Below are 144,179 nucleotides of genomic sequence, written 5' to 3'. Positions count from 1 at the left end.
AGAAAGAAAAGTTTTTAACTTTCCTCTACCACCCATGATGCTGCAGAATGCTGCCATTGCCCGCTTGTCAATTGCAGATCATTTGATCTAGTCTGATCTGTGTTGTTCTACTTTCCTAGTAACATCAAAAATGAGAAAAATGAAAATAAAACTGTTTTTCATAATTTCCTCATGCTGCTCTTTGCATTGACAAGAAAGAAAGATTGTAACCCCTGTGTCTGGGACAAAAGCAACAAATATAAAACACTGGCAGCCTACCTACATCCCATTCTTCCCTTCCCCTGCCCCCACACCAATATCATTTAGGCCCCTTCCTAGTGGCTTCTGACTAGTTTAATGCTTTTCTGGAAGGGGTAACAGGATATAGTAGCAGTTGACTACATAACTCCCCATCTTGGACCCTCAGGGAAGTTATGTGGGATGTCATCAGCTCCATGTAGTACTGACCTGTAGTAGAATTCTCACCTCCTGGAAGCTCTGCTCAGTGACCTGGAATCCTGAGAACATTGCCCAGATGGGAGCTGGCTTCAGGGCTCCTTAAGCTATATGTCCATTCTAAAACTTCAGGACATTTGGAGAATTGAATTTCCCTGAAAAACTTCTCATCAAGCCTGAGGAAGCCAAGGAAAAAAAGCCTATAACCTCTTGTCAGGGTTTCCTTCAGAAGACCAAAATCTATGTATCCAAAGGGCCTTACAAAAAAAAAAGAAAGAAAACATTGGCCTTTAAGTTAAGGTAACGTATCTTATCACATGCTAAGAAACTAAGTTTTATAGAAAAAAAATACTAACGTTTATAAAAGAAAGTTCCATAAAAGTCCCTTTTGCTGTCTCTTGTTGGAAGTTAAATCTTTGGCACAATGAACCTGATGCAACCAAGGAGTAGGGAGCTCATTATTTACTCCTTGAAGACATGGTTAGACCATTAACTATTTCCAGCCTCAATTCATAAGTACACTTTTTTTAAAGAATACTTTCATTTTCTCAATTACATGTAAAAACAATTTTAAATGTTCATTTTTCATCATTTTTGAGTTTCAAGCTATCTCCTTCCCTCCCTGACTTCTCCCTCCTTGAAAAGTCTGGCAATTTAATACAGATTATACCTGTGTAGACATGTAAAACAGTTCCATATTAGCCATGTTGCAAGAGAGAAAAGAAAAAGAAATAGAAATAAAGTTTTAAAAGTATGCATCAATCTGCATTCAGACTCCATCAGTTCTTTTACTGGAGGTAGATAGTATTTTTTATCATAAATTCTCTGGAATTGTCTTAGATCAACAATATTGCTGACTTACATACAATGTTCTCCTGTATCTCCTCACTTCACTTTTCTTTTGTCATATAAGTTCATATATCTCCTTAGTATGTAAATATATATATATTTATTTTGATATCAATATTGATAGAGATAGACAGAGATATAGATGATAGAGAGAGAGATGATAGAGATAAAGATAGAGAGAGATAAAGATAGAGATAGAGATTAGAGATAGATTAGATATAAATATAGATATGGATATATCATTCCTTCCTGTCAAGTTCCCTAAGAAATCTGTTGGACAAAACAAATGTTTTCAAAGGATTAAAATAACATAATAGGAGGGGGTGGCTAGGTGGTGCAGTGGATAGAGCACCAGCCCTGGAGTCAGGAGGACCTGGGTTCAAATCCGGTCTCAGACACTTAATTACCTAGCTGTGTGGCCTTGGGCAAGCCACTTAACCCTATTTGCCTTGCAAAAACCTAAAAAAAATGACATAATAGGAGCCAGAAGATCTGATGTCTATATCCTTACCATATCCTTAAATTCATGCCTATCTATGCCTTATAGTCTAAGAAATAGATTCCTAAATCTCAAAAAGTTAACTGATTTTGCATTGTGTTATACAGTTAGTATTAGAGATGGGATATGAATGTATAACTTCCCACAAACAGTCCAGTTTAGGCTTAATATCAGCAAATAATAATTAAAGTAATAATTAAAGTAAACCAGAAGTGTTACAGGTCGCCTGAAAAAATCATGAGATCCTTCTCCTTGAATGTCTTCAGGAGTTTCTATAATGAACACTTGTCAGATATCTTATAAAAGATATAAAAGACTTCTTTCATATGTGAGTTGAATTGACTGGCTACTAAATTCCCTTCCATATCTCAAATTCTATAATTCTATGGTACTCAGTTTTCTCATCTGTAAAATTAAAGGGCCGAAATAGATAATGAACTAACTCTAAATCTGTGATATTATGATTCCAAATGAAGCATTCTATCTATTATGTCATGCTGCACATACACTTTTTTGAACTTGGAAAAAAATCAATAAAATGATTATTCACCACAGCATCAGGGTCTATGACATTCTTCAATTATTTTTTGAACTTCCTTTTCAAGGTGGTTAATTTTAGTTCTAAATAAATTGCATTCCTTTTCCAGGGTGTTCATTTTACTTTTTGATGAGTGAATTTGTTTTCCAGTAGATCGTTTTTACTTTTAAAGGAGTTTATTTCTTCAGTTAATTTTTCATAATTCTCCTGCATAGCTCTCATTTCTTTTTTCTACTTCTTTGGTTCATAAAATTCTTTTTGAGTTCCAAAACCAAAAGGTTTTTGGATTTGAGGCCAATACATATACTCCATTGAAGTTTCACACTTGGTAATTTGTCATTGCTTTCTTCTGAGATGGCATTTTTATCATCCCTATCTGAATAGAAGCTTTCTATGGGTTAGTGCTCTTTTTGAGGCTTTTTGTTCATTGAGAATATAATTCCAAGTTTTTGGTTCTGGAGTCAAGATCTGGTCCCTGGTTGATTGCCTGCCAAGATCTTGCCTATGAAGTACAGGCTTTGCCTATGCAGAGATGTGTTCCCTCCTTTGTGCCCAGGCTTTGCCTATGCAATGGTTTGTTCCTAACCCATTCCTGTTTGCTGAAGCAGCATTCCCAGAGCTCAGACTTTGTCTGGGATTGGGACCCATACTGTTGGCTTGGGGCAACTCTGACTAGCTGAGCCTGGTCTTGGGCTGAGCTATAACTAAAGAGCCTCCCACTGGCTTTCCACCTCTTCCACCAAAGCTGAACTCTATTTCCCCTTTACCCCAAAGAGACAGACATTAACTGAAGATCTTTCATGAGATCTTGATTTGAGAACTTGCTTTACTCTTTTCTTGGTGGGGTCTGTAGCTTTAAGATCTATGTAGAGAGCTTCATTTAAAGTTGGTTCAGTAGCAAGCTAGCTTCACACCACCATCCTGGTTCTGCCCCAGAAGTCTCAGAGCCTATGACTTTCTATTAGCATAGTTGGTGATCCCTAAGTTTCTTTATTCTTTACTATCTCTACCCATTAAAATCTACCCAATCATTTACAACTCAATTCAAATACCAACACCATGTTACTAATCTATGAATCTTTCAATGATCCTCCCAGGAAGAAATTATCTTAATTTATCTTATTTGTCTTAATCTATCTTAATTAGAAATGACCTACACAATGTATTCAATAAGGATGCTTTTTCATTCTGTCTCTTTATCTCAAGCACATAGCTTAGCACTTTGTACAAAGTAGAACCTTAAATTCTGGTTATATGGGTTCAGATTGACTTTTTTCTTCCTTTGGAATTCCCAGGGTTTTATACCTACCCACTGTATTTACCACATTACTCATAATATATGTAATGTGTAACATAATATGCATAATATGGATGTTATGTTATATATGAGTTTTCAAAATATGGTTTATTTACATTATACACATGAGTGTTTATGTATATATATGTATACTTGTATTATGTATGTGTAGTTCCTTCATCCTGAAAGAATCCAGGCCTTCTCACATTAGAAATATCCTCCAATTCAGCAATCTCTCCCTCTATTTGACTGGTTCCTACCAGAACCTCCCTTTTAAGGAGGAATGCCAAGTCAAGTCAGTCATGTCTTCATTCCTCACCAGGCTGGACTCCAGTACCTCTAGACTTTTCTCTGCAACATTCCTACTTTTCTCTTTTCCCATTCCCTCTAACTGCCAAATTCACTGTTCCACTTCTTTCTATTTGTTATCTTCCCTAGTTAAAATGCCCTCCTGAAGAGCAAGAACTGTATTTCTTTCTGCTTCTCTTCAGATTCTCAATACTTACCCCAGTGTCTGGAACATAATAGGACTTAATAAATTCTTGTTGACTTGGCTTTAGCTCCTTGAAGTTAGGGACCAAGTTTTATTCATTCATATCTTATTTCATTTCCCAGGTCTAAGTATTTAAAATATTGTAAAGCACTTATTAAATGTTTGGTAGGGAAATTTAATCAAAATTCAGAATAATATACAAATAGGTTTTACTATGTCTGATTAAAAAAAATTTAAAGTGCTCTACTGAGTCACTGGGCATATCTAAAAGGTCCCCTCTAGATGGGTTATGATGCAGTTCCAGAAAGATGTCCTCCCCTAATCATAATCCTTACTAAAGTAATCATTTTTAGTGATTTTAGTCTTTAATGGCCCATAACCCTTGAATGAAAATTAAATAATGATATGATATTCTTCATATTGGAATTTTCTTTCCATATATTATGTCCTATCATTTATTTTAGAGTTGGGGAAATAAAAAGATTTTCTTAGTATACTGTAGCATCATTGTCCATGAATAATATGATGAAATTTTACTTTAAGGTTATAGCTTTAATGTTATAATATGATGGAATTTTACTTTAATGTTATAGTTCTTTAGATCTATATCAATAGTTTGGGACTAGTTAACAAACTGTAGGGGAAAATGTTCATTTTGTTTGCATCTAGTAAAGACTGAAAATCCACTATTTTAAGAGTCATAATCTTAATATAAGAGACATAGATCATGTCTAACCTCCATAATATGTGCTGTGGAACAAGACAGTATTACCCATATGTACCTTTTGAAAAAAGTCAGACTTATTAAAATGAAATGTGAAGTTTTGAAATAGTCTCTCTTTACTTATATAGTATCTCACTATTCATTTCAGGCATGCAGAAAGTTCCTCCCAAAGAATTGCAAAATAATTACAACAAGCCACTTGAAAACATATGAGTGGTTCTAACCAAAGGATGTCAAACCATCTTCCCACAATTCCTCAAGGCAACCTCATCCTAAAATTTCCCTGTAGCATGTCATTGTTTATTTGCATCACTGACAATATTTCTGGACAGATGCTAGATTTGATTGGGTTTATACCCAGGCCAATATTGGGGGAGGAGTAAAAAAACACAAATCCCATATTTAACTTAGGAGTTTTGAGGATTCAAAATTATATGATTCTAACCAGAATTGAATTCCCCATAAATTCAGTCAGTCAGATTCAAATCAAACCAAGGATAGTGTTTGTTTGCATTTTAAGCTTATTTTGTCCAAAATAGGAGTCATTTATCTTTACCTTCAAACCCTTCCTCTTCTGAATTTCCCTATACAATTAAGAGCACCACCATCCTCCCACAAACCAGGTTCACCATCTATATTTCATCCTCAGTCCCTCATTCTTACTTAACCCCAAATATCCAAATCTTGTCATTTGCATCAGGTTACCATAGATCCCTTTCTGATCTTTTACAGGGTCACTCACCTAGTTCAAACCCCAATCACCTCTCACCTAGACTCTAAAAATATGCTAAAGGGTAAAACTGCTTCAAGTTTCTGCCTACTTCAATCCATCCCCAACATAGCTACTAAAATGATTTTTTTTAATTGCAGATGATCAGGCACTTCCCTATTCAATAAACACGAGTTATTCCTCATTATCTCAGAAAACAAATATAAAATCCATTGTTTGGCATTTTAAATTATTCACAACCTAACCCATTCCTACCTTTCCAATCTTCTTTACTTCCCTCTACTTACTCTGTGATCTAATCAAACTACTAACTTGTTGCTCACATGCAACACACCATCTCCCCTCTATTTATAATCCCTTATTCCCCCATACCTAGAATGTTCTGCTCCCTCACTTCAGCCTCTTATAATTCCTAATTCTTTCAAGGCATAGGTCAAAAGTCATTGTCTGCAGGAGGGTTTTCCCAAACTAACCCAAACATAAGAGACTTCCTTTCTAAAGTCATCTTTCACCATATACCAAGAGAAAGTCAAAAGGGTATATGATTTAGACATAAGGGGTGATACCATAAGCAAATTAGGAGAGCAAGGAAGTTTAATTGTCAGTTCTATAGTAAAGGGGAGAATTTATGACCAAATAGGAGAGAGAATTATGAAATCCAAAATGGATCATTTTGATTACATTAAATTAAAAAGATTTTACATAAACCAAATTAATGTAACCAAGATGAGAAGAAATCTGGGAAACAATTCTGATAGCAAGTGTTTCTTCTAAAGGTCTCATTTTTCAATTATAGAAAACAGAATCAAATTTGTAAGAATACAAGTCTTCAGGGAAGCTAGGTGTCACCATGGGTAGAGCACAGATCTTGGAGTCAGAAGGACCTGAATTCAAATTTGACCTCAGGCACTTAATAATTACCTAGCTGTGTGACCTTAGGCAAGTCACTTAACCTCATTGCCTTGTCAAAAAAAATACAAGTCTTGGAGTGGCTTGGTGGCACAGTGGATAAAGCACCAGCCCTGGAGTCAGGAATACCTGGGTTCAAATCCGGTCTCAGACACCTAATAATTACCTAGCTGTGTGGCCTTGGGCAAGCCACTTAAGCTCATTTGCCTTGCAAAGAAACCTAAAAAAAATACAAGTCTTCAAGAATGTAAACAGGGAGTTTTCAGATAAAGAAACTAAAACTATAGTTAAATGGAAAAAAATGTTCTAAATTATCACTGCTTAGAGAAATAAAAATTTAAACAACTGATGTATCCCTTCACACCTAATTGGCTAATATTACAGAAAAAATGAAGATTGTTGGAGATGGGGGAAAATTGTGACATTAATATATTGTTGATGGAGCTGTGAATTGATCCAATCATTCTGGAGAAAGATCTGGAGCTATGCACAAAGGGCTATAAAACTGTGCATTAAGGTTTGATCCAGCAATACTGCTACCAGGTCTGTAACGCAAAGAGATTATTTTTAAAAAGGGAAAAGAACCTATGTGTTCAAAAATATTTATAGCAGCTCCATTTGTAGTGGCAAAGAAATGGAAATTGAGAGAATGCCTAACTATGTAGGAATGACTGAACAAGCTATATGAATGTACATATGAATTATCAGAATACTATTGTTCTATATGAAATGATGAGCAGGTAGATTTCAGAAAAAAACAGGAAAGATTTATATGAACTGAGGTTGAGGAAATGAGCAGAACCATAATATTTTACATAGTAACAACAATGTTATTTGATGATCAAATATGATAGGCTTAGCTCTTCGCAGGAATACAGTGATCTAAGATGATTCTAAAAGACACATGATGGAAAATGCTATCCACATCCAGAGAAAGAGCTATAGAGTTTGAATGAAGATCAGAGTATACAATTTTCATTTCTTTTTTTTTGTGTCTTTTCCCTTTTGTTCCCTTTCTTCTTTCACAACATGATTAATGTGGAAATACTTTTAACATGACTGCACATATATAACCTATATCAGATTGTATGTTGTGTTTGGGAAGACAGAGGGAAGGAGGGAGAAAAATTGGAACTGAAAATCTTATAAAAATGAATGTTGAAAATTATGTTTAGGGCAGAGCCAAGATGGCAGCAAGAGAGGATGTCTCTTAGGTGCTCTCTCTTAAAAATTATAAACTAAGGACTCTAACTAAATTTTCAAGAGACAGAACCGACAGAGGGACCCAGGGAAGCAGTTCTCCAATGCAAGGTAACCTGGAAAAGAGCAGAAAAGCTCTGCTCCCCAGGGTTGGAGGAGCAGCCCGCCAGAGGGGTGGCCCGCCAGAGGGGTGACACGCCAGAGAGGTGGCCCACCAGAACAAAGGAATTCAGTCATCCGCAGGCAGCCCCGGGGTGCTGGGAGCCACTGCTCACAGCAGTGGGGGAGTTTCCTGACCTACATCCCAGGGAGCACCGAGCACAACATTGGGGATCAGCGGAGGGACCTCTGCCAGAGCCAGCACTTGAAGCCCAGCCCTCAGGGAACACAGCAAGAAGTGTGGCTGCAGCAGCCCACATCCAGGAATAGGTAAGCAGGAGCCCCCAGGGCATGAGTGCAGAGCCTAGGGAGGGAGCAGAGAGAGACTGCCAAGCACTGTCCTCTGTCCCTGGAACAGGTCTCTGAGGTTCTGACCACATTCAGATCCTGATCACAGTCTAGGCCCCCCCATAGAACAGCAGGGTCCCCCCCACCCCAGCCCCATGGCAGAGGGGGGGGTGCTTATAGTCCTTCACAGACCAGGAGGGAGGACAGAGCCTCACACACTGAGATCCATGTGGAGGTGTCCCAAAAACTCAGGAAGCACTCCAAAACGAGGCTCAGGCTGGGAAAACGAGTAAACAGAGAAAAAAGAGGAACATCATTGAGAAATACTTTGCCTATGATCCCAAAAAGGATCAAAACACTCAATCTGAAGATGAGGAAGTCCAAGCCCCTGCATCTAAAGGCTCCAAGAAAAATAGAAATTGGGCTCAGGCTATGACAGAGCTCAAAAAAGACTTTGAAAATCAAGTGAGGAAGATAGAAGAAAAATTGGGAAAAGAAATCAGAGAGATGCAGGGAAAACATGAAAATGAAGTCATCAGCTTAGTCAAGGAGATCCAAAAAAATTGCTGAAAAAAATAGCATGCTAAAAACCAGCTTAGGTCAAATGGATAAAACAGTTCAAAAAGTTATTGAAAAGAAGAATGCTTTTAAACACAGAATTGGCCAGATGGAAAAAGAGATAAGAAAGCTCTCTGAGGAAAACAAATCCTTCAGACAAAGAATAGAACTCAGGCAGATTGCTGATTTTACAAGAAATCAGGACTCAACACTTCAAAACCAAAAGAATGAAAAATTAGAAGAAAATGTGAAACATCTCACTGAAAAAAAAACTGATATGGAAAACAGATTTAGGAAAGATAATTTAAAAATTATTGGAATACATGAAAATCATGATCAGGAAAAGAGCCTTGACATCATTTTCAAAGAATTACTACAGGAAAATTTCCCTGACATCCTAGAAGCAGAGGTCAAAATAGAAATGGAGAGAATCCACCAATCTCCCAGAGAAAGAGACCCAAAAACACCAACCCCCAGGAATATTATAGCCAAGTTCCAGAACTCCCAGGTCAAAGAAAAAATATTATATGCAGCCAGAAGGATACAATTCAAATATCATGGAGCTGCAGTCAGGATCACACAGGACTTAGCAGCAACTACATTAAAAGTTTGTAGGGCTTGGAATATAATATACCAAAAGGCAAAAAGAGGTTAGAATGGAACCAAGAATGAACTACCCAGCAAGGCTGAACGTCCTCTTCCAGCGAAAAAGATGGATTTTCAATGAACCAGGGGAATTTCAAATGTTCCTATTGGAATAGCCAGAGCTGAACAGAAGGTTTGATCTTCAGATACAGGACTCAGGTGAAGCATAGAGATTGGAGGAGAAGGGGAAAATATGAGGGACTTAATGATGATGAACTTCATGTATTCCTGTATAGAAAAATGACACTGATAATACTTATGAACCTTCTCAGTTAACAGAGCAGGTAGAAGGAGGTTTTATAGATGAAGCACAGGAGAAAGCTGAATTTGAAGATAAAATGTGGTGTAAAAATGGAGTCAATAGAAAAAAGAGAAATGTAATGGGAGAAAGAAAAAGGAGAGGGGGGAATGGGCCAAGATATTTCATATAATAAGATTTTTCTTTATTACAATGAGCTATTGCAATGATATGGAAGGGGGAAGGCAAGGGGGAATGAGGGAATCTTCATCAGAGGTGGTTAGGAGAGGAAACAGCATATATACTCAATGGGGTATAGGCATGTGGAGTAAGAAAGAGAGAGGGGGGACGGGGGAAGGGGGAAATGTGAGTGATGGAGGAGAGGATGGACCAATGGAGGAGAATGGTCAGATATCACACATTTTCTTTTTTACTTCTTGCAAGGGGCTGGGATTGGATGGCCTGTCCAGGACCATAGGGCCAGGTGGATGCTGGACCTAAGGGGTGGTATGGGGGTCTCGAGGACTCTTAGCCCGAGGGTCAGGGATCTGTCTGTTGCACCACTCAGCTACCCTACAGCAGAGTCAGAGTGAAAGGAGAGAGAAAATATAGTACATGGTAGTGGAGAACTATGAAAGGAGGGAGTTGCGATCAGCAATGGCAACAGTGGAAAAATATGGAAGTAACTTTTGTGATGAACTTATCATAAAGAATGTGATCCACCTGCAATAGAGCTGGTGGTGTTGGAACACAGACTGAAGCACTTTTTTTATTATTATTACTTTGGGGGGAGGTACAGGACAAATGGGAGTGGGTGGCCTGCCTGGGGCTGCATAGGTAGGTGATGTTGGGCGTCTGAGGCCAGATTCGGAACCAGGTGCTCCTGGCTCAAGGACTGGTGCTCTGTCCACCACCCCTACTATTATTACTATTTTATTTTATTTTATTTTGGGTCTTTTTTTTGTTTTTGCAGGGCAATGGGGTTGGGGTGACTTGCCTGGGGTCACACAGCTGGGTGATTGTTGGGTGTATGGGGCTGGATTTGGGCACGGGTGCTCCTGGCTCCAGGGTTGGTGCTCCATCCACTGCACCACCTGGCCATACCTACAATTATTACTATTTTTTTTTATTTTAATTTTTATTTTTTCTCTCCCCTTTATTGCTCAAGCAAGTCTATATTCTTTTGGGGAAGGAGGTATTTTGTTACTCTTAAACAATATTTTATTAATGTATAAAAACATTATTTATACAAAATGAGAATAAATAAATAAATTTTAAAAAGAAAATTATGTTTACATTTAATTTAAAAAATATTAAAAGAAAAAAATAAAGTTATCTTTCATCTACCATATATGCATCTTATATGTACCTAATTATTTACTTGTTGATTCCCCCACTAGTATGTAAGCTCTGGAAGGTCAGGGACTGCTTTCTCTTTCTTTGTATCTCTGATATTTATCACAGTTCCTGCTAAATAGAAAATACTTAGTAAATTCTTGTTGATTGATTGATCGATTTATTAATTGATCATAGGGACCACTGCTACAAAACAATACTTTGTGGAAAACAAAGCAGGTTGAACCTCCAGTTCTAAGTAGAATTCTGTGGTAGTGGGAGAAATACCAACATGGAGAAAATGGTTTGTCCTTTTAAGTAGTCCAAGAACAGCTTGGTGTGCATCCAACAAAAATCTAAGCATATTAGAATACAATGATATATTCTATTATACTGGTTATTATATATGACTTGGAGGACAGAAACAGTCCTATAGTAATGAAGACCTAAGTTCATACTACATTTCTAACACAAACTGTGACCTTATGAATTGAAACTTAATCATCTCAGAACACTAGACAGCACACACACACACACACACACACACACACACACACACACACACTTTTCAGCTTCAGCATATGTATTGTCTTCTCTTGAGGGCAGGAACTATCTTTCTGCTTGTATTTGTATTCCTAGTTCAACACACTGTCTTTTTGCAAATGAGGAAGCTGAACCTCAGAGTAGTGACAGGACTACACTATATCATACATGTTACAGTCCAGTCTTTGAACCCAAATCATCTAACTCAACCCTTTCCACCTTAGCACACCACATGTCATGAATAATGTGAGTGGTGATTCCTTCTGTAAAATTGTATGGCTGGCTTTTTTCTCAGATAAAAATTAAAATGGTAAACATTAATGTCTTTAAGACTAAGCTGAATGGTTCAATTACCAAACAAACAAAAATAATGGAGAAATAGAAGATCATAATTCCTACATCCAAGCTACTTTGAAACAAATTAGTAAATAATTCTTTAGCTATTATCTGGAAAATTCCATCCAACCCTCACATAAACACAGGGGAAAAAAGAAAATCAAGACAAGGATCAAAACAACATGATACAAATTAATTTATTAGAAATTATACTTTACATTTTCACTCCCCAGCAAAGGATAGCACAGGTCAACCTCCAAAAGGAATGTGACATTAATAGGCTAAAAGGAAAAGATCAGGAACTGAGAACAGCTGAAACTTAACAGAACACAAAGTATCCCCTAGACATAGAACTATCTAAAAATGCACCACAATTGTCTATTTTGATTACCTTCCAGTTAATCTTTTCTGCCGATCATAAAACAAGAGCCATAAAACATAATGAAAAGGCAACCTGGAGGATGATAGAGATCAAAATCTAATTAAGATTCTGAACTTGGTCTCTTCTGAAAAGACAGAGAATTAATAAAAAAAAAAAAAACAAGTAAATTTTGGTTGGTAGAAAAGATTTGATGGAGTTGGGAGTAGCATTATTAAAAAAAAGAAAGATTTTTTTAATGCAAAGTCCTGAGATTTTTGAACAGGAAAGTGATGCAGTGCCTAAAAGCCAGACATGAAGTCAGAAACACTCATCTTCCTGAATTCAAATCCAGCCTTAGATATTTACTACCTATGTGACCCTGGGGAAGTCACTTCCCCCCTTTTTGTGCCTCAGTTTCCTTCATCTGTAAAATAAGTGGAGAAAGAAACGACAAATCATTCCAGTATCCCTACCAAGAAAATCCAAAACTGAATCATGAAAACAACTGAACAATAAGCCAGAGTTTTAGAGGGGTTCCCCGACCAGCTGCCTTTATTGCCACTCCCCCATAATTTTCATGATTACTAGAGACCCATTGGCAGGGCTCATAGGTTCATAGATTCAGAGCTGGAAACAACCTTAGTGATAGAACATCTATCTGATGATTCTACTCCAACCCCCTCAATTTATTTATATGGAGACTCAAGTCCAAAGCTGAACCAGGATTTGGATCTAAGTCCTCTGACTCAAAACCCAATGTTCTTTCTACTATACCACATTGCTTTTTAAAATTTAAATCATATTCCTTCTTCACATCTACATGGAAGGCAATTCGCATATGGAGGTTTTTTAGGTTTTTGCAAGGCAAATGGGGTTAAGTGGCTTACCCAAGGCCACATAGCTAGGTAATTATTAAGTGTCTGAGATCAGATTTGAACCCAGGTACTCCTGACTCCAGGGCCAGTGTTTTATCCACTGCACCACCTAAGCTGCCCCTATTTGGAGTTTCTTGATTCTTTTTCAACTGATGCCTTGATAACTACACTGAGAACTAAAGAGGCTAAAGGGATGGGAAAAGGAAGAAGATGACTTTCTCCAGAATATAGACTACATAAGGTCATCACACAGACTGAAAATAGTGTCTAGCTTTCAGAAGTTAAACTTCCGCCTGGGATATTTAGAGAATTAATGAGATATTTTTTGTTTACATCAAGCTCTTAGGAAAAATAGATCTTATTAAAAGAAAAAATGTTTTCAGTGGAAAAGACTTCCAAGTTTCTAAAGTCAACTTTAATTTTATCTCATACTGCTGTGGCCTGATCACTTCTTTCAAATGCATTTTAAGCACATGCAAAATAGCTAAGGAAATAGGTCTCCCTCTACCAGATCTCAAACTCTACTACAAATCCATAATCAAAAACAATTTGATACTATGAAATAGAGATCACAGATTAAGGATACAGTATACAGAAGTAAATGAGAATGGTAGTCTCATGTTTGATAAACTCAAAGACTCTGAGAAACAAAAACTGCTGGGGAAACTAGAAAGCAGGGTGACAGAAACTAGGTCTAAACCAATATCTAACACCACATTCCAAAACAAGTTCCAAATGGGTATATAATTTAGACAAAAAGGGTGACATCATAAACTAAAGGTGCTTGGAAGAAAACAAAAAGACTCATAGAAGACAAAATGAACAGTTCTGATTATGTAAATTATAAACTTTTTTTTCCAGAAAAACTAAAGCACCCTAAATTAAAAGAGAAGCAAGAAATTGATAAAAAAAAATTGCAGTAACTTTTTCCAAAAGAAAATGTGGAAGAGAAGAGGTATTACACTGACTAACAAACTGAAGCTTATATACCTGTGAATTGTAATGCCTATAGACTGTAAAATCATCTACCAGTGCCACATCAGGAAACTAAATCGCTTCCATTTAAATTGTCTTAAGAAAATTATGAAAATGACTTAGCAGGATAAGATACCAGACACTGAAGTCCTTTCTCAACTACATTGCCAAGAATTCAAACATTACTAAGAGAATGCAACTCTGATGGACTGACCACATTGTTTGAATGCTAAATATAAGCTTGCCAAAAAAGAATTTTATGGAGAATTCACACAGGGTGTGTGATCACAGGGAGTCAGAAGAAGTGATACAAGGACATTATCAAGGTTTCTCTGAAGAACTCTGGAATTGCTTGTGCAGCATGGGAGACACTGGCACAGGAAATGCCCAGTATGACTTGCCCTCAGGCAATGATGTTGTGCTTTATGAGAAAGGTAGAATGGAAGAAGTTCAAAGGACTCATAAGATGAACAGATTTAGAGAACTCACCCCATTTGTTCACAGGAACAATTTTTGCTCAACCTATGGTGGAGCATTCCTAGCTGATATTGGACTGATCAGTCACAGTCTGACACACCGTAACTTGTCTCTAAGTAGTGATGTCTTTTTGGTTTTCTTTGAAAGGAACGGACAAGAACCAACCAAATTGATCCAGCAATTGGCCAAAAAAAATAGAACTGTGCCCAAAATTATATTAAATTGCATATCCTTTGCCCCAGCTATATACTACTAGATCTATATCCCCACCAAAGAAATCAATGAAAGAGGTAAAGAAGCTATATGTACAAAAGTATTTATAGTCCCTTTCCTGGTGGCAAGTAATTAGAAACTAAGGAGGTGCCCATTGATGGGAAATGACTGAAGAAATTATGGTATATATAATAGAATACTATGTGCTATGAGGAATGATGAAGGAGAACATTACAAAGAAACTTGAGAAGGCTTGTAGGAACTGATGGCAAGTTAAATGAGCAGAACCAGAAGAGCAATTCAAACAATAAGAATTATATTATAAAGTCAAACAACTTTGAAAGAGCCAGAAATTCTGATTAACACAATGACCATCCAGAATTCCAGCAAATTCATGATGAAACATGTTATTCATTTCCATATAGAAAATATATCACCATATATAAATGAGCTATAATTTGCTACTATTATTGGTGAGGGGGGGAATTTGCAAATAAGATGAATTGAAGAATATATTTAAAAGATATTTCAGAAATATAAATGTAATTAAGGAGAACATTGCTTTGGTTGTTAGAGGAAAGTAGAGCAAAAGTCACCAAACAAAACTTTCTTCATTCTCCTCCTAACCGCCATGATTTTCAAGACCAATAACTTGTATCTTAAAAGTTAAATGAAAGATTTTCTCTCTGTGTACTTTAAATAAGAGTTTAGACTAAAAGATTTCCATTGGCAACAGGGAAAGAGTTCAAAGCTCAAAATTAAAATGCCTAAGGGTTTCATTGATTGATGATAATTATGATATTTTTCCTTTCTCAAAGAAGGGCAAGATTATCAGGCATGTGATGCCATGAGAAGTAATTGAATTGGATTTGAGTGAGAGAGTGATGAGCTAAGTCATCAGCCTCACTTTCTCTTACTGAGTCATCTGGGTTCAGTAGTCAGTCATAGATCAAGATGCTGGAGATGGCCCTGGATGTAAGATAATCAGGATTAAGTGACTAGCCCAAAGTCACACAGCTAATAAGTGTTACAGGTCAAATTTGGACTCAGATACTCAACTCCTGCGTCAGTGTCCTCTCCACTGTTCCAACAATGAAGTTAGGGCTTCAATTTAATAGGGTTTAGTGAAGCTGCTTTTTGCTTGCCATATTTCCTGAGCTACTGCTACTCTCTGCTGACATCACCAGTCTTCATTTGACATCTGCTATCTGTTATAATCTGTTGTCTATGTCTGTAATGTGTTTTCATTCCCATGGCAGAAAACATGTTTCAATTGTTTAGCTTCAGAGTCTATCTTAGCTCTTTTTGTGATACAGTCTCCAGTCAGTCTTTTGATTTAGACTATTACTTCATTTAAAGTGAGAAAAGTTCTTTCAACTTCTTTCCATTCTCAGTATGTCAATTATTATCCATTCTATCACTAAGAAAAAAGAAAAAGACTGAAAAGGGCTGCTTACCTTTGTCCTATTTCCTTGTATCATATTTCCTACTATAACACCTTCATAATTGCCATCTTCATAATGCAGCCTGGAAAATCATGGACAGGTTGTGTTATATACCATTAAAGAAATTATATGAACATATCAAAGAGATACAATACTTTTATTCTCAGACAAACTATAAAGCTTTGTAGTAAAATATATATTAAGTGTAAATAACATCTATGAAAATTTACCTTATCTATTTCTCACTTGGAGTAATTTCTACTTATAACTATTTTCAGTTGGGCTTTCCCTATTGAGTAGTCTGCAATAATGTTATCTAAAGCAAGAGACAAAACTTAGTTACATATTCAAATAGAAATCCTCTCAGCAACATATTGAATATTCATCATTTATGAGATGTTAGACAAGGAATTTTACCTCTCAAGCTTTCAATTTCCATATCTATAAAATGGGAAAAAGGAGTATTGGACTAGAAGTTTTCTAACCTCCCTTCTAAAAGGATGATCTAAAAATTTTCAAATAGTAGCTTTAATTACAAAGGTCCAGAAGTGACTATTAATTATCCCAAAAAGTTTCAGATAACAACTATAAACATCTAATATGGTATATCTGTATCTTCATGCCTTTGTCTTGGCCTAAACTGATGACATCATTTGATCCCAAAAATGGAGTCACAAATTGTGTCCTTTATTATAAAAGAAGTCACATATTCTGCGTGTGTTCCTTCCACAGACCTATTGAATCTCTTCAATGAGACACCACCAAACCATATATTTTTCACTTACTTCCAGCTCCTCACAGAGAGGAGATATAATTAGATGTAATTGTTTTAAGAAGTAAAATAGGGAGCAGCTAGGTGGCACAGTGGATAGAGAACTGGCCCTGGAGTCAGGAGTACCTCAAATCTGGCCTCATATACTTAATAATTACCTAGCTGTGTGTGGCCTTGGGGAAAAGCCACTTAACCCTGGCACCTTGCAAAAACTGAAAAAAAACTGACTTTGACTTTAGAGGAATTAAGTCTTTGAAAGGCTCTCTAGACTCAATCCACTTTGTAATTAGATTTTAAGTTACATAAGAGTAAATATACAGTTAAAATGTCCAGATTTCAGATAGTTAAGAGGGTGAGCCTAGTAAATCTTAAAGTCAAAGGGAATAAGGAAGAGAAGACTGAAAGGATAGAAGTTAGGGCTGGAGTTGAGGTGCACTGTAGTTTGGCTGCTTCCTCTGCTTCTGTGATGATTAACTCATCTCCCTATAATGAGGCATCCTATGCTAAACACAGAAGACCTCAGAGTCAGGAGAAGGAAGAAGAAAAGGTTGATAATCAAGAGAATTAGGAAAAGAAATAAAGAAGGAAAAATTAAGAAAATTAGACTCAGGGAATGCAGAGAAAAAAAGAGGAATAAGACATATGGGGAGATGCATTTGCAAAGCAGGACAGGAAGACCAAACCCGTGCTCAAGAATTGGTCATGTTCTATATAGAAATGAGGTAGAACTACTACATGTAATTTTGCACATAAAGTATTTGAGCAGTTATAACAACAAAAAATAAAAAAAAATCTACTGTTAAGGGCAATGCTCCTTTCATTACTTTAAATACCACCTCTAAACACTATTTGTCATGTCTAGATCATTCTCCCTCCTCACTTCTACCTCTTAAAAATTCCTACTTTGGGACATGTGCCACCTCCCAGAGGAACCCAGTCCTGATGCTCTTGGTAATTAGTGCTCTCTTTCTCCTTAAATAAGCTTACATTCATTTTAGGGGCAGCTAGTCAGCACAGCAGATAGAGCATTGGCCTTGGAGTCAGTATGACAGGAATTTGAATCCTACCTCAAACACTTGACACTTACTAGCAAGTCATTTATCCATGATAGCTTCACATCCAGGGTCATCTCCATTTGTACTTATTCATATCTGGCCATTGAAGCCAGAGGCTCTGGAGGAGAAAATGAGGTGGGTAATTTAGCCCAACTCCCCCCTCACTCGAATCCAATTCATGTGCTTATCATGGCATCACTTATCTGAGGTCATGGTCTTCTTCAAGAATGAAGGACAAACATCATGGTATATTCATTTACCTGTTTAGATTTAGTGTCCCTCTAGGTCAGAAATTCTTAATCTTATTTGTGCCATAAATCTCTTTGGTAATCTAAAGAAGCCTATGGACTCTTTCTCTGAATAAGATTTATAAAGAATAAAACAAAATACATAGGACTAAAAAGGAAAATAATCATATTGAAATAGAGTGAACAAAAAAATTTGAATTCACTGCCTCTCCCCCCAACATTAAGAAGATTCTACTAATAAAATATAATCCACCTGAGGTCAGAGACCAAATTTCATTTTTAACATTGTAGTCTGATTATCTAGAATATATAGCGGGCACTCAATAAATCCTTGTTGGATTGAATTGGAGCTTAATATTACTTGATCTCTTCAAAAAATTGTTAAAGAGAAAAATTCCACATGTACAAAAATATTTATAGCAGCTCTATTCATAGGGTGGAAATTGGAATTTGAGAGGATGCCCATCAATTGGGGAATGGCTGAACAAATTATGATATATGAATATGATGGAGCACTATTGTTCTATAAGAAATCATGAGGGATGGGACTTCAGAATAGTCTGGAAAGACTTGCATGAAATGATGCTGAGAGAAGAAAGCAGAACCAGAAGAATACTTTATAAACTCATAGCAACATTGTGTGATCATCAGTGATTATGGACTTGCTCATTTCAACAGTTATCAAAGACAATTCTAAAAGACTTGATGGAAAATACCATCTATATCCAGAGAAGAAACTATTGAGTTAAATGCATACCAAAGCTTACTGTCTTCAATCTTTAAAAGTTGTCACTTATTTTTTCCTAATGTTTTTCCCTTTTCCATTTTAATCTTCTTTCACAGCATCATAAATATGGATATATATATTTAACAAGTTATACATGTATAACCTTATAACCTCTATTAGATTGTCAGGGGGATGGGGAGGGAAGGGAGATAGGAAGAAAAATATGAAACTCAAAATCTTATTCCAAAATGAGTGTTGAAAACTATCTTTGCATGGAGCTGGAAAAGGAAATAAAATATTTTTAATATCAAAAATTTTCTTTTTTAGCAAATTTTGAATACAATTATTAACTGAGATACTAGAGTTAGAAGAAATAAAAGCCATAAGGGAAAAGTTAATCTTTTAGTTTAAAACATTTTTCAATAAGTCTTGTTACATGTTCATGAAAACGAAAAGTTTTTTATGGATGTCTCATGTCTATTTTATTTCTGAAATATTTTATTTCTTTTTCCAACTCCATGCAAAGATGTCTCCCCACCCAGTTTTTCTGCCTGTGAGACATCTTACTACCTCTGCTCTGGCAGTTGCTTCACTAGTGTGGGTGGAGTCAAAACCCCAGTCAAATATTTACACATATTATTAAATGACTTTAGATAATCTTGAATGTTCCCTATGACTCTACCTTTCTTATAGTTCCAGTACCATTCTTATAGTTGATGATGTTGTTTTTAATCATAATTCTACAAATTTAACTTATCTCTTGTTGCTATTTGATGAGACTGTGTGAAACTTCTTAACTTATCTGGGTTCCAATTTCCTCATCTGTAAAAGGGGGGAGGTTTGATAAAATTATCTCTTAAGTTCTCTTCTGGCATGAGCCTTCTATGTTACATGTTGTTCTCATAATATCATTAAGTGATAATAAGGAAGAGGAGGAAGAAGAGGATGATAAACAACCATTAATAAAAACATTGTGAACTCAATAGACTGTTAGATCCAGAAGGGATCTTTGACATCTAATTTAACTTCCCCAGTTTATAAAAGTTGAAACTGAAATCCAGAAAAACTAAGTAGTTTTCCATACTATACCACAATAGCAACAAAAAAGTCAAATTAAGCCAACAAGCAATTATTAAGGACTGACTACACAGGCACTGTGATAAGCATTGTACATACAAAAAAAAGACAAAAAAAAATGATCCTTTCCTCAAGGAGGTCACAGTCTAATAGGGGGTACAATACACAAACAAGAGTCATCATGATCATGATGATGTTTGTCCTTCATTCTCAAAGACCAGAACAAGCACATGAATTGAATTTGAGTGAGGAGGTACTGTGCTAAGTCTTCAGCCTCACTTTCTCCTGTAGAGCCATAGAAATCAGTACAACTGAAGATCATCCTGGACTCAGAGGACTCAGGGTTAAGTGACTTTCTCAAGGTCACATAGCTAGTAAGTGTCAAGAGTCTGAAGTAGGATTCAAACTCCAGTCATCCTGACTCCAAGGCCAGTGCTCTACTCATAGCACTACCTAGCTACCCTGATATGCAAACAAGAATCATACAAGATGATCAAAAAAAGGGGAACATTAAGAAGAATCAGGATGTTGAGCGAAGGGAGCAGAACCAAGAGAACATTGTACACATTAACAACAACATTGTGAGTTGATCAACCTTGATGGATGCAGCTTCTCTCAGCAGTTCAGAGAATTCAGACAACCCTAGGAGACTTAGCTATGGACAATGCTATCCATATCCACTGGAAGAAAAACAAAACAAAAAAAACCCTACAGAATCAGAATAAACACTACACTCATTCTTAAAATTTTCTCTAATGTATTTCTTTCCTGTCTAATGAATTCCTTTCTTTTCCCTTAATCCTAAATTCTCATGCCAAAAATTACTAATCTGTAAACATGTTAAATATAAATATGTACATACAATATTCCCAAGACTGTTCACCACTGAGGGGAGGAGGGTGGGAAGGGAGGGTGGAAGGAAATCATGTAACTTAAAAATACGCATATGCATATGGATGCATGTTGGAAAAACTTTCATAACATGTAATTGGAAAATAAAATATAAATCAATTTAAAAAAGAAGAAGAATCAGGAAAGGCTTCCTGTAGAAGGAAGGATTTTAGCTGAGACTAAAAGGAAGACAAGGAATTCAGGAAATGGAGATGAGAAGGAATAAGGACAAGCCACATTGTTTTTCTAAAACTTAGAAGCTCCTCATCTATAAAATAAGTTGAACTAGATCTTGAAATTTTTAACCTTTTTTGCATCATGTACCCCTCTGGCTGTTTGGTGAAACATATGAAACTTTTCTCAGATTAAAAAAGTCTTTAAATGCATAAAATATACTTTATTTTCTATATCTAAAAGTCTCTCCCAAAAGCTCAATGACTCCTCCATAAATCTTCCTGTTTGACACACAAACCACACTCTTCATGAAAATTAATTCAAGTATATTCAGGTGGAAACAGAGAATTGGTACACACACACACACACACACACACACACACACACTCACTCGTGTGTGTATGTTTATATACACAAATATATATATGTATATATATACTATATATATATATATATATATATATATATATATATATATAAAACTTGTGGAAAATATTTTTTCTCTCTGGTGCCTAAAGCATAGACATAAGAGACATCCACAAAAAAAAAACTATTCATTTTCATTAATATGTAACAAGACTTATTGAAAAATGTTTTAAGCTAAGATTGTGATAATGATGTTTTATCCTTCCTTCTATAAGAAGACCATGACATCAGGGAGGTGATGACATGAGAAGCAATGAATTGGATTTGAATGAGGAGGTGCTGTGCTAAATCACCAGTCTCACTTTTTCCTCCAGAGCCATCTGGTTTCAGTGGCCAGATATGGATCAGGACAACTGGAGATGACCCTGGATGTGAGGCAATCAGGGTTAAATGACTTGCACAAGGTCACATTTTCATTAATATGTAACAAGACTTATTGAAAAATGTTTTAAGCTAAGATTGTGATAATGATGTTTTATCCTTCCTTCTATAAGAAGACCATGACATCAGGGAGGTGATGACATGAGAAGCAATGAATTGGATTTGAATGAGGAGGTGCTGTGCTAAATCACCAGTCTCACTTTTTCCTCCAGAGCCATCTGGTTTCAGTGGCCAGATATGGATCAGGACAACTGGAGATGACCCTGGATGTGAGGCAATCAGGGTTAAATGACTTGCACAAGGTCACACAGCTAGTAAGTGTCAAGTAAGAAGTCACATTTGAACTCAGGTCCTCCTGACTCTAGACTGGTGCTCTGTCCACTGCACCATCTAACAACTAGGTGACACAATGGGGAGAACTTGGGGTCAGGAGTTAGAAAGACTCATCTTCCTGAATTTGAAACTGGTCTCAGACATTTATTAGTTGTGTGACTGTTGGTCAAGTTAGGTAACCCTGTTTGCCTCAGCTAAGATAAGATTTATACAAAAGTTGCCTATCTGGAAAATGAAAGAGAAATGGAAACAAAGCTATAAAACCTTTAAAAATATGTCCTGAAAATTGCTTTTGAATGAATGTATGATAGATACATAGACACAGAGATAGTTAGATTCTATATTGTACTAAGTGCTGGGGCTACACCTACAATCATGTAAGAGAGTCTCTGTCCCCAAAGAGTTTGCACCTGGGTGACTGGGAAGACTATGGTGCCCTCTACAGAACTAGAAAATTTTGAAGAGTGTTTGAAAGGAAAGATAATGAGTCCTGTTTTAACAGGTTAAAATTGAGATGCCTGTAGGACATCCAGTCATAAATATCCATGAAGCAATTGGAGATGCATGACTACAATTTGGCTGGTTGTTTATGTCTAGGAATCATCTGCACAGGTGGTGATAACTGAACCCATGTGAGCTGATAAGATCAAGTGAAATTTGATAAGTCAAAAAAAGAAAGGGAACCAGATCAGAGCTTTGAGAAACATCCACTTTTAATGGGCATAACCCAGATGAAAACCCAGGAAAGAAGACTGAAAAGGAACAATAAAGTGGCTGGACCGGAATCTCATAGCCAATTTATGTCATAGAAAGTAGTTGAACCCAAGTCTTCCTGGCTTCAAGACTCTTTTTCTATGAGACCACACTAAATCTGTTCTAAATTAATTGGTCTAATAATTCACCTAGAAATACTAAATGAAAAATGTCTATTGCCCTTATGATTACATATAATTGAATGGGAAGTGCAAATGGGGCAAAATACTAAAAATTAAAGAGATGGGAAAGTTGAATTATATCTGAGATTTGTGCAACACTGCCAGTGATCTTAGTATGAATCTATACATATATACACAGACATGTGCATATGAATTCATGTATTCATACAAGAACATACGTGTCATCCTTTTAACAGAAATATTTTCCCAGGGATACTACATGACTCAATCAAACAACATCCTAATCCCCAAAGAATAAAAGTTATAGGTAATTCAACTGGAGAGTTATATGGAGGGAGTGAGTATGGTTGCCAAGTATGACTTTCTTACAAGAATTAGAGGTGAGATAATATCCAGGAAATCAATGATTAGAAGAGAATGTGAGACAGTCATGTAGCAAGAGAAAGGAACAACAGATAAAGAACATGAGTGATTCCCTAATACCCACAAATTTTTAATCATCTACAGGAAAGCCAACCTGCCTCAAGAAACACTAAGTAAATCTTAGGAGATTTTATGTCTGGCATCAAAAATAGAAACTGTGAGAATAATGGCCAAGAACACATAATGAGTCTCTTTATAGTTGTCCTACAGTAACAAAATTTTTACATGACAGTAACTATCACAAAATAGTTTTTTTCCCTTTCTGAATATATGCATATAATTCAAATAATACTTCCAGGATTCATAGTTTTCATCAGAAAACTTCAGAACTTTTACTCATTTCTTCTTTCATTCTTCCAATAGCTCCTTTCTGTCCCTAATACCTAGTAGGGCCAGAACAAATATGAAATTTGCATCTGATTTTTTTAAATGTAGGACAATTATAACCAGAAAAGCTTTAAATAAGACAATTCAATTCAATGAAAATTTATTAAATACTTATTATATACAAATTATTGGGCTAAGTGCTTAGGATATGAAGTCTTAAACCTGCCTTAAGAGGAATTTGGATGGAAAGGGGGTAAAATTAAAAAAATTAAAAAGAAAGAAAGAAAAAAGATTTTTCTGAGAGAGTAGGGAAAGAGATGTCCACAGAAACAAAAGAGGAACAACAGGATGATAGATTCAAAATTATTCTGTTATGTCAAACAAAAATCATAGAATTTTATGGTTGGAAGGAACAGTTGAAATTGCTATAGTCTGGGGCAGCTAGGTGGTGTAGTGGATAAAGCACCAGGAGTACCTGGGTTCAAATCTGGTCTCAGACACTTAATAATTACCTAGCTGTATGGCCTTGGGCAAGCTACTTAATCCCATTTGCCTTGCAAAAACCTAAAAAAAAAAAAAAAAGAAAGAAATTGCTATAATCTACTAAGGAGTAAATTGGAGACCAAAGAAATTAAATTCCCTACCCTAGGTTATATAACTACCTAATGGTAGAACTGAGAAATAACTTCCTAGGACTTATGTCTCCTGATTCCTAGTCTAGTTATATATCCACTTTAACAACAGCCCTAGGTACAAGGATCATCAACAATCCATAACATCTGCCAGTTGTTTCCACTGAAAGCCATCATGCAGAGGAATAACCTCAGGACAGAAAGTTTGTACCATTCAAGTTTACACCAGAATTCACCATTTACCATCTAAACCAGAGGAAGCAGGCAAGCCAGCCTAAAGAAAACAATCAGGAACTCTAAGGGTGAGTCATTAAGCAACAGGGTCAAACTAAAGCCACAACTTCTCCTTAAACCTCTTGACATAGTCCAGATCACTATATCTAAGATTCCTACCCCTACCTCCTCAATCACAGCCCCTCCTTCCAGGTTAACCATATAGATCCATACTCCATAGCCATCATTCTTGGGAGCAAGCCTTGTAGAGAAGGGTTTATTCCCCAGAAGCACCACCAGCACTGACTGTTGATCAGCTATTGATCAAATATCCTGAAAACCAGGAAAAGAAATTGTTTACCACAAAAGGTCTTGGCACAATCAAGTGATTCAATGGATGTGGTTTATTGATGGAAGTAACAGTAAAGAAGATATAGTATCTACTATCTTCCTAGTGACCTCTCCCTAAAACCTTGAGGCCTTTCCTTCAGACTTGTAGCAGAAATCTCCAATATAAATTATCTCTCCTTATTAATCTGTAAACTCTTGGAGGACAAGAATTGACTTACTTTTTTTCTTTGTATCTCTGGTACTTAAGATAGTACTTGGCACTTTAGTACTAATAAATAATTTTTCATTCATTCATCCAAAATATATTCCCTTCCTAATGTGAAAGTTGATATATTGAAAGAGGGAAGGGAGAGAACAAAATAGAATGAAGAGCATGATAAATTGTGTTCAAAATGAGACTAATATTACAGGAAAATAATGAAATTTGTATATATTTTAAGTGCTTAAAAGAAAAATTCTAAGAGAATGACTTGTGATTTGAGAAGTATAAGAATACCTTCTATGGAAGAATACACATCTTAGAAAGCTGACTGATATGCAAAGACTACATTATTTGAACAGGTTCACACTACTAGCAAGAGAGATCAAAGCTAAGGAAAGTAGGGTTACTGGAATTGAGATTGGAACCAGTCTTCCTAATATGAAACAAGATCTACCCTCTAAGTCATGCTATGTCTACTTTGGGGAAGAGGGGCTCATGACGGGTGGATGGGGGGAGGAACTGGGGATCTAACCTAAAGAAGAATAGGGACAAGAACTTTTGTTATAAGGAAGTCCCATACCAATTCAGGCATTCCTCTTCAAGCTCTAACTTGCCTAGAGAACTGAGAAGGTATAACAGGTTGAGGGTTACGCAGCCAATGCGTGTCAGAGGGAGAAATGTAAAGCCAAAGAGGCCAGGGAGTTAAATTAATAAATATGTAAGAAAATAAATAAAAATTGCCTGAGTTCTTTGAGAAAATGGATTCAGTCAATCAAAAAAGTATTTTTTAAAAGCTTATAAAAGGGGCGGCTAGGTGGCGTAGTGGATTAAAGCACCAGCCCTGGAGTCAGGAGTACCTGGGTTCAAATTCAGTCTCAGACACTTAATAATTACCTAGCTGTGTGGCCTTGGGCAAGCCACTTAATCCCGTTTGCCTTACAAAAAAAAAAAACCTAAAAAAAAAAAAAGCTTATAAAATGCCACTCACTGACAGTCCTGAAAATGAGGCAAAATTATAGTTCATGCCCTTAAGGAACTCATATTCTAATAAGGGAGATAATATGCAAAAATCTTTATATATTACTACTCACCTCTGTCAGAGAGCAAAGGAACTTAAGATACAAAAAATGTTTATTTTCAGGCAGAGTCAATGTAGGATTTCATTTTGCTGGTTTATGCTCATTTATGATGATTTTCATTTTTCAAAATGTTTGCTATTGATCAAAGGAAAGTTCTGTGGGAGGGACAGGTTACAAAATGTATGTAAAATAAATATTTTTTAAAATAATTATGTGAGTTAATTTCAGAAAGGAGGCACCAACAGAGGGAAGAAGAAATAAAGTAGTGGTTCTGCAAACTACTGCTTAGAAGATAGTATTTGACCTGAGACTTGAAAGAAGGGAAAGAATTCAGCAGAGAATGTGAAATGTAAGAGCCTTTTAGGTATGAGACAGGGTCACAGTGAACATTTTGTCCATTTTCACACCAAAGATTCATGACTTTACTAATGTTGAATACAAAGATCTTGTTTTCTACTTAACTTCCTCCAAATTATCTTCACCCATCAGCACCAGCTCAGCTTGTAATTTGTAATCAGAGAGTTTGACTGTGGCTAACATGGAGAAAGTGATTTGTCCAAGCTAGGTTGAATCCAAGTCAAACACTTTATCCTCTCTCTCTCTCTCTCCCCTCTCCTCACCCCCCAATTTCTCTCACAATATAATAGTATTACTTCTACTTTGAAATAGCAAAAATAATGGGGCGGCTAGGTGGCGTAGTGGATAAAGCACCGGCCCTGGAGTCAGGAGTACCTGGGTTCAAATCCGGTCTCAGACACTTAATAATTACCTAGCTGTGTGGCCTTGGGCAAGCCACTTAACCCTGTTTGCCTTACAAAAAAAAGCAACAAAAAAAAAGAAATAGTAGAAATAAGTAGTATTATTTCTACTTTGAATGCAAAGAAATAAATGTGAGGAGAAGCTGAGCAACTTGCACCAATCACATAGAGAATGAAATTAAGTATTTAAAGTATGTGTATCATCATTGTCTCTTCAAAGGAACACCTTAAATTCTGATGTACTTTTAATATCATGTCTAGGTCTAGATAATTCCCATACTAAATCAGTGACATGATAATTATTTTTCATTTAAATTATCATTTTTCCCAAAGTATCAAGCATTTTCTTTATTATTAGACTTCCAAGATGAGGCATGCAGACTCTTTGGAAGGTAAATAATTATTAAATAATTGTTCCCTTAAACACTATTCCAGAAGATTCAGCCCAGGTATGTCAATTACTACCAGAATCATTAGAATTTGACAGCCTGTAGCTGTTTTATGCCATTCTCTTTACTCTAGTCAAATCTTCAAAGCAATTATAATCCCAGAGTTTCTTTTCAATGATCTATAATTATTTTTTTTAATAATAGGCAGTCAAAGGAATTTCTTTGAGGATGTTTTGCCAAAAAAAAAAGTCTTTCAGTCTCCTCATATTCATTTTATAATGTGATGATTAGAAGGAACTCTGGGACTATGTTTTGGTCTACTTTTTCATTGTTTCCAAAACCCTTAAATATCTTGAAATAAAGTGTGTGTGTGTGTGTGTGTGTGTGTGTGTGTGTGTGTGTGCTTGTGTGTATATGTGTATATGCATACCCATGTATATATGCATATATATGTATATATACATATATATATATATATATATATATATATATATATATATATCAGACTATCCATTATGGAGTTCTTATAATCAGTATATCATAGTCAATACATTTCTGGATTTGGAGACAGGAATGCCTGGGTCTGAAATCAATCTCATATACTCCCTAGCTGTGTGATCTTAGGCAAGTCATTGTACATGTTTTAAATAACCCTCTTGAGGCATTCAAAAAAAAAGAAATGTAGGCTTTCCTTTTTTATTTTATTTTATTTTACTTTTTCAGTTAAAAGACATGAGATATGACTTCCAAAGCTATTTGTTATGCTATTGGGACTTGCCCATCTCAGAGTTCAAGTGGAAGAGTCATTTTCTTTAGAAGGTAAAGTCCTCTAAATGTTCCTATTTTGGGATGTCTTTTCCACTAAGGTTTTGCAGTACAGAACCTTATGAATGAAATCCATCAATCCTCAAGAGATTATATCCAAACTAAAAAGAAGGAAAAGCCAAGTGAATGAAGAATGTCTATTATTTAGATTTATAACATGAATTTGTATAAAGCTGGTCTATTTTTATATGTATTTTATATGGACATTAAAGTTGAACTATTGGACAAAGAATTTGCACCAGAAGAGAAAATGAGCTCCAAATCCCCATTGTACAAATGAAGAAATAAATTTGGGTTCAGAGAAGGAAGGCTACTCGTATAAAATCATAGGAGTAATAAATGGTGGAATCAGAACTAGAACTGAGGTTTCCTGAATCTCAGGGCTCTTTGAAGTACTTGGGCCCTTTGAAACAATTTAGTTACCTCTCTTGGTTAAAAAAGTTTACTAATGTGGAGGTTTTAGAAGATAGCATTCACTTTACGATAACTTCATTTTGTAAATGGGTTTTCTGAACAAATGAACTGTAATAGAAGAATAGACCATGTCATCAGGTCCTAGAGTCCAAATCAAAAAGTTCTTGTATATATTCTACTGCAGTGGTCAAGTGGGATGGCTACAATTAGTCTAAGGAGAAATTCATATGTGAATACATGATAGATTGCACTTTTCTCCAGGAAACTCCTGGTATAGGTATTTCTTCCATCAGTGCAAGAAGCTATGAATATGTCAATCCACTAAAAAGTAGTTAGTATAATTTGCTAAGCACTGAAGATAAAAATGAAAATGAAAGTCCCTACTCTCAAGGACTTCTAATTCTATTGGGATAAGGAAACAAAGTACATACATAGGTAAATAAAATTATGTACAAGGCAGTTTAGGAAGTTTCCTAAGGCATATGGATGTTAAGTTAACTAGATTCATAAAAGAGGTAAATTTCAGAGGTGGGATTTAAACCCAAGTCCCTCTTAATTCTAAACCATTTTGCCAAACTTCTTTTACCCAGCTAATAGAATTCTCATCTCATAAATGTGGGTGTTCATTGTTTCCAACAATACCATTCCTATCTATCTATTCCTGCATGCCTGTATTCGATGTTGCTCTTTTATGTACCTCCATGGAAAATTTCCTCAATATACTGCGAACTTTCTTTTGAAATCAGAAGGATAGCATTAAAGCATATGAACCATCCATTACTTATTATCTTCAAAGAAAAAAGGAGTTATTCTAGTCAATTCAATAGATTTAGATGACAAAAATGGGACTAAATTTTTCCACAAGCAGTTTGAGGAAATAAAAACATTATGGAAGTCAATGCCAACAAAATTCATCTTCAGTTCTCATCATTTAATTCAATGTGTAAATATCTGTTCATTAAGAATCGGCAATACAAGGGACTGTCATCATAATCTTCCTTGGGTGGTATTTATTAAGATTCATGTAAATAAGGTGCAGCCCAAGTCACTAACCAGATCCTTTTAAAGAGTTATGGTTGCTGTCTTCATGATATTTAGTATCTGGAAGAAAAAACCCCAACTAACTAACCTAGACATAACAATGATTATCTGACACCTCATGATCTACACTGAGAAGTCATTCTCGGGCAAGAGTACAAGCTTCAAATAGAAATGAGTATAAACATTTTATCCAAGTTTTAATAAGCATGGTTTGTATGGTGAATGTTGCTTCAGAATACTAACAATTGTGATGGGTGTATCTTTCTGAGAGAGAAGACATCACAGATATTTTTTGCATACAATTCAGATCATTTAAAAGTACCAAGAAAGGGGCAGCTACATGGTACAGTGGATAGAGCACCAGCCCTGGAGCCAGGAGGACCTAAGTTCAAATCCATCCTGGGATACTTAATAATTGCTCAGCTGTATGACCTTGGGCAAGTCATTTAACCCCATTGGCTTAAATGAAAAGTTTTTTTTAAAAAATGAAAGCACCAAGATAAAAACCTAGAATGTGTGAAATCCAATCTCCCCAAAAGGAATGGAATTGTTATTTTGGTTTTGGTTTTGTTTTTTGAAGATGAATAACCTCTCATTGTTTCGAGTCTATGTGGTTAAATGTCTATTCATTATCCCATGGAAGAGAAAATACATTTTTAGATCAACCAGTGATTCTAAGATTTTACCTGCTGTAAAATAATACAGTTTACAGAATATTTCCATTCTCCCATTTTATAAAACATCACCCCCCAATATCTACCACAAACCTTCAACTATGTTTTTATTGAGGGTGAGAGGGAAAGATTGTTTCCATGACTTCAGGTTAAAAAAAATAGATTGATAGGAGGGATTTTATACTGAGGAACCCCCTCTCCTCCCTGAAAGCTTAATCCTGGCCCAGTCTAATGTTTAATTCTTTTCCGCCATATATCCTAGGGTTATTTTCCCTGGCAAATTAGCTGACCATAAAAGGAGACTGAGTTTTCATGGCCTGACTTTAAAAAAAAATTCTCTTACTGGCAGAATTTTCAGATTGAAGATTTGTACTTCTGGAGGCTGCCAGACTGACATTCTTCTCTAACTTATGAATTTCCCCAACTGGAAAACCTACCCATGGAAGAAGGCAGCTAGTAGGAAAAGGTGACTCTTTATTTCAATACAAAAGTTTCTTGCTTGAACATTCCCCCCCCCAGATGTTCCTGTGGATATTCCTATGGAAATATTACAAATCAGTTCTCCTTACATAAGATCTATGTTATGCAGGTTCTTAAAGTTGATTGACTATAATGCATTAGTGGGAGTGGGAAGATATTTATATCTTTTACACTCCTGATTCTGTTCCATATCACTTATAGATAATGTAATAGAAAAACAATTTCCTGGATTCATCACCCAAAAACTCAAACTTTGGTTTGAGGATGCCAAAACACAACATAGGGAACCAAGCCTTAGGTTAAGACTAAGCCTATTCTTTTGATCTGTTTTCTCCCTAAGACTTATTGAAGAGTCAGACAAAAATCAGTCATGTAACCTGGGGCTAGAATAATGCATCCTACTAAATCTATGATTGACAGTGTACTTCCCCAATGCCATTATATATATATATATATATATATATATATATATATATATATATATATATATATATTTCAATTACCTGAATGGTATGCAAATAACACTAGAAGCAATAGCCAAAAAGTTATGGGAAGTCAGCAGGGTCATCAACCTCTACTCATGTTCAAATTTCTTCCCTTTATTATTCATATCTGCCAACATCAAACTCACTGCCTCTAATGGTGATTCAACACACAGTTCACCAGATTCCCTAAAAAGGGATCACCATGGTGAAAGCTGTCACTTTCCAGTGGTGTTGTTATTGAAATTTATTGAAAGCAGATCCCCTGCCAAAGTTCCAGGTGGCCTCCTGAGAAATTTTCATAAAATAAACTCTTAAGACAAGTCTTTTCTATTATTCAAATATGTTCTTGGCTAGGTCAAAATGAGGAGCAAAGTATTAATTTAGATTAAAGCTGTGAGGTAAGGCAGGGAGCTGTGGTGAAAGTCTCAAAGTTCAGGCAAAAGCAGTACTAGTTTAAACCTCATCTGGAAAACATCTAAGTGTCTCTGAAGTATTCTGAGAACATAAGAAAAGGAAAAATAATAATTTCTGTGACTGAATAAAACTACTGAATTTACAGTAGCTTTCTAAGTATTCTAAGAATACAAAAGTTATTTGTTCTGAAACAACAAAAAAAGAAAAGAAAAAGAAACCTATCTTGGGTTCATTGCTTGATTAAAATCAATGATCCAGAACTGAAAGGAATCTCAGAGTCAATCCCTCATTTTACTATTGAGAAAGCTAAACCTCAAAAAAGTTAATTCTATTACCATCAGCTCTGACAAAGCTGCCAACTTAAGGAAGCCACTAGGCCTTTCTGGGTCTGTTTCCTCCCCTGTGAATGGAAGGGGTTCAACAAATGATCTCTGAAGTTCCTTTCACCTTAGACCTATGAACTTATAACTTAATGGCCCTTTATGACCCCCTTCCAGAGTTAAAAATGACCCTATGGTGGACCGACATGGTAAGAATGGAAGAGGGAAGACTCTGCATTGAAAATTTTGCTGATGCCTAGAATAGCAAAGGAAAAATGTCTGGTAGTGATCAGAGAAGGTAGTGATTCTTCTTTGAAGTAGTTGAGGTTATTACATAATGTTGAAGAAAACCAGATATGCATTCATTTTGCAGGGGTTTTTGTCATTTCTATTTTTTTAGTATGTGTATATTATAACAAAGAAAAAGAAAGGAAACATACTGTAGGACAACTCAGGCATAACAGTAGCATGAATAAGCTGATGAAAACCTTCATGATTAACATCAGGATATCACTCATGTAATAGTGATATACAATAATCACATCCTTGAAATTCACTGACATTCCCTAAATAAATATAAGCTCATTTCTACAATATTCTGTAGGTAGAGTAGGAATATTCCACTTTTTTCATAGAGGAAGATGACTCTATTGATTACTATCAATAGGACAAAATAGAGTTCTTTCTCACCTACTCACACACACACACCTTCCCACCACCACCATCTTCCTCCTCCAAGGATAGATTTAGACTGATTCATCCATTCTTGCTTAGAGTCAACAGTACAAGGCTCATAAGACATATCAAGGCAATGCATAAGAAAGTGAAGAGTTCTAGACATCAGGACAGCCAACTCCAGGGCTCAAATCCTGGCTCTGAATGCTTACTGGGCATATGACAAGGCACAAGTCTCTTTAATATCCTGAGTTTCAAATTTCTTCACTTTCAAAGTGAGGATTATTGTGAGAAATGTGCTTAAGGCATTCTATATTGAAATATTATTATTAATATCATTATTATTATTATTATTAGAAAATAATATTTTGGAGGGTTGTGTGTGTGTGTGTGTGCACAAATTTTTTTCCTATCTCAGGTCCAAAGCTGAAGTTATCTGATTATCTTTCCACATAACAGAATCCAGGGCACTGTTTACATATCCAAAAAACGGAAAGGTGTCTTGAAAAGTCACCTTCTCAATCCTTTTTCCTTTAGGGAAGACCATAACTAGTCACTCACAGATACAATCCCAGTGCTGATGAGTAAGAAGTTTGAACATGCTCTGTTTTTCCAACTTAAACTTTCTTAGACAAAGACTGATGGTCCTCCTTTCCGGGGGCTACTTGCAGAGTAGTTTCAAACAACACAAATACATAATTGACTTTATTCCAACTTCAACTCAGAACTCCAGACTCAAGCAATCCACCAACTTCAGCTTCTTCCAGTACCAGATTTCCAAAGGCCTAACACCAAGCCCAGTTTTTGCTTTTTACTCCCAAATGAGAGATTTAAAGTTTTTGCTTGTTAACAACAAAACAAATATCCTGATAATGTGTACACTAAATACTGCTACAATTTAATCCATGTACTTCCAAGTTTTGGTCTTTCTGATGAATTTCAAATGAATGGATTGTCCTCAAAATTGAAAAATTACCTTAGAAGTTATCTAGTCCAACCTCTCTTCGGTGTAGAATTTTCACAAGTTTCATGAATTGATTCTTTGTGAGGGAGAAAAAAGATGCCACCCTGAAGAAAATTGGAACGTTTTAAAAAGTAAACAATTCAATTTGTCAGTTTTTGAGCATTTGTTGTTCAAGTCAAATTTAAGTTTTAAATTAAGGAAGTCTCACTTTCTTATTTCAAACCTGCTTTCAGTTAATCCCAACTTATGAATTATTTCTTCATGGATATGATAAAGGGTCTTAAAGTTAGGTTCTTCACATTTAGGAAGAGCAAAGATACACTTGATAAGTGAAAAGATCTTTATATATGTAGCTCCTTTATAAAGCACCTAATGGGTGCCAGGCACAGTGGGGAGTGGAATGGGGGACAAAAATAACAGTCCTTGTCCTCAAGGAATTTACACTTGATTGAAGGGTGATGATACATAGGCAGACAATGAAATACAAAATATTTGCAGGATAAAGATATGCAAGCAACTCAATGGATAAGGAAAGGTTTTTGCTTAGAGTACAGGATTTGAAATGTCTTGAAAGAAACTAAGGATTCTAAGAGATGTGTGTGCAAAGAAAGCACACATTCTGCTTTTGGGCCATGCTTGCACAAAAGCACAGAGATTTAATATACTTCATCACTTTGGAAAACAGATGCTAGATCAGTTATATTGGAGCATACAAACAAATCTTGAAAGGTCATTGGGAATCAGATTGGAAAGTTGAGTATTCTGTGTTTTATACTAGAGACAATCCAGGGAGTCGCTAATTATTTTTGAACTGGAGAATGACAGAGCCATATCCATTCTTAAAGAATAGCATTTTGTCAACTACATAGAGAATGGACTGGAAAAGACAAAAACTGATACAAGGAGCACTATGAGGAAATTATTGCAATAATCTAGGTGAAAGCTGATGAAGATTTGAAGACGGTAAGGGCTACATGAAAAAAAATGAAATGGAAAGAAGCAAGAGAAACTATGGAAAGAGAAATAGCATCCAATATATTTCAAATCCAAAGAATAATGTAGGACAGGGCTATCCAAAAGTTTTTATTGAAACAGTTGACAATATATTTTTATTTGCCATTTTACTTAGAGCTCCATGGTAGCTTAGTTTTGTTTACTAAAATCACCCTGGGGGCTGCATATGACACAGACCCACATTTTGGACAGCCCTGAAGTAAGATATAAATTCCTTTCTTTGAACTTATATTTTAGGCCTTTTAAAGTAGTTAAATAATCTGCATCATAACTTAATTATTGAAATTATCAAGGGGGCGGCTAGGTGGCGCAGTGGCTAAAGCACCAGCCCTGGAGTCAGGAGTACCTGGGTTCAAATCCAGTCTCAGACACTTAATAATTACCTAGCTGTGTGGCCTTGGACAAGCCACTTAACCCCATTGCCTAGCAAAAAAAAAAAAAAAAAAAAAAAACCTAAAAAACAAAAAGAAATTATCAGCTTATATTTGGAATCTCAAAATCCCAGAATCTCAAATGCCTAGAATTTCCTTCCTCCTCTTTGTCTCCTGGCTTCCCTGGCTTCTTTCAAGTCCCAGGTAAAATGCCTTCTCTAAGAAGAGTTTCTCATTCTTTGAATATTAGTACCTTCTCTTTGAGTCTCCCTTAACTTTATCTTTCATATACCTTGTTTATCTTGTTTGCATGTTGTCTCTCTTGTTAGATTCTGATATCCTTAATAGTAGGGATGTGGAGTTTGGGGACTTGAGACACAGTGAGGGGGGAGGGAGGGGGAATGCATTACTTTATATCACCAGGCTTAAGACAGCGCCTGTACATAATAGTTGTTTAATAAATACTTGTTGATTTTAAATGCTCATTGTTGACTCAAAAGTGTTTATTTTAGAAGAATCAAATCACAAGGAAAAGACACATCACAACAATACAAGGAAAAATAATTCCTTCTGCATGAAAGAATCATATATAAATATAAATAGAATTATTTTCAAATCAAACACTTATTCCATGAGTGGCTAAAAAGCATTTTAAAATAGATATTATAATATATGTTAAGAGATACTTTACAGGGCCAATTTCCCTTCCATACATTAAAAAAAAATTGTTTAACAAAATGTTTTACACTCACTATTACACATTGTTTCTGTATCTCCTTTCCCATCCGTTGCTAATTACCAAGTCATTTTGAACACATGTAAAACTAGTAAACTTGGCCCTAGAGGCCAATCTTGACATATTTTAAACAATGACCTCCTTCTTGCCAATTGAAAAGTCTCTTCTCAGTCTTCATCCCTTTCAATCCTTCTACAGCATTTGAGGCTATTGACCACCCACTCATTCTTGAAACTTTCCTTCTATTCAGCAGCATAGAGCTTTGCCAATTCTTTTTTTCTGAACATTCTCTCTTAATCTTTTCAAGTCCCCCCCTTCCTACCCAACCCTACTCAGCCTCCTAATTATGGTACCCCTACAAGGTTCTGTTCCACACTCTCTTCTATTCATTCACTCTCTATATTCACTTTCTTGTGAATGCATTCATGCTCATGATTTTTATTACTAAGTATACAAAGAAATGAGGGAATTTTAATCTTAATTTTAAAAAATAATTCAATTCCACAAAGGAAACTGGGCTCAATCGGTCAATCAGTAAACATTTATTAAGAACTAACTATATTACAAACACTATGCTAAGTGCTGGGGGTACAAAGAAGGCAAAAAAGTCACTACCCTCAAGGAATTAAAATTTACTGAGGGAAAAGGGATGAGATCTAGCAGGGGAGAGGCTGATGTGCTAGGGGAAAAAAGTATGATAGTATCCTCTATTTTGATTCATTATTCTTACTTTCTAGGTATTAAATTCAATTGCTTCTGCCAGCTGAAGGTGCTACTAGAGCCTTTTAAATTTTGACACCCTAGGACATGGTCTCATCTTCATTCCTGCTTTTTCTAAAACTTTTTTTTTCCCAACGCTATTCCCATCCCCACAAAAAAAATTCATATATCTCTTTATACATCATCCTTTTTGAATAAGAAGTAGTCACCAGCTGACAAATTTTATAAAGATTATGTATGACACTAACCTTCCCCAAGTAAAGGACACATGATATTAAATTATTTTTTCTCATTAGTGGTGATGGAATTGAACTGACCCTCTGACGCAATTTTATTCAGCTTTCTTATAAACAAAAGCATACTAACTGATACTAAAATCTAACTGGGATTAAAATTGGGGGTTGGGTGGAGTGCTAACCTTTTAAGGTCCTTTTAAGGACCATGGAACAATGAAAAAGAAGTTGATTGATCTTCTAAGGCCATGAGGACCCTTATGAAAATGTAGAAGATTTTCCAAGGTCATGCCTTATAGTAAATATCCAAGGCAAAATTTGAAATCAAGTTGTCCTGACTCCAAATCTAATACATTATCTACTACCACCTAATTGCCTCTATCCTTTTGCCTACTGAATGAAATACAAATGCTTCAACCTGATATTTAAAACCTTTCTCTAATCTGACTCCAGTCTTTCTTTCCAGTCTTATTTTCCATTGATCTCCTTCACATATTTTCTAGACTATGTGCTATTACCAAACTTAGTATTCTACTTTAGTGGCAGGTCTTTGCCCTGCCATGGTACTTTCCCCTTGCCTAGGATGCACTCTCCATCCCTAATCAAACTCTTTCAATACTCAGTTCAAGTACCTTCTGCCATGGAAAGGAAGCCTTTTCTGATCCTCACATTGCAATTTTTTCTCCTTGTATTTATTTGTTTCTAAGATATATATCATCTCCCTTTATATAAACCCCTTTAACATTTTTCCATGGTCCTTTTGTCTTTGAACCTTTATGCCTTGCACATCGTAAGCCTTGTTGAATTGCATTAAAGATTTTTTTCTGCATAATTCAAGCAAAAAGTTTTGATCATCCTCTACAAATCTTTTCCCTCACATTAAGGAAACTTTGGTCTTTGTTTTTTTTTTGTTGTCGATTTTTTCTTCATAAAAATCAGTAGGTAGGACATTGCTAAAGACCTTGCCTAGGAGATGGTACTTGTATTGGGCATTACAAGAGTATGGGGAATCTATGAGACAAAAATGAGGAAAGAATATATTTCAGATGAGAAACATTTAAATGATTGATTTTTGGTTTAAGGTCCATAATTATTGTTTTAAAATAAATAAGTAAATAAAAAATAATAAAAATATTGAAAATGTTCCCTTTTTAGGAGATACAGAATATATTAGCAGTGATCTTGTCATCTCTGGGTTCAGTCAAAATTTCTCATCTTCTTTACTAATTGACTTGAAAGAATTAATTCCCTAATAAAGTCTTTCTGGTTACATCAGATAGTTCATTATTATGATTTACTGGGGATAAGAATGCAAACTGTCTGCATGGATTTTAGGGATGAGCATAGCTTGAAAATTTATTGTTATCACAACTATTGAATTTTCAACATTCAAAAGAACTTTGAACTACTGTATTTTAATTCCTGCAGAATTAAAGAAAATAAGATTTCCTCCCTTCAAGTTAACTTCAAATCATAAACTAGAGGCATTAAAGAACTAAGCTTCCTGGGAGCATGATGAAAGAAGGGAAAAGATGCAATATTTGGCCCAGGAAGAGAGAGTTTGTTTCCAGGGCATGCTCTGTAGGTGGAGTCAAAGTCATAAATATGTCAGTAAAAGAAATTTATTGCAAATAGAGACCCCAGGAAACAATAACTTTCCATATTGTTTTGCTAATAGGGTATTTATGGAAAATCCTTTTTTTTTTTGTACACTGGCCAGGAGGCTTTCATCAATGGGATCACTTTTTTCTGAATCCAAAACATATCATCTAAGATTCTTCTCACTCCAATTCATCCTACACCCTGCTGCCAGACTAATCTTTCTAAATCAACACTCTTTTCAAGATGGCACCCAGTGTCTAGTAGATGAAGTCCAAATGCCAAAGCACTCAAATAGTTTCCTAACTGACCAGACCCTAACTTAATCAACTCAGGACTACAAAACATTAACTCTGTAATAGACAAACTCATTTTTCTTTTGTTTCCTGAATACGACCATGATCCCTCCCAGCTGCAAACTTTTGTTTCTACTGGTCTCCACCTGGAATAACTCTATCCTTCCTTCCTTATGCCTATCCAGAGATCACAAGAAGGCTTCTTATTCTTTTATAACATGGCCCCCTTTGTATGTCTAAATGAAATCAAAGGATGCCTTCTCAGAATACTGCTATTAAATGTGTTTTTAAAAATTCATATGATTACAAGGAAATTATATATATTAAAACATAGCTATCATTTTTTTAAAGTTCATCAACCCTACATTAAGAAACTCTGCTCATTGTGAATGACTTAGTTTTTCTCAGCAATACTTTGCTCCAAGAGAACTCCAAGGACCTATGATAAGGAATATTTACCATCCCCAGAGAAAGAACTGATGGTGTCTAAATTCACCTTAAATTATACTTTTTAACTTTATATTTCTTGAGATTTCTTTTTGGGGGGTGGGGAGGGATCTATGTTTTCTTTCATAATATGACTATCATGGAAATGTTTTGCATGACTACACATTGATAACTTATATCAAATAGTTTGCTTTCTTAATGGAGGGGGAGAAGGGGGAGAATTTGGAACTCAGTTTTAAAAATGAATGTTAAAAATTGTTTTTACCTGTAACAAAGGGAAAATTAAGTACTAAATAAAAATAAATTTTTGCAAAAAAAGCCCTCCTGTAGGAATATATACCCAAATCCTCTCCCATCCATACGAGCCCATATAGACCTTCTCTGAACATCTAAAACATCAATAATTTCCATCATCTACTGAGGGCATTTCATTATATGTTGCCTTATATTTATGATATAATTCATTTATACACATATCTTCTCTCCTCAACTAAATTAAAAGCTCCTGGAGGTTTGTTTGATTTTTCTTTCAAGTCCTAGCATAATGAAAGGACCTAGGTTCTCAATAAACATTTGTCAAATGTCACTCCTCTCCTTTAGAAGAGTCAGAAACTCTCTAGTGCCTCTAGGATACAAGACAGATTCATCCAATTCTTTTTTAATAAAGCCTTTTACAATCTGTCCCCAGATTACCTTTCTAGGTTTAATTAAACATGATGTCCCTCAAGCCAAATTAGCTTATTTGCTGTTTCATTTTCCAAGTCTGTTGTTTTGCATAGACTGTCTGCCCATGCCTGAAGTGTTCTCCATCTTTGCTTCTACCTTTTAAAATTCACAGCAAATTTCATCTACTTCCTTCAAGATATCTTGCCTGGTTCTAATTTACATATATATATATATATATATATATATATGTATATATATGTATATATGTATATATGTGTATGTATATATATGTATATATATGTATGTATATATGTATATATGTAGACCAATATTAAATGGCTTGTCCAAGATCACATAGCTAGTAAGAGGCAAAGCCAGGACTCAAAGCCAAGCCTCCTGACTCCAAGAGGGAGTTTTTTTCCATAGCATCATTATCTGATTAATAAAATTAATGGTCATTATTCCTCATCCCCCTACACTGTCATCAAATTGAAAACTTGTTAATTATTAAATGACTCTATGATGTTCTAGAATGACTAGAGTTCTGAGTTTTCCCCTCATCACTGTGACATAATGAGGCAAGTGACATTTAATCTTTAAGCCTCATTTTCTTCATTTGTAAAACTAAAGGATTGAACTAGAAAAATATAATCCCTTCTAGTTTATCTAAGCTTTAATTTAAAATTCAATTAGAATGCTCTTTAATAAAATATTTCAAGCATCTGTGTTTTGAAAGGGATAGATCTTTCCCCACCAAGATAAATCAAAGTTTTTGGTGTTCTACCCTGAAGTCTCTGAAAGCATTTCTTCTATTGCATATATCACAACCAAATCATATCACCTCATCATGAGCCATTTTTGTTCATGACCTCCCATAAATACTCTTTAAAATATTGATTTCATATTCTGATGCCTTCTCTAGCCAGTTGTCCTTAATATGGGATTCTTGAACTTGTGCTAATATTTTGATCACTGTCTTTCAATATAAATGACTTTCTTTATTATACTGTGAATTATACTTCATACATTTGAAAATATTAATCTGAGGAGTCGCTAGGTTTCGCTATACTATTAAAAGGGGTCTATGCCACAAAAGCAGCCAAGAACCCTTGTCACAGGATGTTGGATGGGCAGAAGGAAAGAGGAACAGAGACATCCTAGGTATGGAGACCAGCACAGAAACAAAAGTTTGGGGCCAGCACAAAATATGATGGCATTCAGAAGACAAGGAAAAAATGAATTTGATTAAGTCAAAGAGTTAATATTTGGTAATACTGACAGATGATGCTTTAAAAATGGTTAAAAGTTCCTAATCTAAACCAATATTGAAGTCTTCTATATCTTCCACTAGTATGCTAGCTCACTTATTAGTCAAGGACTAATTAAGCAACAATTAAATAAACAATTTAAAAATTGAATAGCTCTTAGCACCCTCTGCCCCCTTCTCTGCTTCTCTCACATAATCACTGACAAAGCAAGAAGGGATCAAAGGTCTTTTTTTAATTTTCCTGATTTTGTACATGGTCAAAGACATTTAATTCATGACCAAGTCATTAGTCTCCTATGATATGCCTTTCTGTACTTTTGCAGGTTTGTCCTCAAAAAACAGTTTGTTGTCAATCTTTTCAGACTGATGGAATAACAATAACAGCAACAAAAGAAAGTTATAGAACTTTAAGTTTTTATTCATTACATTTATTGTTTCATTTGGTTCTCACAAGAGCCCCACGATATAGGTGCCTGTTTCATAGATGAGAAAACTGAGGTTGAGGAAAATTAAATGATATGCCCAGAGTCACAAAACTAGTATATGCCACAGGCAGAATTTGAACTCTTCCTGGCTCTCAGTCCAACACTCTATTTTTAGAGCCCATGGGACCTTATAATCCATTGGCATTGCATTCAAGATCCAGAGTCACTTCCATGCCACGATGGGGCATCAGAATAAGGTTTTCATTATCAGTACTTGGATGAATCTAAGATCTCATCAATATGAATACACTTTTTATTGGTTCATATCACATTTCACTCATACCTTCTTATCCTTTGTAACACCTATTCATGTCATCTTATAAATATTCTTTATCTAGTTCACTGAACATGTTAGGGGCTCTTCTCTAGTCCCTGGCATCTTGTGAATGCCAATGGAGCACATGAGGCTGTCCATCAAGATCATCTCATTATTGATACATGACTGGCTCATATTTTTGTCCAATCATAGTAACCTTCATACTGCTTCTCCATGGCAATTCAATGTATGTAATTTGTAGTAGCTCATTCATGTCAACCATGAACCTTTCTATTGCCCTTTAAGCAAAGTTTAATTTAAATTCTTTAGAAGCATTATATTCTAAGATTCACATAATACAATATCACCATAACACTGAGTTTTTATTTCAGAGAGGGGGAACTGTTTGTCATTTTTATTTTTCCCAATATAATTTTATATTTTTCCAATAGATATTTCTCAATTATATGAAAGAAATTTAACATTTTAAGAAAAAATTTGAGTTCCAAATTCTCTCCCTTCTTTCTTTTCTCCCTACCCCCTTGAGAATACAGGCAATATGATACAGGTTGTACATATGAAGTCATGCTAAATGTATTTCCATATTATCCATGTTGCAAAAGAAAAACAAAGAAAGTAAAAATGTATGCTTCAATCTGCATTCAAATTCTTTCAATTCTTTCTGTGGAGGTGTGGAGGATATTTTTTAACATATAGTATTTCCCCATGAACAAGACATACCCTTTTTTGAAAAATTTGGGGTCTAAAAACTGGGAGCATCTTATACAGTGGTTGCATATTTTTTACTTGCATTTCCCACTTCTTAGAACTTGTTTTTGTCCTCATTATTTCAGATTTTTTTTTAGATCTTTGCAAGGCAATGGGGTTAAGTGGCTTGCCCAAGGCCACACAGCTAGGTAATAATTAAGTGTCTGAGATCGGATTTGAACTCAGGTACTCCTGACTCCAGGACTGGTGCTCTATCCACTGTGCCGCCTAGCCGCCCCCCCGTTTAGATTTTTTTACTTGCATTTCTTACTTTTTTCGTGCTCATTGTCTGCACTTATTGTTTCGCATTTGTTACTGGTACATTAGGTTACATTTTGCCATGGTCTCCCCAGAAATAGTTCAGAAAAAAATTTTCATATAGTGTTGAATACAAGTTAAAAGTGATCCAGATTGCAAAAGAGAATGGAAATCGTGTTGTTGAACATTAGTTTGGTCCTCCTCCAACTGAGAAAACAATTCAAGGCTGGCTTCAGGAAGAAAAAATCCTACTGAAAATTCCCCAGCAGAAGAAGGTCTTGAGATGCAAGGCAGCCAAATGTCCTGAGTTAGAGTGAATTGAGCCAAGAACAATTGTTGATGAAAAAGAAGTGATTGATTTCAAAGGAGGATATAATTGATGCTTCAGGCTCATGAATTAGAATGGACTAATCATGCATCCATGCACCAAACTTGCCCAAAAGATGCCTGAAAGCTATGAGCAGAAGGTCCTTGAATTTCATGTTGAATAAAACTTGAGTTCAATCATTTTATTTAATACTTTTTTTTTCAAATTTGAGACTTCAAAATTAAGGTGTGGAGATATGGTAAGCCTTTCAGAATTGTCTTAGATCATTGTATGCTAAAAATAACCAGGTCATTCATAGATGATCATTGTTACAATATTGATTTTACTGTGTATAATGTTCTCCTGATGGTCAATTTAATTTGTATCATTTCATATATATCTTCCATGTTTTTCTGAAATCATTCTGCTCATCATTTCATATAGCAAAATAGTATTCCATCACAACTGTATACTACATGTTATCCAGTCATTTCTCAATTGATGATCATCTCCTCAATTTCCAATTCTTTAACACCACAAAATGAACATTTCTGAATATATAAGTCTTCTTTTCTCTCTTTGGGAAACATCACTAGTTGTGTCACTCTGGGGTCAAATTTTATAACCTTTTGGGCATAATTCCAAATTGCTCTCCAGATGGTTGGATTAGTTCACAGCTCCACCAACAATTCATCAGTATCCTAATTTTTTTTTACATCCCCTTCAATATTTGTCATTTTTCCTTTTCTTTCATCTTAATCAATCTGACAGGTGGTATCTTAGAGTAGTTTCAATTTGCAATTCTCTAATAAAAAGTAATTTGAAGCATTTATATATGACTATAGTTTTGATTTCTTTAACTGAAAACTTTATATTCATATTATTTGATGATTTTTAAGTTGGAGAATGATTTGTAGTCTTATCAATTTTTCAATTTGAGAAATGGTAACTTAATAATTAGAGAAACTGGGGTGGCTAGGTGGTGCAGTGTGGGGCGGCTAGGTGGCGCAGTGGATAAAGCAACAGCCCTGGAGTCAGGAGTACCTGGGTTCAAATCCAACCTCAGACACTGAATAATTACCTAGCTGTGTGGCCTTGGGCAAGCCACTTAACCCCATTTGCCTTGCAAAACCCCAAATAAATGAATGAATGAATGAATACATAAATAAATGAATGAATAAATAAATAGATGAGCAAGCAGATAAATAAATAGAGGAACTTTCTGTAAAATCCTTTTTACTAGTTTTCTATTTTGCCTCTAATTTTGGCTTTGTGCAAAAATTTAATTTAATGGATTGAAAATTATCTTTTATATCCTGTAATGCTATATCTCTTATTTGATGCTAAATTCTTCCCTTATTCGTGGTTCTGGTCAAATTTTCCATATTCCCTTGATTTGTTTATGATGAACCCTTTATGTCTAAACATGTACGCATTTTGGCCTTAACATAATATATAGTATAAAATGTTGGTTTATTTATCATTTTGCCAAATCAGTTACTAATTTCTAGCAATTTTTGTCAAATGGTGTGTTCTTGTCTCAGAATTGGGTTTATCAATCACTAGATTAGTATGACCATTTTCTACTATGAATTATGTACTTAATCTATTCCAGTGGTTCATTATTGTATTTCTTAGTCAGTACCATATAATTTTGAAGTATACTACTTTATAATATAGTTGGACATCTGATAATACTAAACTTCCTTTGCATTTTTCATCTATTTCCTTTATATTCTTTAATTTTTGTTCTTCTAGATGAACTTTATTATAATTTTCTATAGCACTATAAAATAATTTTTTGGGAAATTTGATTGGTAGAATTGTCATTTGTGTTATATTATCGCAATCTATCCATAAGCAACAATTATTTCTCCAGTTGCTTAATTCTAATTTTATTTTTATGAAAAGCATTTTGTAATTGTGTTCACATAGTTCCTGTGTATATCTTGGCAAGAAGACTCTCAAGTATTTTATATTGTCTACAGTTATCTTAAATGGAATTTCTCTTTCTGTCTCTTTCTGCTGGACCTTTTTTGGAATTTATTGGTCATTTCTTTTTTAAAAAAAATAATTTTACAAGGATACTCCAATTCTAGGCCCAATTCATTTTTCATCTACTATTTCAAATAATCATACTCATACTTATTAAATTACATATTACATTCCCCCCCAAAAAATGAAAGCTGCTTGTTTTTGTTTCTTTTTTGTATATACAATGCCTATCATAGTGCTTTGCATATAATAGGTGCTCAATAAGTGCTTGTGATTGTTTGCCAAGATATAGATAGATAGATAGATAGATAGATAGATAGATAGATAGATAAATAGAGATAGACAGACAGATAGAGATGGACTGCTTCTATGATTCTTCCATATATATAGTGACTGCTCTATCTATCCACCTATATGTCTAAAAATAGATATACTTCATCCACTTGGTTTTCCCAAATGGATAGTTAGAAAGAACTCTTCTGAGTAATTATGGTTACCGTTTAGAAGGTTTTTCAATCAGGGCTTGTTGCCATCAGCCTAGTATCATCTCAAATAAGAATACAAGACCTTACTATTTGCATCTACTTTAGAATAATAAAAACAGGCAAATTCCCTGAAGACCAGTGTTTCATGCATATTTTAGCAGGGTTCAAAACTAATTAGATCATCGGAATTTACTGCTACCAGACAATATAAGTCAAATATTATAAGTATCAGGAGAGTAAATAATGCAGTTTGTATCTTTGGAAATCATTTCTTATAAATGTGCCTTCAATTCATTTTTTAAATCTTTAGTTTAGATGATCATTATGGTTTTCTGATTCTTCTCTAAGTGCTCCATTTAAATCATAGTATTCCTAGTAAGCATTGTGATACTTGAATACTTGAGTTCAGAGTTCAGGGACTTATCCTGTGGGAGTTAGCAGTTATAAGAGGCATCTGTCATTTATTTTTTAAAGAAACTTGGACTCGATTCCACTTTAACCCAGGGAAGCTAAGGTTTCACCATAGCCTTGAAAGGACCATAGAGGTCATCTAGGCTAACCCCCTCACATTCCTCATATGCAGTAACTGAGGCCTGGAAAAGGAAAAAAAAATTTCAAAGTCACACATCTGCTTAAGTGGGAGAGCTTAGCTAGACTCAAAAGGACATTTTCTGAACCTGTCTACTGCTCTATTGTTCCAAAACCAAAAGGCTAAGTCTTAAGTGCCTCACAGTCTTTACCACTTATTCTTTCAGTGTAAGTCTATAAAAATAATGCTATGTTTGTCAAAATAAATACAGTTTTTAATATAGTGGCACTACAATTAACTGGCAGCTCACCAACTAGAACCTTCAAGTGATCAAATGGAACCCAGGTCAACTCAAGCTTGTAAATTTTGTATTTTTATGTACTTTATATTTGTTCATCTACATATACCCAGTACCCCCTCTACTTCCTGGGAGAATGTAAGTTATTTGAGATCTGGTACCCTTCAGTGTTTGTCTCTGTATAGTATCTTCATTGCATATAGAGGGCATTGGAATTGAATTGAATTCAAAAAATTTATATTCAAAGGTCTGATTTCCAGAAAGAAAAAAAAAACAAGCTTCAGAAGTTCATAAAAAACAGACATAAATCTGAGTGAGAAAGGATAAGCTAAGTATAGAAAAATGCTTACTATCTTGGAGGAAGGACAGGTGTTGATTTAATGAAACTTTATGTTGAACCTATCTACCTGTCATTTTAACTTCTAAAGGAGGAGGGAGAAGCTGGCCCTGATGGGATTCCCCCAACTCCAAGTATAATAACCTTGGCATTTGAGATGAAGCAACCCTATTCTCTGAAGAAAAAAGACAATCCCAGTTTTGCTGGGATTCAAGTATGCCTTAGTAGAGGTAATGATAATAAAAATAATAATAATAATAATAATAATAATAATAATAATAATAAAACAATAATAATAATAATAATGACTCAAGTCTATATCATACTTTTATAGCACATTTATAAAATCTTTCCCTATGACAACTCTAACATATTATCAAATATTTTCAAATCATTTTGGAATGAGAAAATTAAAGGATTAAATGATTTACCTATGATCAAAAATGGATAAATGACAGAATGTGGGTTTGAATATGGGTTCTCCACCTTCCCATTCATTATTCAGTCCACTATATAGTTGCTACCTCCAGATCTCTAACCCCCAAGGGATACTTTTCCATCCTAGGATCCTAAAATTGGCCTCTTCCAACTTTCCTAGCTACTAATTTCTATTCTTCCACCCAAGAAGGTTCTCTCCCCCTCAGGGAGCCCCATTCTGGCATCTTTTTTCTTTTAAAGCTGCTCTTGATTTAATTTCATCCTGAATCACCACCATAAAAATGTCCCAGAGGTTCCAGACAATGTGATTAAATTAAAGTTTGAAAAGTCCATAAATTTTGCTTTGGCAACTACCCTTCCTTCCTTACCAAATGCCTCCTTTACCCACTGCTGCTTCTCTTTCCTTCAACTGCATTTAAATTCATTTATCTGGGACTACTTAGTTCTCATAAAATTTAAGTTTTCTGAAGGCTCTTACTGTTCAGTCACTGTACCCTGATATTTTATCTTCATTGTACAGAGTGGGTACTCAAATTGAATCAAAAAAACTCATATTCAAAGGCCTTGTTTAATAAGGCTTTTTTTTTTCATTTTCTACAATGTTCTCTCCAAAATTGTACATTTTGACATTCCAACCAGACCTAGTCCACAATAAAGTTCCTGTTTTCTTAAAAAAGACTCCTATCAGGGTGGCTAAGTGGCACAGTGGATAGAGCACCGGCCCTGGAGTCAGGAGTACCTGAGTTCAAATCCAACCTCAGACACTTAATAATTACCTAGCTGTGTGGCCTTGGGCAAGTCACTTAACCCCATTTGCCTTGCAAAAATCTAAAATAAAAAAAAAGACTCCTATCTCCATTTCTAAGCTTTTCTCCCACTCCTAGGGCTACTTTTTTAATTTCATATGTTTTAATAAATATAGTGTTTTAACATATTAGTAGTTAACTATTCCTTAATTAACAAATTGATCAATTAATTGATTGATGGATTAAACAAGTTGGGCCAATGGAAAGGGTGCTGGGTTTGGAGTCTAATAACTGCCACTGTTATCTGAGTGACCTTGAACAAGGCTTAACAATTAGGGATGCCTAAATGTGAAATGTCTTGCCTTGACAAGGGTAGATTCCCCATCTTTGGAGGTCTTCAAGTCAAGGTTTGATAACCACTTGTCAGAATGTTATAGGTGGGAAATCATTTTGTTTATGGGTTGGACTAGAAGTTCACCGAGGTCCCCTCCAATGCTTAAAATCCGTGAAGCTACTTCATAGCTATAAACTCTCAGTTTCCTCATCTGCAAAAAATGAATGGATTACACTAGAAGATTATTAAATTCTCTTCATTTATCACTTCCTTTTCTTCTTCTTATTTCTCCCCTCTTTCCTCCTCTTTATTTTCCAGTTTCCCTTCACCTATTTTTCTGCATCATTCTATCTCTTCCCTGGCTCTTTATCCCCTTGTAACTTCCTTTATCCCTTTCTCTTCCTTTTTCTATCCTTTCCCTCCCTCCATCTCTTTCTCTTTGTCTTTTTTTTTTAATTCTCTTCTAATTCTTCTCTTCCTCTCCTAATTCCCTTCTCTTTTGAGTTTGGTACACCATTCAATAGAGCTTAGGTAACTGTTCTTATTTAAAGCAGATGGCATTGTTGTGATGAAATATTGTGTTTTACTTTAATGTGATCCTCATTTGCCTTTTTTCCTTTCCTTGGGTACATGGTCATTAATCAAAAGAAGTTACACTAGGCCTGCTCTAAAGCTTTGTACCTTCTCCTTCTGGATTTCTACCATAATACAAGATATCAGAGTATAGTAGAGACAGAACTATATTTGGAACCAAAAGTAAAACTATCACCAGCCTAAACTACTCTTGACAAATTTAGTTGAAGTAAATGGAAGGGCACTCAGGGAACTCAGAGGATATTATGGATAAGGGAAAAGGAATGTAGAGATTCAGAGATCAGTCCCATCTTGAATAGAGTTGAGCCAGGCAGACAGCAACCTGTACCCTAGAGGGTCCCTTGGGGAAGTTACCTCCCAGGCCCCCACAGAGAATGATCAGTCATGGTGCAGGCACAGCAGTTAAGAGAATAGGAAGTAGAGAATCACCCTCCTCTAAGTTGGGACCTTAAAGGAAGGTTCTGTTTACTCAAACAGGTGACAGCTCTAGTCAAAAGAACTGAATTCAAATCTTGGCTCTACCATACAGGATGACATTCTCTGTGCAACTTAGAAAATTACCTAGCACACTGAGAGATCCAAGGATTAGTTGTCAGATGTATGATTTGACCTCAGGTCTTCTATTCTTTCAGGCCACTCTTTCCAGTATACCATTCTCTTACCCATCTCTTACCCTGCAGTATATTTGTTATTATTTATATTTGTACATGTTGTTTCTTTCCAAAAAAAGCTTCCTTAGGACAGGGATTATTTGGGTTTTATCTCTGTATACTGATCACCTCATATAGTGTCTCAAATAAACACTTAATAAATGCTTGGTGACTGATAGACCAAGTAAAAGAATATTTTTATTATTAATGAAGAAGTACTTCAGAATTGTCCCCATTGTATTTGAGTCTACTCAAATTTCTTTAATAATTGGATTTCATTTTTTAAATAACTGTCATTTTTTAGAATTAAAGTTTTCTGCTTGCTTTCCCACTTTGAATTTTTTTTTGAGGGTAAGAAAATGTTATTTTTTTCTCTAAGTTAAGTATAAACAATAAAAAAATATCAATGACAAATTTAACATTGGCATGTTGGTTTGATTTACACCACCAGGTCCCCAGAGAAACCCTCACTCCACCAGCTGACTGATACATAAAATTATCCAATTCCTCTTCCTGGCATTCAAGGCCTTTCTATTCCAATTTTTTCTTTCCATTATTCCCCTTATAGGTTTTATATCCACAAGGACCTGGGCTAGTCCCTCTGCCACTGACAATCAATGTGCTCTCATGTCTTGGTGCCTTTGTTCACACTATTCTTTCTCACAATTCAAATACCAGCTCCTCCTGGAAGCCTTCCCTCATCCATCTTTCCCCTGAGACTTCATAGAAAGTCAGACAAAAACTGAAAACAAATGAACAACAGCAATGAGAGAGTTGACCTCATACAGTGGATAGCTGGCCTGGAATCCAGGAAGTATGGATTCAAATCCTATCTCTGACACATACTGGTTGTGAGCCCAGACCAAGTCACTTAATCTCTCAGTGCTCTCTGTACAACCTCCAGAGAAGATGCCCATTTGCCTTTTATATCAATGATATTTTACCTCCTGGTTCACTGCCTTGTCCTGCTAGAGGGGCTTGAGTAGCTCTATGAAATTATGAGCTATTCTGTGCAAGGTTACACAAGATGTCATAGTGAATGCTTCTGACAAAAGGTGATCCACTGGAAAAGGAAATCGCAAACCACTACAATATTTTTGCCAAGAAAACCCCATGGAAAGTATTAAATGGTTCTTGGAAACATGATAGTAAGATGGGGAGGAAACAAAAGAGGGGAAAAGGAAAGGAAAGAGTTCATATTGATCACTCTGCCATTAATATAAAAGTAGTAGGCAGCAAAGGAACCTGGAACATAGGAGCACCATTCTGGATTACAGCATCATAGCAAAAATTGAATGACTTATCTACCAATGACGTTAAAAGATCCAGTCCCTATCTCATTTCCCCTCTTCTGAATCAATATTATCTATTATCCTGAATTTAAATTTTGATTGGGACTGAGTGTTAAATCAAGTCAATAATCATTTCTTAAGCAAGTGCTACACTAAAGAGCTGTGCTAAACATTGGGGACACAAAAAATACAAAATAAGTACCTGCTCTGAAGAAGCTCACAATCTAATGGTGGATGGAGATATATACAAATAAAACTATATACAACAAAATACAGACAAAGGAGAGATTATCATAGAGGGGAAAGACTTCATTATTTAAAGAGATTAGGAAAGATTCTTGTAGAGGCCAGTTAGGCGGCACAGTGGATAAAGCACCAGCCCTGGAGTCAGGAATACCTGAGTTCAAATCCAGCCTCAGACACTTAATAATTACCTAGCTGTGTGGCCTTGGGCAAGCCACATAACTCCATTTGCCTTGCAAAAACTAAAGGAAAAAAAGATTCTTGTAGAGAGTGAAATTTTGTTTGTTTGGGACCTGAAGATTTGAGAAAAAAGGATGAAGTGTATGTGGAAGGGAGGGAGAGAATCTCTTGGGCAAGAACCCTAGTTCCTAAGCTCTGGTGGTTGGTGGATACAGAGAACTTCTAAAATAAGATTAATGGGAGGAGACTGAGACCATTGAAGAAAAATCTCACCTCCTTAAAATTTGGCCTAGAGTTAAGTAGATTTTTATGAAATCTCTTTTGCTGAGACTAAAACTCTGGTTACTAAAGCAGATTTGTGGTTGGGTAAGTGCAGCATTTCTAAAAATAAATGACTGAGAGATTAACTGATACAATTGTGCAATTGTGAAAGTGAGATCCTAAGATTCAGATCCCTGCTTATTCTACTTAAAGGAATCTTCTTGCCTTTACAATGCTGCTATATAAATCAGCTGGCTAAACTCTTAGTAACAAAAAAAATTCTTTCTCCTTCATTGTTCTATCTCCAACTACAATGGTTAATTGAAGTGCTTGTATTAACCACATTCTACATATCATGCATGCCTTTTCTCAATACTTTTTAATGACTCCCTATGGTCTAACAAATCAATCCCATACTCCTTACCCTGACTTTAGAGGCCCTCATAATCCAGCACCAACTCAACCTTCTGGTCTCATTTCACTCAACAACCCACACTTACCAAGCTCTGGGCTGCAATCAAACTGGACTATTCACCAACCCACAAACATCTCACATTGTTTTTGTTCTTGTAAATGCTGACAACTGAATAAAACAAACACAAAATGTTACCTAAGGTCTGAGAAAGAAGAAAGATAATAACCATGGATGGGGTGATTAGAGAAGACTTCAGTTAATCATACAAGCATTTATTAATCTCAACTATATTCTGGACACTTCACTGGGTGTTCAGCTTGCAAGTACAAAGAATGAAATGATTCCTAATTGGAAGGAGCTAACCTTCTAACAACAGAGACAAGAAGTGCATATAGAAATATATTTAGAATAATATAAATTAATACAAGGTAGTTTCAGAGAGAGGACATAAGAATTTGGGGAAATCAGGAAAGGTTTCTTTTAGAAGGTAAGGTTTGAGTTGTACCTTAAAGGAAGAAAAGTATTCTTACAGGTAGATGTGAAGAGAGAGAGCTTGTTTTAGGCAAAGGAAATTGAGGTTGTCCTTGCCAAGATTTGGGATGGGAAATGCACTGTGATAAAGAAGGAACAGAGAGAAGATCAGTTGGTCTGAGTGGCAGTGTAATAAAGTTCAATGAGACTGGAAAGATAGATTGGAGCCAGGATTCTAAAAGTTAAACAAGAATTTCTATTTTATCCAAGAGGCAATTGGAAGGAGGTGGCATTTGAACTGAATCTTGAAGAGGGTTTGGATTCCTAGCAGGAATGAAATGTGTTTTGGGTTCCAAAATTATGATTCCCAGGATAAGGTCAGGAGGACTAAACCTTTCTAGTAGCAGTAACAAAATAGTAACTAGCATTTCAACAGCAACATTTAAGGTTTACAAAGCACTTTACACATTTTAACTTATTTGATCCTTATAACAACCCCTGTATGATAGTTGCTAGTATTATGAGGAAATGCTAAGAATCTTACCAGGGGTCACATAAACAGTAAGCATATGAGATAAGATTATATGGAGGTCTTCCTATCTCCAAGTGGCCCCAGAACTCTATACGCTTTGCCAACCAGACAACTATCAAAAATCCTAAGGCTGCTAGGCTAGGTCTTTCTCAAGCACACAAGTAAATCCAGAAGTCATAAAAGATGAACCTAACCTTTCTCTTTCCTTAACTGGGAAGGGAGACAAAAGAGGGAAAAAGGAAAGGGTTCATTAATATGAAAGGAGTAGGAAGCAAAGAAACCTGGAACATAAGAGCACTATATTGGATCATAGAATCATAGCAAAAAACTTTAGATATTCTTTTGTCTAACCTCCTTGATTTGCAAATGAGAAAAGGAAGCCTAGATCAGGTCTAGTCATCTACCCAAGGTGGAGCAGTTGGTACAAAAACAAAAACGGTACAAAAAGCCTAAGTGATGGAAATGCTTTGTAGAGACTCCATTTGCAGTGCTTCAACAAATGGGATCATCAGTAGAAACAATTTATCTTGGCATCTTATGCTACAATCAAAAGTAATTGCTGATTTTGTAGACTGGTAGCTAGGTAGCACAGTAGCTAGAGTGCTGGGTCTGGAATCAGGAAGACTCTTCTTCCTGAGGTCAAATCTGGTCCCTAATACTGACTGTGTAACATTGGTTAAGTCACTTAAGTTTGACTCAGTTCCACATCTATAAAATGAGCTAGGGTAAGAAATGGCAAATCACTCCATTATCTCTGCTAAGGAAATCTCAAATAAGGTCACAAAAAATAGGACACAACTGAACAATAACAATTTTATAGATAGCAACCATCTCCACTTTCAATCTGTCTTTATTAGCAGATTTTCCCAATCCCTAAACTCTTCTCTGCTCTTCAACCCCCTTCCATCCTTCTGACCAAGCTGCCTAAAGGGCAGATGATTGCAGCTTAGCTACTGACTACAAAATATCCCTAGGAATAATTCTATGATGAGATTAAGGGGAGCATGTAGTCACAAAATGAGTAACAATGCTAACCAAACCCTTTGGATTTGTTGGCAACCTTGACTTTTTTATAGTATCTTTTTTCAAATTACTTGTAAAGAAAGTTTTCACTTTTTTCACTTTTATAAGATTTTGAATTCCAAATTTTTCTCTCTCCCTTTATTTCCTCCCCCCTCCCCAAGATGGTAAACAGTTTAAGATAGGCCAAATATGTCCAGTCACAGCAATCATATTTCCACATCGATCAAGTTGTGAGAGAATCAAAAACAAAAGAAAAAACTTCAAGAAAGAAAAAAACAAAAAGAAAAGAAAATATCTGCATTTCAGACTCCAAAGTTCTTTCTCTAGATAAGGATAGTATTTTCCATTATGAATTTTTTTGGAACTGTCTTGGATCATTGTATGATGTAGAAGAGCAAACTGTCATAGTTGATCACCACCCAATTTTCCTGTTACTGTGTACAATGTTACCCTGGTTCTGCTCTTTCACTCAGCATCTGTTCATGTAAGTCTTTCCACAACCTTGACTTTATTCTAATGAGCTAACTGGTTCATGGTTAAAAGGTTGTGTTGAGTAAGGAACGCCAAATGCAATTCTCTTTCAGGTTTGGCACTGAAGTTCCAACCCTATCTGGTTTATGATTAAAAGGGATTGGGTGCCTTTGAAGGACGTGGTTGAGCAATAAGACCCACCTCACAGAATGCTGAAACTAGAAGAAACTTAAGAGATCAATTAGTCCAGGCGTATCCATTTGAAACTGAGGAAAACCGACTGCGAAGCGGTTGTGTGATTTGCTGGAGGTCACTCAGGTAGTTAAGTGGCAGAACAGGGACTAGAAACCAGCTCTCCTGATTCCTAATCCAGTGATCTCTCCATTGTTTAACTGCTGCCTCCTGTTAATAATCTCCTCCCATTCAAGGGCTCATGGGATCATACGACTGAGATTTGGAAGAAATCTTAGAGGCCAACTAATGCAATCCCATCACTTTACAGATGAGGAAACTGAGACTCAGAGGGAGAAAGGAGCTTAATCCAAGACCACACAGGAAGACAGTATCAGAGCTGAAAATCAGACCCCGGTCCTCTGACTCCTTTCAGTGTTCCTTCCAACTGAAGGAACCTCGGGGAGGAAATGGTTAAAAGAAGTCTGAGCTCTCCAGTGCCTGGGAGGCACATGCTAGGCAGCCTCCTTGGGGCTGGAGGTTTGGGGTTGGTCTGGTTTTTATGGAGTGGAGGTGGAGGAGGGAAGTCTTTGGGGGCAGTAGGGGGAGGGAGGAGTGTGTTGCTTGGGAGTTTTCCCTTTCTCCCCTGATTTCGCCCCTGTCTCCTCATCCCTTTACTCTCGGTGACCAGCAGAGGTGGAGATTCTTATTCCCACTCAGCCAGACCGAGACGGGCGAATTTGGAAGACCTCCCCCCAAAAGCCACAGTGAGGAAGTTGGCGGCGGCGGCGGCGGCAGCTGGAAGGCTTAGAGCCTCGCAGCCACCTCTGGAGCCCGCGCCTGGAAGGACAGTCCTGCTCGCCTTGACTTTGTGGGGCTTCGGGAAGCTCATGCCTGAGACGGGGGCTCGGGCAGCTGCTAGTGCCCGGAAAACCTGCCCGGCGCGGACCTCCAGGGTATTTGAAACTTAAGCTTTTCGGGGACTCCAACCTGGAAGGGGAGAGGAGGGAGGGGGGGGTCGCTTGGAAAGCCGGGGTGAGGGGAGAGATAAGGGGTGGAGGTCGGAGTAGGGGTCTATGCAGCCCTTACTTTCAGAGCCACTGAGTCTGATAGAAACCTCCAGTTGGAGGCTGTCACAAATACCTGCAGAGTGGGCCCAGCCCTGGGGGAGCGGAGGGATGAACTCTGCAAATTTAGCCCTGCTGCTATTGATTCAGAGGGAGACTGCTGTCAGTGGAAGGCTATAGGGATCAAAAGCTTCTGAAGACTGGGGGGGGGGGGGGTTCAACTTTTAATCTTCGTTTGGAAAGTCGGGGCTCACTCTCTTTGTCTTTTCACTAGAACTTTTTTCTCCATCGTCTTTACTTAAGGGTTCCCCTACAGCCCTTTTATGCCCTCTCGTGCTTGAACACACTGATCCGAACAGATTTGCTTCTATCTTCTCCCCCCAGTCCCCCATTCTCTCCAGTGGAGAAGGTTTGGTGGAACAGGGGGAGGCGCCTGGTCTAAAGAGAGTTACAAACTCCAGGGCTGGGCATTTGGGAATCGAGTCTTGCCTGCGAACGCGTCTGGCTCCGAACAGGCGTGTCTCTTACTGAAGTCTCAAACATTTGGTTCTCGTGTCCACTGAGGAGTTGAAGGGGTCTGTGCACTTTCCCCAGAGATGCAGCCTTTCCCCAAGAGACCTAGCTTCTCTGGGGCTCCCATTGCTTTCACTCAGTCTAACTGAAGAAGTAAGGACGTGCTCTGATCATCCCTTGGGATTGCCCAGAAATTCACACATGGCAGTAACCCATTCACTCTTCTTCCTAATCGCCTTCCTTCCAACCAGTTGGTGTTTTCAAGTTGTCTAGAAGTTTGTTCTTTTTTCCCATGGAGTTGGGTTAATAATAATAATAAAAATCCCCTTCCACTTGGGGTTAATAATAATAATAAAAAAAAATCCCCTTCCACTTTAGGGTGTCAATCAAACAATACTAATTACCTTCACTGTAATTTCTCACAAGAAACCTTTTTCTGAGTTGTTGCTACTTTTATAAGGGGGGATTTCCAAATTGCTGATTAGAGGGGATCTTGTTGCTGAGAAAGATGTTGCTTTGATAGTTGAAGTCTCAGAACATGGAAGTTTCTAACTGGCCCAGTGGAAAGAGTTCTGTTCAATCACCTATCTGGAACTTACTGGAATCTTGGATTTTTTTCATCTACAAAATAAGGGAGTTGAATTAGATGATTTCTTAGATGATGATGAATTAGATGATTCCTTCTACCTCTAAATCTGTGGTCCTATAGTTCAGCACAATTATAATCTTGATGTCTGCAATATGGAAGAGGAGTTAACCCAGTTCTGTTTCACCCGCGAGGGTAAGACTTCAGCCTAGAAGTTGTATAAGAGTAAATTTAGGCTTGGTTGTAAAATGGAATTGCCCTCATTCTCCTCAAGAACCTCTTCAGAGGTTGGATGACCATTTGGTTCAGGACATTCATGGTCAGATTAAATAGCCTCTGAGTCCCCTTCCAACTCTGAGATCCCCTGATTCCATGTGGGAAAAGAGCTGCAGATGTTTTTAACATTTCTGTCCCAGAGTGCCAGTGGAAACCTAGGGTGGTCCTAACAGAGGCAAGAATTTTGCATTCCCAAAGGCCATCTCATGAACATTTAATAAATGCTGATTGAACTGATTTAAAAATCATATACCATCTTGCGTGTTCAAAATAAGACACGGACCCATCCTCAATTCATCACTCGTTATTAAGCACTTACTATATACCAGACACTATGCAAAAAACTCAACAACTTACACTAGAATGGGAAAGACAAACACACACACACACACAGTGAAAAGTACAAATATGTGCTTAGAGTTAAAATTCAAAATAGTTGGGGACAGAAGGAGTTGAGGAGATCAAGAAAGATTGTATGAATAAGATGACGTTTGAAGGGTTCTATGAGGAGAGGGCAAGGAGAGAGTGTATACATATATATATATATATATATATATATATATATATATATATATATATATGGATATGGATAAGGCGTGGAGACGAGAGATGAGAGTATCATATGAGAATGCCAGGTTGATTAGTTCAATGAGTCCAGGTTTTGAAAGACTTTAAAAAACTAAACAGAAGAGCTTATATTTTATCCTAGAGGCAATAGAAAACCACTTGAATTGATTTAATAGAGGATTTTCTGGAGCATGCTTAAATTAGTCTCATGGAACCCACCCCAGTATACTGCCTTGATCTAGCCACATATGTTTCTGAGTGGGCCGATAGAGAAATGATGATTAGTAAGAGTAGAGTATATGTGTGTGTATGTGTATATATGTATATATGTGTATATACATACATATATATATATATATATAGTAAATTTGAGGGGGGAGGTGAAATGTGAAGTTGGACTGATCCCAGGATAAGAACCCACAAACCTTGGCCTCATTAGCACCCTGCTGTAATCAGCCAAAGCTAATCAGTGCAAACTGGTGATGTTCAAAGCCTCTGGAGCAATTCTGATGAAAGATGTGATAGTGTCAGGCAATGTTAACTGTGATCCTATTAGAAGGCGGTCATGGGCAAGCAGCCCATTCCACTTCTGGGAAACTACATCTCTTTTTAGAAAGTTCAAACGCATGGTTCACCTGCAGTGGTCAAACTGAGAAGCTTTAGTATGGCACAGTCAGTCTTCCCTGCCCCTTCTCTTTGAGCAAAGAACTATGTTGCTTTGTCCATGGGACTTATAGCTGCTCAGCACCTCAGATTTGTTTGCTTCTCATAGACTCCATTGGGAATAAACCTCCTACATTTTGTGTTATAAAGTACAGAAGCTATGATGGGCATTCACCTTTCACCAAACTCTTGGGGCTAAGCATTTATCAGGATATATGAATCAGGACTCATAAACATAGGGGTTCCTTCAGATTAAATTCAATTAAACTCAAATAACTATGTTAGGTGAATATGAAAAAAAATCACCATCCCTTATCCATACTTTATTGGGGGGGGGGGATAACATAGACATAATAAACATAGATAGGCAATATGGTATAGAGGAAAGAGCATTTAGTTCAGAGTCAAAGGAAGTGGATTCAAATACAATTATGATGTGTGTGACCTTGAGCAAATTATTTAACTTCTCTGGGTTTCCTCTATGTTTCTGAACCTCTGTAGTCTATTTCAGACTTTAAAACTCTCCCAAGGACAAACCACAATTCCGAAGGACCAAAAATGAATCACATTACCTATCCACCTTTTGCCAGTCAAGTAATTGTCTTAAATAAAAGATACCTTTTTGGGAAACAATGGGAAAATTAGTTCTGCTTCACTATGAAAATTTGTTGGAGGGGTTTTCAGTTTCCTTTTTTTCTTTTTTTTAATTGAGAAATGAGGTGGTAGGTAGGAAGGAAAGAATAAATGCTTGTTAAATGAAAATATGATAAAAATTAAAATTTTAAAGTTCCTTTATCTCTAAATTTATAATCCTACAAATAAAATAGAAGACTTTTTTTTAAGGAGAGAGGACTAATAACTGGAAAGATCAAGAAAAATCTCTTGTAGGTAAGACATTTGAGCTGAACTCAATCAAAATTTTAAAATTCTTGTATTAGGGTAGAAATGTGCTACTACAGAGATTTAAAAAGACATTTTTATAAAATTGAGCTTACTTTTAAGGCATCTGACTATTTTATTATAACATCCATATTTAATAAAGTTCAATTCTGATGAAATTTTTAGAAGTTTTCTGATTGCATCATCCTTTAAAATTCATTTTCTTACCTTCTCTATCTTAGCAACCAGTGCTTTCTCCTCTCTGTGAAAAAATGAGTGCTGACAAAAACCAGTCCATATAACTGATGATCATAACATCAAGATAGATTGAGGGTTGGAAGGGTACTTGGAGTGAATGAAGAAACCCAGGCCCTGAAAAGTCACTACTCAGGGTCACATACACAATATAGTTTCCACAGCACCATGTTATTGTATAATAATAATTATGATAACAACTTTTACCTAATACTTTAAGATTTTATTTTATTTGACTCTTGCAACAACTATGTGAAGTAGGTTTTGATATTATCCTCATTTTATGGATGAGAAAACTGAGGCTGAGAAAGAGTAAATGACTTGAAAGAGGTCATGTAGCTAGTTTAGTGACTGGATTTGTACTCGTGTCTTCTTGACTCCAGAAGGTTGGCATTCTATCCACTCTGCTATTTGACAGTTGAAAGCAGGGGTCTTTTCTAAAGAATGTTTCTTTTGGTATTTTGTTAAATGTTCAGGCCAGCTTCATATTGAAATGCCTTACCAAGTTACAAAAGGTTCTCTCAGACCTTTGGTAATGGCAGTTTGATTTTATAGTCAAATGTCTTTTCCTTTCTCCTTACAGGTGAAAAAAGTGACTACACAAGACTAGTATTGTGAGACAGACTACTTTTGTTTCATTTCAAGATGAAAACACTTTATCTCAAGGCCTCTTTTTGGCTCCTGTTGGCTGGCTGTGTGGTTAGTGACAATCCTGAAAGTTATCAAACAAATCTGAGTGACCCTATGGATGATTTGACCACATTTCGTGGGACAGAGCCCAGTCTCCCCTTCACTACCCAGCGCCCCACTTCCTTGGTCCTGCCAAGTAATGGCTCAATGCGCAACTATTGCCCTCAGAAGACTAAAATCACTACAGCTTTCAAGTACATCAACACAGTGATATCGTGTGCTATTTTCATCGTTGGAATGGTGGGGAATGCGACTCTGCTCAGGATCATTTACCAGAATAAATGCATGAGGAATGGCCCTAATGCACTGATAGCCAGCTTAGCCTTGGGAGACCTAATCTATATTGTCATTGATATCCCTATCAATGTATTCAAGGTAAGTAGCAATGTAGATTGAACTGCAATTTATTTATATGTGATTACAAAGTCATGATCTTCTCGGGCCTCCATTATCTCTTGGCCATTCCTTCTGTTTACATTTAGAGCTATCCTCTGGTGCCTTATGGTGGAAAAGTTTTATTTTGAAAAGGAAAAAAAACATACTGCTTCTCTCCTAGTTAGTTGTTTTTGGAAAGTATCTTTGAAAGCATAGTCTTTGATAAAATAAATATTTTAAACTTCCCAATATTAATTGCAATCTTAATTTGATTGCTGGGTATATGTTGTACAAAAAGGAATACCAGAGACCTAATGAATTTTCAAGAAAGAAATGGACTTTTTTTTCTCCTCAGTTGTCTGAATAATTCAGGGAATCAGATTTTTCACAATTATTGTAATGTTATAGCTGTGTTGACCTGATTGCCCCATATTAGTAGACTTGGCAGAGCAGATTCCCAAAATATGGATTAATTTAGTGCCTTTAAAGAAACAATTTTTTGAGAAAGGAAGAAGTTTTTACATTTAAACTTAGTAAACTTCATAGAGCAAGCTTGGAACATGAAGAGAATGCTTGAAGCCAGAAAGATCTGGGTTCAGATTTTGCCTCCATCACATTGGCTACTTAACCCTAGAAAAGTCACTTAATCTGCATGATTCAAACAAACTCAGTAGGAGAGACAAGCCATGTACAATTCGCTTTCTGCTTTGGGATAGTGAATTCCCACACTGAAAAAAATCACAGATCCTTCTGTGTTAACTGTTTAAAGGATTAGAAATAGCTTATCTTTTTACCAACATAGACACTATTAGTACAGACACAAGCCAGAAAAGATTTGATTCTCTGTTTTTTCACCCTAAACATGCTAGGAGAAAAGGAAGACTGTAATTTTAATTTGTTTCAACTGCAGATTTAAAACCTAAGACAATTCTTCTCCCAATGATTAGATGAAATTCAAATTAATTTTTTAATGTAATACTCTACTTTGTAGAGTAATTATGGTCATACATGTAAGGCTTGACTTATGTGAGTGTTTTATATCTTTTTTCTGTTTTGAAAATATTATCACTCCCTTTCACTGTCTCAACCCCACCCCCCAAAAATAGTAACAAAACCCCATATAATCCAGCAAAACAAATTCCCACATTGACCTTGCCCAAAATTGCATGTCTCATTCTGTATTTTCAGTCCATTACCTCTCTGGCTAGAGTAGGTAGAGTGATTCATTTTTCAGACCTCTGGATTTGTGGTTTATCATCACATTACACAGACGAAATATTCCACTTATTTGCCCTAAACAAAATCAAAAGCTCTACTATTAGATCACTGTCTTAGGATCATAGATATAAAGTTGGAAGGAACCTCAAGGACTGTCTAGTTCAATCCCCTCTTTAGTAGAAGAGAAAAGCCAAAAAAGTTGAGGTGTGTTTTGGGTGACAGTTAACAGGTGAATGATAGGGAGATTTGAAGCTAAGTCTTCCAAACTTGAAATCTAATACCTTGTCCTCTACAATTGCTACCCTAAGACCAAACAAGTAATAAGTGATGGAACCAGACCTTTGTCTCTCCCCTTTGTTTTTTGTATTTTTCTTCATTTTGTTGTGGTTAGAAACAATAATATGTAGGATTATATATTATAGGCCCTCCATAAAACATTATTTTAAGTTCAAACATTAATTTGTCCATTGAATATGTGGTAAATTTTATGTGATTAACAGTGAATGGACCTATCATACTGTAAAGAAATCAAACCCCTGGCATAAACATGGGAGGCAATATGAGAAGAAGAAAATAATGGAATCAGAAAGACCTGGGTTTAGATCTCACTAGGTATGTGTGTGGCCTAATCTCTTAGTATTTTGGTCCAATTCTCAAAACTATGAGATAAAATTAATTTCCAATATATGTTAGTGACAGAAATTTCCACAATGAGAATTCTTTAAACCAATGAAATCATTCATCCAGACCAAAAAACATGAATGACACAATGAAAATGATGATCAAAATCTACATTTATTTTGCAATTTACAAACATTACAAATGGGAAAGTTCCAAACAATAGAAAAACATTTCATATTAAATAAGGTAAAGTTAGACTATATCAAATACTTTACATGTTTGTTTTGTTATAGGATCTTTTCCCACCCTGGGGACAAACTCATGTGTTTCCTATTGGAACTTAAAATGGCAATTCCTTAAAGAACTTTGATAAAAAAAAAATTCTTAATGTGGAATTAATTTAAAATGCTTTGTATTCCTTAGAGAAAACTTGTCTTACTTTTCTTTTCTTAAAAATGTCTCCTGAATTTTTCACAAAATAACTTAAATTGAATTCTTTTTCAAAGCAGTTGTGAACCTATCACATAGGGCTTGAAACAAACAGTACTAGAACTAATGATGTCCATGTCCATTCTTTAATGACACCATTTTAAAAAAGTTGAAATCATGTGTAAATAAAAAGAGATTGAACTCTGTAATCTAAACCAGCCATATTAATTACTGCTATTGATGTGTGTGTTTTTTCCAACACATTTTTATTTGATCATAAATTTTACAAGGTATCAAGTAAATCATGTTAGTACTATCTGACTCTGGTGTTTGATCAGTCAAAAAATAAGTTTTTATTAATGTTCTGTGTGTGCCAGGCCCTATACTAAGTACTGGAGAGAGTCAGCGACTGAGAGTTAGGGGGAGAAGGGAACTGGGAAAAAATCTTATGATCTTCTTTCTATAAAGGAACATTTAATCCAATCTTATTTTGCATATGTAATAACTCACTTAACCATCTTTATTTTCTATAGTCCTCCTTCTTGAATAAGAAATTTCCCTATAGTAATTTCAAGTCTACCTAGAGGCACAGTGATACACCATTCATTCTAATGATGAGTAGTTATGGACCAATCAGTAAACAAAAATAAAACCTTCACTTTTAGAGTCATCTTTCCTAACTCTTACTATGACTTTTTCACTGAGTTCACAGACTGGATATGCCATCTGAATAAAATCCCTGGTTAAGAAAAGTCTTGAAATACTCGAAAATCTTTCTAGGCCATGGACTCCTGAGGTCCCTTGTCCTTGTTAAGGGGTCAGTTATAGTATATTTGATAGTACTTTCAAGACCAGAGAATCATAGAATTTGGCACTGGATGGGAACTTAGAGGCCATTGAGTCTACTTCCATCATTTTACAGATGCAGAATCTCAGGAACAAAAGGATTAAGGGACTTGCCCAGTACAATACAGTTTGTATTCCACTTTTACCTGTAAAATCATCTCTCCATTTTGGTCTGACTTCTACAGTGCAAATTCAGAGAAAAACTAATGAATTTCCCATCTCATTTATCAGTGACCCATGATAAGTGTAAAAGTATTAGGTGTTCCATGGTCTTGGTGAACCCTACTCAAAGCAAGCTTAAGCCACTGTTATCTCACATAATATTATAAATCAACTGACGGGACACAGTCAAAATGACCACAGGAAAGATCAGCTTTCAAACCCAGGCAGAAAGTCTCAAGATTTTAAATATGTATGTGATAAGTTTATGTACTCAGTCCTAATTATTTTCCCCTACAGAAGTACTTTTTCTTAAGCAAATTTCCACTGAATGAAGTTTGTCAGTGGATCAACATGAATGACCAGGCCCAGACCATTGCATTTTTCTCTTTTTGTTCAAGAACTTTCAATGGCTTTTTCCTACTGTCTCAATCTAAATGAGTGATTTGTGCTTTAGGCCCTCATGATCAAGTCCCAATGTAACCTGCCACCCAACTTCCACATGAGTTCTTAGATCCATCAAGGCTAGTCTCTTTCTCATATATTGTGATCATTTTTATCTATGTTCTTTCTTTCTGAATCATCTTTTTTATTGGCAATTCTTTTTTCAATATAGCAAAGAACTGGAAACTCAGAAAGTTCCCAGTGGGGAATGGCTGAATAAATTAAGATATATGAATGTAATGGGATACTATTATGCTTTTAGAAATGATGAAAGGGATGATTTCAGAGACACAAAGATTTGTATGAAATAATAGAGAGTGAAATAAACAGAATCAGGAAAACAATTTAGAGAATAAAAATATACTGCCTGAAGTATCTTTTTTACTCTCCCAAATTTTATTCTTTCAAGCACAGTTCAAGTACTGACACCTCTATAAATCCATTCCTGTCAATTCCACAATCAACCTTGACCTTTCCTTGTCTCTGAATTGCTGCTTAAGGTTTTATTATCTATTTTTCTGTTCTATACTCTAATATATACTTCATTATTCTCTCCCAATCTCTGTCAGTCAGTCTATTCTCCACCAAGATTAGATTATAAATTCATTAAGGTTAGGAACCACTTCTTCTATTCCTCTTGTATTTGTTTTGCTTCTAGATCAAGAAGGGGAAAGGGGGAGAAAGAGAGGGAAGATGGCAGAATGCCCAGAGTGGGGGGGGGGGACATGAAGCATCGTCTAGGACTGGCTACATAATGTTGAACTAAATAATTTTGCCCTCATTCATTAATCCAGAAAGCTCACCCTTAAGGAGGAGTCCTTATTCTTGGTAGGTTAACTGACCTATGAAACCTTGAGGCTGGACACAAACACTGGTTGGTGGGGGGGGGGGGGGGGATGGAGCCAGAGTTTAAGTGTCAAAGAGCTAAGAAGCCTCAGTTCCTTTGTGTCTCAGTCCTGTGTTCTTTACCTGATAGGAGACTGCTTTTCAATTATTTCCTATTTGTTTCTTACCAAGCAGACAAATGTAATTTTTATTCTTGGTGAAAATGTTGAATTTATACTTCTCTAAGAAATTTCTGAATTCCAAGTTCTTTTTTTATGGAGAATGAAAGGACAAAGTACTGTACAATAAGATAATCTCAGAAAGAAACAAAGGAGGGTACACATTGCCTTACGTGAAGGATTTACAGGCCATAAAGTAATAATATAGATCTAAAGCTAGAAGAGAGTTCAAAGACCATCTAGTTCAATCTCCTCATTTTATAGATGAGAAAACTGAGGCAAAGAAGGCTCAAGGAACTTAGATAAGGTCAAAGAGGTATGTAAAAGAGGCAGAATTTGAACACATGTCTTCAGATTCCAAAACTAAATTTTTTCCCACTGTCTAATAATGACTGACATTTATATAACAGCCTAACGTTTGCTAAGCACTTTTCTTCCAAAAACTCCATAGGACAAATATTACTATTATTATCCCTGTTTCATAGATGAGGAATCTGATATTCAGAGATTTGAAGTGATGTCCTCAAGGTTACACAATCAACAAGTGATAAAAGTAGGTCTCGTCTGACTGCTGATCCAGAACTCTCTCCACAATTCCACAAGTTAATGTGATAGTAAAGTAGAGGGCCAGTCTGGAAGTCAGAAAAAGCTGTCTTCAGGTCCAATATGTGACATATGGTTGTGTGACTAGGAGAATGATACTTAAACCATTGGTTACCCCAAGCAACTTTCTAAAGCTGTAAATCTCATACCAGTTGCCAGTCTGCTTTGGTTAATAGTTTCACATAGGGAGTCCCTCTCACTAATGAGCTTATAGAACCAGACCAAACACATTGTAAATCAAACAGGTAGCATTAAACAAGGAGAATAAAAATAAGTGAAAGAACATTAGTCAGTCTCCCAGTTTCTCAAGCTCCTCCTCCTGATTGTAATATCTTGGCACCTGGTGATTTTGACATCCCAAGAAAAGAGTCTGGTGATAGCACCAAGGCTTATTAAAAATAGAAGACAGGAGCGGTGGCTAGGTGGCGTAGTGGATAAAGCACCAGCCCGGTAGTCAGGAGTACCTGGGTTCAAATCCGGTCTCAGACACTTAATAATTACCTAGCTGTGTGGCCTTGGGCAAGCCACTTAACCCCGTTTGCCTTGCAAACCCCCCCCCCCCAAAAAAAGTAGAAGACAGGGCAGCTAGGTGGCTCAGTGGATAGAGCACCAGCCCTGGAGTCTGGAGGACCTGAGTTCAAAGTCAATCACTCAATCCCATTGCCTTAAATAAATAAAATTAAGGTTTGCATCAACTTTCTAAAATATCCAAATCATGCTCTTCAACTAAAATTGATTATATATTCTTTCCAACAAATAATTTGATATTTTAGAATTAGAGATATCCAGAAGTTAGAGAAAGCAATTGGTCTATTTATAAAATGTTTGTAACTATCAAATTATCAACAATGGCCAAAAGGGGGCAGCTAGGTGGGGCAGTGGATAGAACACCAGTCCTGGAGTCAGGAATACCTGAGTTCAAATCCAGTGTCAGACACTTAACTGAGGCAAAGAAGGCTCAAGGAACTTAGATAAGGTCAAAGAGGTATGTAAAATACCTAGGGGTGTGGCCTCGGGCAAGCCACTTAACCCTATTGCCTTGCAAAAACTAAAAAAAAAAAAAAAAACCAATGGCCAAAAAAATTAAAACATTTCCATGTTGCTTCCCCCATTCGATTGTGAGGTCCTTGAGAGGAGGAACTGTCTTTATTATCTTTATAGGTATGGTATAGTGCCAGTACAGTCGCTATGAATTCATAAGTACTTAACAAAGCATGTTGAGGGGCAGCTAGAGGCACAGAAGATAGAGCATTGCCCCCTGGGGTCAGGAAGGCCTGAGTTAATCTGGCCTCAGATCCTTTAAAAAAAATTTATCTATCTGTGTGACCTTGGGTAAGTCACTTAACCCCACTGCCTTGCCAAAAAAAAAAAAAGCATGTTGATCGACTTACTGGATAATACCTAGAGAACTAATAACTAAAAAGTTTCTTCATCTCTAAAATGAGGGGTAAAATTTGTGACCTTTAAGGTACCTTCTAGGTCTAGGTCAATTATCCTATGATCCTTCCTCTATGATTCCTATATGTGGAAAGAACAGATGTCTGCTCATCAAAGCAGAGAAAATAATAAACAAATTAATGAATTATCCTTTTATTCACACTTCAAACAAACTCTGTATTGTGTTTGTGCATTGGAGCTCCAATATAGGTCATTGGTGGAAATTTATTCATAAAATGTGGGTTATATTACACAAACTTCATACTCAACCAAGACTTTTATATACTAACATCTGGTATCAAGACGCAAAAGATGTTTAAACAAAGGGCTGCTTCACATTGTGAAGGTTAGTGGATATATATCTGGCTCAAACAAGAACCAGCACACCCCTTTAACATATGTTTCCCAGGATTCTGTAACTAAAGAACCTGTGGGGTTCATTTATACCCAGTTACTTTAAGCATTGATTAGATTCTTGGGTTGAAAGCTGCTAGACTACTCAATGCTGGAATTTTGAAGCTATAGACAGCTTATTCATGTTCAGCTTAAGTCATTTTGTTACAAGCAAATGGACAACCTAGAGTGGTCAGAAGAACTCAATAAACTTTCTTATGGTTTGGTATTTCCCTCCTTTTTCTCTCATCTCATACTGGTTTAGAACCAGAATGTTTTATGGAAGTAGGACACCTTTAAATGTTCTATGATCCCCATGATCCCTATGCTTTCAACTCTGTCATTATAAGATCATAGATTTAGGATTGGAAGGGATCTTAGAGGTCATTGAATCCAAGCCTGCCTTTCAGATGAGAAAAGTGAGGCTCAGAGTGCTCCAGACAGATAGTATCTAAGACAAAATTTGAAAATTTGAACTACTTTCCTGATTTCAAGGCCAACACTATTCCACTATACGAGACATCTCTTGTTCCTTTTCCCAGAGACCCCCTTTTTATTTTTTTTTTTAGGTTTTTGCAAGGCAAATGGGGTTAAGTGGCTTACCCAAGGCCACACAGCTAGGTAATTATTAAGTGTCTGAGACCGGATTTGAACTCAGGTACTCCTGACTCCAGGACTGGTGCTTTATGCACTGTGCCACCTAGCCGCCCCCAACCCCCTTTTTTTATTTCTAAACAAAGTTCAGAAGACTTTACTTTGAGACTGTGTCAGTCTTTAAATATTTCTTCAGTCTTTTGTTTCCTCAAAGATCCACCATTATTACAAGTTGCAAAAGCCATTGCCAATAGTTTTAAGTGGGGAAAAGGGGAGAAAGGAAAACTAAGCATTTTTATTTTATTATTTTACTTTTATCCTAAATACATCAAAAAACATTTGTAAGTTGGTTGCTAGAGAGGTGGTAGTCCTGTTTTATCCTACTCTGATCAGACAACGTTTGGAATATTGTGCACTGTTTAGGGAGTAATAATTTAGGAAGAATACCAATAAGCTGCCAGCTATGCCATGGCAGGTGGTAAAATGGAGAGAGCTCCAGACCCAGAATCAGGAAGACTCATCTTCATGAGTTCAAATCTGGCCTCAGACACTTCCTAGCTGGGTCTAGGCAAGTCACTTAACCCTACTTGCCTCAGTTTCCTCATCTCTCTAAAATGAAAAATAAATCCCAAGCCACTCTAGTAGCTTTGCCAAGAATACCCCAAATGGTATCATAAAAAATTGGATATAATTGAACGATAATAACTAATAAAGTAGATGGTACCAAAGAAGAACAAGCAGGATGGTGAGAGGTTTTTAAGATCATGCCAAATGATTATCAGTTAAAAGAATTAGGGATTTTTAGCTAAGAGAAGAGAAGACTAAGTGTGATATTTTCTCTATGAAACAATTCAAGGTTGTAGAATTAGAGAAATTCAGAAGTTAGAAAAAGAAATTGGGTCTATTTATGAAATGTCTGTAGCCCTATGGATCAATTAGAACATCAATGGCAAAAAAAATTTAAAATATTTCTGTGTTGTCTTTCTCATCAAATTGTAAGCAGGGACAGAGAGCCTAGAGGGGGAAAAAAAGACTGAAACGGGACACAGTAATTATTTCTAAATTTCTGAAGTTTATGTGGGAAAGGTTTAGATGCATCCAGCTTGGCCACAGAGAGCAGAGTCAACAGAAGTGGGTAGAAGCTGCAAAAAGATAAACATAGAATTGATGTCAGGAAATACTTCCTAACAATTAAAGAGACCCAAGAATAATGGACTATCTTGGGGAACTGGGTATTCTGCTGAAGAGATTCTTGCTTCTCTTCTCCCTTGTCTTCTTTTCTTTGGTTTTGGTTTTGGTTTTGTGAGGAAATGAGGTTAAGTGACTTACCCCAGGCCACACAGCTAAGTATCTAGTGTCTGAATCCAGATTTGAACTCAAGTTCTCTTGACTCCAGAGTCAGGGATTCATTCACTGAACCACCTAGCTGCCCCACAAGATTATTGATTGAGTATATGTTGAACTATGACCTCCAAGATCCCTTCCAACTCTGAGTCTCTATGATCTGTTCTCTAGGCTGAGAGACAGGGACAGAAAGGAAAACCCTGTCTAGAAGCAACAAGTGGTGACAGGGAAAAGGAAAACAGCAAAGCCTTTCCTCTAGTCCTTGGAAGAAAAGGAAAATGGTGACAAGGAGATAGCCCAGCTTGGGAAGTATCTTAAGAAGCTTACACGGGCAGAAAGTCAAACAAAATGATCCCCCAATAGCAGTCAAGAAAAATTGTTATTAATTAAATGTTTAAGTAATGTTTATTGTAGTCATAACAGTTTTGTATGGTTAAAAGCACAGACCCTAGGAGTCAGGAAACTTGAGCACTAGATTGATCCTGCCATTAACTGCCATATCATCTTAAGAGTGTTATTTTGACTTCTTGGGGATTCATTTTCCTCATTTATAAAATATGAGGATCAGAGTAGATGATCTCTAGGGAACCATCCAGCTCTCAGATTTCATGCTTTTATTTTATTCTATGATTTTATAGTAAACTTTTTGTTTTAGGTGACTTTTCTCTTGGGTAAAGTGTTTTTAAAACCTGTTGAGAAACTTTATAGATAAGTCATGTAAGAGAAGAGACCTCAGATCTCCTCTACTATGTATATGGCAAGTAGTAATCTAGACTTTGCTTGAAGACTTACTGGGAGCAGGATCCCCCTAGCACCTGAGGCAATTTATTCACCTTTTAAATAGCTGGGGTTTATCAAGAAGTATATCCGGACCTCATCTAATTTGGCTCCTGGGCAACTTCGACCCAGTGCTCCCAATTCTACTCTTTGAGACCAGGAAGAACAAACTTGAGGAGAAGAGTGGTGTTCACTCTTGTCAAAGATGACACATTGGAAGCCTATCATGGCCCCCTGCCTAAGTAACTTTGGAGAAGAAGATCCTTAACTTTTCTACATTTATAAAATGAAGTATTTGCCAAGGTGATATTTAATGCCCTTCCCAGCTCTCTAAATGTATGGTCATAAGTGTGATTTCAATGTCTATTACTATTAGATTCAGAACAAAATGTTCCTATTTCAAGTTACAATAGAATAATGGTTCATTTTTGGTTTTTGACCCATTGTTGGTGATATTCCTGTGTTGTTGTTTTTGTTTATATTAATGTTGTTGATATAGTTCTAATGCAAAAAAATTGGGCAAAAATACAATATCCAATTCAACATACTTTCCATGGGAAAAGAGGATCCATTTTTACAAAATTTTCAAGGAATTTTCCAAGTGTGAACTGCCTATGTATATCTCTGGTGGAAAAATCTAAAGCAAATGTGGAAATTGTAATGATAGATTTAGAATTAGGAGTGACTTTTATTTTACTTTTTTTAAGATTTTATTTATTTTGAGTTTTACAATTTTTCCCCTAATCTTACTTCCCTCCCCCCACCCCACACAGAAGGCAATTTGCCAGTCTTTACATTGTTTCCATGGTATATATTGATTCAAATTGAATGTGATGAGAGAGAAATCATATACTTAAGGAACAAACATAAAGTATAAGAGATAGCAAGATCAAACAATAAGATATCAGGGGGTTTTTTTTCTAAATTAAAGGTAATAGTCCTTGGTCTTTGTTCAAACTAGGAGTGACTTTTAAGATCACTTTAGCCAACCTCCTCATTTTACAGAAGAGGAAACTGAGACCTAGATTTTCTAATTCCACATCTGCCATTCTTTCTAAGGAGCTCTTCTGTCTACCTCACCAGAAAGTTAGTTATTACCTTGATTTCCATATGCTATTTGACATCATGAGAAACTACCCATCTTTCCTGTTTAAAACTGATTGTGGGGGCAGCTCCATGGTTCAGTGGATAGAGCACTGGCCCTGGAGTCAGGAGGACCTGAGTTCAAATCCAGTCTCAGACACATAATAATTACCTAGCTGTGTGACCTTGAGCAAATCACTTAGTCCCACTGCCTTGTGAAAAAAAAACTTATTGTGTCTCATCCTTCTCATATGCCTAGAAGATTATTATTTCAGTTGCTATTTAGTTGGTCATTTGGTATCTTGCACACAATTTGATCAATAAATACTTGTTGAATTGGTTTGATTAGATCCTGTACTACTCTAATTTCTTTTAAAAATTCATTTAAATTTTAAAAATAATAATTAAGTCATAGTTTACCTTAGGATCTACCAATTATTTTTCAAATTTTGTTTTATTTGGCTTTCACAGCAATCTTTTGGGGTTAGGTACTCCTATCTCCATTTTACAGATGGGGAAACAGGTTTAGAAGTTGATTTACCTGTGGTTTAGAGCTAGTAAATGACAAAGGTAGGCTTCAAACTCAGGTCTTTCCTGACTTCAAGATTAACAATTTCCACTCCAATATACTATTTCTACAAACCTCTACCTAGAGACTCACTTGATCTAAACACACTGCATAAGTGAGTTAATCAAATTGCCCAATAGATTCATATGCAATGTACATATTGGTTCTCCTGTCCTGCCTCTTCAAAAAAGAGAAAGGACTTACGTTATTAATTGCTTTAAAAGTGTAGCTGTAATCACAATCACAAGCTAAATATTGGAGCAGTATTCTATGAGATTAAAGAGATCAAATTGCTCCCATAACTGAGGCTTCTGTCCATTTAGCAGTGAGATGTATTCCAGCTGGAACTTTTCCCAGTATGTATATGATATTGTAAAACAAGCATCCTGTAAAAAAAAAATGCCTTTCCCACACACTCATAATTCTTAAATTTTGTAATTTTTGATGCCTTTTGCTTTTATTTTTGCCATTTTCCTGATTAATTCTTCCCTTTGAAATCTTTGCAATAAGGAAAACAAATTGTTACAGTGACTACATCTGACAGAATATACAGATCTCAGTCCTGTAGAATATCACCTCTCTATTCATAGGAGGAAAGTGTTTTATCTTCAGTTCTCTAGAAGCAAATCGGTCATTGGAATTGATCTGAATTCTTATTTCTCTTATTGCTTCATTGAAGTGATTGTGTATGTCACTTACATGATCAGGTTTTTTCCCATCATATTAGCAGTTCATATGCTATCAGTTCCCATGATTTCAGAATTAAATCCTGAAAGAAAATTTCATCTGGGACCCTTTTTCAGATTTCTGTGTCATCCTCCACACTAAGAATGTGTCTTCTAGTCCATAAATCTGAGAGAAGCTTCTACAAATTAAAACCCCCTTTTCTTTTGTAGTAAAATTCTGAAATGGCAACAGTTCTTTTTCTATATGGTTCGATCTGCATGGAGACCAAATTCATTTCCTGTATCTCCAGCTCAGCCCCTACAAAGCTGGCCCTTTCCATGATTTTTTCTAAACACATACATGGAAATATAGCTTAGATTCAGGCCTGAAATATAGCAATGACTCATGATCAGAACAAACTTGCATATATCAAAGATTTGCCTTGTTTCCTTCACAAAGCACAGAGGAATGCAACCTTCACTTGCTGTGCTTGTGCTAGGAAAAGCGTACATTGCAAAATAAATTTTCAAAATCCAACAACTGCAGACTCTGGGTTGATAGAGTTGCAAAATGATTACCCCACTTTTGTATATTTTTTTAAAGTTCCTGTCTGGAAGCTTTCAGAGTCCCTTCCATCCACCCATACCTCCACATCTGACTGTTCATTTCCTGTGTCTGGGAATCTTATGCTCTTTCTCATAGTTATGTTAAGTAATTAGTCTCTTGTGAGATTACTCTCCTAACCAGCAGCATGTGGCTAATGGCAGAGCTGTTCCCACTTCAACAATGGCCACAGCAAATCATCATAGCTAACAAATTGTTCCCCTGAACTAGGGAGGCCAGGAGGTCAGGAACCCAGGAGCCCAGGTTCTGTTGGGTTCCTATTAGTTAGGTGTTGAGATGAAAAATCATTTTATATTCTTCTTTACCTTGCCATACATTTGGGTATGTGAAAGAGTTTGTTTGTCCATTATTCAAAAGTAATAAACATATGTCATTGCAAAAATAGCTTGTATCACAGCTTGCATTTTTTATGTGAAAAACTCATGACATTTCTTTTTCTAATATTTTATTTATTTATTTTTCTAGTTACATACAATGGTAATTTTCAACAATCATTTCTGACTAGGTTTTGAGTTTTACGTTTTTCTCTCTCCTTCCCTCCCTTCCCTCCCCCTCCCCCTGACAGCAACTAATATGGATGATACATATATAACCATGCTGATCATAGATCCATATTAATCATGTTGTGAAAGAATCAAATTGAAATGGGGGAAAAATCAAAAGCAAGGAAAAAGCAATCTCTAAGACAACTTTTAAAAATTGAAGATAGTAAGCTTTGATTTGCATTTAAACTCCACAGTTCCTTCTCTGGATATGGATGGTATTTTCCATCACAAGTCTTTTAAAATTGTCTTTGATCATTATGCTACTGAAATGAGTAAGATCATCACATTGATCATCACCCAGTGTTGCTGTTAGTATGTATAATGTTCTTCTAATGCTGCTCACTTTGCTCTGCATCAGTTCAAAAGCCTGCAGTTTTCAACTCGCTTTTCAACCAAATAATCTTAAACTGAACAAGACTTAAACTAGGAGTAGTTTCAAGACTCATCTTATGAGCAAATAGTTAAATAGTAAAACTATGGAGGAAGGTGGGTGGAGGACTCTAAAGAATATGTTCAATTCAATTCAATGTATTTATTAAACACCAGTTGCTTTACCAGGTTTTGTGCTAAATGTTGAGGAGGTGAATACAAAAAAAAAAAAAAAAAAGACAGTCCCTGCCCTCAAGGATCTTACATTCTATTAGAGGAAAATAATATGCCCAGAGATTAAAAAATAAATAAATACAAAGTAATTTCAGCAAAGGAGAAACACGTAGGATATCAAGAGCTTCTTTTGTAGAAGCTAACATTTAACTGTGCTAGAAGAATTGAACTACATGGCCTCTGAAGTCTTCTGCCACAGGTATGCTTCTATAACCTAGTATTATCTGAAACACTTCAGTGATGTATTATCCTGATTTAATGATTAACATGGTCTGGCACCATTGGTATTCAACTTATATAATAACTTTGTAAATACATAGATTCATCAGGACAATAGAAACTAAAACTTGGGGAGAAAATTCAAGTGACCTTCCTACTAAAGTTTGTCTATGGGAACAGGGAAGATCAGTAAAGAACATTCTCAGGAATACTATCAAAAATAAATCTGACACACTGCTAGAAACTAAAATAAAACAAAATTCCTCCTTTGCATATTGTGCTAAGTCTTTTGGGTAATAGCATACTCCTGGGAGGAAGAGTTACTAATTTCTACATCACAATCTGTTGGGGGGTTTTTGCTGCTTTTTGTTTTTCTAACTAGGTCTAGATTTTTGTTGGGAAAACTGTTCCAAGTTACATGTGTATTAGTCAGAAATAATATTCAATAATAGACATGCAAGTAAATATCATTTGATGTCAGAATTTTCATAAATATCCTTAATTTTCAACATGCATATTCTAAATTGCACAAAACTGACCACTTAGTTGGTGTTCTTCAATATAAACATGAAAGATACAATGATTTGTAATGTGGGGTTTCTGACCTCCAGGTGCTGCTTATGATTTAGTAAGTGAAATGAATCATGTATGCAAATACCAAGTATATGACCAAATTAATTGCAGTTATGGTTTAGTGGAAGTTTCAATTCATCAGAAATCCTGAGTTTGATTCTACAGAATAATTTGCAATGATGCCCAAAGGGCTATAAAATGTGCATACCCTTTGACCCAGTAAACTACTCCTAAATTTGTATCCCAGATTGACAGAAAAGGAATAGGATCTATATGTTCACAAATCTTTATAGCAATTCTTTTTGTGGTGACAAAGAATTAGAAATTGAAAGGATGCCCATCCACTGAGGAATGGTTGAAAACTTGTGGCATATGATCGTGATGGGGTTCTATTGTGCTATAAAAATTGACCGGGGGGATGACTTCAAAAGAACATGGGAAGATGTAGATTAACTCATGCAAAATGATGAAGCAGAACCAGATCGTTGAACTAATAATAGTAATATTATGATGATGATCAGCTATGAATGACTTAACTACTCTGATCAATAAATTGATACAAGAAAATCCTGAAGGACAGAGAAAATGAAAAATGCCAATATGATGCCATCCATTTATTCACTTAAATGAAATTAAATTAAATTAAATCTACCTCCAGGGAAAGAATGGATGCACTCTGAGTGCAAAGTGAAATACAGTTTTCTCATTTTCTTTATGGGGAGGTATATATGGAAATATGCTTTATATTATTTCTGTGTATAATTGATATGATAACACTTCCCTTCTCTGTGGGTGGGGGAGGGGCAAGAGGGAGACAGAGAACCTGAAACTCAAAAAAAAATTTAAATGTATGAAAAAACATAAATATATTTTTTAAAATACTGATTTGAGTCCTGGGTTCAATGTTTATTAGTTCATTGCCAAGTCACTTTATGTTTCCAGCCTCAACTTCTTCTCCTGTAAAATGGGGATATGAATATTTTCAGTGTCCATCTCATTAAATTGTGAGGGAGGTGCTATGAAACCACAAAACTTTCTGTAAATATTACCTATTATTTTTCAGTAAGGTTCCCTTTATAAAGTTCAACTTTTCAAAAGTTATTAGAAAATAATTATTAGCAAACAGATCATTGAGAAATCTTGAAGGAGAGTATAAGACCTTATACTGCACCCCACCCTATTGTCTTCAGACCTAAAAGTAAAAGCTTTGTAATTAATTGATTCCCATCCAAGTTTGCTTACATACACACACACACACACACACACACACAATTTAAAATACTATCAACACCTGAAATCACAGAATGAGTTTTATAACTATATGTAAAATTGGAAGAAACCTTGGAGATCATCTAGTTCAAACCCTTTTTTTGAGACCTGAGTCCAATGCTTATTAGTTCATTGCCAATTCACTTTACCTTTCAGCCTCAGCTTCTTTTCCTGTAAAATGTGAATATGAAAATTTTCACTGTCCACCTCACTATACCACAAATTTTGAGATCCAGAGAAGGAAAATTGCTTGTCCAGATTCACATTACTAATAAATGGCAGGCCCATTGAGCCTGTGACTCCCAATTCAATATTCATCTCTCTTTGTAACACACTAATCTTCATGGAATAATGAGTGTGTTGTGTACATTGTATATTTGAAGTTTCCTTTGGTTTTGTTGTTTTCCCAAAATTACTCTGATGAAATTTTACTTTTATTTTATTTTGGTGTTCAGGGTAGTATGACAAAGTAGAAGGTGTACTAACTTAAGGGTCAAAAGGAATTAAGGTCATAGCTCAGATATGTCAACAGCAGCTAAATGATCTAGTATAAGCTTCTTCATCTTTTTGATCCTTTTTTTCCTCCATCTGTAATATAAGGAGATTAATTATGAACTCCAAGGTCCCTTCCAAAACTAAATATACAACTCTGTGACCTACAGATTTTCATAAACATAAAAAATTCTCTTAACTAGTGTAGATGGGCAAGTCATCTGTAACTTAAAGTTCTTTGGGAGATTGAAAAGTTAAATGACTTAGCCAGGGTCACTTAGCCAATATCTATGTATCAGAAGTGAGATTAAAACCTATACTTCAAGAGTAGTTTAGCTCTCTATACTCTAGGTAATACTGCCTCTAACAAATTATTTGTGGTTATGAAATAACACCTTTTTTGTCCTTCTGTTTGACTCTTCAAGTAATTTTAAATGACTGCTTTTAATTTCAAAATTGTTGACTAATTTTTATTTCAAAATGATACCAATTTTTTTTTGGTAAGGGGAGTTTTAGAGACAGTGGCAGCAACATTTAGCATAGGAATTCCTTCTTTGCATATTATGCTAACATAAATAGTTTGAAGACTGTCCTGGAACATCTGGTGAGCAGAATTTTTGTCTCCCATGTTCATTTTCACGGTGGTAAAGTCAAATGACAGAAAGATGGCTAGAAACTTGAAGAACAGCTGAAAAGAAGAGCTGGGCTCTTTGATGAATCAAATTTCTGTTCTTAGACAGCATATGTGTTCCCAAGGTGATGTCCCATCCATTTATTGACTTAACTGATGACAAGTCTATGATTACAAGGCTAAAACAAAGGTCTACAAGTATCATTCTCATATTCAATCAAGAGTAATTTTAATGATAGTTTATAATAATTAATATGTTCATTATTAATTTTATAATCCATAATATGTCTAATTTAATTTAATGTTTCATTAATGATATGTTATTACATTGAGCTTTAAGATCCTCAAAACAGTGTGTATATATATATGACTAAATTTCCAAAATATAATTTGTAGAACACCAGAGCTTTCCTTTAAATTTTCCATTTTATTATAAACTCAATAAATATAAACAATTTCATATAACATTTCAATATAAACAAAAAGCAAATTAAATTGAAACTAAAGACTTCCATTAAGTATAGTTTTTTCTATCATACATAGCTTGCTGTTTTTAAAAAAAATAATTCACCTTCTTGCCTCTGACCTCTCCTCTAATTCCTTTTGCTCTCTTCTGCATATTTTTAAATGATACATTGACATACTTTTTAAAAATCTTTTTAATTCTATTGTCCTTCCAATTCTACCCCATCCCCCCACCAAAATAAACTCTTCTTTTGACACTTCTCAATATAAATATACAAAAAAAAAATTCCTGCCTTAGTTGTGTCTGTAATGTATGTCTCATTTTGGATCTCTATTGCAACTCGCTGCTATGAAGTAGAAAGCATGATTCTGGAATAATGGTCCTCTAGAATCATTATTGGTTTTTGCCTTGACTATAGTTCTTAAATATTGAACAGTTGTTTTTCTTATGAGGTTGTACTCATTGAATAAATTATTTTCCTGGTTCTTCTACCTTTATTCTGCATAATTTCACACAAGTTCTCCAGGTTTCCATCCTTTTCCTTACTTCGGAGAGCACAATAATATTCCAACATATTCAACTATTCTCCATTTTATTCAGTCATTCCACTATTGACAGACACTCTTCTCAGTTTCCAGTTCTTTGCTTCAACAAAATTTGTTGGTATAAATAATTTGTGTCTATGAGTCATTTCTTGCTTTCTTTAATCTCTTTAGAGTACAAACTTAATATGGTATTACAGGGTCCAAGTTTTCTTTTGGGGTCTAGTTCCATATTGTATACTAAAATGGTTTGAACACTTGAAAGCTATATTAGTGTTTCTGTCCTTCCATAGCCCCTTCAACTGTTATAATTGTTCAATTTTGTCATCTATGTTAACCTGATAGGATACTATTTTTAAAGGGAGAAAAACAAAGACAGAATTAAAGACAAAGAATTAAATTCATTATCCTTCTCCAAATATCATCACATCATCATGAAGTGATTTGTAAAATGATGTAAATTAATTTAATATGAAAATTCATTCTGTGTTTTAAAGTAAAAGGTCAGATAATATAAGTATATTTATACTTCTAGCTCATGAGAAGATTTGAGAGGTAAAGGCATAATTCTTTTCTTTGCTAAAGATCTGGAAATCCAATTCCTCTCTTAGTTATATTATTTCCAACCTTGAGATTTTTAGATCCTAACCAAATTAAATTCATATCACCACAAACTTCCAGAAGAAAAGAGACATTTATGAGGTAGAATTTTAGAATAAAAATGTTTATTTTAGAATATATGTTAGGAAAAGACATGTGTTTTATCCTATAAATGCTTTCATTCACTATTGCAAACTTGTAAGTTTTCCCTTAAACGTGGGCCTCAAACTTACATTTATTTTCTAGACACTCTTTGAGTCAGCATCTCTTCAAAAACCACAAATGAGCCTGTAACTTATGCTTCTTTTTTTCCCAGATCAAACTAGGAGATGCATTATCATTAAAAATTGGGGGGGGGAATAAGCTTTTATATTGAAAGCAAAGGCAATTAGTGAATGACACAGAAAAATCCCCTTCCCTGGCCTATTTTTCCCAAGATTTTTGCAGGACTCTGGGTGGGATCTCTGCAGATTTCTGCTTTAGGTGGATGAATCTAGAAATGATATTCCCTGTGATCCAATTTTGGCAAAGGATCTAGAATCTTCCAAATTCTAGCATAAAGCCACCTTCCACAATATAATCCCCTTATACTTTGGCGGTGATTAATGTCAGAGTAGTACTCAAATCACCTTTCTTGAGTACATCTGACCATTTCCCTGACTTGTTCAAGAACCTCCCAAGACTCTCTGTTGCCTTCTCAGTAAAAGACAAAATCTTGAATTCAGCATATAAAGCTCTTCACAATCTGGCTACTATGAAAAAACACAAATGCCATGGGAATTGTACATCCCTATAAAGTTATTCATCTATTCAGCAAAACCTCCTCTAGAGTTAATGTCAAAGTATATGTGAGTCCATTCTCAGTCCTGGGTCTCCCTTGATACCTAAGTGAACCTCTATTTACAGCATCTCATTTGTAAATTAACCAAACAGTATTTGCAAATGATTTATGCAATTCAATGGGTTGGTTTTATAGTAGATTCAAAGAACCATAAGACAAGTTAAATGACCTCAAAGAGTTTACAGTCTAGTCAAGATATTTTAGGTGTGAATTTTAAGGTAACCAATGCTAAAAAGCAGTAGATAAATGCCTGATGAATTATGTGTACTTTGGGGGAGGTGGTCAGAGCTAGTTTTCTGTCTTAATATTTCTGGGTTATTAGACCTAATTGAACTAAAATGTTCAGGAAATACAAGATATTTTCATACAGATCATATTTATTGAGTGTCGAGGGAAACAGAGAATCATAAATATAGGATCGGTAAGACCCCTTAAAGATCAAGTTCAATTCGCTCCCCTCTCTCTCCATTTTGTTGCTGCCATTCAGTTTAGTTAGTGTCTCATTTTTGGTAACCTCATTTGGAGTTCTATGGGCAAAGATACTGGAGTGGTTCATCATTTCCTTCTCCAGCTCATTTTACAGATGAGAAAACCAAAGCAGAGAGTTACATTATTTTCCTAGGGTCTCAGCTATTGTTATCAGATTTGAACTCAGGTCTTCCTGCTCCAGGCTTGGCACTTTATGCACTGTGCCACATAACTTCCTCATTTTACAGATGAAGAAACAGAGTGGTGATATTTGTATTAATATCCTATAGAAAAAGAGGCAATGATGTAATAAAATGTGATATTTTGCTTTAAGGATGAAAAAAAATTAGTTACAAGAACATGGCAACCACATGAAGATCAAAGACCTCACATTTTTGAAAAGAGATCAACACATTTTGAAATGAAGTTTGTCTGAAATTTGTCATAGCCATAGCCCAAATACCAGAAGAAAAATATTACCACCATTGCACTCCCTCACTTCCCACACTAACCCCCATCCCTGTCTCTAACTTTCAAGCATTTGATTGACAATTAATTGGTTTCAAATGGCGCATACTGTCTTGTGAGCACCAATCACCACTGCTTCTTCTTAATTTGTCTGTTGTATCAAACGTTATAAACTATCAACAGGATTTAATGTCATCTTTATTACTTATTCTGTTTCATCATTGCTTATTTTTGTCATTTTCATCAACTTCACGTCTAATCCTGGTTGTGGATACATTTAAGAACTAGTTTTGGTTTGCTATATATACTTTGATACATTATAGTGGGTTCATAGCCAAAAAAGAAATGTGTCTGAGGACCACTGAGTGGAAGTCTAGGACAATAAACAGGAAACCAGGCTAGTTCTGTGATGGTTCTTGTATGGAAATAGAAAAAGATATATGGATTCAGGTGTTCTCCCACAAATCATTATGTAACTAGGAGCATGTCACTTAGTGTCAATAATAATTTTCACTCTTTTGGTGTCAAAAAAGTAGTTTTCAAGGTTTTTATATATTTTAATTTATTTTACTAATAATAGATAAAAATGACGGCCTAGACCAAGTGTTCTTAAAGATTTAAAAGACTTTTAACCACTAATGACTGATGCCTGGAATGCATTTCAAATCTAGGGATTGTGTCAATCAACACAAATCACTAGAGGCTTTTCAAATGTGAGAAAATAGGAAAAGGTAGAGTGGGTTTTAAAAATGGGTAGTCTAGTTTGATGTAGAGTAAATGAGTGGGAATAATGTGAGATAAGGCTAGAAAGGCAATCTGGAATAAAATCACCCAAGGCCTTGAATGTCAGACTAAAGAGTTTGTACTCTATTCAGTAAGCAAAAGTGAACCATTAACTTTTATTGTTTTGGTTTAGCAGTCACATGTAGGGTCAGAGAGGTATGCATTAGGAAGACTGCACAAGCAACAGTGATTATGGCAATTTGGAAATGAGAGATACTACAGTCAAGAAGGTCAGTTTAAAAGCCAACATAAAAGTCCAGTTTCTTCTTTCCCTTCCCAGTCCTTCCAGCCCAAAAGAAAAAAATCAATTTGCAGATTCCTCTGATAAAAGAATTCATATATGACATTCTTGAGTTAAAGTCAGTTTGGCATAATGGATAAAAAACTAGCTTTGGAGTCAGGAATCCCTGAATGCAAAGTCTCTTCTTTGACACTTAAAAATTGCTTGACCCTGAGCAAGTTTCAATTCTAGAAAAGTAGGTACTAAGAATTGTTCTAAAAGTTGAGAATTCACATTAAAAAAGCAAGGTATTTCTTATCTTCAAGGATTTACATTTCAAATCTGAGAGGCAACACATGTAAGTAGAAGGAAGCTATATTTTGGTTTGGAATATTCTAGGGATAGCAAGAGAAGCAGATTGATACACCTTCTCTAGGAGAGAGAGAGAAAGAGAAAGGAGGAGTTAAGGAGAGGGGAAGAATGCGGGAGGGAGAGAAAAGAGAAAGATGGAATGAAAGAGTAACAGAGGGAAAACAATCTTCTTGGATTATTTACTTTGTCATATTAAAACCACTAATAGTCCTCCTCAATCTGAGAACCATTTGCAGAATGACTTGGTCTCTAAGAACAGTCATTTTGCACATTAGTTTTCAAGTAGAAAATGAATTTGCATTTTATAGTAGCCCTGACTAAGTACACATTTATTGCCATTTCTTGACAGACATCAGGATCAGACATTGTGCTGGGCCCATGAAAGGTGAGAATTCGGCTTTAAAGGATGCTGTCTATTCCTCTGAGTCAGAGAGCATTGAGGACTGGAAATAGAATCCAGATCTGTTTCTTTTCAAAAACCATCTTTAGGTAGGTGACAACTAAGTTCTCCTGTCACCTGATAGTAGCTCAGAAACTGCTAGCTTCTCAGTGACCTCTCCAGAGTCACCTAGGGGATTGCCAGTGGCATTTTTTTCAAGTGTCAGAAGAGAAGTTTTTGACTTACAAATTGATACTTCTCTTCTCCAAGAAAAACAGAATCCCTTTGAGCTAAACATCAGTGATCCTAGGATATTTCGACTTAAGATTTCTGGGCCACATTATCACTTAGAGTCATGGCAAAGGAAATTGACCTGCATTAGCTGTTTTTATTCATCCAGTACAATATCACAAATGTTTATGTGAGTTTCTCCTTATTTTTTTTAATATTTTAAGGTTTTTTTAATTTTTAACTTATTTATGGAATATTAGGATGGATTTTGAATATTGGCTTCATTCCTCCTCCCACTTGTTACCTGGTTTGTTTTGATGTTGTGTGGACATGTTCTGAGGTTGACTATAGAAAACACATTTTTATCTTTTTCCTTAGATAAGATCTGTGATTTTACTGGCATAGGGAATTCCCAGTTAGTAAACTCTTTCTACAAATGAACTGTTTGTAACTTGGAGGGAGTGATGTGAGTCAATAAGAGTTTAAGTGACTTGCAAAGGTCACACTATTACTATGTGTCTAAAATGGGATTTGAACTCAGGTTTTCCTTCTATTTAGGCCAGCCCTCTATCCACTTACTTCACAGGACTTTTCTCATTTTTATTTGCTAAATTCATATGATTTCATAATCCTTTCATGGGGAACTCATTTTTCCATTGCCTTAAGGAGAATTATCACTTGACAGTCCTTTTTATTTCTCAGATTTACAAAATAAAAATGCATTACAAATCCTTTGCCAATCTTTGCTTTTGTTATAGGCTTGGTTTGTGTTTTAATTTCATACAATGCCCAGGATATTTGAAAAGTCAAATAAGAATAATAGTACTGTTCTATTGATTGGTTCCAGTAATGAAACTGCTCTTTGAAAATTATTTTCTTTGGATCAGCTTTTTGTGAGCTTTTCTGTTACTAATACTTAACAAAGACTGTTATATTATTTTCAGTCTCAAGAGACTTGTTTGTTAAAATCATCCTCATTATTTTCTCTTTTAAAACCAGCCTATGTTGTTTATCAGATATTGGCAAATAACATGCCTTATTTTATTTTAATGCCTTCATTTTTTTTTCTTTTGACATAGGCCTATGATCACTTCAGCATGAGCATGAATGTAGAACAGTAATTTTTTTTGTTTGTTTTTTTGCAAGGCAATGGGGTTAAGTGCTTGCCCAAGATCACACAGATAGGTAATTATTAAATGTCTGAGGCCAAATTTTAACTCAGATTCTCCTGACTCCAGGGTCTGTGTTCTATCCATCACACCACCTAGCTGCCCCCTAGAACAGCAGTTCTTCAGTAACTTGTAATCTTAGAAAGTTGACTGGTGTCACTGAGAATCAAGTGACTTACCCAGGGTCACACACCTAGTATGTGTCAAAGTTGAACTTGACCTCAGGTCTTTCTGGATCCCTTTAACTACTATGCTATTGCCACTACTCATTATGTTTTATGATTTGTCAGTTCTCCCTTAATTCATGGGAGCATTGGTATAAATTACTATCAATCCACTTTAATTAGTTCAAGGCTTTGGCTCCATTCATTTCCTGACCCTTCCAGATGAGAAGAATGGATCCCAACACAAATAGATCCTTGGAAGCTACCTGTTCTGAGCAAGAAATTTTATACATTTCATATGCAACACGATACTTTGAATTCATGGGGGAAAAGTACCCCAAAGTATCTGTAATTAAACTATTCTCTTGTTATGACATATATATGGAGATAGTTTGACCAAATTACCTGCTTCCATTTCCTCATACCCACTCTTTTCTGAGCCATCCACTAATCTGTTTTATATTTCCCTCCATGTAAACCTCTCTCAGAAGGTACTAGTGGTGTCTTAATCACTAAATCCTAAAAACTTGTTTTAGTCTTCATTCCCTTTATTCTTTATTATTTATTGTTCAACCCCTCTTTCTTAATCCTCTCCCTTCCTTGTCTTCCAGGTCATTCCACTCTCCTGGTTTTTCTTCTGCCTTTTCTAATTGCTCTTTATCTGTCTCAAAAGATCCTGTATCTAGAACTTTAAGGAATCTCAGAGCAACTAAGTGTATGGAATAAAGAAGATTCATCTTCATGAGTTCAAACTAGCCTTAAGACATATACTAACTGTATGACTCTGGGCAATTCATTAACCCTCTTTGTCTCAGGTTCCTCACCAGCTGGAGAAGGAAATGGCAAACCACTCTAATCCTTTGCCAATAAAACCCTGAAAGGGATCACAGAGAGTTGTTCATGACTGAAAAACGATTTAATGAAAAGAAGCCTTAAAGATTACTCTATCCAATCCCCTCTATTTATAAATGAAGAAATTGATGTCTGGTGAGGCCACTGAAAGTCTTTCCTGACACCTTGCAGTAATTTCTAATTTTCCTCAAATAATCATTTATCTAGCTGTATGTTATACTGCCCCAGTAGACTATAAACTCTTTGAGGTCAGGAAGTATTTTTGTGTGTGTTTGTATTCCCAGCAACTGGCACATAGCCCAAAGGAAGTACTTATTAGATTGGGAAAAGTCAAATAAATTTGTCATACATAGCAGAGCCAGAATTTGAACCCATGTTCTCTGCCTGGAGATCCAATGTCCATTCCACTAAGCCAGTTTGTCCATTGTTTGCTAGCTGTCTACTTCCCCCACTCCATAAATATACATATTCCCTAAGATTCTATATTTAGCCCTCTTCTGTCTACATTCTGTCTCTGCTATCTTATCTCCTCTTTCAGTTTCAATGACCTCCTCTATGCAAATAACTCTCAAACCTTAATCTCCAGATCTGACCTGCCTCCTGAGTTCCAGATTCACTGTTAACTAAATCCCAGACATTTCACCTAGATATCCTGTTAGAACTTCAAAGGCAACAGGTCCCAAACTGAAGCAATCACCTTTTCCTCAAAACCTGCTCTTGCCTTTACATAGATTCATAGATTGTTCTAACTAGAAGAGTCCTTGGAGACCAGTAAGTCCAATCTCTATATTTAGATGAATGGGTACTCCATACATGTTTCTTGAGCTCAATTGAAAGATTTATTCAATTGCATATCAGAAAACTGATTTTTGTAGCTTGGAAATCTGAGGACATCTATAGAATCTAACTTTTAAAAAAATATAGACTTCCCCAATAGGCCCCATTGCTGTTCATCCAATGTGTGAACTCATGGAAACGCCCCCCCCCCCCAGTACTTTGATATCTTGCAAATTCATGATATAAATGGATAGAAGACTCACAAGATGAGCAGGCATGAATAGATGATGAGTTGCATTACTAGAATGAATATCCAGTGAATACCCACATTCCATATTAGAATTTTGGAGTCTAATCAGAGGGAAAGAGTTAAATTATGGTTTTGTTTGGACTTTTTAAGAGAACTATTGAAAATAGCACAGGGAAGTCCTCTAGCTAGACAATAATTCCTCTCAAGCTGTAATTCTAGGTAACACTAACTCATGTTGCTGATTTTCATGTGGGTCTACACTCATTGAGTCCTTATTACATACAGAGAGAGCTATGTACCTGGGTCTAAAATATTATATAATGTTATGTAAATATTGCATAAACTTCTATTCACATCTTAAGAAAAAGCTGATAGACTCATGATGAAAATTTCTACTTCCAGAGAAGCTGATATCTGAATGCAGATTGATGCATACTATTTTTCATTTTATTTTGGAGTAGGTTTTTTGGAAATATGTTTGGCATGATTGCATATATAACCTGTATCAAAATGTAGGAAACAAAGATAGGAAAATAGAGAAGTTGGAATTCAAGATTTAAAAAAGCAAATGTTAAAAATTGCCTTTACATGTAATTTGGAAAAAATAAAATATTATTCTTTAAAAATCTTTTTTAAAAAAGAAATTAAGCCTGATAAGATACATAAGTGTGTATGTGTGTATACACATGTATATATGCATGTGCGTATGTATACATTGTTCTGTAAGAAATTACAAATATGAGGAATTTAGAGAAGAGTGGGAAGATTTTAATAAACTGATGTTAGAAAGTGAAAATAATCAACCATTCAAACAAAGAACATTGATTGGTCCTCTAAAGCATGCCAATCACTTTTCTAGGTGCTAGAGATACAAAGACAACAAGGTACTGGCCTTCAAGAAACATTCTAGCAAAGAAATGAAAATAGAACCCAAATAACTTGTTAATTAAATGACCAAAATAATGAAAATGAGATGATAAAGTAGTTTATTTCCCATCAAATCCAATAAATTATGTTAGTCCAGGATGATATAACATAATGGCAAGAGTGCTGAATGTGAAGTGGAGTCAGAGGTAGGTTTAAATTCCAGCAAAGTGGCACAGTAGGTAGAGCAAAGTACCTGGAGTTAGAAAAATCTGAGTTCAAATCAGCCTCAGATACTTACTAGCAGGTGACCCTGCTTGCCTCAGTTTCCTCATCTGTAAAATGAACTGGAGAAGGAAATGATATTATATTTGCCAAGAGAAAGTCAAATGGAGACGCAAAAAGTCAAAAACACTTGAAATGACTGAACAATCTTGGGCAAGTCACTTAAGCTTGGTAACTGTTTTCTTATTCATAAAATAAAGTTACTGAGCAAGAAATGTGACTATCCTAGGAAAATATGAAATGTAGAAATAGATTGAATACAAATTTGTTCATTGTGTCCCAAAATATTGTGATTAAAATGTACTCTTTCATGTTTAAAAAAAATCAATTTAGAACAAATGAAATGGTAAATACCCACAGTGGTAAACCTACAGACTTCATTAAGAAGATGTGTATAACCTTTTAAATTTTTTATATTTTCAATTAATAAGCATTTCTTTTCTCTCCCTCCAACTCTACCTTCCCCATATAAAAATAACCATAATGAAGCAAAACAAATTCCCACATTTGACATGTTCAAAAATATATGACTAATTCTTCATCAGGAATGATTTTCAATCATTTTTTAAATTTTTTTTAAAACTCAGGGACCTTTCAAGATAGAGTCTAACACTACTGAGGTTGTTATTAGAGAAGAGAAAGTATTCCTCTAAAATGTCAGAAATGAATTATGGTTTCCCAGAAACATGGCTCATATAGCTAGTGTCTGAGGTCAAATTTGAACTCAAATTCTCCTGATTCCAAGACCTATGCTCTGATCCACTGCACCACTTAGCTAGCAAGGTTGGCAGGAATGTCATATTTGATCCTGAAGAAGAAAATTCATCTACAGACTCCAGGATGTTCTCACTCCTCATCTCCTCCTCCTGGTTTTTCTGGTTTCCATTTAGTCCCAGCTAAAAACTTTTCTGCTGAAAGTCTTTACCCCAAGAGAAGTAGGTAGACAAAAATTATAAAAATGTTGAAGAAAAGAATAAATGGATAGGGAAAGTATTCTTTCTAAACCCAAAGGATTAGTGGTTTATCCATAAATATATATATATATATATATATATATATATATACATATATATATACACACACATAAAAATGTTGTAAGTATTTCCACTACTCTGGAATGAAACAACATAGTTGTTTTCTCAAAAGACTAACCTTTAGTCCATAAAACTTGGGTTTGAGATTTGCATCCATCAGCTACTAACAGTGTGACCACGGGCAAGTCACTTGATTTTCTAATATTCCTTTACCCATTATAGTTTCCTAAAACTATGAACTACAGACTATTGCTGAACTACATTTCTGAAAAGAGTTGCAACACTGAGAGATGCCCAGATGAAAAAAGTTCTAAACCTTTATGTCACAATATTCTGCTTTAAAAATAATATTCTTTAAAAGATGCTATTACTAATGGATTCTTGAGATCCTGAAACATATGACTTTCACATCATATTTTTCCTGTATTGTACAAATAAATAACTTTTCTTGCCATTCTTTGAATCACACAAAGTATTTGCAAAAAAATATATGACCTTTTTCTCTTTAAAAATAACAAATTTTTCATTTCTTAACTCAAATGACTAGTCAGGGAATGAGTTAAGAGAATCTCATTTTATAGAATCATAGAACTAAAGCCATAATGGGCATCAGCAGTTATCTCATCAGACTCCCTCATTTTATAGATGAGAAAATGTAGACTCAGTAAGATTAAGGGACTGCTCATAAGTGTCACTTGGATAATAAATGGGAAAGTCATGATTTGAACTCATATCCTTGTCTTATTTGAGGAATGCAAGGAGGCCAATTTCATGGATATAAAGTACATGATGGGATATAAGGCATAAGAAGACTGAAAGGGATGGAAGATTCTTAAAGGGCTTTTAACACCAAACAAGGAAGGTTATATTTTTTATTGGGGTCCAGGTTGGAGACAATTGAGGTTAAGTGACTTGCCCAGGCTCATATAGCTAGTGTCTGAGGTCAAATTTGAACTCAAATTCTCCTGATTCCAAGACCTATGCTCTGATCCACTGCACCACTTAGCTAGCAAGGTTGGCAGGAATGTCATATTTGATCCTGAAGAAGAAAATTCATCTACAGACTCCAGGATGTTTTCACTCCTCATCTCCTCCTCCTGGTTTTTCTTGGTTTCCATTTAGTCCCAGCTAAAAACTTCTCTGCTGAATATCTTTACTAACTCCTCTTCATTTTAGTACCCTCCTTCTATTGTTTATTTTTGACTTATCCTGTCTATATTTTGATCCTTATTTAAATATTGGCTCCCTCATTAGATTAGAAGATTCTTGAGAGCAGGGACTGTCTTTGTCTTTCTTTTTATCTCCAAGGCCTGTCACAATGTCTGGCACAAAGTAGGCATTTAATAAATGTCTGTTGACTGAGCATTTTGACTCCAAATCAAGTACTCTTTCCAATGTGACTCACTGCCTCCTAGGGAAAGATGATGTAGGTCAATTCTCTAGGATTCCATCCTTCTAGTACATGGTCATGCCTCATGGCCATCATAATTTCTGCTACCCTGATTATTTTTTCATTTATGCTTCAGTTGAGGATAATTGTAGAGTTTTATTTTCTGGTCTAGTGTCTAGCCTTGCACAGATCAAATCACCTCATCCCTTGTTTACTACAAAATGCCCCCTTCAGCATCAATTATTTTGCTTTTCCATCTAGAAGAAACATATGGTAGCATTTTGTTCATGTTGGAAACTATATCTCTATGAACTGAATGGTTCACTGTTTCCATCAACACACGGGGCTAATTATGACCACATGACATACATTGCAATACAGAATGGACTCTTACATTGAAAAAAAAATAGTATAAGTTGTCGTTAAATGAGCCTTGGGCTAAATTAGAGAATTCATTGCATGTCTTTGAAATCTGTCTCTATTGACTTCCACTTTTCCCCTCTAAATCAATGCTTTCCTGATGAGATAAGGTTCTTTGGCTCAAATATGAGTATTTTCATTGAGAGGATTTCTAGTTAGAAAAAAAAATAAAAACAAAATCCAACTATCATGGTGTTTTCTTTCTCACTGATAGACTTGAAAATTCTTCCATATTATGGGTCTAGGGTGAGTGTATAAATTTTAATGAAAAGAGCCAATGGGATTGGGATAAATTTTATAATCATTGAAAGAAAAGAGCAAAAAGAAAAATAGAAATTTGAAAATATAAAACAAAGCATGGAGTCAAGGCACCAAACCTTTTGAAGTTAGCTGTGCTTACTCAAGTCACAGTGGAAGGGGACTTCAGCTGTTTCTCATTTTCTGAAAATGCTGTGAACATATCTTCCACAGCTCTCTACACATAATCTCTGATGGCTGAATTAATTCTGTAAATCTTGTTGGCAGTCTGGCATGGTGTTAGAGAACTGGACTGGGATTCAAGAAGACTTAGCTTCCAATGGCATTTCTTATTTTGTTTCTCTGTGACACTGGGCAATTTAGTAACCTCAGTGTCCCTGTTAGTGTATTCATTAGTCTTAGCCATTCCTAATACGAGAAGCTTCCAAAACTGAGAAAAGCACATACCCTTTGCTCACACTCTGTTTGCATATCCAGCACTTACAGTTTATCTTATTTACTCTCAGAACCCATTCCAGGATCTCTGATTAAAAGAACTATTTTTTTTTACTCTTTAATTTAGTTTTGCTGGGTTTTTGTTATACTTTTGATTTTATTGGCATAATTAACTCCAGGATGAAAAAGCTCCCTCTACCAATGTCAGTCAGTCTTAGAGACAGGCACTGAAAGTTGAGATGTAACTACTATTTATCTGAAGTGAGACTTGAATCTTGGTCTTCTTAACTGGAGAATAGGCAAGGGGCATTCTCAATGCACTATTGCCTCTTAGCCTTTTAATATTCTACATTTTTAAAATAATAGAAATCTTAGGTCTCTTTCCCATTCTTATAGCAAGTAGCCATCTCTTTAATACTCTAAGAATTAGGTGACACAGACACATAAAGAAAATACTGTCCTGCTCAGGACTTGCCCAGATTTTGGTCATTATTTTAGGTGAGAATCATTTCTTCATTGCCCTCAGAGACAGAGAATCTTTTTATTTTCCCTATATATGCCCCTTTTCTACAAAAGAATCTTTTCTCGGATGAAACCATATGGTATAGTGGCACTTACTAGCTATGTGCCCTTAGGCGAGTCACTTATTTTCTCTAGACATCAGTGTCCTCCTTTTTAAAATGAAAGGCTGATTAGGGGCTGCTAGGTGGCACAGTGGATAAAGCACCGGCCCTGGAGTCAGGAGTACCTGGGTTCAAATTCGGCCTCAGACACTTAATAATTACCTAGCTGTGTGGCCTTGGGCAAGCCACTTAACCCCATTTGCCTTGAAAAAACCTAAAAAAATAAAATAAAATGAAAGCTGAACTGGGTGATTTCTGCAACCCCCTTCCAGCTCTCAATCTTAGACTCCCTAAGGGCAGGGACTGCTTATTCTTTCTTGTATGCTTAATATTAGCAAAAGTACATAGTAAAGAGTGTTTAAAAATGCTTATTGACTGGCTGAGTGACTGACTAATTCACCAGGTGACTGATCTTTCAAGTCTTCCTTTGTCTCCCATAAATGCTGACAAGATTTTGCATTCATATACAAGATGGTACATCAGATGCCAATCCCAGGAAAAAGTTAACATAGCACCATAGTGAAAAGTATATTGGACATCAAGGCAAAACTCTAGGTTTAACCCTTACTAGTTGTATGACCTTGGACAGGTAACAATCATTCTGGGTCTCTCACTCAGTCATTGACATTCGAGCTTAAAGATTCTATATCCATATTCTATTGATCCTCACAACTACCCTAATATGTAAGTACTACAGGTACTTGGGGCAGACCTGTGATTTGATTGGGAGGGAAACTCCCTCCACCAGTGTAAATTGGTACCTGAATATGCAGCTTAGAGATTTGGAAATTTAAGAGTTATCTGGAGAACTGAGATGTTAAATAGACTACCTAGAATCACATTGCCAGTATAGTATGTATCAGAGGCAGCAATGGAGCTCAGTTTTTCCTGACTCTGAAACCAGCTCTCTGTCCACTATGCCATGCTCCCTCTCACTCCAAGTATAATTATCTCCATTTTTATAGAAGAGGACATTGAGACTTGAGGAGGTTTTTTTCTCAGACACACAGGTAGGGTCAGAGGAGATCCAAATTCAAGTTGCTCTGGACTCCTGTGTTCCTGCCACTACACTTAACACTGCCAAACTCATGTGTTTATTTCAAAATAAGTGTCTCATAAGCTTTAAAGTGCAAAAGAAATGAAATATTATTAAATGTACTGTGTCTACTGAGTAGAATTGCTATAAATATGGAGTCAGTTCTTCTCTATTAATGTAGTTTAAATCACTATAATCAAAGTAAATCACCATTATTATTATTATGATGATGATGATACTCTTCTCATAGTGCTTCAAACTCATGGTCCACTTGAGTACTTTTTCACAAGAATTAATTTGTTGGTAGAATCAATGGCTCTTAGACTTCATCTACTCCAGCCCCCTCATTTCACCAATGAAGAAACTGAGGTCTTGATAGGTTAAATGAGTTTTTTCAAAGTCAGATCCTCTGGCCCCACATCCACTGCACTTTTCTATCAATTGATCCTCCCCAGTGGCATCATTTACTTTTGGTTCTTGACTAGAAACAATGGATCTCAATCCTGAAATAATCACAGAAAGATGGAAGGAGAACATTTGTTCCTAGTCATGCAATATGATTTATTTATTTCATAGTATTTGCCTTTTAGACTTCTAAGTGCCAGAGAACATGTTTTCATTAAAGGCTGATCCCAGGCATCTTGGGCTATATAATCATCTCAGCCTGTGTTTTTGGAGTATTTTTTTTATTTAGTGCCAGTTCAACATTTGTGCCAACTTTATCCAGGTCTACAGCCTGGTTTGTAGGGAAAAAAGACAAATATACATATACATACATACATACATACATATATATATATATATATATATATATATATATATATATATATATATATATATGGAGGGAGGGGAGAACATAACCTTAAGAATCTTATTTTCTGAATTTCGGAAACTGTTGGGTCATATTCAGCTCTAGATTCTTCTCTAAGGAGAAATGCTTAGACTGTTTTAGCAGCCCTTCCAAATTTTACCCATAAATTCCTCATCCCAGTTCAGTGGGTGGGGTAAAAAAAGGAAGGAAGTGGGAATCCTCTGGAAAGAGTGAAAAGATAATTAGCAAAGAGGAAAAATGTGCACTCATTTTCTTTGCAATGTTTTGTGATGCCATGGTTATTTCAAAAACAATGTTCAAATGAAAGATATGAGCTGTATCACATCTTCCATGTAGCTAAAGAAGTATAAAATACTTTTTTCTTTTAAAAAATAATATATTGATGCTTTTTGGTTTTTATGTTTCCAAGAACCCTCTGGGAAGGTTATGTGGCAGAGAGAATAGGGTCCTGGATGTGGAATCAGGAAAAGATGGATTCAAATTTTGCCCTGTCACTTAATAGGAGTATGGTCTTTGTAAATAACTTGACCTCTTTCTGTGTCTCAGGTTTCTTATCTATAATATGAGGGATTGGGACTTGATGGACATTATGGTCCTTTCAAGCTCTAAACAAAGAAAACGTCAAACAAATTATTATTTGACTACAGTTAAGAGTCTCTGTAGTATATTAGACAGAGTACTAGACTTGGATCTAGGCTTGATCCTGACTCTGATGCTGACTATACTATGACACCTCTGAGCCATAACTTCTTCATATATAAAGTAAAGATATCACCTTAAAGTTTGCTATGAGAATCAAATGAGATAATTATGGTAGGCATTTTCAATCCTTAAGGCATCATATAAATGACAATCATTATTAGTATGAATATAGAAGGTCCTACCTTAAATAACTCATTAGATTATAGTTCACCCACCCCCCATAATCCATCATCTCCCTTCAATTAAGTGGTTAGCACATTTCATTGCTCAGTTCTTTGGAACCCAGGTTATCAAGACATTTCGTGTTATGGGAATTCTGATATCCTTTTGTGACATATTTTAGATGATAGTTTCAAATTATTAATTTAATTTGTGATAGATTTTATGAATAAAAATTTTTTTTACAGAATAAATACAAATACTGGCAAAAACCCAGTCTCTAGTGGACAGAGGTTAGAGAGTTGGGCAGAAACTACTACAAAAGAAGAAATTAAAAAATGCCAATAATGGTTTGGAAAAATGTTCAACCTGACTACTAATTTTAAAAATTCTAATCAAATCTTATTGCCTGATCTTACTATCTCTTATACTTTATGTTTCTTCCTTAAGGATATGATTTCTCTCTCATCACATTCAATTTGGATCAATGTATACCATGGAAACAATGTAAAGACTGGCAAATTGCCTTCTGTGGGGGGTGGGGGAGGGAAGGGAGATTAGGGGGAAAATTGCAAAACTCAAATTAAATAAAATCTTTATAATTCAAAAAAATTCTAATCAAGCAAACTTTCTACCCCATGAGAAAAATAAATAAAAATATCCCTAGGACATTGGAGAAAGGTGAACACTTTTAGATTGCTAATGACTTGCAAATGAGGCAGTCTTCTTGAAGAATCAATAAAGAAATACAACACTAATTCTGAAGTCATAAATCCTAGGTTCAAGTACTGCTTCAGACCCTCACTAACTTTATGCCCTGGGCAAATTAGTGTCTCAATCTCATCCAGAAAAGGAGGAAGTTTTGACTAGATGGCCTCTGAGGTTCCATCCTGCTCTAAATCTATGATCCTCAGAATGAGTCATAGCCTTAGACTCACTCAGTCGTACTACTATTAAGATTCGGTCCCAGAAAAAATAATTCAAAAGAAAAAAGCTGTATTTGTATAAAGATGTTTATAGTTGTTCTACATATAATAGCAAAAAACTGGAATTCATCCAAATGCTCAGTGGCTGAGTAAAGAATAAGCACAACGCGTCATATCAGTGCTACAGAGACATCATTTCTGGGAAGGATGGCAAACACAAGAACTTTGTAGAAACATGGACTGGCCTGGGCAAAGTCATGCAAATGCAAAACAGTAGAAATTTGGAATCATGCCTACCCAGTGATCACAGCTAGGGGTAGAGTCTGTTTGTGTAATTATAAGAAATAAAGAAAGGGTATTCAGAGTTGGGATTGTTTTAGTTAGTTTTGATATATGTTTGTTTATTTTTGTAACATTTACTAAATACCGATGGGTTTCCAAAAATTTATCTGGCATCATCATAAGTAAATTTTCCATGTAACTGAAGCTTATCTTTTTAAATACAGATACAGTTTTTTAAAATGTCAACCATTTCTGATTCGTTCATTCAACAGTATGTATTACTTTGTCCAGTATCTGGAGAAATTAAAAAGACCCTATGCTTTCTTAAATACAGATCATTGCAGCATAAACCTAGAGCTAAAGGAAACTCAAAGTTTATCTGAGGAAACTGAGGTGCAGGAAATTTAAATGACTTCCCCAAGGTAGTGCAGGTTGTAACTTTCAGAAGCACAATTTAAACAGGTCCCATAAACTAGGCTCATTGTTCTTGGACATAGTGAGCATGATGATTAAACAGTTTTTATACTAAACTGTAAAACATTAGTGATATTATTGTTGTTCACCCCTGCACTAAAGTATTAGAACAACTAGGTAGTGCAATAGATAGAGTGTCAGCCCTGGAGTCAAGAAGATCTGAATTCAAATGGGACTTCAGACACTTTCTGGCTGTATGACACTAAGTCACTTAACTCTATTTGTCACCATTTTCTCATTTATAAAATGAGGTGGAAAACCAAATGGCAAACCAGTTCGGTATCTTTGCCAAAAAAACCCAAATCAGGTCACAAAGAATGGAATATGAATGATCAAAAAAATAAAACAAAATAAAAAAACCTCCACTAAATATTTCGAGGTATGTTTCTTTTTTTAAAAACTTGGAACTATTTTATAGTTTTCTCCTTTCAATCCTTGTGGTCAGGTTGTTGGTTGCCACCTTTGCTGCCTGCCATCTTTGTGATATTAAATAAATGAAGTGGTACTAAATAATAAATTTTTTCTCTTACTCTAAATGTAACAACATACTTCTCATTGCACTGGCATGCATTTTGGTATCATTTTGGAGGTCATTATAAAAATATATTGCCAATTTCTAAAGCATAAAATAATCATGCCGAAAGTAGAATTTCTATTTGAACTGAATTTCTGATGCTACTTTTTTAAAAAGAGTGAGAAAAAGGGAAGAATGACCTGCCATGTAAAACAAATAGATAATGATTCTGTGATTTTAGCAGATGGAGAAACTTACATTGGTTTTTAATATTGTGAAGATGGGAGCTAAAATTAAAGCTTTTCCATTATACTTACCAGATTTAGGGACACTAGTACAGCCACTAAAGGTCATTTTCTCCACAAGTGTCATGCAAAAAGTAACAAAAACTCATGTTTGCACATTGTGCTTTATATGTTCCTCATCAGACCCACATACATATGGGGCTTGGGCAGTTGGCAATTTTGTCCGCTTCAACTCAGCTCCTTACTCTATCCACTAACCTCTATCACTCAAAAATGTTACATTCCAGTCCTCTCTTTAGCATCAGAGAAGATTAAATACTTCAAGGATGGGATCACCATGGAAAGGAAAGCTTATTTATTTTTGGTAATGTAATCAATTATTCCAGTCAGTGAGTGAGTCAGCTAATTAATCAACCAATTTAACAAATATTTGTCAGGTTCTTGACATATATCACCATAGCAATAATATTCCTCTCATTTTATGATTAGCGTATAATTCTCCCCTAGCCTACCCAAATAAAGATCTCAGTCCACAGATAAAGCACATGAGAATTAATTTCAATAATTAGATGGACAAGTGGTATACTCATTGAGTATTAGTAGATAGTGATGCGCAAATGTCAAAGAAAAAAAGCATGTCATCTTATATAATTGTAAAGTTCAGAGACTTAAAAGATCACCTAATCAAATCTCCTTATTCCAAAAATATGTGGCAAATATAAAATGATACAGTTCATTTGGCCCTTAGCATAAATGGAGGTACTCTAAGCTACTAATAGGGCTTCTTTCATTTTTGTCTTTGTACCCCTAATACCTAGCATAGTAACTGGTCTCTAATAGATACTCAAGAACTGTTTATTGAGGTCATGGATAGAACCTGGGTCTCTTAATTCTTATTCAGTATTCTTTCTGCTCCAGTTCCCACATTCTTCCCTCATATAATACTCATTCCTATAGTAGAACCCTTTACCATTCTGGGCATCCTTCTCAGCATGTTGAAAGGTTTTCTATAAGTATCCCCATCAACCTTTAGGTTGATCACTAGGTTATATAATCTTTGAACATTGAAATTCTTGAAACTCACTATGTAATAGTGATTTTCAAAATTAATATCTAAAAACTCTTTGAGAAGTTAGTCTGAAACAAAATTTGGGGATTTGTATATCATCTGGAATATTTTCTTAGTAGATGGCACTTGCTTATTATATCTCACAGAGGATCAATATCTTTTCACTAGTTACTCTCCACCCAGAAAACACGCATTTTTCTTATGATGGAGGAAATGAAAAAGGAAACAAGATCTCAAGGCTCTCTCAGTCCTCTTAGGGTAAACATCAGCATAAATATATGTAAGGGGCAGCTAGGTGGGGCAGTGGATAGAGAGCACAGGCCCTGGAGTCAGGAGTACCTGAGTTCAAATTCAGCCTCAGACATATAATAATTACCTAGCTGTGTGGCCTTGAGCAAGCCACTTAACCCCATTGCCTTGCCAAAAAAAAAAGCCCATAAAAAAACATAAATATATGTAAATGAGTCAATAGTAATATCATAGATTTCCAGGACACAGAGAAACCATAAGACTAATTATTCCAACATATACTTCAACACACACACACACACACACACACACACACACACACACACACACACACACACCCAAGGAGATGCCTGCTGAGGGAGAATCCTTAACTCCCAAGTCAATCCATTCCATTTATGAATAGCTCCTAATTACAACACACATACATTGCCCCTATTCTTGCTTATTTTGGACAAGCAAAAAAAATCTAATCCTTATCCATTTCATAATCCTTCAGATACTTGAAGACAACTAACATATCCTGCCTAAGTCTTCTACTCACAATAATAATAATAATAATAATAATAATAATAAACTTTAAAATTTACAAAGTACCTTGCAAATATTACCTTGAGAGTAGGTGTTATCTTTACTTCCATTTTATAGAAATAGGAGACATACAGAGATTATGACTTGATCAGGATAACACAGCTTATAAATATCTTAGTTTAGATTTGAATTAGCGTCTTCCTGACTCCAGCTTCTGTGCCCTGTGGGCACCACCTAGAATATATATATTATGACACCATAATATAATATAAGATAAGATATGATTAATATAATATTATATATATATATATATATATATATATATATATATATATATAAAACAAGAAGATATATAATAGTCAAAGGGGATTACCTGTGTCTTGAAGAGTGCCTTGCCCCAGGTTCAAATGGAAAAGGAATCCCCTATGAAAGGCAAGAGTCTTCTAGATGGTCCATTGTGGATGGCCTCTTATTGACAGCATGAAGCCATAAATGCTATAAGTCTCCTCAATGAGATCCATAACTCTGCAAGACAGCTCAACATAACAAACCTCACAGGAAAACCCAAGTAAATGAATAATGTCTGTCTTTACAGATTAGGAAATAGAGTTGAGTGCATAAGCATATATCTTAGGGAAAGGCCAATGATAGTGTTAAGAGTCACATAGAATGAAAAACAATGTGTGAATAAGTTTTGATATGTTATTTTTTCTTTTTTTAACTGGACCTGCAATTCCATTGATTATGAGGAAGATGTTTCTTCCATTGAAGCTCAGTAAATGTTTGCAACATAAAGTTAAAAAGTCACCTGAGTAACAGTGAGATAAGCTGATTTGCCCAGGGTCATCTAGATAGTATGTGTCACAGGTAATAGTTGAATAAAGTACTTCCTGATTCTAAGGACAACTAATCATCCATTACCCCCAGGTGGCAAGAGAAGAGTTCATCTATGGGAATAACTTCATTTATAATCCTAAAACCTCATTTAAAATTTTTTTATTATCAAGTAATTTTTTTCTCCCTCCCACTTCACCCAGTTCTGGGGAAAAAAAGAAAGAAAAAGAGAAAGAAAAATTTTGTAACAAATGCAGGTAGACAAGAAAAGTAAATTTATAAATTATATATGTTTTAAAAGATATATCTCATTCTTCATATTAGTTACCTCTTCATTCTTCATTACTGTTCCCCTAGGATCATGATAGATTATTCTAGATCATTGCATTTTTTAAGCTCTTTAAATGCTCCCAAACTGTTGATTTTTATGTTGGTGTCATATATTAATTTTTCTTCAGGGTTTTCTCACTTTACTCTTCATTTCCAACACATTTTAATTACATTCAAGAAAGTCTGAATAGAAACTCCTATTCAATTTTTTTTTAAGAAAACAGCACTGTCATCCTACAAAATTAATTTTAAAGTTTTCTTTTCTTGGCAAAGATGTGAGTCATTCCTGGAATAGTACTTTGGAGGTGTCTCTACTTGCCCAAATCTTTGAAAGGGATTCTCCTTAGAGCACTAATTATCTGTTGTCTTTATGGAAAGCAGGAATTACCCCTACCCTATTTCCTAAAAAGCCCTGTGATCATGAAGTTTCAGAGATCTTGTCTCTGAAAATACACCAGAGTTCAAGAAAGAGAAATTGAATTGAATTACACTTGGAGAAATAATAAATAAGTGGCCAGAGACTGATCCAGATCTCTCTGGATGCCCTCTGAAGAAAAAAGTGCAGAGAGGTCCCTCCTGGTCTGCAAAGGGTCACTGGGGCGCTTCAAAAAAAAGGTTTTTCTAAGGGACAGGAAATAGAGCTCTTTCCCCGAAGGCATGAGGAAAGTGAGAAGCAGAATACAAAGATGCCTAGCTGAGTCAATTCTTACTGGAGAGAATGGGGGGGGGGGGGGCGGGGACAGGGATGAAAGAAAAATAACTGAAGGTCATTTGTAGCAGAATAGAGATTCAGTGTCTAGGGTGTTGTGGTGTAATAATAGCAAGAGTTGACATGTATATAGCATTATGCAAATTTCTTTATTTTCATTTTCTTATCTGAAGTGGAAAAATGTAGTGACTCCTAATGAGGTTAAGAAAGGGGAAATGAAAGGGAAAATAAAAGGAATAACTCCTAAAACAGAATCAGATGCAATTTTGAGTAGGAAAAAAGATAAGAAAAATGACTATATAATGATTAGATAATTTCCAAAATATTGAGACTCAATACAATTACCATTTATTAAACACCTACTGTTGCATGGTAATGTGTTAGATTCTGTATATACAAAGACAAAAACAGAACTGACCGTGCCTTTATTATATGCTAGAGGCTAATAATAAGCAAAAACAAAGTTCTTATTCCAAGCTCTTTCTTGTATCTTATTTCTTCCTTAGTTTTTATTCCAGGACCAAACGGTCCTGAGTTGTCTTATGATCTAACACAGAGTCATTGCTAATGATCATGGTGAGAAGGTCTAACAAAAATCAGTTTGTGCAGTGGGGAAATCTTGAGTATAGATTAACCCTTAAGATTTGTGAATGATGCTTCCCTGGCTGAACTTATCACCATCTTCTCCTAACCCTCCTAAGAGACTGACAGTCTGAACTACTGACCTCACTAAATATAAAATGGTAACCAGAAAAACCAGAATCTGCTTCGGATTGTTAAAGATACCAGACAAAAACAAGAGTCGTTTCCCTTACAATGATGCTTATGGTGATTCTTAATCTATGCTATAGTTTTAATAGTCATCAAAATCATATCAAAAATTCCTTTTTTTTCATTATTCACAAAGTACATTGATCTCCAGAAGTAAGATCAGGAACCATCTGAGACTGCAGCTAAAGCACAACTATAGGGCTTTATTCTAGAGTGCTAAAAGTTAGGAGGCACTGAAAGATCATATATTATTTTAATAGGAATTTAGCAGGTATAATTATTTAAACTAGATAGCAACTTTGACATGGTCAATATGGGAATTTGTTTTGTCCACTCTGCATATAGTCATTGTAGGACAGTTTGAGTGATTGTTGTTTGAGGGAGGGAGGTTCTCTATGTCCTCTTTCTGGGAGGGAATTGGGAGAGATAATAAAACTGCTTAAAAATAAATGTTATATTTTAAAAGAAAACATAAGATACCAAGGCATACTTCTTCCCTAAGTTTCTTCCCCATCCTCTGCCTCTAAACCTCCAGCAAGTTCCAGGTCTATTCTGCTCAGTTTCTCCCAAGAGCTCTTAGCCAGCTGAATTTGTCCACTCCAAAACCAGAATTGAAACTTATGACTCTGGTTCCATTTTTTCCTGCATCATCTAGGACAAGAGAAGCTTGGATAGTCTATACTTTTATTCTCATTGATTATAAATAGTTGCTAGGACTATTTCACTTTTTAAAACTTTTCATGTTTTTTTATTTCTTTCTCATGATTTCCCCCGCTTAATTCTAATTCCTCTTTCACAACATGACTAATATGGAAAAATGTTCAGCACAATTGTATATGCACAATCTCTATCAGACTGTTGCCATGGGGAGGGAGGGAGGGAGGGAAAGGAGGGTGATAGAAAAATGTGAAACTCAAAAGCTTGCAAAAGGATGAATGTAGAAAATTACTTTTGCTTGTAATTGGAAAAGAAAATAAATTAAATTAAAGACAAAAATAAATAGTTTTCCAGGAAAATACTTGCACATCATCCCAATTGCCAATACAGCTATTCTTCCTGGCTATGCTCTTCCTACCCACCCTATTTCTAGAATGGAATCAATCCTTTCACTTGAAACAAAGATTTCACATTAGTTGAAAGTGTTAGTGGAAGAAAGGCCTTTTTCTGAAAAGTGAATGATTCTGGTTCACTCTAAGTGGTCATGATTAGGGGGGATATCACTGGTCAGCCTATAGAGAGTCAGCAGAAAAATTGGGAACTGAAACAAACTCCTGGTGACTTAGGAATGGTGCCACATCCTTTAAAGTCCCTGAAGTACTAGAAGAAAGCCTGGTCATTACTTAGCTAATCAAGAATCAATATAACTCAAGTGCTTGCTTTCTCCAATACAGCTGCTCCAGCAGCTGTACTAGCTGTAAGTCAGCAGATAATTGATTCTCTAGACTTCACTGACTGCTTTGGCCAGAAAAGTATCCTCATCTCAAGGATTCATTTTATTTGATTGTGTTTAAATTGGTGGAGTTGTGAACCAATCCAATCAAATTATGTGCAAAAGGTTATAAAACTATGCATACCCTTTGATAAGCAATACCATCACTAGGTCTTTATTCCAAAGAGATCATAAAAAGGGGGTGGGAACCCACATGTGCAAAAATTTCTATAGCAACTCTTATTCTAGTGGCAAAGAATTGGAAACTGAAGAAATGCCTATCAATTGGGGAATGACTGAACAAAATGTGGTATAGGTATGTGATGGAATACTATTTATGTATAAGAAATCTTGAGTAAGTGGGATTTCAGAATAATCTGGAAACACTTACATGAACTAATGCTGAGTGAAATGAGCAGAACCAGGAGACCATCGTATACAAATTATCAGCAGCACTGTGGGATACAACTATGATAAACTTAGCTCCCCTCAATAATTCAATGAGCAAAGAATCTAAAAGACATGTGATGGAAAATATCATCCACATCCAGAGAAAAAACTATGGAGTCTGAATGCATATCAAAGAATGTTATTTTCATTTGTTAAAATTTACTTTGTGTTTTTCCTTTCTTATTGTTTTTCCCCCTTTTGTTCTGATTCTTCTTTCATAACATGACTAATATGAAAATATGTTAAACATGATTGTACAAGTACAAGCTATATCAGATTTCACCCTATTGTGGGGAAAGGGTATGGAAGGGAGAGAGGCAGAAAAATGTGGAATTCAAAGTCTTGCAAAAAATGAATGTTGAAAACTATCTTTACATATAATTGGAAAAATGAAATAATATAATATTTGACTACGCTTATACAACAAAAGTATCAATTCTTTCTCTAGATGCAAAGAGATCTTTCTTGATATGTTCTTTATAGTTAATTTAGATAGTTATAATAGTCAAAAATGACTCAAAGTCATTCTTAATAACATTACTGTTCAAATATGCAATATTCTCTTGGTTCTGCTCATTTTGCTCTTCACTATTTCATGCAAGTCCTTCCATGTTTTTCTAAGATCATTAAGCTCACCATTTCTTAAATTACAATAGTATTTTATTCCAATCATATACCACAACTTGTCATTCATTAAAAAAGAAATTTACATAATAATTTTCTGATACATTTTAAAAGATAGCAAGTTATACATAGTTGATTTGCAATTTTATGTGCAATCATCTTTTCATACTACTTTTTAGAAGCAAGCAAAAGAATGCTTGTTTTATTACATAAATTTAAAAATAAATAATTTTTAAAGTGTTACATGATACATGAGTTCTCTACTTTTTGCTTCCTTCTTTCTTTTCTTTCTTTTTCAATGGATGAAGGGACATAAGGAGAAAAAGAATTTCTTAAAAATTAGTCAGCAAGCACCTATACTTTAATTAGTGTTAGGAGTGCTCACATACAACACACCTGATTCTTTGCAGAGACCCCCAAAACACACTCTGCCCCATTTCTCTTGGTGGTCATGGAAGTTTGACATGCCATGGTTCTAATCCCTGTTCTTCCTTTCTTTAGCTCCTAGCTCAACGTTGGCCTTTTGAGCAGAATGAGTTCGGAGTCTTTCTCTGCAAGCTGTTCCCCTTCTTGCAGAAGGCCTCAGTTGGGATCACGGTCCTCAATCTCTGTGCTCTCAGTGTGGACAGGTATTGCATTTCCTTCCTTTCATTTTGAACTTGAGGAAATTTTTTTTATTTTTTTCTCAAAGATTCTTCCTGTTTATTCAGTCATTTCAATTGTGTCTTACTCTTCAGGACCTCAAATGAGGTTTTCTTTTCAAAGATATTGGAATGGGGCAGCTGGGTGGTACAGTGTATAGAGCACTGACCCTGGAGTTAGGAGGACTTAAGTTCAAATTTGTCCTCAGACACTTAATAATTACCTAGTTGTGTGATCTTGGGCAAGTTACTTAACCCCATTGCCTTGCAAAAAAAAAAAAAAAAAAAAAAAGATATTGGAGTGGTTTGCCATTTCCTTCTCTTCATTATGAACAGGATAAGGAAACTGAGACAAACAGGGTTAAATGACTTGCCTAGGGGCAGCTAGGTGGCGCAGTGGATAAAGCACCGGCCCTGGAGTCAGGAGTACCTGGGTTCAAATCCTGTCTCAAACACTTAATAATTACCTAGCTGTGTGGCCTTGGGCAAGCTACTTAACCCCATTTGCCTTGCAAAAAAAAAAAATAATTCTTAAGTTTTTAAATGACTTGCCTAGGGTCAGATGGCTTAAGTTGGATTTGAATTTTGGTCCTGACTCTAGGTCCAGCATTCTATCTAACCACCTGCTGATCATGGTGGATTAAGTGGCACCATTTTAGTTTTGAAAACTAGATTCCTGGAATAGCCTTGACAATAAACCAGAAGAAACCTAATTGTTCTGGAGTAAAAGAAAACATTAATTTATTTGTCATTATCTTTTATGACTGATTTCTATTCCTTCCTTCTATTCTGGCAGTCTCTGAGTTAGTTCAGTTCAACCAATTATGGTCATACCTAAAGGTGTGCTAGAGTTAGTTTAAATAATTTTATGAGAGTTGATTGGTAAATTTTCAGTTTCAAGATTTACAACTCAGAAATCAGCAAATGTAAATCAAGACTTGATTTGTTGTTTTGTTGATTGTCTTAGACTTTAAAAATGATGGAGAAAATTTTTAATAAAGCAAATTAAACTTAAAAATAGAATTCCTTTTTCCTAGATAGTCTGTTGTTAAACATTTACCAGTAGACAGTTACTGTGCCATTATTTAAAATTCTTCAGCAAAGCCATAGTATCCAAAGCAACTCATTCCTCCTGTTTTAATAAGCTGTATCCAGTCTCAAAAGAAACAGAAATATATATCTCTAATACCTATGCATGGCTTTAGTGAGAAATCACAGGAGCAAGATGAATAACCCCTGGTTAGTTTCTGAAAAATCCAGTACATGGTCTTCACTTTTCCAAAAGTAATTTCTCAAAGATGCCTGTCAAGAGCAGCTAGGTGGCCTAGTGGATAAAGCACTGGCCCTGAAATCAGGAGTGCTTGAGTTCAAATCCGACCTCAGACACTTAATAATTACCTAGTTGTGTGGCCTTGGGCAAGCCACTTAACCCCATTTGCCTTGCAAAAAACTAAAAAAAAAAAAAAAAAAAGATGCCTGTCAAAAATCTCCCTCACTTCTGAATTTTTCTAAAACTAATCAGTTTTAGATTGAGTTCCTTTACCTTTTGATCATACACAGTAAAAAATAAAAAAAGAAAATATCATAGTGTAAAAAATAGAAAACCAGCTCAGAGTATTCAGACCAAGTACATCATGTGCCATTTCAAACAGATTCTGACTGTATCATACCAATATGTTTCTCTATATGACTAAAATTTGCAGAAAAGTTGCTCATTGTGGCCACAGGGCACACTGAACTGAAGCAGTTCATGATTACCCAAGATGGACAGCTCATAGTGGAGAGTTTTGACAATAGATGATCCACTACAGAAGGGAAAGACAAACCATTCGAGTATATTTGCGAAGAAAACCCCAAAGAAAATATTTTTTAAAAAGTCAGAAGATATCCAATAAGCTACTGCCATGGAAACAATGAACATAGACCTGGACAGACCTTGAGAGATAATAGAGGATAGAAGGGTGTAACATGCTATAGTCATGAAGAGTCAGATTCAAATGAACAACCACAACAAAGCATAAAAAAATAAAGAAGGCAAAGAATTTTGAAATTGGTATAAGTGAGTATGGTACATTCAGATGTTGGGTCCAGCTCAATAAATGTCATGAGATTGCTTATGAAGTTGCTTGATGAATGACTTAGATTGAACTAAAATTTCAGAAAAATGTTAAATTATGCATTATACATGAATGTCACTTACTGATGTTTGACTAAAGCATGGCATAGTACTTTCCATATGCCAAATGTGGAATAAGTGCACTCCTCCTCATTGACCCCAAAAAGCTCTTACTATCTATGGAGAGAAAGCAAGTACTTTCCCAACACCCCCCATACCCAAAAACCCCAGTAAATTCAAAGTATATTTAAAATATCCATAGAATAAGTTGAAGGGGGGAAGTGGCACTATCAGCTAGAGCCAATCAGGTCTTATGCTTATGTTGGCATTTGAATTGCGTTTTGAAGAGAATTTGGGATTCTGACAGTTGAAGGCAAGGAGGGTGTGTGTTTTTTGGCAGGGGCAGCCTCTGCAATGTCCTGGAGATCAGAGATAGAATGTCATTTACAAGGATCAATAAGAATTTTGCTTCAGGGGGGAATTAGATTTGGTTCACATCATTATAAGCTCTGTTTGAGCACCAGACCATGCCACAAATTCTTGTAATCCTCTCAGCTCCCCCTTGTCCCAATGTCATAATGCTTAGGACAGTGCTCAAAACAGACCAGGAAACGCCTTAATCACAAACTCATATAAGTAAAAGTAAGTAATGAATTATAAAGGTCAGCTAGGTGGTTCAGTGCTTAAGTGTTAGACCTTAAGTCAAGAAAATTCATCTTGGTGAGTTCAAATCTGGTCTCAGACCATTACTAGCTCTGTGACCTTAAGCAAGTCACTTAATCCTGCTTACCTCAGTTCCTCAACTGAAAAAAAGGAAATGGTAAACCACTCCAGTATCTCAGTCAAACAACTCTCAAATGGGGTCACAAAGAGTCAGGCACAACTGAAAAGTAACTCAACAATAACAGCAATGAATTATCAAATGAGAAAGCTATCTCTAAAGTCCCAACCATGGAAGCAACGTGGTGTTTTCTTTGAATACCTGGACCTGGAGGTAGAAAGACCAGAATCCAAATCCTACTAGCCCATCTAACAATGGACCAGTCAGCTCATCTCCATGTGCCTCATTTTCTCGAACAGTAAAATAAGGATAATATTATCTCTCCACCTTAGCTCCTTGTTGTTTTAAGGCTCCAAAGTGATAATACAGATTGTTTCAAATGTCTTTGTGCAGCTAAATTTAAGCTAAAATGTCACTATTTTGGTGATGCCCTGAATATATAAAGTGTGTCTCAAACCTTAAAACTCTAAGTAAATGTCAGTTTTCATTATCATTCCAGCACTAGAAATTTCTATGAGTCTATTCCCTACAATTTCCCTGACTGCAGGCTAAGCAGAATAGTCACATGTTATTAATTAGGAGATTACTTCTAACTACCTGTGATATACAAAGAAAAAGAAACAAATCATTCTGCATATAAACATTTATCTAGAATCCATTCTATTGAAAAGTTGTTCTAATTTTATACAAATAAGTCAAATCATTTTCATATTTCAATCTTTCTGGAAAACAGTCTTAAGTAGGAGATTTTTTTCTTGAGTATCAAAGTTGATCACATTTTCTTCTCTGTTCCTTTAGGTTTCATTTTAATATTTCAACTAATACTGTAATAGCTCAGGGAGGTAGGTGGCACAGTGGATAGAACTCCAGACCTGAGTTCAAATCCAAACTTGGATACTAGGTATGTGTCACTGTGCAAGTCACCTAATCCTGCTTGCCTGTTTCTTCATCTGTAAAATGAGCTAGAGAAGGAAATAGCAAACCATTCCAGTGTCTTTGCCAAGAAAATGCCAAACTGGGTCATGAAAAGTAAAATACTACAAAAAAACAATTAAACAACAATTATAGTAGCTCATATTCATATAAAATTATGAGGTTTACAAATCACCTTACTCAAAATAACCCCAGTGAAACCAGAAATGTAAGTCTTATTTATTATCCCCATTTTTTCAGATGAAAAAACAAACTGGTACTCAGAGCTATGGAGTGATGTGAGTTGGAGAGAGTCTTAAACATTGGTCTTCTGGCTTCAGGCCCATTATGTGTTCTAGTATCTTAGGCATTCAACTCTAGGACTTAAAACCACGAGACACTATGCTGATATTTTTACTTTAAAGGCTTCCATACCACAGCAAGAATTATTATGAGTTAATTCCTAGAGATAAGATATCATCAACTCTGGATGTTTGTGTGGATAAATCTGATCTAAAAGAGTCTACCATTTTCCTGCAATGGATAAGTGGGGAAGCTTTGGGAATCTGCTGCAAATCCTTCTGTAGTTCGAGAAACACAAAAAACCCAAAGCTTTTAGCTTTACGAGCTAAAGTCAATTACTGCCTGTGAAAGGTCTTCAAGAAAGAATTTTACAGTATAGTATACTAGTCGCCTATGACATTTGTTATGTCCCAACTAGAGGACATAATGGAAATCTATAATGGGAAAAAAGTGAATACTACTAAGGGATGACGTAGAAATTGTATATAAATTCCAGATGTGAATTTTGTTGTTCTCAGCATTTGGGATCCTGGGCTTTAGACCTGGAAAGGACCTTGGAGGTCATCCAGTCAAAAGGTCTCATTTTACAGATTAAAAAAAAAAAACCACACATACTCTGAATTTGTAAATATACTGCATGACTAAGGGAAGGCATTTCTCATATATCTGAGATTGGTTTCTTGAGATCCAAGAAAAGGATCAGATTAGACTATGATCTCCTTACTACTCTAAATGCTATTTTTCCTATTAGACTGTGCTGAACAGAATGCTGAAAAATAAATGAAACTCAAATTTCAACTAGATTTTCAAGATCCCTGGTTTCCTCCAAGGCTCAATTCAGTTGCCATCTTTGCTAAAGGAAGGCTCTCCTTCTTGAAAGGAAGTCTTTCTGGCATTCAATCTGCTTCTTAAGGTTCCAAATCCTTCCCCAAATTACCTTGTATTTTCTTATCTTTGAAAATATTGTTTGCTTACAATAGAGTGTAAACTGTGAGTTCAGGGGCTGTTTCATCTTGTCTCTGGACTTTTACCTAAGTGTAATGCTTCACAAATAGGAGCAACTCAATATAAGCTTGTTGAATGAATGAATCATAATGGCTAGCATTTATATAGTGTTTTAAGGTTTGCAAAGGGCTTTATGAATATAATCTCATTTATCCTCACATAAACTAGAAATTGTTTGAGGCAAGAAACTGAACTCAGATCTTTCTTATTATTCATACTACAAGAGGTGAAGGTAGTAGATTTACATTATAAAAAAATTCTCAGCAAGAGTCTGTTCTTTATTATATATATATTCATATACATATATATATATAGTCTGTTTTGCATTATTTCTCAAATTAGTTTCTGTCTTAAGGAAGGGGGTAGGGTGGAAGGAAGAAAGGAAGAGAACTTAGGAGTCAAATTGTTTTAAAAGAATGTTGAAAATTCTTTTTTACATGTAATTGGGAAAAATATTGTTAAAGACATTAAAGGGAGTCATTTCTTAGCTCTTTTACCCATGAGATTATTATGTGCTTTGTGGATGAAATATTAATCAAATAAAATTACACATTTGATCACTTAAGCATTTAAAAATTAAAAATTCATTTATAGAAAGAACTTTGGAAAATACTAAGTGATCTTAGGAAAATGCTTTGTCATTATCTGTCATTCCTTACTGGCTTTATTAGTCAAAGGAATTTGTTGAATGCTAAAGAAGGATCCTTGAGAGGTAAACAAACTTTCCTCAGAAAAATGGACACAACAGCTCTTTGCTATAATTTAAACAATACTTAAAACACCAAGAAGTAGCATCATATAATAGAGAGAGATAGTAGAGATAGATTTTACTTAAATACTTCTGACATACTGGCTAGGCAACTCAATATTTCAGCATCTTGGGAAACTTTCTAAGACTAAATTGCAAAGCAAGTGCTAATATATATTGGTAAAGGGAATCTCCTTGTTGGAAATTTCCTAGATATCATAGATCTGGTCCAAAATAAATACCTTTAAAACATAAATGTTGATATGTTTCCTTTTAAACAAACATAGGTCAACAACCTCATTTAATAAATTTTCAAATGACTGAGCTCATCCCTGAAAAGCAGTCTGACTGATGATCCAAATTCCCATAAAATGCTGTCTGGTGAGGGAAGCTGACAAGATGCAGCTTCTCTAACTACTACTATTATATAATTAGGTATCCAGAAACATCCCCAGTGTTCAAAGAAATAGCTACCTTTTATGTGCTTCAAATGAAAAGGCTGATGTTACTTGCCCTTCTACTCATCACTTCACACATTGCTCATCAGTTCCTATGGGATCCCCAAAAATTCAGTCCTCTAAAACCAACAGGGCTCCCTCTTGTAATTCATGTGATAGAGTGAAGTTGTAAATAAAAAATCTAACTCCTAGACCTGGAGTTAAAAGAGCTGGTATCAAATCCTTGCTCCTGCATGTATCAGGGAAGGCACTTCTCGTCTCTGAGATTGGTTTCTTCCCCAATAAAAGGATCTGATTAGACTGAATGCTCTCTGAGACTCTTTATGACTCTAGAGTAACAATCAAACTCAGGATTTCCTTCTCCAGGATTCTTTCTCCCTACTTTCATTTCCCAAACTTTTCTAGGAAAGTGACCTACTGGGTTAATTTTTTTAAAGACTTAAAGATAAAAAATAGATTCAATGACCATGCACCCAGAGTAATCATGCCATATAAAATATGGAAAATATCTGTCTTTAGAAAGTTGGTGATGTGGACTTCTGAACATAAAAGGAAGGTGGAATATATCTATCTATACATATAATATACAAACACACACACACACACACACATATATATATACATATATATATATATATATATATATATATATATATACACACACATACACATACACATATACCCATCACTTAAAAAAGCAAAAGTATGGGTAGCAGGAGACAAAGTGGATAGAGCATCAGTCCTGGAGTCAAAAGGACCTGAGTTCAAATCAAACCTTAGACATTTACTAGCTACGTAACCCTGGGCAAGTAACTTAACCCCAATTCTCTCCAAAAAAAGAAAAGGAAAAGCATAAGGCTGGGTGACATAGTGCAAAGTACTAGTATTAGAGTCAGAGGACTAGGGTTCAAATCCCAGCTCTCATGCTTACTATCTATGTGATCCTTGTTGAGTCACTTAAGCTCAATGGATCTCAGTTTCCTCGCCTCAAAAACAAGAGGTTTGGACTACGTGTTCTATGAAGTCTCTTCTGTAAATCTAAAATCTTTTATTCTGGATTCTAAAGACATGAGTTCACAATCTAGCTTTCTGACATACTACTACTACTGCTACTGCTACTGCTGCTGCTGCTGCTGATGATGATGATGCTACTGCTAATTATATAGTGCTTTAAAGTTTTCCAAGTGCCTTACAAATGTTATCTGTTTTATCTTCACAATAATCCCAGGAGGTAGGTACTAATATTATTTTCATTTTACAGATGAGGAAACTGTGGCAGAAAGAAGTTAAGTGACTTGCCCAGGATGACATAACTAGTAAATATATAAGGCTGAATTTAAACTTAGGTCTTACTGACTTCAGGTCAAGTGAGCAACTTAGTTGCCTTGGTGAAGAATGATGCTCTTCTTGACTATAAAAGGAATGTCTAGTGGTCATCTAGGTGGTATAGTGTATAGAGCACTGACTCTAGAGTCAGGAGGACCTGAGTTCAAATTTGACCTCAGATTAGCTGTGTGACCTTGGACAAGTCACTTAATCCCTTTGCCCCATAAAAACCAATAAACAAAAAATAAAAAAAAATAAAAGGAGTCTGGAATAAAGGTCTGGAAAAAGAGAGGGTGAGGAAGGGAGGAAATAATGAATGACAGTATGATCATTTTGAGCCTCAGACATTTGTAGATCTTTATTCTATCTACTGTGCCATGTAGCTGCCTCATATTATCCACATGATTTGGAGCAAATTATTCCTTGGGTCCCAGTTTCATAAGAGGTTGTGCTCCCCAGTTCTAAATCCTAGCATCTTTAAGTAGCTCAATAGAATATGAATTCTCCAAGTCAGAACTGATTTGCAAAAATTGGAAAATATAGTTCTAAAAATGTGAATTAATAGTTAACTAGTCATTAAGAGAAATACAGGACTGATATATAGATAGTACTCACCTTACAAAAGTTCTACCCTTATCTCTATGTAAAGTGGTTTTTATGTAATGTGAATTTGCCCCACTCACCCACTTCACTTAACCTATATACCAAATGTATACACAAAATAATACCTGTAGACAAGTCATATTAAATACTGTACCATGATAATAAGAAGAATTATGAAATGAAAGAAAAAGTTAATGATAAAGTATGTACAGTACCCTTTGTCCCTACCCTTTGTCAGTTGGTGGTGCAACTATTTTTATGAATCTATAGAGAGACATTTGGACAGCAGCTCTATTTTTCCTCTTATCTCAATAGCAAGCAATATTATCCTCAACTAATATTTGAATTAGAACTTTGATCTCTTTCAAAATTCTTTCAGTAAATGAATTGTTATGCAAATTTGCCTCTTATTATCTTGTATGAGATAACAAAAATGCAAGTAAAAGACCCTTTTTCTTAGATCTTGGTGTCCCAAGAGCATAAGATCTATCTGATGTATCATCTACAACCAATTATACATAGTCCCTGGCAGTTATACCTCCTTCCTTCCTTCCATAATTCATATATGTTTCTCACACCATCTTTGAGTTAAGGAGAATCAAGGTGTCCTGGTGCGTGACCCAGGAAGAGAATAGAAGCAACTGCTCCACTCAGGTTTCTACTCTCTGCCTTGCCCTTCTTGCAAAGCTGCAAGTTACAGGTACAAAATTAATAAAAAGAGGAAAGTCAATAATAGCAGAAAGTAAAATAACAGCAGCTCTAGTGCTGGCTACCAGGGGAAAGTCTGGAAAATAGGAAATGGAGATTTGATCTGTACTTTTAAGATTTTCCTGATCTCCTATTTAAGTCATAAATATTAACTTTAAGTTATAACATTACACAGGAAATGGAAGTTGTGAGCATAATGGTAATGTTGAAAGAATACTCAACTTGGACTATAGAGACAGGTTCAAAATATATGGCTCCTTCTCTCCACATGTAATGTCATTTGTAAAATGGGGTTGCAGTCCAAAACACACCTCCTCAACATATGTTGATGGAGTAGCAAGGTTAGAGCAGTGGACAGAATTCTGGACCTTGAGTCAGTGAAATCTGAGTTCACACTCCTGTTTCAGACATTTATTAATGTGTGACTTTGGGCTAGGTACCTATCTAAGCCTCGGTTTTCTTATCTATAAATGAGATAATAATATCACCTACCTCCCAGGATAGTTGAGGAGCAAATAAGATAATAACTGTAACATTACTAACATGGTGCTTAGCATATAAGTGGGCAACTAGGTGGCACAGAGGCTAGAGCACCAGGCTTGCAGTCAGGAAGACCAGAGTTCAAATCTGCCCTCAGATACTTGTTAACCATGGAACTCCCTGTTTGCCTCAGTTTCTTTCTCTGTAAAGTGAGCTAAAGAAGGAAGAATCAAATCACTTTAGTATCTTTGCCAAAAAAAAACCCCAAATGACTCATGAATAGACAGGCACAACTTACCAACAACAAATTATTATTATTTTATTATTATTATTTCACAAAGCTGTTGTGAGGACCACACAAGTTACCACTTTGCAAACTTAAACAACTTGGATAAATTTTAGCAATTATTATTGTCTTTCCATTTTAGAATATAAACGCCTTCTGGGCAAAGACAATCTCACTTTCTTCCATTTTTCTCTCTAGTAAAATGTAATAAATAATTTTGCATTTCCTGCCTTCCAGGATTATTCTGAGGAAAGCACTTTGTAAACTCTAAAGTATGAACTGTTATTTTCCTAGTGCTGGAATAGTCTGGATGTATGTACAGTCTGAATGCATACTGTATAGCCTCTGCATGCAAGATACAGCTCTGCTAATCTACAATTAAAGTGACAAAGCTCTAGGCCAGCCCACTTGTCCAAGGATTGTTTGCATTTTTGAGGGTCCTGCTGTCCCATAGCTTTTCTGAGAAATTACATCTAGTGAAGAAAATGCAGCCTTACTTGGTAAAAGAGGAGACTCATTTGATATAATCCAAATAAGTGAATATGAAACACTGTGAATTTTAATGTATAACAAATCTTATGTCCCTTATTGATGAGAAGTTTTGAGAGAGACCAAAGAATGTCTCTCATTTGTGCTTGTACTCCTGTCAGTTCCAAAGACAGGACTCTAAATAATACTCCATAAAATATTAATTCATTTATTTGGCATTTACAGCCCTTCACAATCTGGCTCCTGACTATTCAATGTCTGAAAGTTGCACAAGATGACTAAATGCTTGTTAACTGATTGATTGGCAGACAGGTTTCACATTCTCTACCTTTATGTTTCATTCCAGCCAAACTGACCCCTTCCTGTTCCCTCAAACTTGGCATTCCATCTCCCACTTGTCCCCTGTGTTTGAAATGTTCTCTCTTCACCCCTGTTTGCTAGAATCTTTAGCTTTCTTTATGGTTCAACTCAAGTATCACATCCTAAAGGAGGTTTTTTTCTGTTCCCAAAAGTTGTCATTGCTCTCCCTAGATCTCCCTTTGAAATCATTTTGTCCATATTTTATACTTTATGTATCTGTGGGTATGTCCCCCACTGCACATCTCCCCAGGAGAATGCTTTTCTATATAGGGGAGGAACTCCTTAAGAATCCATGGAAAAATCACCTAGCTATGTGGCCTTGGGCAAGCCACTTAACCCCATTGCCTTGCAAAAAAAAACCCTTAAGAAAAAGAATCCATGGAAAAAATCATGTTTAAGAAATAACCAACTCTAACATGCTCTATTTTTATATAAAAGGCAGTAGGGGGGCGGCTAGGTGGCGTGGCCTTGGAGTCAGGAGTACCTGGGTTCAAATACAGCCTCAGACACTTAATAATTACCTAGCTGTGTGGCCTTGGGCAAGCCACTTAACCCCATTTGCCTTGAAAAAAAATTTTTTTTTAAAGGCAGTAGGGACTGGTAGATAGAGGATCAAATTCAAAGTCAAGAAAACTTGGTTCCAAGTGCTGCCTCCGACTTAAACTCACTTAGGATAGTGGATAAGTCATTTAACCTTTTAAAGCCAATGATACTACTCTGAAACCATAAATAATGAATAACTATCTATTGGTATTAGTAGAGTTTCCACACAAGGAAAAAAAACAAATAAAAAATCATTTTGTATTATTTTGTAAAATATCTCTACATATTCTAAGAGGGGAATGGAGGAAGAGATGGAAACAGTGAATTTTCTATTACAAAAACAATACAAATTTCAAATATAAAGTCATGAAAATGCCATGTCAAGCATTATACATTCTATTCTATAGAACCTTTCTCAAGAGTAAATCCCAAAGCACTTTTTATTTGACCTTCACACAAAACCAAAAGACATGCCATGCCTAAGATTAGAAGAACAACTTTTTCTGTATTTATTTTTTTTTGTTCTTGGGACTGAACTTTGAAATCTGAATATTGTAGTTTGAAGAACATTAAAGCAAAAAATAGTCTAAGCAACATAAGGTTACTTAATAAATGACCTTCAAAACATATATTCAAATTGTCCTTCTTCATGTCTGTTCAAGTCTGTCCTGGTTGAGGAATTGTGAGTTTCTAGAAATCAAGGAACAGATCTATTTTAAACCCTTTATTGAATACAGGGCCCTGTGTTCCAAGATAGGAAATGGCTTTTCTTGATTTACTCTGACAGCTAATTAGTTGGATATATAATTAATCATGAGTTTTTTATTCAGTTAGAGATGCACAAAGCAATCACTTTATCTCCTTTAATCCAGAAGGATCAGGGTTAAAATTCTACCAAAAACACTTGCTAGTTGTATGAACCTAAGCAAAGCATTTAATCTCTCCCTGCCACCATTTTCTCAACTGTAAAATAAGGATAACTATAGAATCAATGTCAAAGGGTTGTTGTGTAGACTAAATAGGATAATTTATATAAAGTGCTTTGCCAACCCCAAAGCCTGGTGTAAATGTCAACTACTGCTTTCATTGCTATTATCAGGATACCTACATAAACTCTAAAACTCCAAATCTTACTTTTTGAAGACCAGAAAATGGAGCAAATTGCCTTTGGAACTACTATTAGCAACTGCTACATCCACTTGTCTGCTTAAAATCTAGTCAGGCTGACAGATTTATTACTGCCTCCCTTAAATTTCCCTGAGATTTTGCTAGATAGCAAAGAATTTGACTTGACTTTATCTGCAGTTTCAAAAGGATTCTCTCTTCTTTCTTCCACTGGAGAAGAAAGATCAGTCTTGATACATGAAAGGAGGTCTGGAGTCAGGAAACTGGGGTCCATGTCCTGAGAATCTGTGTGATCTTGAACAGAGTTCACTCCTCTGGACTTCAGTTTCCTTCTCAGTGATTAAACTACAAGTGCCAGCATTATGCTAAGTGCTGGGGATACAAAGACTAAAACAAAACAGCTCCTGCCCTCAAGGAGCTTCTTTTTCATCCTAAGAAAGAACATGGAAACAGTTAGGTCAAGACAAAGGAATTTAGGAATGAAGGTGGGAAATGCTGTGATTTAGATTGTAAAATAACTGAGCTGGCTTTGATGACCCATCAGGTCCCTTCTAATTCTTAAACTATGGCCCCATGAATAGTTTGTTCAGTAGTTAAGAAAACCACATCGAATTTGTAGAGAAAACCTATAACAAAATCTCCAGTCAGAACCCATGCCTGCTGCTGCCTAGCACTTCCCTAATCTGGGTTTCTTTCTTCCACCTCAGAATTACAAATATAGCTCTCTTCAATAGAAGAGTCCTTAGAAATTTCTCTATCCTGGCTTGGATTTCCAGGGTACGGCACAGTCAGAGCAGTTGGTGTAATCAGGGTGTCTTCTTCCCAGTCTACAATTCCAGATGTCCATCGAATGGAGGAACAAGAGTCAGATTATTGATTCCTGGCCAATAGAAGGGAACACCTGCACAGACTCATTCATCAATGACTACAACAGGAAGACTGATTTTTTTTTATCATTCATTCTAACTCCTCTAATTAATCACAACGACCTTACCTAAATGAAACGTGGGAAGACAAATGGCCAGGAAATCAAAGAATCTCTGTGGAAAGAGCTCTCTGACAACTCATTTCCTCCTTACACACCTACACCTCATTTATGTATTCTACCTGACCCGCCCCCCCCACCAACTATTTTACTATGAACCACCTTCATCTCACTGAAGTTAGCTCAAGGAAGCTATCTGACTAAGCGAATAGCACATGGGGCGTGGATCCAGAAGACCTGAGCTCATATCCTGCCTCAGATACTAACTAGTCAGTTATACGACAGTGGACACATCTGTTAATCTGTCTCAATTTCCTCAACCATAAAAATGGAAATAATAAGCATTTAACTTACAGGGTTTTGGTGAGAATAATATGGGTAGAGCATTTTGCAAACCTTAAAGCACAATAAAAATGCTAGTACCTAATATTATTATCATTATCATTGACCCTGTGATAAACAATAGTTTGTGTCTTTTTGGCTTTTGCTAGTAACTTTAAGAGAAATATTTTGCACAACAAAATCTGACCAAATTAAGAAATTCACTCACTTAGTGACCTGAAAATTGAAAGACATTTTTAGGAAAAGGAAATCCTTGTTTCTTTTAAAAGATGTGTTTAAAGTTAATTGGCTGTTTAGACCTCATCTGGCAAGGTAGCAATACCTTGATGGATCTAGGGATCTGAAACTCAGCAACTTGATTCTTTCAATTTATCCTAATATGATGTGGGCCCTTTTTTTGCAGATTGATTAAAAGTTCCTTATTGGAATTGTTCAAACAGATGAGACTCAGACATATTAAAATTCTAAGGAAACCCTGATCCTTAGTTTCTGCTTCTCTTAATCATTTACACTATTTTATTTTGTAGAGTTTTGTTTGCCTTTCTAAATTATGACCTTAATTGTTCACAAGCATTAACAGTTTAAATATATAGAGTCAATCAGTAAGCATTTATTAAGAGCCAACTAGGTACAGTGCTAACCTCTGAGGATATCAAGAAAGAGATCCTCTTCTCAAAGGCCTCACAGCTTAATGGAGGACAGAAACAACATGCAAACAATTGTGTACAAACAAAATATAGACAGGAAGATATGAAATTACACAATGGGGGGGAAGGAACTAGCTTTTATACAGGATCAGGAAAATCAAAGAAGAATAAAAATAAAGTAGTATATGATGCTGTGAACTTTTGCACTTCATTTTGGGGGGAAGGAGGAAATATACATTAATTTAACAAGGTATTTATCCTATTTTATTCTGCATTAAGTTACTCATTCAGAAGAGACAAAGAGAACATGGAACTGGAGGCAGAAGAGACCTGTTAAATTCTTCCTCTGCTACATCCTGGTGTAGATGACCAACAACAAATCACCTCTCTGACCCTATGTTTCTTCATCTATACAAAATGATGATAGAAATATTTAAAATATAATATTATTAGAAGGAATAAATATGATCATATAACTCTTTAAAACTTTATTGTTCCTGAAGGGAAGCTTTAGCTTTTAATAATCTTCAGCACCTGCTGAAGTCTCTGCATAAGGTGTGTTTAATTATGTTTGCTGAATAAGTGAATCCACCCAGATGTGACAAGGCACTGAAGAACTAATTCATAAAACCCAATTCAAAAACAGATTATTGAATCTGAATACTAATTTATTTCCAACATAAGAGCTAGCTGACTGGATAACCAGCATTGTATCAGTCATTTGCATTGACCACCACCTGCTGTTGGATAAGTCCACCAATAACAAATACCAAATTATAGCTTGCTTAATAAGCAAAGAATTAAATCAAAGTCTCTAAAAGATATTCTTAGATCTTTTTTATTATGCTCACTTCTATTTTAGGGATATTATTGTCTTTGTAACAAATATTGTCCAGTAGAATAAAATATACTGAAAAGTTCTTCACATTTCATCATCCTTTTATCAATTTCCATAGGTTTGAGAGTTTAAAGGGAATTTAGAAGACATGTAGTCCAATTTCCTCATTTTACAAATGGGGAAACTGAAGCCCTGACTGATAGTAATTAACCTAAGTTCTCACAAAGATTAACTAGAAAAGTTAGAATTTTTATCCAGGTGCCCTAACTGCTCTTTCTACTTAGCCAGGAATTGAGAAGTTGTCTTGTTCAAACTAGTCATTTTACAAGTAATGACAGTGAGACCAAGAGAAATAAAGAGACTAGGACACAGACCCAATAACATAGTCAGGATTTGAATCCAGCTCTCTGATTCCAGATTCTGACCTCTTCAATCAAACCACACTTTCTTGAAAACTCTTCTTCTTCTGGGCAGACATATTATCATCATCCTTGTAACTTTCCAAACCAAAACAGGTCCAGGTTGCCACCACTCTCTTTACTACATGATGCCAAGGATTATCTTAATGTTTGTTTTTGTACCCATAAGTTTTCTTGCAGTGTTTGATATATAATAAGAATTTAATTTCTTTCCATTTATTCACTTCAAAATTGCATTTTATTTCACGTTAATTATGTGAAAGATCATAGGATTTGGATCTAAAGAATATATAAGATATCCAGTCCAGTCCCTTCATATCACAGAAAAAAATGGCAATTTTGAAAGGAGATGCTTCCAACAGGATAGCACCTTTATTGAGGTTCATCCTTATCTTCCAGTCCTTTTTTTCCCATATTATTCCTCCTCACTTACTCTGTTCCAACCAAATCAGACTACTTGTTGTCCCCTTTATGTAATATTCCATTTCCAACCTCCCTGACTTTGTTCAGACTATCTCTTATACATTAAATGTTCTCCTACATCCCCTCAGTGCTTAAGTGCCATCTCCTACAGGATGCCTTTCCTGATTACCCAATTGTTAACATCCCACTAAATTATTTTATATTTACTTATCTGTGTACATGTTGAATCCTCCCCTAAAACATGCAATCTTCATCAGAACAAAAACTAATTTTTTGCCTCTGTAACCCTAATACCTATCATATAGTAGGACATGTAAGACACCCAATAGACAATAAATTCTTATTAAATTGAATTGAATTTTATAGTTATTCAGCCAAAATTATATACTGTTTCCAAGGATGGGCTGCTTTTGCAAATCTTATCTCAATCATTTAGACTGGTTTCACATGTATTTCTATTATTTTACCTAACCCCCCAAGATCTAATAGTTGTTTTTTTCACCTTTTTATTTTAGGTACAGAGCAGTTGCCTCCTGGAGTAGAGTTCAGGGAATTGGAATTCCCTTGATCACTGCAATAGAAATTGTGTCCATCTGGATTCTGTCCTTTGTCTTGGCTATTCCCGAAGCCATTGGTTTCGTCATGGTACCCTTTGAGTACAGAGGCAAAGAACACAAAACCTGCATGCTCAACCCCACAAATTCATTCATGGAGGTACTCAATAGCTGCATCATTTAATTTGGAACTGTTCTTTTCTAATTAAGCTTTGACTGTGTAGGCACTTGGGTTGTAGTGATGACTGAAAAATGTCTAGAGCAGGGCAATCAAAATGGTGAAAGTTCTTGAAGTTAAAGTAAATAAGGCTCAGTTGGAATTTAAAGAAAAAAAAGGACCTTGGACCAGAGAAGAGAATTCTTAGAAGGGATGTGATAGCTATATTCAAAAAGCTGTCATAGGGAAGACAGATTAGACTTTGTTCTGCTTGGCCCCAGAGGGCAGAGCTAAGAGCAATGAGTTCAAATTGCAGAAGGGTAAATTTAAAATTAATGTAAGAAAACTTCCCAGCAATTAGGGCCAAACAAAATTAAATGAGCCATATTGGGAAGTGAATTGGTTTCTCTTCCTTGGAAAGAAAAGGCTGGATAGCCACATAGTGAGGGTGTTGTATAAAGGATTCTTATAGATAGGAGTCAGACTAGATGACCAATGATGCCTTAGAACACTAAAAATTCTATTATTTTGGGGTACTTGTGTGATTCTAGGATCTGTGAATAATTCAGGGACTGTAAATCAGAAGTTGTCAACTTAGTAAGAAAATGAGTGAAATGTCATCTTTTAGCAGTTTTGTAAATAAGCAGGTTTATTTTATGTCATAGAAGATAGAGAGGAGAAAAGACTTGGGTTTAAACCTCTCCTCTGACACTCCTCGATTTGTGTGACCCTAGACAAAATATTTAATCTCTTGCCCAAGGCAACTCAAACAATAAACTGTGAAGAAACCTACATTGCTTAAGGAAATTTTCTTACCTGGGAGTTCTCTCTATGATTAGAATCACAAGTCTAATACATAGCAGTCTGTAAACAAAACTTAATTTGCTAATTTTTTTTCACTTAGTTATACCAAATAGTTCTGCATTGTACTGATGATCTCCAGACAAATTTACTAGATGGAGAAATTTACTACTCGTTATTATGTGAGAGAGAGCCTAGAAGAGTGGCTAGAGAAAAACTTGAGTTCAAATCTAATTTCTGAAATATCCTGATTGTGTGACTCTGGTCAAGTCATTTAATCATCCATGTCTCAGGCATCTCTTTAAGACTGTAAATTGCAAAATAGTTGTGGTACAGTGGATAGAACTCTGAGTTTAGATACAAGAAGGCCTGAATTCAAATCTCACCTCATTCAATCTTTGTTTGTCTCAGTTTCCTCGATTGTAAATGAGAATAATAATAATAATAGCATTTCTCTCCCAGGGTTGTTATAAGGAAAAACTGAAATATTTTTTAAAAAACCTGAGCACAGTGTCTGGAACATAGTAGATAATAAATGATTGTTTTATTCCCCCCCCCAAAAAATTATAGCTGTATCTATAAAATTATATATGTCATTAAAATATAACATGAAATATGGTAGTTGTCATGATACAATGGAAAGAATACTAGTATTGTTGTTAGTAGACCTGGATTTAAATCTCAACTGTACTGTTTACTTGCCTTAATATGAACTTAGAAGAGTTCTCTAACTTTCCTGGGCTTCAAGGTCTGTAAAATAAGGAGGAAAAGGTCTAAATGATCTTTCAGATACCTTTCAGCTCTAAATCTATAAGCCAATAATCTGTCAGACTCACAAATAAGATTACAATTTTCACATAGCTTGAGAAAATCCACATTCCTCCATCACATTTTTTTAATTCAGCAAAGTCCATAAGATTTATATACAAAATAATCTATCTTCACATATGGTCACATAACAACACAACTTAACTTAATATAAACCTTTTATTTTTTTAATTCCAAATTTTTAAACATGCTCAACTACAAAAAGTTCACTTCATTCAACCAGAGAGTACAAGTGCACCTGAAAATTTGTTTGAAATACACATTCTCTATGAAAACAAATTCCATATGGAACTAAGAAGGGAAACCAAAGGAATAACTATTTTTTTAAAAAAATCAGTATTATTTACTGCTTCAATGTAAACTTCCTGCTATGGAAATTCCAAAATTCAGTCATTCCCAGACAGGTCAAGATATGTTTCCATATCTTGGAAAGTTCTCAAAATTAGTGGTTTTACAAGTGATTTATTATTCAGTTTGTAAATCTTTTTTTTAGTAAAATACAATTCACAGGAGCTGCCGAACAAGCTTTCTGAAAACTAAAATCTTCTGTTGTTCTCAACTAATTTTCATGTCAAATCTTCTTCCAACTTCAAAGGACTTATGATTTCATTAATGTGGGGAACCTTTTCACTTTTCACCATTACATACTATACTCCACAAGGGAGTTTAACAATCAGCCTTTAGGTTTAATCTGCCTTATTAACATTTTCTCCATCACCTTTTAAATTCAAAACAATCAATAAAATCAAGCCCTGATACGTGGCACATGATGATTTCCAAGGTATACATGTTCACTCTAAAAATTTAACACTTTCTTGTGTTACGAACTGGCTCAAGAATAATCCTGCCTCAGTGCTTTAGGTGATAGCCTCCAAGAGGTACTATGACTCCCCCCATCCATTATCTATCTAGTGATAGATAAATGAGAGGAATATGATCCATGAAAGGTAAAAAGTTGGTAGTTACTGTCTGGCCAATGTGAGCAAATAACTTGAAATTTTTAGTCCAAAAGTTTTACATTTTCAATTCAATTATCTATATAAATTATCTTTTCAGTTAAATAATTTTCTGTATAATCAATCATTTGATGAGTGATGTAAAGTTGACCTAAAAAGGGTAGCCATGCTAATTCAGACTTTCTCTTAATTCCTAGCAGAAATGAATGGGAATAGAACACTCAGATTATAATTGAATAAAATTTAGTACTAAAATTTAGTAATATTAAGTTGTTGGTTAATATATTAGTGCTGAAAATAAAGTAGAACAAGTTGTCTAGGAAGTAAAGTGAAAACAAAAGCAAAAAGCCAAGAATCACCTGCTCAGAAATTGATAAACCTAAGGAGACTGGATATAATTTAGAAATTGGAGAAGTTTCTATTGGGTAAATACCCCAGTGGAAATTGGCATTTACATCCTCAATGTTACTACAGTATTCCATTAAGAATGGTGTCCCTAAAAGAAATCACTTGCGATCAGAAATACCATTGGTTTAATTACAGTAAATCAATTTGGAAAATATGAGACAAACTAAATGAAGCAGTAATATGTCTTCATTTTGGAAAGTGGGTAAAAATAAACATTCACCTTGCTGAACTTGGATCCAACATGTCCATGTTACAAAAGCCCAAAGACTTGACAACTGACCATGGGGATTATAACCTTAAAAATAAACAAGGGAAAGTGAGTATGACTTTGTCTCTATATGAATTACCTATTGATTATTAGGAAGGAAAATTTGTCTTCTGAATTTATTACATTTGAACCACTTTCTATTTGGATAATTATAAAACCTATCCAATTATTTGAAAGAGTTACTTAACCTAAGACTTCATTGTCCCCACATAAATTATTAAATCAAAACATAATAAATCCCATGTATATATTATATTATTATATTCATTATAATTATATATTATATTCATTAAGATGAATATATTTTATTCATTAAAATGAAACCCATAGAATATTAAAGTTCATAGAAAACAGAGACATCTAATCCAACTCCCCCTTTTTTTAATTTAAATTTAATCATTAAGTTTATCATTAAATTTAATCATAATTGAGGCCTATAGAGGTTAAATGAATTGACTGGAATCATATAGCTAGAGGGAGAATCCAGGACCCAGATCCAGACAGAACCTCCAATTCCAAATTCAGCAAGAAATTCTTAGATAGCATGACAAAATTGACCTCATACAAATACTTTATTAATTGATATTCAGTAACTGTCATTGATGAATATAAGGAATTAAAGTATGCAAATACTTCTCAGAACTAATCTTTTCTAAATGTAAGGAGTCTTTTCCTATTCAATGTTTTTTTTCTTGCTTCTGGAAGAAAACTTAAAAGCAAATTCAACTATAATAACTGTACTCTAGAGGTTTCTATATAGCAATCCCAGAGTTGCTCAAAGGGACTATTCTCCAAGAAACTTAGAGGAAAAAAAAAAGTCTTTTTCTATCTATCCTTCATGGAAACAAAGAAGAGGAAATACTGTAGTCAGTGGAGGAAAACAGATTCAGCTTATGAGCAGTATTTTCAATCTGAATTTGTATTTGAGAAATACTCTGCCTTTGTTTTGCATAATGCCAATGTGTCAGTTTAGTTCTAAAATAGCATGTCAGAACTCTCTCAGTAAGCTGAATTCTTCCCCGAGAAATATTTTCTCTTGAAGAAAAAAAGAATTAGTACTAATAGTGTCTTCTCATTTTTTTATCCTCAGGGTTATTATGGTAATAAGAGATCAACATATATTAATTACCTAATATGGAAAGAATCATAGAATGAGTAGAGGACAAGAGACCATCCAGACCAACATATACCTGAATAAGGATCCTCTTCATTGGCATCTGATCTTTGCTTGGAGGTCTCAAGGGAATCTTCTCCTTCCTGAAGCAGCCCACCTCATTTCTTCATAGCTCTAATTGCTGATGGCATGGGGAGGAATTCCTTATATCAAGCTTTAATTTACTTCCACCAGTTGTTTCTAGTTCTGTCTTCTAGAATCAAACAAATCAATTTGAATCCCTCTTCCATATGGTAGCTCTTCAGTTCTGGAAAACAACTAAGTCTTGACTTCCACAGGTTAAATCTGAAGACTCCAACTTATCAATAGTCTTCCTAAAATGTGATACCCAGAATTGAATGCTTTAATCTAGATGTAGATGGACAAGGGTTGAGAATAGCAAGAGTAAAATTTCTGAATTCTATGTCTCTTAATTCCATCAAAGTTAATTTTAGCCCTCTTGGTTACCATATCAGAAAGATTAGAAAAGAACAGTCATGGTATTCATGGAACCTATAAATTAATAGAAAGAAAAAATGCACAGATGCTTGGCTATACTACTTTGGAACTTCTCTGACTTCTCCACCCTGCCCCAGAAAATTCACTTTTGATATTAACCTCATCACCCTGCAAGATGTGTGTCAGTTGTTTTTACTGAATTATTTTTCTTAATTATAAGAGAGGGCAGGTTGAGGGGAGAAGGAGGAGATTCGGAAATGATTATGTTGCAAAAACAAAACATATCAATGAAAACTTCCTTTTCATTTTTAGTTTTTTTGAAGACTTTTAAGTGAAAGGAGACCCATTATCTCCTGAGAAAGTGGTAGAGATGACCCTATTAGGGAAATTTCCTAAGATGTTGTGGTTGTTGATCAGTCATGCCTGACTCTCTGTGATCTCATTTGGAGCTTTCTTGGCAAGTATACCAGAAGCAATTTTTCATTTCCTTCTTCAGCTCATTCTACAAATGAGAAAAACAAAGCAGACAAAATTGTCACTTGCCTAGGATCACATATTAGTGACTGAAGTAAAATTCAAACTCACAAAAGTGAGTCTTTTTGACTCCAGACCAGGCACCCCACTGCACTAGCCTCAATAGTCCAACTTAAACTACCCTTTGCTTCTCTGATTAGAGGATGGGATCATGAACTCAGAACCTTCAATTAATTAGGCAGTTCAACTCAGACATCTCATTTCTCACCTAGCTATACTACTTTGGAACTTTATCATGCTTCCCCAGTTGGGTATCTCCCCTCCCTTATCAGCATCTTTTTCTGTACTGACTTCTATTAAAATGTAAGTTCCTTGAAGGCAGGAAATATCTTTGGTTTTTTTTTCATATTTGTATCCACAGGGCCTGTCACGTACTTAATAAATACTTGTTGTTTGAGATAACCATAATTTGCAGCATACATTTTAATTTACAATGATAAGTACCTTAGAGAAGTTTAAAACTATAAATTCTCAAGGATAAAGTCCTATCTTACTGAGAGGGAAGGAAAATGTCATTAAGAAGTCACATTTTAAAAGATATTCAGAAGTGACTGTAATGTAAAAACAAAAGGCATCAATAAAACTTTATTTAAAAAAATTTTAAGACTTCTAATTGAATGGAAATCAACCATCAGTAGATGGGGGGAAGGGAAGGCATTCCAGATTTAAGGAGCAGTGTGAGTAAAGGAAGAGTAGTGGGGTGATGTAGTGTGTCTTTAGTGGGGCAAATGGAGTTCAATTTAGAATAGTCCATGGTGATTAATAAGAAATAACTCAAAAGGCAGATGACATAGGAGTTTGAAATTTATTCAGAAATCATTAGGGAGCTACTAAAGATTTAGGAGTTAAAGTTAAATGATAACATATAGCATCTCCAGTTATTACAATCTTGTGTTCAAATATCAAAATCCAAGATGTCCTAATAATGAGAGGGCAAGTCTGTGACCTGATTGCAAAAATTATTCTCTAAGGAGTGGCCTTCAATCTGTGGCCCTACCACAATCAAATAGAGTGTTAAGGGTGATGAAATCTTGCAGGATAATGAGATTATGCTAAAGAGTTATAAGGGACAGATTACAATTACATCTCTTTTTTAATTCTCTTGTTCCCCTTCTTCCTGCTATTAGTTATCCCCCTTAGATTGTATCTAGGTTATGTATTAGATGTTATGTGTGCCATATTTTAAGGAGGATATGAATAATAAACTGAAATGTGATCAGAAAACTGTAGCCCTTATGGTGAAATCATGCCATATGAGCATCAGTTGAAGGAACAGTGTATTTTTAGCCTTTAGAAGATTGGTGAAAAGCATTTTATCTGTCTTCAAGTAGTTAAAGACCTAGCATGTTGAAGAGTAAATAGATTTTCACTGTTTGCTTCCAGTGGGCAAATATGATAAAAGTTTCTAGAAGACAAATTTATTTGATTTAAGGGAAATTTCCCTAACAGAGTTATCTCTCTCACTAAATAGGTTTCTTCAGGAGATAGTGGGTCTCCTTTCACTTACAAGTCTTCAAAAAAACCTAAAAATGAAAAATTAGCTTCCATTGATATGTTTTGTTTTTATAACATAATCATTTCTGAATCTCCTCTTTCTCCCCTCAATCTTCCTTCTCTTGTAATTAAGAAAAAATAATTCAGTAAAACCAACTGATATACTGAGTCATCTAATCCACAAGCATTTATTAATTATCCATTGGGTTCTAAAAACTGTGCTAATGCCTTGGAATAAAAAGAAAAGTTAAAAACAAGGTCCTTGTTTTCAAGGAGCTCAAATTCAATCAGTAAATTAGATTTTTAAGTTCCTTGAGTGCAGAGACATCTTTGGTCCTCCCACCACCACCCCTTTGTATCTGCCACATTTAGCACAATGCCTAGCTTAATAAATGTTTATGGATTGGTTACTGATTGGGAAATCTGGGTGACCACTTGAGTATATTTTAAAGGAGATTCTTGCTTAGATGTGGGTTAGAGTAGTTGATCTCTGAGGTCCCTTCAAATTCTAAGATTCTGTGTTGCCTTTTTCCTAATCTTTTTTCTCATCTCTTATACTCTCTTTTTACCTTCTTCTCTGCCAACAAGCTAGGCCTGCCATTCCCTATTCCCATCCCACTCCTCACACTTTATTTATTTTAACTATGCTGGCAATACTCCCATAAAAAGAGTTTTTGACCCTTACTCTGGAGACATGAAGTAGTTTTTTTTCATCCTAAAACTAGTAAGCCTGCTTCCCAAAAATCACAGGATCAATATCCAGCTCTACACAGTTGGCAAAAAGACAGTGGACACTGAGAAAAATCCAGTACTGATAACCCTCACATATCTGGAAGTAGAGATAACAAAATAAGGAGATCTCTCTGAGGTGTGGGTTTTTTTTTATTTTTGTAATTACAAAGGTAAAAGGTTGTACAGAAAAAAGAAATAAAAGATGTCAAAGAAATCCATAAATGAAAAGGATGGTCTAGTCACATGACAAGCATGAGGCATAGATTTTGTTGATTATTTACTCACTCCTCTGGTATCATCATGCTGTTGGGAGAACAAAGGAAGCGAGCTCAGAACATTGGGCAGATCTGCTATGGTGAATTTACAAAGGTTACGTGCTAGAGTCACACAGAATGGATAAGTATTGATAGGTTGTGATCAGCAAAATTGGAGAGAATACTAACATCAGTAAGATCATAGCTTTATTAGAGTCTGTAATTTTTGTTTTGAAAGACATAGCTTAAACTTGAGTTCCTTGAGACTTTACCATTGTGATAGAGAATACAATGCTCAAGCAATCTCTCCTTCCACAATAATCTTGTGTTTACTCATCTTTTTACTTGTTTTTATTGCTAAAGAGAATAGAAATTCCTCAAAGGTTTTGATTTTATATATATCTTTGGTCAAGCTCAATGTCTCACCCATAGAAGGCACCCAGTCAATTCTTGCTCATAGAACCACAGGATCACAAAGTTTTAAGGAACCTTTGAAATCAAGTTCAATACATTTTACAGATGAAGAAATTGAGAAGATGAAGTGATCAGCATGTGGCAACCTAGGAACTAATTGGTAGAAAGAGGATTAGAATTTAGGTCCTCTCAGTCTTTGCATTGTATTATATGGTTAAATTTACATAGAATGAAATACTTCCAAGGAAGCATTTACATAAATAGCTCTAAATCAGTTGATTCTTTGTAATTTTGTATAAAAATTTTACTACTCAGTAACTATAAATGGAAGTAGTGTAAATTCTGCCTAGCAGATCTCTTATTATTTGCATTATAATCAGAAATTACCCCAGTCTTCAGAGACTAGTCCCTCATTGTTTTTACTATGGAAAAAGATGCCACAGTGTGGGGTAGGTCCTTGCTAAATAAATAATCTGGAAAGAAATGATGGGAAAGAAGGGGATGGGAAAGAAGGGGTTTCTGTCCATCTCAGATTAAACATTTGGAGGCAGGAAGTCATTGAAAATCAAAGTTTTCATTTTTAAAAATAAATAGTTCAGAACAATCCTTGGATTAGCGAGTTAGTATGATCACTTCCCAACCCAGCAGGAAAATAAAGTTCAGTGCTTCTTTAGAGATGGTATTCTCTTCAAATGACTTCCAGGTGGTAGGCATTTTTTTAAAAAGAGTAAAAAAAAGTTATTGATGGTTCTAATTTTCCAGCAATGAGGTCACATAGCACACATACCAGGCAAGGGGTTAACTGCCTATGAAACCAAAGTTCTCACATCAACCATTCATCAGCTTCACGCAATCCATTAAGAACTCTCCAGCCCAGGGGACTGAAGTAAACCAGCATCAATAAAATTCACTTGGAATTTATTAAGTGCCTTGCCTATGCTGGATACTTGCTAGGACCTAAAAATACAAAGACCGAAACAAAATAGTCCCTGCCCTCAAAGAGTCTGTGCTCCACTATAGTTGTGAATGAGTGAAGAAATAATAATTGACATTTATGTAAGATTTGCAAAACACTTAACCTGGCGCTTGAGCCTCACTATAACCTTGTAAGGTAAATATCCCCAATTAAGAGATTAAAGAAAACTAAAATTTAGAGGAGTAAAGTGATTTGCTCATGGTCACATAGTTAAAAAGAGCCAGAATAAAGATGTGAACATAGGACTTTCAGACTGTACGTTCAGCTCATAACTACCTCGAAATACTGCTTCTTATCATAAGAGCTGGTATATTTAGAGAGCACACTTGTCATATGCTACACAACATAGCTAGGACTGCATGTTTCAAAATACAGATTAATTTTTACCAGAGGTCATTGACCAAAAGTATTCAATTGAAACCAACTTTTTTTTTAATTTAAAGTATTTTCTTAAAAATTCATGATTTCATCCATGAGCTACTTCAACAACTGGTATAAATTACAGTCCCTTTACATTTCTTGAATTGCTGTGGCTAAAAAAATAATTAATCATTTAGTGGTTAATCTCCCAGGGTTGAGTTCCTGTGTACTTGGCAAGCTGATCCTTGGACAACTCCCATATTGTCTATCACTAGGACCCATACTTGAAGCCCTTCAACCGGGAAGCATTGGCTAAAACTAGCATTCCATTGAGAGAACTTTCAAGAATCCAGGGTCACCTCTATAGTATTATGGAATTAGCCTATGTGAAGTTTAAAAGTCTAAATGTTTATATGCTAGTAAAAGGGTAAGATAATTTTCCAAGGTGTTGACTTAGGAATTGACTTTCTGCTCCTTTGTCATCACTGAATTATTACAACTAGAGCAGGGATACAAACTTTTCTCTATTTATAAGGACTCTGCTGCTGCAGCCTTATCATTAGCATATTTCAGGGGTATTTTGCACTTAATTTGCATGATTATTCTTCTCTTCTTCCCCCCCTCCTTTATTTACAGTTTTACCGAGATGCAAAAGACTGGTGGCTCTTCGGTTTCTATTTCTGCGTACCATTAGCCTGTACTGCCATATTTTATACCCTAATGACTTGTGAGATGCTCAACAGAAGAAATGGAAGTTTGAGAATTGCACTCAGCGAGCACCTTAAGCAGGTAATAATTATAATAATGATTTGCATTTATACAGTACAGTACAGTACAAATGTCATCCCATTTGAGGCAAAAAGAAAAGAGAACCCAAAACTTGGCAGTAGAGTTCCTTCTTGAGCAGGATACTTTGAAATACTTCATTGTCCAAGTAGAGTTAAATGTAATATCGACATAGCCCTATTATGTCAAAACCCACAAGATCATTACCATCAAATTACAAATGTCGAATGATCTAAGGAAAAGATGACTTAGTCATATATTAAGAGAGGACATTGGTATCTTTACAATGTAAAGATATTAGAGAGCTTCCCACCATAATGGATGGATTCCCTTTGGTAAATTTTTGGTAGGATATGGTTGTAGATTCTTGAATAGTGTTTTGTTGTTTTAAAAGCATTTTCACATATGGTATATCATTAGCACTGAACTTAAAGTTAGGAGACTCCTGAGTCAGAATCTCAGTTCCAGCCAGCTAATGTGACCCTAGAGCAAAGAGAGAGGCATCATAATAACAACATCAGATTCTTTTCACAGAACAGGGGTTTGTGGGTAAGGTCTACTATATGCAACCCAAGAGAATTTTATCAGGGTATATTTAACCTCTTTGGTGGACCTCATTTCCCTCTTCTATAAAATGAAGGGTTTAGACTATTCAGAAATACTAGTCTCTTTGCTGTCTCATCAACAACACACTTCATTTTCCAACTCTGGGCAAGTCCCCAACATGGAATGCGCTTCATCCTCATCACCTCCTGACTTCCCTGGCTTTCTTCAAATCCAGGCTAAAATTCCATCTTAGGAAGCCTTTCCCAATCCCTCTTTTAAAACATTCTATCATCTTTCACTAGAATTATTATTTATTATTAATTATTATACTAGAATTATTATCTGTTAACATTTCTGTTTATCCTATCTATGTTGTTTGTACATATTTGTTTTCTTTTCACTATATCTCCAATGCTTATCACAGGGCCTAGCACAAAATAGGTACTTCATAATTGCTTACTAACTAATGAGCTTTAAATTTCCAATCCTAAATTACATATCATTTAAATCTCTGAGAACTTTCATTAAAAATTTAAGATCATAAAAAGGGGAAAAATTAAGATCACAATATTTATCTCCACCACCCTACCTCTCTCACTGGTTGCTTTGAAGAAAGTGTTTTATAATTTTTTAAGGCACTATTTTTTTAATTTATTTTTTACCCTTAATTGAAACTCCCACTCCCAGTAAAGAAATTGTCTAGACTAAAGTTGTTTGGCAACTCTTTTGCATCTCTGGAACTTAGAGAGTTGTCTGAGATACCTCAGTTTAAGAGATTAAGAGAATTGACATGAGTCATACAGTCAATATGTGTTCCAGATCTGAAAACTTATAAATGTGATTACTTTTTTAATGTGGCATGGAAAACAATGAAGAATGATAATTTTTCTTTTTCTGATTAACATACATTTTATTTTCTCTCCTAATAGGGAGGGAGGAAATGGTAAAGAAACAAAATCTTTTTAAGAATTTATCCCAGTCTCTATTTAGACAGCTAGGTGGCTTAGTTGTTAGTGTCCAGCCTAAAGTCAGGAAAATTAATCTTCCCAAGTTCAAATCTGACCTCAGACACTTACTAGCCATATGACCCAGATCAAGTCACTTAACCCTGTTTGCCTCAATTTCCTTATCTGAAAAAATGGTAAACTTCTCTAGTCTCTTTGCCAAGGAAACCCCAAATAGCATACCAACTGAACAATAGAAAACTAAGACTTACAGAGGCTAATGTCACACCATGAGTTACTGGTAGTGGTGGTGGGAAAAACTCATTTTACATAAAAGAAAACTGATGTCCAGTGAGAGTCAGTAACTAATTCCTCCAACATTGAAAGTTTTCTATTGAATAATCCATTGAATTGAATTGAACTGAACTGAACTAAACTGAATCCATAGATAGGAAATGATCTATTGCATTGTAATTCTTCATCTTTTCTGACACCTAGCAAACACTCATACCAGTTGACCTACCCTCAGACAAAACAATCCTTTTATAAAGCAGCACAAGTAATACATAAGATCTTCTTTCTGCAAGAGATACCTCTGTTCTGTTGTGTTCTACTTGAAACCACTGTTTTTCCATATTTCAGTTTAACTGGTAACTCTAGAAGATCAAATAAGTACTGACTGGGTGGAGAGGCGGCAATCTTTACTGACTCTCCTGAAAACCTTTTGTGTGGTTGTACTAGTCATGTGGGCTTATTATAGGCTTCCTATACTTAATACTAGGTGGTTAGGGGCAAGACAGTGTTATGCCTCCAATCCCCATTTCAATCACTTGTCTCTTGATGTTAGCTAATCCCAGTTACAGACACTGCAGTTTACATGGCTAGCTCAATTTCTAAATGTATATACTCTTAAAAAAAATAAACACTATATTCCCCAGTTAATGGCCAAAGAAAAATCACAACCTGTGATTTTGCTAATCCAATATAGACTTTGAAGTGCCTAGACCTTCAAAGCCAATCCAATCCACACTGGCTTCTCTGCTTCATACAATAGTCCTGTATCTAAAATGTTCAATGGTTGCTGATTTGGGGCTTCAATTGCCTCATTCATAAAATGAACGGTTAAATTTTGAGGGTCCTTCAAGCCACAGATTGTGTGTGGTGGTACAGTCCTTTCAATTACAACCTACTGCTTGAATCCCAAATATTATGGTTATAGTTATCCTGCATCTCCAACTTCCTTTCAGATATCTTGAACTGGATGTCCACTCAACATGTCCAAAATTAAACTCATTATCTTTTCCCTTAAAACCTCCCTACCTCTTGCCTTCCCTGTTATTGTAGAGGGCAACACCACCATCCCAGTGCCTCAGGCTCACAAAGGAGAGCTCCTCATTCTCTCAACCCTCCCATATCCAATCTATGGCCAAGACCCATCAATTTCATCTTCACAACAACTCTCAAATATACTTCCTTCTCTCCTCTGCCACCATTAGTGATATCAGCCACCATTTCTCCTGAACTACAATCCATCTTCCATTCAGTCTCTAAAGTGATTTTCCTAAAGTGCAGATCCAACCATGTCACTCCTTTACTCAATAAACTACAGTGTCTCCCTATTGCCTCCAGAGTCAAATTCAAAAGCCAGTAGGACACTCAAAACCTTTCAGAACTCAACACATTTCCAGTCTTCTTACGTCTTACTCACTAATGTGAACTCTCTTATACAATGACACTGGCCTCTTGGATGTTGCATCAACAAGGCTATCCCATGACTCTAGGTGTTGTCTCTACCTTTCTCCCAAGTCTGGAATGTTCTCTCTCCTCATGTCTACTTACTTGCTTTTTTGGCTGTCTTCATTTCCCTTCATTGACAAAGTGACATAAAAATAACAATAATAATAACAATAACAATAATAATAATAAAAACTAACTGACACTTATATAACACTGTAAGGTTTGCAAGATGCTTGCATCATTTGAGGTTCACTATTATAGAGATGATTCTCTAGCCCACAGTCACATCTGTGAACCCAGGGCCTCTCTGACTCCAAGACTCTATTCACTATTCTTTTTTTATTAGAAAGAATCATTAGATCATAGATTTAGAACTAAAATAGACCTTGAGAGGCTTCTGGTCCAATTTCTTTATTTTACAAATAAGGAACCTAAAGACAAGTAAAATTAAGTGACTTTCTTAGCTTAAGTCACCCAATGTCCATTGACTCAAACCCAGAATTCTGTCTCCTGCATCATGTTGCTTAAAATCAGTCCTAACCAAAAGAGTTCTAATTGCTGGTTTTCAGAATGTGATGTCAGAAGAAGAGGTAACCTTTATTTCTTCATCCCACCCTCACCCTGTGCACCATACTATTAGATGGCTAGCATAATTTATTTATATACAGTTGTTACCCTGAGTTAGTTAGAGGCCCTTGTCAGGAGATAAAATAGTCTTTTGCCTGCATATTACTAAGAAAAACTTTATACATTTTACAGCTTTCATTCTATTGCTCTAGCTCTCCTGACCTTTCTCACCTCTTGTCCTTTTCTACCTCATGACTGGAAGGCTGCCCACTCCACCCAAAAAAACCCCACACTATAACATCTACGTTGTAGTGATTGTAGAGAACAAATGATGAACCATACACCTTCCTCCTTCCTATTGACTGAGAAGTGAGGGACTACTGAACAAACCATTGAATTATCAAAAAACATCTTCAGGCATTTAACTATATTTTCTTTGTCACAAAGTGAAGAGTGCAGTGGAATGGAGTTTTCAATTCTGACCATTAGCAGGACAAAGAAAGAATAATTATGACATAAAAACAAAAATCATTACTTTTTTCTTAAATCACCAAAAAGGTTATCTAGAATATTGATTAATATTTAGATTCTTTAAGAGGCTTTTGGAAGACAGTTTACTTAATCTTTTGCAGGGACAGGTATTTTTCTCATGGTTATCACTACCACTATGATACTATTTCTCAATGTGAGCATAATTTTTTCTGTATTTTTTCCTCTTTAGCGCCGTGAAGTGGCAAAAACAGTCTTCTGTTTGGTTGTGATTTTTGCTCTTTGCTGGTTTCCTCTTCATCTGAGCCGTATCTTGAAGAAGACTGTGTACAATGAGAAGGACATGAACCGGTGTGAATTGCTTAGGTATTATTCATGCTATTTACCTATTGCCTCATTTAAAATGAGCAAAATGAAATTCTGTTTGTTTTGGTTTTGGTTTTGGTTTTTGGGGGTTTTTTGATTTTGTTTTTGCAAGGTAATGGGGTTAAGTACAAAATGAAGTTCTGAAAGCTAACCTAGAAGGAAATTAGGGCTTCCCCTAAAAACTCTATTCCGTACATGTTAATGGTCCTTTTGGGTCTCCACTCTCTACTCTAAGGCCCCCATTGTTTAACTGATCACTTGGGAGATTGGGAAAGGGAGGACCTACCTAAAGAAATAGTATATTACCAGTCATAAGAATAGAATTATAGAGAGGTTAAGTATTTTGCTCATAGTCAAATAAAGGTAACTCTGGAGTTGGAGATTGTAGCTCAGACCCCCAGACTCCAAATCTACTCTTTCCTCTACAACGGGCAAGGAGTTGAAAAAGGATACTTTCTTTCCTCAATGTCTATAATCTTCCTGCTATTATGTTTAAGAAAGTTGTTCAAACTATGTAGCAGTTTTTGTGGTCAGAAAAAAAAAAAGAAAGAAAAAACCCTTATGAACCGGAGACTACTATCCTTTAAAGATAATAGTATATGGGAAAGGTTTGTTGGAAATGGCTTCTGGGCAGGAAGAATGCTTACTTCAGGAATATGTTGTCATTAACAGGTGAAAAAATAATGTATGTTCTAATTATTCTACTTTATTTTCTTTTGCTCTAGTTTCTTACTGCTTATGGATTACATCAGCATTAACTTGGCAACTATGAATTCATGTATAAACCCAATCGCCCTATATTTTGTCAGCAAAAAATTTAAAAACTGTTTCCAGGTAAGAGTTCTTTAGTAACTGATAGTAAGAAAAATAGAAAACCGGTAATAATAGCTTCTATTATGTAGCACATTGTTATAATTGATTTTTATGATTAATACTAATAATAATAGCTAATAAATAATACTTTATGGTCTGAAAAGCACTTTACTAATATTGTCTCATTTTATCCTCACAACAATCCTGTCAGGTAGGTAGTATTATTATCCCCATTTTTCAGATAAGGATACTGAAGAAGAGAGAGATTAAGGGACTTATCCAGTCACAAAGCTAATAAGTCTCTGAGGCAGGATTTGAACTCAAGATTCCTCTCACCTCAGATCCAATGCTGTATCTATGAAATCTAATTGTCTAGAATATGGGAAATAAGTAGCAGACCTTGCCAAAATTAGCCTTTAAAAGTAACTATCATTCTGGAATAATTGTAAAGAAATTAGACAAGATGATATTTAAAATATCAAACTTTTATTAAAGCATCTTTGTGCTAGGCACTATGCTAAAATTGCTCTTCCTGAGCTTATATCTTCCTAGAAAGGGAAGGGAGGTTAGAGGAGAATACAGTGTGTACACAAATAACTAAATACAAATCATATACAATATAATATAATTTCAAGAAGGAAAGTACTAATAACTGATTGTATCAAGAGAAAGACTTCTACTAAGAGGGGATACCTGAACTTTACCTTTGTCCAAGTCAGGAGGACCTGAGTTCAACTCCAGCCTCAAATATTTAATAATGACCTAACTGTGTGGTCTTGGGCAAGCCACTTAACCCCATTACCTTGCAAAAAAATCCCCCCAAAACAATAATAATAATAAAAAAAGAATGTTGTTGAAGGTTTCTCCAAAGCAGTAGTGAGGAGGGAATGCATACCAGATGGGATACATGCTGTAATCAAAGACAAGGAGGCAGTAAAATTTCAAATATATTGCAGAGTGCCTATAGAGTCAGAAACTAGAAAGTTAACTCCTCTAAGAAGGTGTTATAAACAACCATAATACAAGGGGTTAACATTAAAATGAAAGGTTATTTTTATTACCTGCCAACTGATTACTCCACTTAAAAGAAATAAAATAATAAAGTAAAACATCAGGAAATGTATGTCTTACCTCAGTGTACCAGCTTCCATTTTAACCTTCCAGAGCTCTAAACACCTATATTACACCAATTTCCATGACAACACAGTTCATATCAGTGGTTTGATATATTCAAGGAAGCTAATTGTGAATATTTATTGGCTCCTTAAACTAAGAGAGAAGAAAGAGTTTCCTCCAACTCTCAAAACTATGGTTTTGATTCAGTAGGTCTTCATGAAGGGAATATCAACAGCAAATCCACTGAAGTGGTTTGGCTCTCCATCCATTACAAGTAGATACACACACACACAATGAGATCATCTGCAGATAGTTCAGCTTAATTAAATTAGCATAGTTTTAGTATGAAAGTATGGTAATTAATCTAGCAGCCCATAATATAAAATTTTACTTGTTAGTCTATCAGCTGAATCTTTAGAGTTGGGGCTCAAATAGTGAAATATTTATAATAGTCATAAAACTGTCCATTAACCAGGAACATTAATGGCTAGACAAATGCTAATTATTTAATCCTGGGGAGACTGGGAGTCGGAGGATGGCTCACTTTGTTGATCTGTTGATCTAAAGGCCATTTTATTCTTTTAAAATCCTGTGAATGTTTTATTCATGTAAATTCCCTGAATACTGTTTATTCCCATCTTTATCCAAGCTCACCAGTAGATCCCTCCCTTTTGTAGCAAAGCATACAATTGCTGTTGCTCAGTCATTTCAGTTGTATTCACTCTTTGTGATGGCATTTAGAGTTTTTTTGGCAAAGATACTGGAGTAGTTTGTCATTTCATTCTCCTGCTCATTTTACAGAGGAGGAAACTGAGGCAAGGAGGGTGAAGTGACTTTCCCAGACTCTAAAGCCAGATTTGAATTCTAAAAGATTAGTCTTCCTGACCCCAGAATCAGCACCCTATTCATTGCTCCACCCAGCAGCCCCTAAAATACTACCAAAACAAATTGGTACACTGATGTTGTCAGACAGTATGTTCCTCACCCTTTGACTAGTTCTCTTAACTCTCTTCAAAAAGGAGAGAGGTAATGAACCAGCAGCAGTCCACTGATGTCATAATTAGAGTGTAATTATCTCTTTTTTGTTTTTTGTTTTTAAAGGCTACTTTAGGCACAGTTAGATGGTGAAGTGGATATACACCACCAGTCCTGTAGTAAGGAGGACTTGAGTTCAAATGCTCCATCAGACATATGAAACTAGTTAGCTCAGTGACCCTAAAACAAGTCACTTTTAACCCCCATTGCCTCACAAAAAAAGTTACATCACAAGAGAAGAGAAACAAAAAGTAGAACTTACTTGCCCATACTTTGTGACTATTTAGTCAATCTTCTCTCAATAAACTACAAGGTCTTCCTTTGTTCTTTGCAGAGGGGAAAGGATTGAGGAGGAGACTGAGTAACTGTTGACAATGTAAAGGATTGCTTTTTATTTTATTATTATTAAATACATACTGGTGTTGGTGGCAAAAGCCCCAGATTATTGAGTTTTGGGGGAAAATTAACTGATAGAATTATATCTTTTCAACATTTTTTCTCTTTTCCAGTCATGCCTCTGCTGTTGCTGCTATCAGTCTAAAAGCCTCATGACCTCAGTACCTATGAATGGAACAAGTATTCAGTGGAAAACCCATGAACAAAACCACCACAATAACACAGACAGGAGCAGCCACAAGGACAGCATAAACTGATGCCCAGAACCCTAATAATGCCTCTAGCTTTATGAAGAAAGAAAGACTGATCCCCACAGATGTTTTGCCAGAAGTTTACCAATTTTCGCATTCTTCCCTGCCCCTTCCCCTGAAAAATACACTTGGGAATTGCCATCAAGTAAATTGGTTATGTCTTTTAAGTCTAGTGAAGCTGACTGCTTTCAAATGACTTGACATTTTTTCAGAGATGACATTCAGCAGTGTTGGGGGAACCTGGAAAGAACTAACTCTAAAAGAGTTCTTAGCCCCCGGGGATGCATCTGCTACATTTGCAGGAAGTAAGAGTCTTCCCCATATATGACTGGCATACAGTGCACCTTCTGGCTGAGGCCTGTTGAAAAATGGAATGTTGGGGAGGGTCACAGGAAGAAGAATGTTGGACAATAGAGTGCATCTTCTGCCTCTTGAGTGTTGAAATTTGTTTTTCTTATGAAACACAGTATGGGTTTAAGCCACCTTTGTTTTAAATGTCATTCCACACCAGTATTCTTTATTATTATTATGTACCTTAGTAGCATAGTCACAATCATTTGCTCTTGTTCTACACATATTTTGCAAAGAAAGCAGTAGGTTTAGTGAACAGTCAAAGGGTAAGGTTTCTCTAAGCAGTGATGACTTTATAAAAATGTAGGTCTTAAAAGCAGCTTAAATTTAGGTACTTAAAACTCAAATTGAAAGCTCCAGAAGGTACAATGGTGTGCTATTAATAATAATTGACATTTACTTAGTGCTTTGAATTTGCGAAGACCTTTATGAATGTTGCTTCATTTGAGCTCCAGAATAGCCCCAAGGAGGTAGCTACTACAGATAGAATTGTCCTCATTTTATAGATGAGGAAATTGAGTCTCAGAGAAGTAACTTGCTCAGAATTACAGTACTAGGTAATATCAGAAGCAAACTTTGAACCCAGGTCTTCCTGTCTCTCAATCTAGTGTTCTATCAGATTGTAACTCTAAGTATTATTCTTAGAATTTTTAAAGAAACTTATTGAGGGAGGGGGGATTTTAGTTGTCCCTAATAAACTAAGGGCACACTGAAATTCATAATAAATTCCCAAATCATACTTCAACTTCATTTTGACTAAATCTGGGAGTTACTTTTAGATTCAGCAGTCATTATACATAATGACTTTCTTCAGGGGTATCTATTTCTCTTATAAAATGAAGAGAATGTACTAAGAAGTAAAAGACAAAGCACTTAAATTATTTTTGAAATTTTTGGTAACTGTCAGACAAGATGAAATGCAAGGAGATATGGAATTCAAAGTCTAAGCAAATAATCCCATTTTCACTGGAGGTGTTTTGGTTTGGGTTTTGGTTTTAATTAGTAGTCCATCCTCTAGCAGCACTACTTTTACTACATCTGGATGTATGCCTTAACTTTCAGTGATTTTTTCAAAAATGGCTAAGTCCTCAGTCACTGAATGATCCATGTCCATCATTAGATAGACTATGTTTCAGCGCCTCTTCTCTCTACTACAGAAAACTGCTGGGAGGATCATGGGGTCCAACCATGCCAGGTTGAAGTGAAGTCATCATAAGTCCCACATTGGACTTCTTCATGTCCTAGGTCCAAAGCACTAGCATTCTTCACTTTAACCTGCTCACAAGGTCACCATTTCAAAGTGCCTCCAGTGATTATTCTGGATAACTTCCCAGATGTTTACAGTCTGTGCACAGCAGAGAGCCTTCAAGTGTACATAGAAACACCTTTGTAAATTTCTTTGCAAAATTTTTTGAGATTAAATGTACATGATGTGTCTTTGTGTGTATACATATGTGTGCATATAGTTGTGTACTAAAGCATAACCTTATAGTATTGTTCAAGAGTAGTTCCCCCTAGTGGATCCTGAACAAAATCTTGGGGAACAATTAACCTGGATTATTACTTCTACATCAGAAGTCTCTTTGTTCCCAAAGGTAGTGACCATGCATATTACTGGGGAAGATTCAATACACTGAACAAATGACTGACTGAGCTGTACAAGGACAATACAACAAGATGATTATTTTTAATCTAGTTTTTTTTTTGGATGAAGTAACATATTGGGTTGTGTCACCTCTTGTGTTACAGTTATGGGAACGTATTTTCTTATAATAATTCCCTGCTGCCACACCCCCCCCATCCGATGCTGAGAGGCAGCTAATGGAGAGTCTTAGAGTCAGGAAAATCTGGTTCAAGTATTATCTCTAATACATCATGGTTTTGTGACCAATCACTTAATTGTCCAGTTTTCAGAATTTCTCTATAACTGTATGTCATAGACTAATTGATACAATTTGCAACAGTAGAGGAAATTTTCACACAGACATTCCCTGTCCTGATGAGGTCATCTGAGCCAGAAAAAAATGGACAATACATTCATGAGGATGCCAAGTAGTACTAGAAGAAGTGCCAGTAATCCTGCTTTGCTGACACAGAGCTAAACTCATTTATGGTGCTGCATTTGACACAATCCCAAACCACACCCTCCCCTTAAAAACTTATCCTAGGATCTGCCATTGAAACTGAGAGAGCAGAAAACTCTGTTTATTCAAGTGTTACCCCTGGCATATTCCCTTCATTTATTGGTAAGCACATAAAGTAACATATGAATATAACATATAGTATTACAAGAATTTTGTTTAGACAATCATAATTGTAAAAACATACATGGTCTCTTGAGTATGAATGAAATGTATTTTATAAATCTAGAACGTCATACATTTCTGGCATCAAATAGTAACTGCATGAGCTTTAACGTGTAGGTTGTTGATAAGCTGAGTAAGAGATAATTAATCTTTTGAGGAGCCTAATTTCCACAGTATTTATTATATCTGTACAGCAAGGTGACTCCTTATAGAAATGAGCCAGATACCAAGGTCCCATAATGGAAGTGGCCCAGAAATGTAAAATAAAGCAGATATTCTTACAAGCATTTTTGGTATTCTGATGATTATTCCTATTTTATTCTCTATAGAAAAAAATTCTGCCTTCTATTCTCTCCCCTTACCAATCATTTTTATATACACACATAGCTGCCAAATAATTTTCCTAAAACACAAGTCTGTGTCACTCTTCTACTATATAAGTTTCAGTGGCTCCATAATGCTTCTAGGAAAGAAATGTAAACTCCTCCACTTGGTCACTTAAAGCCTTTCATAGTATGGCTATGGTTCCATCTTTGAAGATTTCTTTCCCACATTATACCCCTTAACACTCTATGCTCCATCCAAACTGATCTACTTGGTGTTTCCCAAATCAGGATTCCAGTTCCTTCCTCTGACTTTATCATTCCAGCAAGAAGAAATCCAACTGAAAAGGAACAAGGAGGTCCTAATGAGGGAGGGCCAGAGAACTGACAGAGTCAAGGCAGAGTCAGTCACATCATAAATTAGAACAAGCTTCTATGATTATTAGTGGCTCTGTGTGTCTGGAGCTCTGTGAGCTACAGCTGATTCTCTGGAGAAATCAATACTACCCATCTGTGTTTCTATTTATTCATTGTCTTTGTATCTCCCTACACTTAGTAGGGGCTCAACAATTACTCATGGATTGGTCTATGGTCAAGATTTTTAGAAAATTACGCTATTGTTGCCTAGAATGGAAAAGATTTCTATACTAAATTATAGTTCCTGCCTCCAATGCAGCAAATATTTAAAAAAATACAACAGATATAATATTCTCCCAGTATAGATAAAGAATCACAAGGATTCTTAAAGAACCAAAATCTGGTATAACCCAAAGTTAATGGAATGATGATTAATGGGTATAAGACTGAAGCATAGCTAACCATTCAAGTTAATGAATGATATAGCTTATTCTCCATCTCCTGACACTGAGGCTTTGTATTGGGTATGCCCTTTGCTTTACCTCTTCTTTTTTTTTTACAAATAATGTTTTTTATACATTAATAAAATATTCTTGTTTAAGAGTAAACAAAATACCCCCTCTCCCCAAAAAATATAGACTCATTTGAGCGATAAATTAAAGGGGAGAGAAAAAAATTAAAATTAGAAAAATAATAGTAATAATTCTGGTATGGCCAGGTGGCACAATGGAAGGAGCACCAGCCCTGGAGCTAGGAGCACCTGAGCCCATATCCGGCCCCGTACACCCAACAATCACCCAGTCGTGTGACATGCAAGCCACCCAAACCCCACTGCCCTGGAAAAACCAAAAAAAAAAAAAAGAAAGAAAAAAAGAGACCCAAAATAAAATAAAATAGTAATAATAGTAGAGGTAGCTGGGTGGCAGACAGAGCATTGGCCCTTGAGCCAGGAGCACCTGGGTCCAAATCCAGCCTCAGACACCCAAGGATCACCCTGCTATGCGGCTCCAGGCAGGCCACCCAGTCCCATTTGCCCTGCACCCCCCCCAAATAATAATAATAATAATAAAAAATGTGCTTCAGTCTTTGTTCCAACACCAACAACTCTATCGTGGGTGGATCACATTCTTTATGGTAAATCCATAGCAAAAGTTACTTCCATAGTTTTCCACCGTTGCCATTGCTGG

The 144,179-nt window shown here is 35.6% G+C and overlaps 1 protein-coding gene across 1 annotated transcript; it reads left to right on the top strand.

Annotated features, from left to right (window-relative positions):
* Nucleotides 1-55,220: 55,220 nt before the first annotated feature.
* EDNRA (endothelin receptor type A) lies at nucleotides 55,221-142,599 on the top strand. Its single transcript, XM_074229175.1, has 8 exons — nucleotides 55,221-55,612; nucleotides 60,046-60,527; nucleotides 104,225-104,352; nucleotides 120,777-120,975; nucleotides 131,246-131,398; nucleotides 135,911-136,044; nucleotides 136,770-136,878; nucleotides 139,518-142,599. Exons 2-8 carry the CDS (start codon nucleotides 60,108-60,110, stop codon nucleotides 139,659-139,661), a joined length of 1,287 nt encoding a protein of 428 aa, XP_074085276.1. The 5' UTR covers nucleotides 55,221-55,612; nucleotides 60,046-60,107; the 3' UTR covers nucleotides 139,662-142,599.
* The last annotated feature ends 1,580 nt before the right edge of the window (nucleotides 142,600-144,179 follow it).

The sequence above is a fragment of the Macrotis lagotis genome, chromosome 3, assembly GCF_037893015.1.
Source record: "Macrotis lagotis isolate mMagLag1 chromosome 3, bilby.v1.9.chrom.fasta, whole genome shotgun sequence".
NCBI classification, from domain to species: domain Eukaryota; kingdom Metazoa; phylum Chordata; class Mammalia; order Peramelemorphia; family Peramelidae; genus Macrotis; species Macrotis lagotis.
This window is presented reverse-complemented; position numbering and strand designations above follow the sequence as displayed.

Excerpts from the sequence above, each read along its gene's own strand:
- EDNRA (XM_074229175.1), top strand. The coding sequence starts at position 60,108 with ATGAAAACACTTTATCTCAAGGCCTCTTTTTGGCTCCTGTTGGCTGGC. Across the intron at positions 120,976-131,245 it reads CCACAAATTCATTCATGGAG|TTTTACCGAGATGCAAAAGA; the intron begins GTACTCAATAGC and ends CTTTATTTACAG. Across the intron at positions 136,879-139,517 it reads AATTTAAAAACTGTTTCCAG|TCATGCCTCTGCTGTTGCTG; the intron begins GTAAGAGTTCTT and ends TCTCTTTTCCAG.